The sequence below is a fragment of the Argopecten irradians genome, chromosome 8 (genome assembly GCF_041381155.1).
Source record: "Argopecten irradians isolate NY chromosome 8, Ai_NY, whole genome shotgun sequence".
NCBI classification, from domain to species: Eukaryota; Metazoa; Mollusca; class Bivalvia; order Pectinida; family Pectinidae; genus Argopecten; species Argopecten irradians.
The window spans coordinates 18,673,954-18,818,132 of NC_091141.1; the positions used below are offsets into that span (position 1 = coordinate 18,673,954).

The window sequence follows — 144,179 nt, forward strand, 5'->3', positions numbered from 1 at the left end:
AAATTCTTGACGAGGTCGTTCTGAATTACCATGGACTAAATTCTTGACGAGGTCGTTCTGTATTACCATGGGACTAAATTCTTGACGAGGTCGTTCTGTATTACCATGGGACTAAATTCTTGACGAGGTCGTTCTGGGACATGGTGATACAAAGATGGATGATAAATCACAGTGTTAGTTTTCAATGAGTTGGTTCTGTTGTATACATACTATATTCACTGTCTTTGTCAGGAGTTGCATTACCAAGGATATTGAAGTGTGCTCCTATCTGATGCGTCACAAATTGTCATGTTCTTGACAGGAACATTTTATTTGGAGTCTTTGTAGCTACTTGTACATTGGATGAATTTGATCATACTTACGAAATAAAATACCTGTTTAGTTAGGAAATAGCATTGTACTGTTTACCGTTTTTTTTTTTTTTAAATTCTGCTCCATGTGAAACATAGCAGCTGGTTAACTCAGTTTTATTGCTTATATGTGACAAATTATAATATCATCTATTTAATTGTACAACCAAATATGGAATGTAAGATTATTGTAACATGATGCAAAATTAAAACAATTTCAACTAAAACTGCTGTGATGACTTAGTTATATCATAATAACAAAAACAACTTGTGATAATTGACTTTAACAATAATAAAATAAAATCCTTATCATACTGTGATGATTATGTAAAACTCAAACATATGAATATATTTAAAACATGATGACGACTCCACTCAAACATATGAATATATTTAAAACATGATGATGATTCCACTTAAACATATGAATATATTTATAACATGATGACGACTCCACTCAAACATATGAATATATTTAAAACATGATGACGACTCCACTCAAACATATGAATATATTTAAAACATGATGACGACTCCACTCAAACATATGAATATATTTAAAACATGAAGACGATTCCACTCAAACATATGAATAGAACATGATGACGATTCCACTTGAACATAACACAAAATGAAACCGTGGACAATGAAATAGGCCTATAAACTAGCAGTTCTCCTGGGTATACACATTGAAGTATACCATGGATCTTCTACCATTAGGTGTGAAGGACAGAAATTTATTGTAATGCCCCATCTAATGACTCAATGTCCATTGTTGTGTTGACGTAACAAAATTACTTCTCCACCCAATGTGATATGTTCCAATACATTTTAAATTTATCATCTGTCAAACTTTTAAGTTTGGAATTTTTTGATAAAATGATTCTGGTGTTTGCGACCATTCCATATGAAACTTTGTGATTTTCCCCCTTCGAAGATATAGTTTTTAACAAAGTATGGTAGAATTAAAACATTCTAAAGTTGATGTAATAAGTCACATACAAAATTAGGACATCTTCAACTTCCTTTTAAGTTTTTACAAATTAAGTAAGGACTTTCATAGAACTGAATCAGTACATCATTAATCCTCAAAGAACTCAAATAAATTACAATGTAATGGCTAAACATGTGCGCTATTGAAGTAAAAACTTTTTACATCAATTTCATTAATACCGTGCTAGGCCCAATAATTGAAATCTACATCTAACCCAAAATCACAATGGTGACAAAGTATACCTGGTAATCCGTCTCGCAATACAGAATTCTAACTACATATAATTTTAGTGCAATTAAATGAAAGCAAGGTGCTTGAATATTAAAACCACTCAAGAAAACTTTGTTATTGACAAGAAATGTGTAGTTTTTACATAATCTACCAAGCCACATCAGATATAGGATACTAACTAACTACATCATAACAGGCATTAATTAAAGGCTGAGATGAATAATAACAAAATAGTTTACATATTCTCTCACAACAAATGTGAAAAACACACAATATAGATAATATATGTAACATTTTTATATACAATATTTAACTTTATTTTCTCCTTTTTTCATCTTTCAAAACAAAAACAATTTTTCTTTTGCTTTTCATATGCTTTTTATCTTTTTTTTTTTCTATTTTTTTTTTCTAATTTTTTTTTTGTAATTTTTTTTCTCTCCAATTAACAAAACTTAACATAGAGTTCACATGTATCTTCTACTAGTTGAGACAAACACAATAGAGAGAGAAGGAGGAAGTAAAACAACAATAACAGAAATATCCACACAAAAAACAAGTGCTCCACACTTCCTGGTGGCTTGGTAAAACTAAAACATCATCATAAATATTCAAACATAATCAGTTTCTTAACTGCCCATAGTGGACTTTTGCTCTATATCCATTTATCTATTTATTTATTTTTTATTTTTTTTACATTAAATATGAAAGGTAATGTACCTTAAAAACTCAAACCTATTTCAAGAATGTTTTTTTTTCTTTATTTGCGTTTTATGATAAAGAGGAGAATTTGACTCAGAGGGGAACTTACCTACATGAACTTGTGCCTTTTACAATGTAATTTATAGGGAAATTTACCTACATGAACTTTTGCCTTTAAATTTATAGGGAAATATAGGTGAACTTTTTGAGTGACTAAAGGATAACGTCTGTAAATGAAAACACAATAATTACAGACCAGCTGGTACAGAAATAAACATTGTTATATTACACTACTGGACCAAGGTAATATAACCTGATGTTGTAGAATAAATCAGAGGATAAACTACACCTGATTAATGGTGTGCGAACATCTAAAACACTTGTGATACCTGTAGATCACTATATAACATATGATAGAGAAAGTTGATAATGATCACACAACAAAGAAACATATTTACTACCTGTAAGTAACAGTAACAGAGGTAAATAATTAAATCAACATTATCATAGACGAAAACAAATAACAAGAGAGAGAGAGAGATAAAAACAAGATGATAAATAAATCACTTAACTATGCATTGATATTAAGTAAATTGCTGGAGTGTTTATATAAGCTTTAGATTGAAATCTTCTGAATTCCTTGACAGATTAGATTATATGTTAAAACTAAGTATGGGGACTTAAAATTATTATGTTTGAAAAGAAGCTAATTAGTTAAAATAAAAGCAATGATCAGAAATTGTATCATTCACTATTTGACTTGCACATCAATATGGTGCTTTGCAACCAAATTTTGTTGCTTAAATCTACATGTATTTACATGAAAATGAGTCTATAGTTCCTAATTGCTCTTGCTCTTTGAGAAAATGAGCAATTCATAATTTCTATGAGGTTGGAATCCTGAAATCTTCGACCTGGATGAGATGATCTAGGACGAGGTCAATATCTGGGACAGCCTGACTAGACTCCGACATTGTGGAGGATTGGTTCCCTAGGGTCTGGACGCCGCTACTCTGGTCCAGGAACTGGTTTGCAGAAATCATGTAGGCCGCCTGAATTTCAAAATTGATTTTGATAGTTATTACCTGTTAAAACTAGACATGGATCCCTGTCTATTTCATGTAAACGTGTCTTGTAATGAGTCTTGTAATCTAGACTTTATCTCAGCCGATTTACAATAATTTTATGTTGACAAACAAACAAGATTTAACAGATTGTAGGAAAACACTTTGCATTGACAAACAAATAACTGATATAAACAACTTATAATAACATCAAATTTAAATCTTATAACTAGCTGAGGTAAACAACAGGCCCATGGGCCTTAATGATCATCTGAGTTTCGATGCAGAATGAAACAGGCCCATCAGCCCCTTGAAGTCAGTCAGTGATTTTATTGATTTGACTCTTTAATCTACCCGGTATGTAAAGTGTTTGGTTCCATCAAATATGTGAATTCAGAAGATTTTTTTATCCTGTTTGGCCCCATCCCTCTGATCTCTGAGGGTCAGTGAGGACCAATATGGATATAAATGTATTAAAATGCTATATCCTAAGCTAATAATACTAACCAAGTTTAACTCATTTTTCTATTTAAACTGAACAAATGTGTTTTTCCTTTATAAACTATAGTACATTCGAACCCCTTCCCATGGGAAAATCTGAGATACCATGGCCATGAATTCACTTTTTTGTAAAGGGCCTTCAGACCGTTCATCTATGAAGAGTACATAGTTCTATCAAATCATGCTGTTAATTCAAAAGAAGATTTTTGAAATTTTAGCTATTTTGCCCCTAGAGGTCAGTGAGGACAAATATGGATATGATATTAAAATGCTATCTCAGGCTAATAATTCTAACCAAGTTTGACTCATTTCCTATGAAATTAGACGTTAACATAAGAATCTAGGTCAAACAGGATTCAAGTGAGGCAAGGAAAGTAACGCTTTTAAAAAAAAATATAATTTATCGGGTTATGCAGATGTTATTAGATCACAAAAATAACCCACATGTGTATAGTATACCGAAGGAAATCTTAAAATTAACCACCGATGAAAATTTCCATGTTTACAATAGTTGTATGGCTTCTTCTATAGTAATTTAAATCTGCGTAATTCAGGACCTGTCTTTATTGGCCAAATATGCTTGTCCCAGTGACATGTAGTTTAGACACGCTGTCTGTTGGTGATTATCCTTGATCTGAGTATGTTTTATATGCCACATACTACCTACCACATGGGGATATAAATGGATGTGGATTCAAGGCTATAAAGTTTCATTAAAGCAGTACAAATAGATATAAATAAAGTATTTGATAAATGTTTGAATATCGAGTATAAACGCTTCCTCTATACCTGGTAGATAGAGCCAGCATTAAAGGCAGCAGAATCAAACATATCCTGGTAGGTGTGCTGGTGATCTCTGGCTACAGGATCACCTGGACCCATTTTCAGATAGGTAGAGAGATCGCTGGGCGATTCAGGGACTGTTTGGAAGGTGCGAGAATCGACGCCAGGTTGGTGAGGTGACTCGCCGCTGTATTCAGGTACACACTGTGGAGTGCTCTCCTCCTGGTCGGATGGCTGGAAACAATCTGGGAAAAAACAAGGATTATGTAACAAGCAATGTGTCTGTAAGACAACTTCAGGAATCTGCTTTTTGTCATTTTCATAAAAAGTAAAACTAAATCAGATTTCATAAGTTTAACAGGAGGTCTGGAAGCCTTGACCTTCACATAATGATTCTAAAACATTCATTTTTTATTTTTTGTCAATATACAGCATGTCTTGTGAATTGTATAAAAGGATCAAGTAATTGTTGTTTGTACATCTCAGCTGACAGAGCTCAATGTGACAGAGTTGATCATTAGTGACCAGGCCTAAAGATCATGAATCAGTCTTAAGTCTAAAACCGTTTTTTTTAGACTTTGCCTATCACAGATGATGTTACGATTAGTTATGTCATTATGTTATGTGATTGGCTAAGCCAAAACTGAAGTATATTATTGTTTCATGATCCTGGGTCCCGATAGTGTTCCAAGAAAAGGTTTTAAACTTCAGTCTGGACGCTACATTTTCTCGTCTCCTGTACTGACTGAGCTACATTTTCACCATTGATTGACCAAGTCCAGTTCTCCATTACATTTCTCCCTCCTTTCTCTAAGCCTTAAAGATTGAGTATGTAAACACAATCATAATGTCAAATTTCATGTTTTGTGTACTTATTGAATGGCCACCAATTTTACACCAAGACTTGAAGATTTACCAATTACATCATCAAGTTCAAGGTCTTCAGACTTACCAATAATTGAGTCAAGTTCAAGGTTTTCAGAGTTAGAAGTAATTGGATCAAGTTCAAGGTCTCCACACTTACCAATAATTGGATCAAGTTCAAGGTTTTCAGAGTTACAAATAATTGGGATCAAGTTCAAGGTCTCCACACTTACCAATAATTGGATCAAGTTCAAGGTTTTTAGAGTTACAAATAATTGGATCAAGTTCAAGGTCTCCACACTTACCAATAATTGGGTCAAGTTCCAAGTCTCTCAGATCATCAGAGAAGTCACTGAGAATGGAGGTAACAGACTGTGAGTCGAGGGCAGCCATGGCTACGAATGTATCCCTGGAGTCTGGGGACATGTTTCTCCACATCTGAGCAACACGACTTGCTGTCTCCGGAGTCTCTGGGTATTCAGCAGCCATTTGTTGGTAAAACTGGAAATAACTGTAAAAACAACATGTTCATGATTGATACCTACAGATTCATTGTTGAACTTATCAATACAGTAAATGATTGATACCTACAGGCGCACTGTTAAACTTATCAATACAGTAAACCCTCAAATAGCTCAACATGGTAAAGACTATCGGTCTAATGTCAATATTATGCTGCTAAGACATAATGTATTGCTTACAATCTTGGACACTAAAGGCAGATAAGTTACTTGTCCAGTCAAACTAGGGATCAAACCACTGAAACCAGCACAAACATTTAAGGAATTTTAATAAAGTATTAAGGTAAGGAAAAAAATGTCTATTGTAGTTAATACACATGGAAATAACCATAGCATACAAACTGAGGTTTAAAATAAGTCTTTGAAGTGTGCTCATCTACAATCTTATCTCAAAGGGCAAAGAAAATTGGTTTGATGGTGTCATAATGCAAGGAAATAAAATGACATGACATAAACACAGTGGGAGGGATGCAGCCTCGTGTCTATATAAAGCTTTCTTACTGAATTAGATTTGGCAATTGATACATAATACAGTATCCACAATCCTAGCTTATCATTCAAATTTGAAGGTTAACAAGAGGCCCAAGAGCCTTAACAGTCATCTGAATACCTTGGCAATAATCATATAGGAAATTAATTAGATATCATGTCATGGTAGCCATCTTCGATTTGGGATCAACCAGAGATGTAACAACACTTTGACAGGACCATGTCAGAATCATTTCATGCAAGTTTCAGCCAAATCACACTAGTAGATCTTGAGAAGAAGTCCCTCAAAATGTGTTTTCAAGATGGCGGCTGTAGCGGCCATCTTGGATTTCGGATCTAACCGAAAAATAACAACACTTTGTCGAGACCATGTCAGGATCATTTCATGCAAGTTTCAGCCAAACCGCACTGGTAGAACTTGAGAAGAAGTTCAAAATGTGTGTTTTCAAGATGGCGGCTGTGGCGGCCATCTTGGATTTCAGATCTAACCGAAAAATAACAACACTTTGTCAAGACCGTGTCAGGATCATTTCATGCAAGTTTCAGCCAAATCGCACAATTAGAACTTGAGAAGTTCAAAATGTGTTTTCAAGATGGTGGCTGTGGCAGCCATCTTAGATTTCGGATCGACCCGAAAAATAACAACACTTTATCAAAACCATGTCAGGATCATGTCAAGCAAGTTTCAGCCAAATCGCACCATTAGAACTTGAGAAGAAGATCAGATTGTGTTTTCAAGATGGCGGCTGTGGCGGCCATCTTGGATTTCGGATCTAACCGAAAAATAACAACACTTTTTCAAGACCATGTCAGGATCATTTCATGCAAGTTTCAGCCAAACTGCACTGATAGAACTTGAGAAGAAGTTCAAAATGTGGTTTCAAGATGGCGGCTGTGGCGGCCATCTTGGATTTCGGATCTAACCGAAAAATAACAAACACTTTGTCAGGATCATGTCAGGATCATTTCATGCAAGTTTCAGCCAAATTGCATCGGTAGAACTTGAGAAGAAGTTCAAAATGTGTTTTCAAGATGGCGGCTGTGGCGGCCATCTTGGATTTCGGATCAACCTGAAAAATAACAACACTTTGTCAGACCATGTCAGGATCATATCATGCAAGTTTCAGCCAAATCGCACCGGTAGAACTTGAGAAGAAGTTCAAAATGTGTTTTGAAGATGGCGGCTGTGGCGGCCATCTTGGATTACGGATCGACCCTAAAAACAACAACATTTTGTCGGGACCATGTCAGGATCATTTCATGCAAGTTTCAGCCAAATTGCACTGGTCAAACTTGAGAAGAAGATTGAAATGTGAAAAGTTTACGGACGGCGGACTTCGCGCGACGACGGACGAAGCATGATGGCTATAGGTCATCCTGACCCTGTGGGTCAGATGACCTAAAAAAAGACAAAACTTTAGTTTAAAGAAGAATTAGTAGAATATACAAATATTTCCCTGCTTTTTGATAATCTGCATGTATCTTTCAAAAAAACCCTTTTCCATTCACCAGATCACTATACCCATGTCAAAGTGGAAGACAGTTCTAATTCATAATTAATTCATGTAACAGGAGAGGAGAAATGTAGTGGCAAGACCGGGATTCGAACCCAGGACACTCCGAACACTAGCCGAATGCTCTACTGACTGAGCTACCTGGTCACAGATGATCGACCCAGTGCAATCCCGCTACACTCCTCCCTCCTTGCTCGAAGTCTTCGCCCCTAGAGACCCTTCCAAACATCACCACCGTAGGTTATTTAGTTGGACGCCAATTTTGTAACAGGAGAGGAGAAATGTAGTGGCCAGACTGGGATTTGAACCCGGGACCCTCCAAACACTAGCCAAGTGCTCTACTGACTGAGCTACCTGGTCACTGATGATCGACCCAGTCCAATCCCACTACATTCATAATGCAACTGGCTGGGACTGTTGACCCTTTAAGCAAAATACAAATCCAATTTCTAACTTCAAAGACGCATTTCATAAAACACATTTGAAGCAAAAATTTGACGCTTAAGATCCTATACATGTATATAAAATTATTTCATTCATTTGTGTGACGGGCTCCGCTGCGGTGGTCGAGTGGTTAAGATGTCATGACATATTAGCACAAGCCCTTCATCTCTGGATGTGAAATTGAATCCAATGTGGGGCATTTGAAAGGGACTGACCGTTGGTCAGTGGTTTTTCTCCAGGTATCCCAGCTTTCCTCCACCAACAAACCTGGCATATCCTTATATGACCTTGGCTGTTAATATGATGTTAAACTAATTAAAACCCAAACCCTCATTTATTTGTGCAGCTATTTATGGTATGAAGCTTTAACTCACCCATCAAAATCCTGACAGCCGTTGATATCCGTATTCTCGAATACTCCTGTGATTAGGGGGGTCTCCGTATTCAAGGTGTGCTTTTCTGGTGTAGGGAAGCTCCTGTACAGTCAAAAATAAAATTATCACAACAGATCTGATATATTTGTACTAACAGCTGAAGATAACTGAGAAAACCTACTCATTATGACACTTTGTAATTATCAGCTCTACAAGCCTATTTTGACGTTGGTAGGAGAAAACACTGATTCATTAATGATGTATCTGTATATATCACACTTCCATCATTTCTATTTCAGCCTCAAAACTATGACAATTTATATTTTATATAAGAAGGTTCCACAATGCCAATACGTACACCAGTCCTTATCTTACTTTATCATTTATTGATCTATCTTAATTAAACCTTTTCATGAGAGTCAATGAACACAAACAGGTATAGATAAATGATGCATCTCGGTTTCGTGCAGCAATTCACGTTTAAATCATAACAAGTACTGATCTTGATATTGTAAATTCAAATCTTACAATTCAAGGCTTTGTTACCATGACAACCAAGTTTTTGTAAAACACTTGCAAGCTAATTTCAGCATCCCTTATAACCCCCTTACATCTAAACGAATTAACACTGAAAAGTCTGCAGACAAAAGAGAACATTTTAACACCAACAAAGTGGCTGGTTACCATTTAACTTCTTCTCACCACAAAATCGTTTTTAACACATCAGCAACACGACATGCCATGTACACATGTAGTTAGTGTGTTTAGAAAACAAATCTGCAGAAACATTCACACATGAACTAAAACTGTAAACTTAACAGCTGTAATTATATAATGCCTTCATGGTAATAAGAACACAATTCTTGGCTTATTACAGGTGTACTTCTTTATAGCATCATGCAATGACGACATATGACGCCCCCTCTATTTCCCTAATGACGATATATGACGCCCCCTCTATTTCCCAAATGACGATATATGACGCCCCCTCTATTTCCCTTATGGCGATATATGACGCCCCCTCTATTTCCCTTATGGCGATATATGACGCCCCCTCTATTTCCCTTAAGGCGATATATGACGCCCCCTCTATTTCCCTTATGGCGATATATTGACGCCCCCCTCTATTTCCAGCTATATGATTTCCCTTAGATATATGATGCCCCCTCTATTCCCTTATGCTTAATGACGCCCCCTCTATTTCCCTTATGGCGATATATGATGCCCCCCTCTATTTCCCTTATGGCGATATATGACGCCCCCTCTATTTCCCTTATGGCGATATATGACGCCCCCTCTATTTCCCTTAAGGCGATATATGACGCCCCCTCTATTTCCCTTATGGCGATATATGACGCCCCTCTATTTCCCTTATGGCGATATATGACGCCCCCTCTATTTCCCTTATGGCGATATATGACGCCCCCTCTATTTCCCTTATGGCGATATATGACGCCCCCTCTATTTCCCTTATGGCGATATATGACGCCCCCTCTATTTCCCTTATGGCGATATATGACGCCCCCTCTATTTCCCTCATGACGACAGAGGACACCTTTTCTGACAAGCAAATCCCTATTCAATCATTCCTTTTGTATTTTTGGGTGCCATACATTAACCAACACAGGGTAAGCAGGTCATATCTAGCATATTATGTTGTTTTTTCTCTCTAAATACTATTATTATAAATCTGTAACATAAGTTAATAATGAAAGATTTTACCTGCCAATAATGCAGGTACAAAATATAACGACAGGAAAAAATCTATCAGGACATTGTCTTTGGTTTCCAGACATGTAAAAAAAACCAGCAGTAAAGTCCATGTAAGAGTTGATAATTAAAGTGTAAATATTTCCAGGTAAATTAATGCAATTGAACTTTTTACCTGACAAGTAGACTTGTTCTCATGTTGAGTAACATTTGTAGAAACTTAAAAATTTAAATATATCCCCATATAGATTATAAAATCTATTAGTGTTTTATTATTGAAGTATCAATGAACTTTAATCTAGGGACTCACTAAGGTTTACAGAGGTGTCAGATGTCATCATTCGACTTTATGAGTTATAGCTAACTTTTTATCACCTTTTGAAGTGACTGAGTATGTACGCTGATGACATTCACAGTTTATGATAACTAAATGTTAGACTTACTTCTCAAGCTGGCGACGACACCTACGTGCCTGGCGATGTTTTTCTTCATTCGGATGATTCTTTTTTTGTGACGACCTGGATATGAAAACCAATCACAGAATATACATTGTAAACATTTCAGTCTAAGAAATTTCTACCTCTTTTGCTATCTATACATGTACGTATACACACTTTTTGTCAAAATTACAATTAGAGAAATGGTTTCATTATGCAGAGTTTAACAATCACTCTCCTTTTTAATATCATGTACTGTATACTGTATCCATATATGCATGTTTTGCTTAGTTATGGGCCGTAAGGCCCGCGGAATAAAAAAAACCTAAACTGGACTTGTTAATCTGACCTACCTGTGTCCATGTGACTTGTTAATCTGACATACATGTGTCCATGTGACTTGTTAGTCTGACCTACCTGTGTCCATGTGACTTGTTAATCTGACATACATGTGTCCATGTGACTTGTTAATCTGACATACCTGTGTCCATGTGACTTGTTAATCTGACATACCTGTGTCCATGTGACTTGTTAATCTGACATACATGTGTCCATGTGACTTGTTAATCTGACATACCTGTGTCCATGTGACTTGTTAATCTGACATACCTGTGTCCATGTGACTTGTTAATCTGACATACATGTGTCCATGTGACTTGTTAATCTGATATACCTGTGTCCATGTGACTTGTTAATCTGACATACATGTGTCCATGTGACTTGTTAATCTGACATACCTGTGTCCATGTGACTTGTTAATCTGACATACATGTGTCCATGTGACTTGTTAATCTGACATACCTGTGTCCATGTGACTTGTTAATCTGACATACATGTGTCCATGTGACTTGTTAATCTGACATACATGTGTCCATGTGACTTGTTAATCTGATATACCTGTGTCCATGTGACTTGTTAATCTGACATACCTGTGTCTATGTGACTTGTTAATCTGACCTACCTGTGTCCATGTGACTTGTTAATCTGACATACATGTGTCCATGTGACTTGTTAATCTGAAATACCTGTGTCCATGTGACTTGTTAATCTGACATACCTGTGTCCATGTGACTTGTTAATCTGAAATACCTGTGTCCATGTGACTTGTTAATCTGAAATACCTGTGTCCATGTGACTTGTTAATCTGACATACCTGTGTCCATGTGACTTGTTAATCTGACGTACCTTTGTTCATGTGACTTGTTAATCTGACCTTCCTATGTCCATGTGACTTGTTTATCTGACATACCTTTGTTCATGTGACTTGTTAATCTGACATACCTGTGTTCATGTGACTTGTTAATCTGACGTACCTTTGTTCATGTGACTTGTTAATCTGACCTTCCTATGTCCATGTGACTTGTTAATCTGACCTACCTGTGTCCATGTGACTTGTTAATCTGACATACCTGTGTCCATGTGACTTGTTAATCTGACATACCTGTGTCCATGTGACTTGTTAATCTGACATACCTGTGTCCATGTGACTTGTTAATCTGAAATACCTGTGTCCATGTGACTTGTTAATCTGAAATACCTGTGTCCATGTGACTTGTTAATCTGATATACATGTGTCCATGTGACTTGTTAATCTGACATACATGTGTCCATGTGACTTGTTAATCTGAAATACCTGTGTCCATGTGACTTGTTAATCTGACATACCTGTGTCCATGTGACTTGTTAATCTGAAATACCTGTGTCCATGTGACTTGTTAATCTGGCATACCTGTGTATGTGACTTGTTAATCTGACATACCTGTGTCCATGTGACTTGTTAATCTGAAATACCTGTGTCCATGTGACTTGTTAATCTGGCATACCTGTGTATGTGACTTGTTAATCTGAAATACCTGTGTCCATGTGACTTGTTAATCTGAAATACATGTGTCCATGTGAGTTGTTAATCTGAAATACCTGTGTCCATGTGACTTGTTAATCTGACATACCTGTGTCCATGTGACTTGTTAATCTGACATACCTGTGTATGTGACTTGTTAATCTGAAATACATGTGTCCATGTGACTTGTTAATCTGACATACATGTGTCCATGTGACTTGTTAATCTTACATACATGTGTTCATGTGACTTGTTAATCTGAAATACCTGTGTCCATGTGACTTGTTAATCTGACATACATGTGTCCATGTGACTTGTTAATCTGACATACATGTGTCCATGTGACTTGTTAATCTGACATACCTGTGTCCATGTGACTTGTTAATCTGACATACCTGTGTCCATGTGACTTGTTAATCTGACATACATGTGTCCATGTGACTTGTTAATCTGACATACCTGTGTCCATGTGACTTGTTAATCTGACATACCTGTGTCCATGTGACTTGTTAATCTGACATACATGTGTCCATGTGACTTGTTAATCTGATATTCCTGTGTCCATGTGACTTGTTAATCTGACATACATGTGTCTATGTGACTTGTTAATCTGACATACCTGTGTCCATGTGACTTGTTAATCTGACATACATGTGTCCATGTGACTTGTTAATCTGACATACCTGTGTCCATGTGACTTGTTAATCTGACATACATGTGTCCATGTGACTTGTTAATCTGACATACATGTGTCCATTAGACTTGTTAATCTGATATACCTGTGTCCATGTGACTTGTTTAATCTGACATACCTGTGTCTATGTGACTTGTTAATCTGACCTACCTGTGTCCATGTGACTTGTTAATCTGACATACATGTGTCCATGTGACTTGTTAATCTGAAATACCTGTGTCCATGTGACTTGTTAATCTGACATACCTGTGTCCATGTGACTTGTTAATCTGAAATACCTGTATCCATGTGACTTGTTAATCTGAAATACCTGTGTCCATGTGACTTGTTAATCTGACATACCTGTGTCCATGTGACTTGTTAATCTGACGTACCTTTGTTCATGTGACTTGTTAATCTGACCTTCCTATGTCCATGTGACTTGTTTATCTGACATACCTTTGTTCATGTGACTTGTTAATCTGACATACCTGTGTTCATGTGACTTGTTAATCTGACGTACCTTTGTTCATGTGACTTGTTAATCTGACCTTCCTATGTCCATGTGACTTGTTAATCTGACCTACCTGTGTCCATTTGACTTGTTAATCTGACATACCTGTGTCCATGTGACTTGTTAATCTGACATACCTGTGTCCATGTGACTTGTTAATCTGAAATACATGTGTCCATGTGAGTTGTTAATCTGAAATACCTGTGTCCATGTGACTTGTTAATCTGACATACCTGTGTCCATGTGACTTGTTAATCTGACATACATGTGTATGTGACTTGTTAATCTGAAATACCTGTGTCCATGTGACTTGTTAATCTGACATACATGTGTCCATGTGACTTGTTAATCTTACATACATGTGTTCATGTGACTTGTTAATCTTACATACATGTGTCCATGTGACTTGTTAATCTTACATACATGTGTCCATGTGACTTGTTAATCTGACATACCTGTGTCCATGTGACTTGTTAATCTGACATACATGTGTCCATGTGACTTGTTAATCTGACATACATGTGTCCATGTGACTTGTTAATCTGACATACCTGTGTCCATGTGACTTGTTAATCTGACATACATGTGTCCATGTGACTTGTTAATCTGACATACATGTGTCCATGTGACTTGTTAATCTGACATACCTGTGTCCATGTTACTTGTTAATCTGACATACCTGTGTCCATGTGACTTGTTAATCTGACATACCTGTGTCCATGTGACTTGTTAATCTTACATACATGTGTCCATGTGACTTGTTAATCTTACATACCTGTGTCCATGTGACTTGTTAATCTGACATACCTGTGTCCATGTGACTTGTTAATCTGACATACATGTGTCCATGTGACTTGTTAATCTTACATATATGTGTCCATGTGACTTGTTAATCTTACATACTTGTGTCCATGTGACTTGTTAATCTGACATACCTGTGTCCATGTGACTTGTTAATCTGACATACCTGAGTCCATGTGACTTGTTAATCTGACATACCTGTGTCCATGTGACTTGTTAATCTTACATACATGTGTCCATGTGACTTGTTAATCTGACATACCTGTGTCCATGTGACTTGTTAATCTGACATACCTGTGTCCATGTGACTTGTTAATCTGACATACATGTGTCCATGTGACTTGTTAATCTGACATACATGTGTCCATGTGACTTGTTAATCTTGACATACCTGTGTCCATGTGACTTGTTAATCTGACATACATGTGTCCATGTGACTTGTTAATCTTACATACATGTGTCCATGTGACTTGTTAATCTTACATACCTGTGTCCATGTGACTTGTTAATCTGACATACCTGTGTCCATGTGACTTGTTAATCTGACATACCTGTGTCCATGTGACTTGTTAATCTGACATACCTGTGTCCATTTGACTTGTTAATCTGACATACCTGTGTCCATGTGACTTGTTAATCTGAAATACCTGTGTCCATGTGACTTGTTAATCTTACATACCTGTGTATGTGACTTGTTAATCTGAAATACCTGTGTCCATGTGACTTGTTAATCTGACATACCTGTGTTCATGTGACTTGTTAATTTGAAATACCTGTGTCCATGTGACTTGTTAATCTGAAATACATGTGTCCATGTGACTTGTTAATCTTACATACCTGTGTATGTGACTTGTTAATCTGAAATACCTGTGTCCATGTGACTTGTTAATCTGACATACCTGTGTCCATGTGACTTGTTAATCTGAAATACCTGTGTCCATGTGACTTGTTAATCTGACATACCTGTGTCCATGTGACTTGTTAATCTGAAATACCTGTGTCCATGTGACTTGTTAATCTGGCATACCTGTGTATGTGACTTGTTAATCTAACATACCTGTGTCCATGTGACTTGTTAATCTGAAATACCTGTGTCCATGTGACTTGTTAATCTTACATACCTGTGTCCATGTGACTTGTTAATCTTACATACCTGTGTCCATGTGACTTGTTAATCTGAAATACCTGTGTCCATGTGACTTGTTAATCTGACATACCTGTGTCCATGTGACTTGTTAATCTTACATACATGTGTCCATGTGACTTGTTAATCTTACATACCTGTGTCCATGTGACTTGTTAATCTGACATACCTGTGTCCATGTGACTTGTTAATCTGAAATACCTGTGTCCATGTGACTTGTTAATCTTACATACATGTGTCCATGTGACTTGTTAATCTGACATACCTGTGTCCATGTGACTTGTTAATCTGACATACATGTGTCCATGTGACTTGTTAATCTTACATACATGTGTCCATGTGACTTGTTAATCTTACATACCTGTGTCCATGTGACTTGTTAATCTGACATACCTGTGTCCATGTGACTTGTTAATCTGACATACCTGTGTCCATGTGACTTGTTAATCTGACATACCTGTGTCCATTTGACTTGTTAATCTGACATACCTGTGTCCATGTGACTTGTTATCTGAAATACCTGTGTCCATGTGACTTGTTAATCTTACATACCTGTGTAACATGTGACTTGTTAATCTTACATACCTGTGTCCATGTGACTTGTTAATCTACATACCTGTGTATGTGCATGTGACTTGTTAATCTTACATACCTGTGTCCATGTGACTTGTTAATTCCTTTGCTCCTTGCATTCTCTTTCGACTTTTTTCTTTTGTCATTATGAGGAGTACTGTTACAGAAAAAAAAAGTTTATAATTAAACTTGAATGTAGTAGGATATTTTGTTAGATCATTTGGTTTTAAAGAACATTACATATTTGTCATTTAGACACGTTTTCTTTTGCCATACAAAATACTCTTTGTGGAAAAGCCTAAAAAATGAAGTTTATTAATAATTTGGTAGATGTCATCATACAAAACTAACATAGTTAATCCAGAGCAGAGTAACTGTAATGTATTAAACACAAGATTGATTTAAAGAATTGAACCTAGTTAAACATAAAACTTAATTTTAACTATAGATGTAAACTAATGGCTTACTAATACCCAGTTTACTACCACTCATTTGAGACCATGGTAACTGTGACAGTAAACATGGTATTTATCAATAGTCCAAACTTTTGTTTGTTCATTTTGACGTATGATTTGGTTGTTATGGCTCATATATTGCTATGGACATTTTGAAAACTTTATGATTGTCTTAGTTAACTTTTATAAAACTCCTAAAAAACCAGAATTCTAAATTGGGCTACACTCAAACCTGCCCCAGCAACCACCTCTGTATAAAGACTGCCTGCTTAATAAGATCAATTTATCTAGGTCCCAAATTGTCAATTTCAACACAATTTGACCTGTGTATAAACTATAAAGACCATTTTTCTTTACCCTTTCGTTGGTATTTATAGGAAGGTTTGACTGTATTTGCTTTATTTGTATAAATTTGACAAATCAAAAGCCTCTGATAATGTTTCAATGGATGATCAAAATTCCAGACATCCATAGATTGCATCAACAGACTAAGTTTGAACAAAATTGATCCGAAGGCTATTTATTAGCTATTTTACAATCCCTGTGTTATCGGATTACGACAGCTATAGAAATCAAACAAATCACATCTACATGTATTGTCAATCTTGAAAACTATAACTATTATATTAGTCATCGCTCAAAACCATTATATTATATATCATATGCCAGTTTTTACTTAAATCCGCATTATCTAAATTTTGAACAAAATTGATCCATAGACTAGTTATTGGCCATTTTACATAAACTGTCTATAGTGAACTAGTTACCATGGCAATCAAAATTTTTTTGGAAATAAAGCTTTGAATTTCTTACACATCTATACATGGTCTAAAGTTTCATGGGAATTGATCCAGTAGTTAAGGACGAGTGATCCTATAGTTAAGGAGGAGTTATCCTGTAGTTAAGGACGAGTGATCTTGTAGTTAAGGACGAGTGATCCTGTAGTTAAGGACGAGTGATCTTGTAGTTAAGTACGAGTTATCCTGTAGTTAAGGACGAGTGATCGTGCAGTTAAGGATGAGTGATCCTGTAGTTACGGACAAGTGATCCTGTAGTTAAGGACGTGTGATCCAGTAGTTAAAGATGAGTTATCCTGTAGTTAAGGACGAGTGATCCTGTAGTTAAGGACAAGTGATCCTGTAGTTAAGGACGAGTGATCATGTAGTTAATGAGGAGTGATCCTGTAGTTAAGGACGAGTGATCATGTAGTTAAGGAAGCGTGATCCTGTAGTTAAGGGGAGTGATCCTGTAGTTAAAAACGAGTGATCCAGTAGTTAAGACGAGTGATCCTGTAGTTAAGGACGAGTGATCCTGTAGTTAAGGACAAGTGATCCTGTAGTTAAGGACGAGTGATCCTGTAGTTATGGACGAGTGATCCTGTAGTTAAGGACAAGTGATCCTGTAGTTAAGGACGAGTGATCCTGTAGTTAAGGACAAGTGATCCTGTAGTTAAGGACAAGTGATCCTGTAGTTATGGACGAGTGATCCAGTAGTTAAGGACGAGATATCCTGTAGTTAAGGACGAGTGATCCTGTAGTTAAGGATGAGTGATCCTGTAGTTAAGGACGAGTGATCCTGTAGTTAAGGACGAGTGATCCTGTAGTTAAGGACAAGTGATCCTGTAGTTAAGGACGAGTGATCCTGTAGTTAAGGACAAGTGATCCTGTAGTTAAGGACGAGTGATCCTGTAGTTAAGGACGAGTGATCCTGTAGTTAAGGACAAGTGATCCTGTAGTTAAGGACGAGTGATCCTGTAGTTAAGGACGAGTGATCCTGTAGTTAAGGACGAGTGATCCTGTAGTTAAGGACGAGTGATCCAGTAGTTATGGACGAATGATCCTGTAGTTAAGGACGAGTGATTCTGTAGTTAGGGACGAGTGATCCTGTACTAATGGACGAGTGATCCTGTAGTTAAGGACGAGTGATCCTGTAGTTATGGACGAGTGATCCTGTAGTTAAGGACGAGTGATCCTGTAGTTATGGACGAGTGATCCTGTAGTTAAGGAGGAGTGATCCTGTAGTTAAGGACGAGTGATCCTGTAGTTAAGGACGAGTGATCCTGTAGTTATGGACGAGTGATCCTGTAGTTAAGGACGAGTGATCCTGTAGTTAAGGACGAGTGATCCTGTAGTTAAGGACGAGTGATCCTGTAGTTAAGGACGAGTGATCCAGTAGTTAAGGACGAGTGATCCTGTAGTTAAGGACGAGTGATCCTGTAGTTAAGGACGAGTGATCCTGTAGTTATGGACGAGTGATCCTGTAGTTATGGACGAGTGATCCTGTAGTTAAGGACGAGTGATCCTGTAGTTATGGACGAGTGATCCTGTAGTTATGGACGAGTGATCCTGTAGTTAAGGACGAGTGATCCTGTAGTTAAGGACGAGTGATCCTGTAGTTAAGGACGAGTGATCCTGTAGTTATGGACGAGTGATCCTGTAGTTAAGGACGAGTGATCCTGTAGTTAATGACGAGGGATCCTGTAGGTAAGGACGAGTGATCCTGTAGTTAAGGACGAGTGATCCAGTAGTTATGGACGAGTGATCCTGTAGTTAAGGACGAGTGATCCTGTAGTTAAGGACGAGTGATCCTGTAGTTAAGGACGAGTGATCCTGTAGTTAAGGACGAGTGATCCTGTAGTTAAGGACGAGTGATCCTGTAGTTAAGGACGAGTGATCCTTTAGTTATGGACGAGTGATCCTGTAGTTATGGACGAGTGATCCTGTAGTTAAGGACGAGTGATCCTGTAGTTATGGACGAGTGATCCTGTAGTTATGGACGAGTGATCCTGTAGTTAAGGACGAGTGATCCTGTAGTTATGGACGAGTGATCCTGTAGTTAAGGACGAGTGATCCTGTAGTTAATGACGAGGGATCCTGTAGTTAAGGACGAGCTATCCTGTAGTTAAGGACGAGTGATCCAGTAGTTAAGGACGAGTGATCCTGTAGTTATGGACGAGTGATCCTGTAGTTAAGGACGAGTGATCCTGTAGTTAAGGACGAGTGATCCTGTAGTTATGGACGAGTGATCCTGTAGTTAAGGACGAGTGATCCTGTAGTTAATGACGAGGGATCCTGTAGTTAAGGACGAGCTATCCTGTAGTTAAGGACGAGTGATCCTGTAGTTAAGGACGAGTGATCCTGTAGTTAAGGACGAGTGATCCTGTAGTTATGGACGAGTGATCCTGTAGTTAAGGACGAGTGATCCTGTAGTTATGGACGAGTGATCCTGTAGTTAAGGACGAGTGATCCTGTAGTTAATGACGAGGGATCCTGTAGTTAAGGACGAGCTATCCTGTAGTTAAGGACGAGTGATCCAGTAGTTAAGGACGAGTGATCTTGTAGTTATGGACGAGTGATCCTGTAGTTAAGGACGAGTGATCCTGTAGTTAATGACGAGGGATCCTGTAGTTAAGGACGAGCTATCCTGTAGTTAAGGACGAGTGATCCAGTAGTTAAGGACGAGTGATCCAGTAGTTAAGGACGAGTGATCCTGTAGTTAAGGACGAGTGATCCAGTAGTTAAGGACGAGTGATCCAGTAGTTAAGGACGAGTGATCCTGTAGTTATGGACGAGTGATCCTGTAGTTAAGGACGAGTGATCCTGTAGTTAATGACGAGGGATCCTGTAGTTAAGGACGAGCTATCCTGTAGTTATGGACGAGTGATCCTGTAGTTAAGGACAAGTGATCCTGTAGTTAAGGACAAGTGATCCTGTAGTTAAGGACGAGTGATCCTGTAGTTAAGGACAAGTGATCCTGTAGTTAAGGACAAGTGATCCTGTAGTTATGGACGAGTGATCCAGTAGTTAAGGACGAGCTATCCTGTAGTTAAGGACGAGCTATCCTGTAGTTAAGGACGAGTGATCCTGTAGTTAAGGATGAGTTATCCAGACAAGTAAGTTTTGAGTTAACAGATCAACAGACAGGGTGATTCTAGTATACAGCAGTGTTCCTGGTCATTTTTCCCCAAATCACCCCTATACCTTGCGAAATGGGGGTACACTGCCAAATTCAAGGGGTACACAATATTTGTATAGTTTCCCCAGGTGTATTCTTTGGTAGAAAATAAAGACAATGTGTAACATATATTTCGCCAAAGGAAAAAAAGAAGTTTTAGATATATGTCTCTTCGTTTGATTTGTTAACAATGTACATTACTGCTTCTTAAATTCATCTAAGGTCTGCAAGTTATTCAATCAGATTTAAAATATATACAGATGTACTGTACAGGTCTGCTGGATTGCATCAATTTCTTCACTTAAAAATCATGTTCTCAATATGCATAAAGCCCATCTTACATTGCAATCAATTTGCAAATGTATTTTGAAAAGCAATTTTCAAAATATTTTGTATAGATCTACAGACTTTTTAACCACCCAATCTGTTCATGTGCTGATCCTAAAATGCATGTAAAATGTGTCCCTGATTTACTGATTTACAGACAATTTCTGTAATGATCGGCATTCACAAACAATTTTCTTGCTCCAAGAACCTTGTGGATTTGAAGTTCATACTCTTTGATAGTGCTGGGTAGACACAGTTCTAGTTGTTATCACACAATTAAAATTTGCATTGTAAATTGGTTCACGTCACACGTGCTCTTTGAGCAATAAAACGATCAATCCCAATTACAGTCGAACTTGGTTGATACGAACTCGGATAATACGACAACCCGGCTTAATACGAAGTACTTGGCTGGTCCCGGCCGAATTCCCTCTTTATCTATGTTAAAAAAACTCGGAAAATTCGGAATTCGGAAAACTCGAAAAACTTGCTTAATACGAAGTATATTTTTGGTCCGAATGACAAAAATCCTACATAAAATGTTCGTATAATACGAAGTGAGATTTTTTTGTGAGTAAAAGATTGCCGAAAATGCCAATTTAAAAAAAATCTGGCGTAGAACGACAATTAAAAAGCCGCTTTCAACTACGTAAACACTGAGATAACTGTTAAATGTTTAGCAATATCGTTAATTCTTTGTATCAACAATAATCGGTGATCATCAAATTTAAAATTGGGGCACATGTACGCTGTACTTATGTAAACATTATCCCAACTGGTACAGCGTTATGATACAAAACATGTGGTCCCGGCCGCCTGTCACTAGTGTGATCACTCAAGCAGAACTAAGCTCTACCACCTGGCACCGTGTTAAAATCACAACCTGGAGCCGGTACACGCTTACTGTTTTTACAGGTGTATACGTTAGTTAATTATCGTGTCAGAGTTGGAAAATATGAAAGAAGCAATGGTGTAATTAGTCCCGAGGTACTCATTAAGAGTAGCTCTGTAACTGAGGAGGTGTCATGTACGTGTATCATAAATTCACTGCAGTTTCACAGCAATATCATACCCGTTTCGGAAATGTCGAAGTCAACTGAGCAATCCAACGAAGGACCCGGTACAACCGGGGGGATAATTGGATAAGTTGATAGGGTGAAGACCGGAGTGAAGAGGAAGATGACGGCCCAGACAATTGAGACGAAATACAAGGCCATCTTAGCTGTTGAAAGGGGAGACAGGTCAAAGTCGGCAATTGCTAAAGAATTCGGCATACCACCAAATACCCTGTCGACATGGCTGAAGTCAAAAGAAAAAATCAAGACCGCTTTTAGCAGTGACGGAACGAGCCCAGCAAGAAAGAAGATGCGTACAGCGAAATTTGAAGACATTGAAGCAGCCCTACTGTCAGAAGTGGTTCGCCCATGCCAGAGATCAAAATCTCCCTATTTCCAGCCCGATGCTTAAAGTAAAAGCGAACGAACTTGCCGCAAGAATTGGAGAGCCTAGCTTCGACTGCAGTACTGGCTGGATTGATCGATTTAAAGACAGACATGGTATCTGCTTCAAGAAAATCTGTGGTGAAGCAAAGTCCGTAGACAAATCCAGTGACGCAATGGTGCAGTGGGCCGACGACCTCCATACTCTCCTATCACAGTACAACCATCATTGGAAAGTCAGCAAAGCCAAGATGTTTTAAGAACGTGCACACCCTTCCGACTGAATACACAGCAAACCGGAAGGCGTGGATGACCAGTGATATTTTCAGAGAATGGATCCGTAAAGCTGACCGGAAGTTCGCCAACCAGCAACGCCGCATTGCTATGGTGATTGATAATTGTCCCGCCCATCCACAAATCCATGATCTCCGAGCCATCAAACTAATATTCCTGCCTCCGAACACCACCAGCAACGCACAGCCGATGGACCAAGGTGTGATTCAAAATCTCAAAGTTCACTACAGAAAGCGTCTACTACTACGTCACATTAAAGCAATCGACCGACAGCAGACAGCAGAGATCACTGTTCTTGATGCGATGAAACTTCTTGCCGTATCCTGGCGATGTGTGACAGCGACAACAATCAGGAACTGTTTCCACCACGCAGGCTTTAAGACCGACAGCAGTCCTACCCCCAGCAGCGACAACGAAGACGACGATGACATTCCCCTCGCTCACCTCATCAACCTCCCCGTTCCTTTTGATACGTACGCCTCCGTTGATTCTGACCTCCCCACTAGTGCTACCATGACAGACGATGACATTGTCGACGACATCATTCAACGCAGAAACGCCACCACGGACGAAGATACTGATGTTGACAGTACTTCTGAGACTGTACCTGTACCACCACTACCAACTACCGACATGGCTACTGATGCGTGTGCCCTACTTATCCGTGTATTGGAAACCCGCCCCAACAAGTCGACACAGATTGAGACTCTCCTCCGGATTTCCGATGAACTCATCCGCGAAGATCTCGTCGCACAGTGCAACGCCAAGACTCAGACAAAGATAGCAGACTATTTCAGTGACTTTGTGTGTGAACGAGAGACAGATGTTTAAAATTTTATTCATAGACTTTATTCTTGTGAAACCGAATAGTGCGATTACAATTGTATCAATGTTAGTGCTTTGAACGTGTTACTCAGCAATATAGACTTTGCGCTGTTCACCATCCACCATAGTGATAAAACACTGATATTTTAAGCTGCCATGCGTAGATTTACTTCCTGTACATTGTAACTTCCTGTCAACACATGTGTCTCGGTAAACGTAAGTTTTCTGCTATTTATATGATCTGTTACATTCTTTTTGTATGTTTGAATAATTTGTTGTGATTTCATTAAAAAAATATTTTGGATATATTTCTGTTTTATAGTTATATCTTTGCGACCCAGTGGAACCCACTTATATTGAAATCGATTACCGGTGAATTCAATATTGAAATACTGTTTATTCCATATTCACGATATTCCATCGTCTTTTTCTTTGGTTCATATTGAAATCTCAATAATTTTGAAAATATTCCCCCATTCCCCAAGGACTTCAATATAAGCGGTTTCCACTGTACTTATAAGATTTTGACACCGTCCTTGCTTACGACGTGAGACCAGTACATGTGTGTATACTTAGTGAAGAGATTGACAGTTGACTTGAGAACTCGCTTAATTCGAACACTCGGATAACTCGAAGTTTTTTCGTGGTCCCTTTGAGTTCGTATTAACCGAGTTTGACTGTAGATTACCAATGGTCATGGGTATGGACTCGGATTTTATCATAGGACAAAGCAGTTTAGTAATTCTCTGCCGCTTGGTGCGCTGCAATTAATGTTTACTGAAAGGAATACTTCCAGTATCACAAAACACATTTTGACACACTTACAATTTCTTCAATCAAAATAAGAGATAATTGAAATAATTATCACCAAATAATGGAAAATATTTAAGCGTGCATGCACGTACAGGCTGTCAAATTTATGCGCACAATAACACAAATTGTACATGATTTATGCACGTTTCTGTATGATCAGGAACACCGTACTGCGTAATAAAGGATAAGTTTAACATACTTTTCATTGGATTGGTGTCCATCGTCTAGATCCATCAGGTCCATGGACTCGGTACACAGCAGACTTGCAGTATCTAGAGGGCTAAACAACTGGTCAGGAGCCGCACAGATCTCATCTCGTACCGGGCTCTCCTGGGAATAACAATACAACAGGGTCATACAGGGGTCAGAGGTGATAGGTGATACAGGGGTCATACAGATCTCATCTCGTACTGGGCACTCCTGGGAATAAAAACAACAGGGTCGTACAGGGGTCAGAGGTGATAGCTGATACAGGGGTCAGAGGTGATACAGGGATCATACAGATCTCATCGCATTGACAAACCGCATCAGAACTGAGGAGTTTGTGTGTGACTTACCTGTTGGTTGTTGTCAGAGCTGAGGATTGTGAAAGGAGACTGTTGAGGAGTAGACCGAGGAGTTCTTGGTGTCATTGATACCAGATCCGGTAATTTGACCGGTGTGAACCCACTGTGGCTCTCAAACAGTCTCTGTTTAAATCATAGTCAAATCTTAAGCTTCATTTACAATGGTCAGTTTGATGAATTTATAGATAATTAACAAAATACTGTAATTTCAAATGTTACTGTCAGTTCTTTATTTCCATCTGATTAAGCTTAAATTGAGATTAGCCCTTGCCTAGTCTCCTTACCATAGACATCATCTACAGAATGACTTACTAGGAAAAGAAAATATACAAACTAATGAAAACTTCAAATTAATATCATAGCTTTTTGAAAGAAAAGAAGAAAAGTTCTAATTAAAATCAAGTCAATTGTCTCCCTATTTAGACTACGGGTGCAAATGTACCCCATTCACATCCTTTTGTATCTGAATGTCCATTCCAATATTATACTAAGACCCCCTTGTACCCAGGAAGGACCTTGCAAACCCAGAGACTTGCTTGTTTTGTTGACCGTGCTGGTGTCCTTGACCTAGAACTAGAATCATGTCCACGTTTTCTGGTTTGTGATGGTGTCTTATCTCGTCGATGGAAGCTATTGCACTCGAATGGCACATCATGCTGACCTCGGTGGAAATTCTCCGATGTGAAGCTACTACAATTCTCAGAAATGTTGGAATGTTCAGGGGAGACTACTCTTTCAAATCGATATTGGCCCATTTGCCTCCTGGTACTTGGTCTACCCCGTCGAGATTTGACTGGTGTTCTTGGAGGCAATGTCGGACATTCTGCTGCGACATCAAGGTCTTGCTGAACTTTAAGATTCTCCACTCTTCCTCGAAGGCTTTCTGTGGAGGCTTCTGATGACAGGTTTTCTGATGGTTTTGTATCTTCTCTGCTAGTTTCTTTGTTCAGGGTCTATTCAGATAAGCGAATTATTAATATCAATTATTAAACAACTTTCCTTACACAACTTTCCTTAATAATAATAATAAACTTTATTTATTGAGGATAGATTTACATGTTAAGCCAAAGGCTTATCTACCACATGGTCCTAATCACGTCAAATTTGCCTCTGTACTACACTCGAGATACCGGTAATAATTTTTTAAAGATTATTATTATGATATTTAAGTGAATATTAAATAAAGAGTTTAAAAAGAAGCTAAAATGTCAAGATAATGATCATGAACTTACATAATTTCTGACCCAATAGATAATAATATCATACTCTACTGAAAAAAAACACATTTACCAAAGTCTATATTTATGAACTGTGGGTGGAAAATTTGTGCTAAGTCTTTGGTATGTTTTTATGTTATTATAATCAAGGTCATATTCATCAGAATTAAATTCCAAAAACCAGTTTTGTACCTCACAAAAGTCATTGCTATTTGAAGAGTTTAGAAACTCTTGGAGGCAGTCACTTGGAACCACAGATAAGTTACACATGGATGACCTCAGATCAATTAGTCCCAGTTCTAGATCTGATGGAATGTTACTCTTCTTACGCTGGCTACAATTTCTGTAAAACAATGACACAATTATATTTTAATCTGTCAAGACTCAAAAATATTTCTTTATTTTTCAAAGTGATCAAGTTACTTATTCAGTAAATTTTATAATGATTCAAAACAGTGTTATAAAAGATACTTTGAGAATCTTACTGTTAGAATCCGTCAAATTATAAGATCAAATAGTCGTGGAACTATATGATAAGCATGATTTCATTAACTATTCAAATTCCGTTTCCTTTGTTCTATATGCAAATTTAGACACATCACATTTATAACAAACTTATTAGACACATCATATCTATATAACAAACTCATTAGACACATCATATCTATATAACAAACAAATTAATTAGACACATCATATCTATATAACAAACAAATAAGACACATTATATATATATATATATATATATATAAAACAAACTTATTAGACACATCACATATGTATATAAAACAAACTTATTAGACACATCACATATATATATAAAACAAACTTATTAGACACATCATATCTATATAACTAACAAATTACTTAGCTAGACACATCATATATCTATAACGAACTCATTAGACACGTCATATACATATTATATAACAAACTCATTAGACACGTCATATACATATTATATAACAAACTCATTAGACACGTCATATACATATTATATAACAAACTCATTAGACACGTCATATACATATTATATAACAAACTTATTAGACACGTCATATACATATTATATAACAAACTCATTTGACACATCATATCTATATAACAAACAAATAAGACACATCATTCATATCTATATAACAAACTCATTTGACACATCATATATATACATAGGATCTGACATGAGTGTTCATTTCATATGAGATTTTATGAAACGAGTCTAAGAAGTTTTTATTTTTGTGAGCCTTGGCGAGCAAAAATTAAAACTTCGAGACGAGTTTCATAAAATCTCATATGAAAAGAACACAAATTTAAGATACTTTTCATCACATAAATACAAATACCTATATAACAAAGCATTTCAAAATGTATTCTGAAAATCAAGCACAGGCCACCATTCCACCTGACGTCACATCATATTTTTCCTGCTGTCATTTTATTGTTTCTGTCTGACGTCACAATGAATTTCTAGCCAATGAAAATCGCCCCAGGTCATATTACACTAGTGACACAGGCGAAATCACAGGATATCAGGCGGATAATGTGATAAATATATGTATAACAAACTCATTAGACACATCATATCTATATTACAACTATTTACTGTAGATAGAGGTTTTCCTGTTTGACTGAGAATTCCTTTCGTATATCTTCTAGTTTAGCCTCTACAAATCCGTACTCTGTCTGCATCACCAAGGACTTTCCCTTTGCTTTTGCTGAAATTATCCAAGAACACTGCATTTAAAGGTCATGCATATTTGAGAAAAAAAATCTTATTTTATATACCATATTTAGTTCTATAGTATAATATTAATTTCACATTTATTTATTGTAAAATGCATGTCTGCTCATAAAGGTTTAAAAATGAGGCTTTAAGTACACCAGTACTTGGAATTCTGACCTAAATATGATTTACTTATGTGACCTTCTGTAATTCTTACACAAAATATGAAGGTTATGATGACCCAGTTGCAGTGTCCCACTTAATGACTCTATGAAATCGAAGTAATGTGTTCAGATTAATGGTTATACATTTACAGGGGAACCGAAAACAATCGCTTCAACAGAAGTCTAGGTCTAGTTCGGTTTAGCTCATTTGAAGAGAAGACAAAATATTAGGCTACATATATCTAATATTAAATATACAAAATATTAGATATATGTATAAATTTGATTTTAAATATAGGTATAATAATAGGCATACAATTAATTGACAAATTAACTACCGGTAAACATTGTTTTACCTTTTTCCTCTAACAAGTCTCTGAACTTATTCTCAATGTTCACAATGTGGTTCTCTGTCTCCTGCAGGATCAGTGCCTGAATGTGATAAAAAAAAACCTTGTCAATGTCACACCAAATCTCAAAAATCTTGCAAGGTAACACCAAATTTCCTTAAGTAAAAATCTTGTCAATGTAACACCAAATCTCCTTAAGTAAAAATCTCCAATTAAAAATCTTGATGACCTACATACATGTATATTGAAGACAATGTTGATATGAACTTATACAATTTTCAAACATCCAATATTAATTTTCAAACATCCCATATACATAATCAGAAACATATATTAGATGTCACAGGGGTGGGGTAGGGGAGGATAACAGAATAGATGGGTATTTTTCTGACATAACCGCCATAGATTGTGTCTGGTAACAATAATAGCAAAATTTGAAGCATAAGTCATATGCATCGCAAGATGCACATTATTATGCATTTGGCCTAGGCCTAACATGCTAATTCATATTATAGCCTAGGCAATTTGTCTGCATACTTTTGAAATCTTCCGCTTTGGCATCTTATCCCTGTTGGGAATTATGTTCTTTAGCGTTTCGTAACAGGTCGCAACACTTGCACGCCATTTGGCATCAGATTGACGACGTCGTACTCTCATCTGGAATGTTGATCCTCTTGGCATCACTATATACAACAATAAAGCAAAATTACTGAGACTTCGTATACAAGCTGGAAATAGGCTATCTGTTGGTTCTAAATCTAGGTTCACACAAACGTTTGCTGCTTCATTTGAGAAAGAAACGTGAGAACACATTTTAACATTGTGTGATTGTGTAATGTGTACTTAGCCACAGGAGTTTGACGTTCTGTCAATAATATATAAACCCTAGGGGATAGTATAGGGAGTATTTTTAATTTCACCGAACGTTAAACTCCTGTGGCTTAGTCTATTCAGTAGGCCTCGCGGCTGATGATACCTAATTTACACGGTCACTGATTAAAGCATGTGAAATTCATACTGAATACAGCAAATAAAACAAAATAATAAGCTAAGTCTTTATGCTATTGTCGTCATATTTTAAATTAACATGCAACCAAAAATTTAAACTGTAATCGCCATCCAACTTTTACAAGACCAGAGACCTGTAACCGTTGACCTTTGCATCAACTTGATGGATCAACACGTTCACAATAAACGTTTCTACAGCACATGTTGTTACAGAAATTAACACAGTTAAATGATGTCATAACTAATAGCCTAAAATGAGGGACACTATTTGAATTAGGCTTTGTTAAACTAGATATTGCAATTTAAGATATAAATACTCACAAATTTTCGTTTCAGTGGCAGGAACTACGGCACATTTCAGATTCAAAAAATGACTGTCAAGTGTCATCTTGTTTGAGGCTCTTCATAGGGAAACTGAATTCGACGATTAAAACATCGATTATCTTTGCTATTTTGATTTGAACAACATTTTATACAGTACTGCTTTCAATGAAAAAATTATTCCCGATGAAAAGTTTTTTTTTGTTTTGGTTTTTTGGTATTATGAACTTCGTTACTAATAAAAGTTCTGTTTACCATGAAATAAATATACTGGCTGAAGAAACCCATCCACTACCTCAGGTATGACGTAATAAATTGACGTCACGAAATTTTCTCTATCGCTGCAAGAGAAAAAGCTGGGGTTCCGTCTAGGTTCGGGATAAAGAAAACGTACAATAGCCTACTATTCAACAGCAATAGAAAAATTGCGCAAACTATAATTATTGTATTGTTTGTTGCATTTTAAGGCTGTTGAAGCTCTATCACAAAATAATGTCACATTATATTGGGAAGTCATGAATATTATTAATGCCACAATATATATTGTAACGTCATAATATGTTGACGTAGCACTCCACGTCATTCTTGAATTTGGAGCTCGAGATTTGTATTATGACGTGTTCCGATTCTTTCATATTCTTTGCCCCAAAACTCTTTAAGGCTTATTTAAAGTGATAATATAGAAAAATGTCAATATTCTCTTACATTTTTTTCATAAATAGACTAGAACTAGATTCTATATCCTCTAATTGAACATTAACCCAAAAAATAAAACATGACAACATCGAAAGATAGTCAGTACATCACGTGTAACTTACTAGTTCACCTTTATAAAATTTATTACCTAACATGATCGGTATCACTATGGACTACGTGTCTGAGTTCATTATATATTATAGATTTGGAAAAAGCACATCTTTAGATCTAGTAGTGATATGGAATTTTTTTAATATCACTAATTTTTGGCGCCAAAGCGCTCGATCAATAGTTATATATAGACGTACCAGTCGTTAATTTTCGCGGGAAAAACTTCGTGATTTCAAAGTGAATCATGGACCCAACAGAGTGCCCTAAGACCATTTTTAGACGTTGTAGAGGCCTAGATTAAGAAACGATAAAAATCATGCTCTACATTAGAGTACATGGATACTATCACATGTATATACGAGAAGGGTGGAAAACTCAGACTCAAAATTTCTAACCCGCCTCCCTTTAATAGCGGCTATAAAACACATTTCTACATCGTCATAAAAACGATTTCTACCGTTGGAAAGAGCGATAATTTTCCTTTTGAAATCATCCTACACATCTATGCAAAGTGCCGTCATTAAGACGACATAAGCCCTATTATGACAAACATATTGAAAATCATCTAATTAAAAAATCATACTGGCTTCGTGGCCGAAATAATATGCATGAACGAGGCTTCGGCTGCAATCTCATTCGGGATTTCTTAAAAGAAACAAATTTGGATTAGTATTTCATAAAATTATTCTACCAAGTATGATAAACTGACGTTGAAACATTTTTATGCAGTTCAAAGGCATCGTTTGGTATCGGGCCAGGTCATCTCCGATTCAGACTGACCACCGAGAATCGGCCACTTACCTTAGTCTTTTTAACAAATGAATAATTTATCTACCCATTACAGCGATCCGTCGAGATTAGAGGCGACTGCATACTACAAGAAAATGGCGAGGAGGAGGGATTTTTTTTTTTTGCGTAAAAGAATCTACTGTATTGACACAATATAACGTGAGGCATGCCTGATTGAATGTTTGTTATGAGTAGGTAAATGCAGCGGCGTAGCTAGGTCTGGATAGGCCTGCATGCCTGGGGGTGCAGGGGGCGACAGCCCTCTGCTCAGGGTCCAGGGGCGAAGCCCCGGTAGGGGGTATAAAGCTGACGGGAAATTGTTTACAATGTAGTAACCATTTTACTTCTTTGGTAACTTTTAACGTATATACCAATGGTTAAATGGAGGTTCATGATATTTAGGTGATAACCATGCAAAACTATATACATTGTATACATACTAGACTCCCGTGACAAGTGCTCGAACAAAAAACACGGATTTTGGCTGTAAATATTAAATTAGTTAGTAATGGGAGAATTTTGTGTTATTTTAACTGATGAAAAACTTATGGAGAATATTTTAAACAAAATTAAAATTAAGTTTACGTGTTGTTTTATTTATGACAGCGAGTCAAAGACCACTGTCAAAATGGTGGGAATTGCGTAAGAAGGGGCCAGTCCTCGGCCACCTCAATAAAAAACATATTGTATTAATGACCTATTTTTCTACTTATTCTGTTCTATTTCTAACAATTCCAACAACAAAAATTCTTTTCTAAATAAAAAATCTGTTCATATTCGACAAAAATAAAAGTCAACTATTTCGTGACACCGGAAATCACGGATTAACACGCGTTTTAACGGGGCGGGAAATGAACCAAAATTGATCAATTCACTTTTTCGTTACTAAGGCCAAGAACATGTTGCAATTGCTTTAATTAAGTTGTTTTGCTATCATTGTTAAGATGATTATATGTTTTTAGAATATTTCTAACTTTTCATGCGATGTTGTTTATTTTGGTATTCGTAAATGTTTCCCGATTCAAAATCCACAATTGCTTGAGGGATTTTGGTGAAGAAGTCTTCTTCTTTAGCTTAAGTCTAATATTGTCTTCGACAAAAATTCAAACATATTTAACAACTTGGTAACCGGAAATATATAGACTATTCTAATAAATTTCCAGAATGGCCAATCTTCAAGTCTTTCAAATGTGCACAAAGTTATGTCAGGCATACAGTTGGGCATATCATATGTATTTTTTCTTTCATACCTACACGTGTAATACTGGCTGGTCTAGGGCAATGGCTACCCATGCAATAAAGCCTCGTGACGTCACGGCGTCAACAAAATCTCTATTTCCTCGTTAAAATCTTAACATTTTTTTCACAAAATTGACTGGTTTTACTATAAAAGATGCAAGCAACGGAATTTGTGTTGAAAATATCACGTAATTTTTCATGTATGGAAATTGACTTCCAGTCGTGGATTTTCTTCGAATTTTATTTCAAAATGGCGGGATATTATAGTTGTAAAATTGCAGTAAAACGTCGTGGTATGAAAGAAAAATACTCTTTCATGAGTGGATATGAAGGATAGGGATATTTCTACCCTCGGGATCGCAAAATGTTGCAAAACCCTCGGCAAGCCTCGGGTTTTTACTACATTTTGTGACCCTCGGGTAGAATATCCCTATCCTTCATATCCACATATGAAAGAGAGTCTTATAACACATAATTTATATTCTGTAGCGTTACGTGTATTCAAATGTTGTGGTTTTTTCTGACTGTTCAAAAATGTAAGTCAGATTATTTTTTGCATGCTTGAGCATGCAAGCATGCACGGGCGCTACGCCACTGAAATGTAAGTTGAAAAGACCAATTCAGGGCAATGTCTTGTAAGCAGTCGGAAATTTGGAGATGACCTGGCCCGATACCAGAACGGTATCGGCGAGTTCCAACTTTAAATATATAGCAATGCGCACTTTTAAAACTGTGACAATTACACTTTGAATCCAAGATGACAACCAGTCATCCTCGATACTCCAGGGGTTCCGATCACTTACGATCTATACACCCCTGGACTATCTCATAGTAAAACTGAAGGCAGCTCAGGTGAACAGATCTGAACCAATCACAGACCTGCAAAGATTTCCTTTGAAGACTACAGAGAGAGCGACGCCCACTTCAAAGCCACACAGTCAACCACAATGTACCGTTATACGGCTCTTTTGATGTACATCAAAGGACTAAATTACCTGTTCTGTTCTGTTGCCTCCAGTTTTACTACGAGATAGTCCAGGGGTGTAGAGATCGTAAGTGATCAGAACCCCTGGAGTATCGAGGATGACAGCCAGTCGGCCATATTGGAAATCGATCGGTCCCAAAATGCAATATGCACAACAACGGCCCTAGGTGAACCAACATATGAAATACGAGACATCGTCCTTTCAGTACTTTCTGAGAAACAATGGTAACAAACTTCAGATACCAACATCCAAGATGGCCATCTTGACGGGTGGTCAGCCATCTTATTTGTAGACCGATCGGTCCGAAAATGCAATATGTACAACTGGGGCCCTAGGGGAAGCTACATAGATGTATGAACTTTGAGACAGGTAACAAATGTTTTTAACCATTAAAATCCAACATTTTACAAATTCATACGCATCAAGTCCTTTTTTTGTCATGCATATGGCAGTTACAAGCTACACAACAGTAATATCTAAAGTTAGGCCTGATGGCTAATATTTTAAATACAGTATTGGCAGAAAACTATAGGGAAATGACATTTGTAGTAAATTTAAGGGCCATAACTCTGATAAATAACATCCGCTGAAAGAGTTGATCGAACCTGGCCAGGCACTTACATGTAAGGCATTCACCTTTTGACCAAGTTTGAAGAAAATCGGTAAATAATTATTACAGTTATTGTACGGAAGTGGCAGAAACTGACTTTTTTTAGGTCCCCTGAGACGAAGTCTCAAGTGACCTTTTCTAATCGCCTTTTGTTCGTCGTCGTCCGTCGTCCATCGTGCGTCGTATGTCCGTAAACAATTTACATTTTTGACTTCTTCTCCAAAACTACTGAAGCAATTTCAATGAAATTTTGCACAAACCTTCTAAAGCATAAGGCCAATCAAAATTGTGAATTATATGGTCCCCACCCCCCAGGGAGCTATGGGAGGGGCCAAAAGGGGTAAAATTGACTAAAATTTCAAAAATTATCTTCTCCACTCACAGATGTGATGGAATTAAATACTCGTCATAGATAGAAAGGTCCTAAGGTCCTTTACAAAAATTGTGAATTATATGACCCTGGGGTCTCAGGTTTCCCCCTGGGGAATGGGTTAAGTTTACTATAGTTTATATAGGGAAAACACATTTTTGAGTATTATTTGATCATTTGTAATAGGAAATGAGTCAAATATTGTCAAAATTATCAGTATGAGATGGCCATTGAATCCTATTAACCAATTTTCCATGACCGACCCCCAGGGGCCTTAGGGGCGGGGTCAAAGGGGTCAAATAGGCTATAACTTAAACAAGAGGCCCAAGGGCCTTAACGGTCATCTGACTATCTTGGCTTGTTTGTTTGTTTGTTTGATTAATTAACGTCCTATTAACAGCTATGGTCATGTAAGGACGGCCTCCCATGTATGCGGTGTGTTGCGTGTATGTTGTGCGAGGTGCGTGTTTTGGGAGACTGCGGTATATTCGTGTTGTGTCTTCTTGTATAGTGGAACTGTTGCCCTTTTTATAGTGCTATATCACTGAAGCATGCCGCCGAAGACACCAGGCAACACACCCCACCCGGTCACATTATACTGACAACGGGCAAACCAGTCGTCCCACTCCCGTTATGCTGAGCGCTAAGCAGGAGCAGAAACTACCACTTTTATAGACTTTGGTGTGTCTCGGCCAGGGGACAGAACCCAGAGCCTTCCTCACAGGGGCGAGCGCTCAACCAAAAGCCAAAAGTGAGGTGGTGTCAAGGGAGAATCTAGGAAGAACAAAGTAATTTAGGGAGAAAGAAAAGAAAAGATCCTAAATTTAGTCGCCTTTTACGATCATGCAATAGGGGCAGCAGGTACAATTCTTACGCCCTACCTGCAGGGCCATTACTATCTTGGCAATAGCTTTATAGGAAAATAATTAGATATGGTGTCATGGTAGCCATCTTCAATCTGGGATCAACCAGAGATATAACAACACTTTGACAAGATCATATCAGCCGCATTTCATGTTTCAAGTTTCAGTTAAATTGCACTGGTAGAACTTGAGAAGAAGTTCAAAATGTGTTTTCAAGATGGCATCTGTGGCAGCCATCTTGGATCATCTGTGGCAGCCATCTTGGATTTTGGATTGACATAAAATATAACAACACTTGGTCGGGACCATGTCAGGATCATTTCATGCAGGTTTCAGCTAAATCACACTGGTAGAACTTCAGAAGAAGTTCAAAATTCAAGATTTTGGAATATTTGACTTTGAAAGTAGGTCAAGGTCATTCATTTCCACAACTTTGATAGCCCTTTATCTCAGCATGCTACTGACTAAATTTGAATACCCTGGACCTTTCGGCTAATTAAAAGGTGTAGTTAAAAGATTTTAGCTTAATTGACACGTGACCTTGAAAGAAGGTCAAAGTCATCCATGTTTATAACTATGGTAACCCTGCATCCCAGCTTGCCACCAGCAAAATATGAGTACCCTGGATTTTGGGTTAGTTAACAAAAATCGTTCAAAGAATTTAGCCTATTTGACCCCTGTAACCTTGAAAGAACATCAAGGTCATTTATTTTCACAACTTTGGTAGCCCTTCATCCCATCATGCTACAGGCCAAATATGAGTACCCTGAACCTTTCGGTTAGTTAGAAGAAGTCATTCAAAGATTTTAGTCTATTTGACTCCTATGACCTTGAAAGTAGGCCAAGGTCATTCATTTTCACAACTATGGTAGCCATTCATCCCAGCATGCTACAGGCCAAATATGAGTACCCTGGACCTTTCGGTTAGTTAGAAGAAGTCGTTCAAAGATTTTAGCCTATTTGACCTCCGGTGACCTTGACAGTACGTCAAGGTCATTAATTTTCACAAACTTTTGTAGCCCTTCATCCCATCATGCTACAGGCCAAATATGAGTACCCTGGACCTTTCGGTTAGTTAGAAGAAGTCGTTCAAAGATTTTAGCCTATTTGACCCCTGTGACCTTAAAAGTAGGTCAAGGTCATTAATTTTCACAACTTAGGTAGTCCTTCATCCCAGCATGCTACAGGCCAAATATGAGTACCCTGGATATTTCGGTTAGTTAGAAGAAGTCGTTCAAAGATTTTAGCCTATTTGACCCCAGGTGACCTTGATAATAAGTCAAGGTCATTAAGTTTCACAACTTTTGTAGCCCTTCATGCCAGCATGCTACAGGCCAAATATGAGTACCCTGGACCTTTTGGTTAGTTAGAAGAAGTCGTTCAAAGATTTTAGCCTATTTGACCCCTGTGACCTTGAAAGTAGATCAAGGTCATTTATTTTCACAACTTTGGTAGCCCTTCATCCCAGCATGCTACAGGCCAAATATGAGTACCCTGAACCTTTCGGTTAGTTAGAAGAAGTCGTTCAAAGATTTTAGCCTATTTGACCTCCGGTGACCTTGACAGTACGTCAAGGTCATTAATTTTCACAACTTTTGTAGCCCTTCATCCCATCATGCTACAGGCCAAATATGAGTACCCTGGACCTTTTGGTTAGTTAGAAGAAGTCGTTCAAAGATTTTAGCCTATTTGACCCCTGTGACCTTAAAAGTAGGTCAAGGTCATTTATTTTCACAACTTAGGTAGTCCTTCATCCCAGCATGCTACAGGCCAAATATGAGTACCCTGGACCTTTCGGTTAGTTAGAAGAAGTCGTTCAAAGATTTTAGCCTATTTGACCTCCGGTGACCTTGACAGTACGTCAAGGTCATTAATTTTCACAACTTTTGTAGCCCTTCATCCCATCATGCTACAGGCCAAATATGAGTACCCTGGACCTTTTGGTTAGTTAGAAGAAGTCGTTCAAAGATTTTAGCCTATTTGACCCCTGTGACCTTAAAAGTAGGTCAAGGTCATTTATTTTCACAACTTAGGTAGTCCTTCATCCCAGCATGCTACAGGCCAAATATGAGTACCCTGGACCTTTCGGTTAGTTAGAAGAAGTCGTTCAAAGATTTTAGCCTATTTGACCCCAGGTGACCTTGACAGTACGTCAAGGTCATTAATTTTCACAACTTTTGTAGCCCTTCATCCCAGCATGCTACAGGCCAAATATGAGTACCCTGGACCTTTTGGTTAGTTAGAAGAAGTCGTTCAAAGATTTTAGTCTATTTGACTCCTATGACCTTGAAAGTAGGCCAAGGTCATTCATTTTCATAACTATGGTAGCCATTCATCCCAGCATGCTACAGGCCAAATATGAGTACCCTGGATTTTGGGTTAGTTAACAAAAATCGTTCAAAGAATTTAGCCTATTTGACCCCTGTAACCTTGAAAGAACATCAAGGTCATTAATTTTCACAACTTTGGTAGCCCTTCATCCCATCATGCTACAGGCCAAATATGAGTACCCTGAACCTTTCGGTTAGTTAGAAGAAGTCATTCAAAGATTTTAGTCTATTTGACTCCTATGACCTTGAAAGTAGGCCAAGGTCATTCATTTTCACAACTATGGTAGCCATTCATCCCAGCATGCAACAGGCCAAATATGAGTACCCTGGACCTTTCGGTTAGTTAGAAGAAGTCGTTCAAAGATTTTAGCCTATTTGACCTCCGGTGACCTTGACAGTACGTCAAGGTCATTAATTTTCACAACTTTTTTAGCCCTTCATCCCATCATGCTACAGGCCAAATATGAGTACCCTGGACCTTTTGGTTAGTTAGAAGAAGTCGTTCAAAGATTTTAGCCTATTTGACCCCTGTGACCTTAAAAGTAGGTCAAGGTCATTAAGTTTCACAGCTTAGGTAGTCCTTCATCCCAGCATGCTACAGGCCAAATATGAGTACCCTGGATATTTCGGTTAGTTAGAAGAAGTCGTTCAAAGATTTTAGCCTATTTGACCCCAGGTGACCTTGATAATAAGTCAAGGTCATTAAGTTTCACAACTTTTGTAGCCCTTCATGCCAGCATGCTACAGGCCAAATATGAGTACCCTGGACCTTTTGGTTAGTTAGAAGAAGTCGTTCAAAGATTTTAGCCTATTTGACCCCTGTGACCTTGAAAGTAGATCAAGGTCATTTATTTTCACAACTTTGGTAGCCCTTCATCCCAGCATGCTACAGGCCAAATATGAGTACCCTGAACCTTTCGGTTAGTTAGAAGAAGTCGTTCAAAGATTTTAGCCTATTTGACCTCCGGTGACCTTGACAGTACGTCAAGGTCATTAATTTTCACAACTTTTGTAGCCCTTCATCCCATCATGCTACAGGCCAAATATGAGTACCCTGGACCTTTTGGTTAGTTAGAAGAAGTCGTTCAAAGATTTTAGCCTATTTGACCTCCGGTGACCTTAAAAATAGGTCAAGGTCATTTTTTTCACAACTTAGGTAGTCCTTCATCCCAGCATGCTACAGGCCAAATATGAGTACCCTGGACCTTTCGGTTAGTTAGAAGAAGTCGTTCAAAGATTTCAGCCTATTTGACCTCCGGTGACCTTGACAGTACGTCAAGGTCATTAATTTTCACAACTTTTGTAGCCCTTCATCCCAGCATGCTACAGGCCAAATATGAGTACCCTGGACCTTTTGGTTAGTTAGAAGAAGTCGTTCAAAGATTTTAGCCTATTTGACCCCTGTGACCTTAAAAGTAGGTCAAGGTCGTTTATTTTCACAACTTAGGTAGTCCTTCATCCCAGCATGCTACAGGCCAAATATGAGTACCCTGGATATTTCGGTTAGTTAGAAGAAGTCGTTCAAAGATTTTAGCCTATTTGACCCCAGGTGACCTTGACAGTACGTCAAGGTCATTAATTTTCACAACTTTTGTAGCCCTTCATCCCAGCATGCTACAGGCCAAATATGAGTACCCTGGACCTTTTGGTTAGTTAGAAGAAGTCGTTCAAAGATTTTAGCCTATTTGACCCCTGTGACCTTGAAAGTAGGTCAAGGTCATTTATTTTCACAACTTTGATAGCCCTTCATCCAAGTATGCTACAGGCCAAATATGAGTACTTTGGGCCTTACGGTTATTGAGAAGAAGTTGTTTGAATGAAAAGTTTACGCACGGCGCACGGCGGACGACGACGGACGGTGCATGATGACTATAGGTCATCCTGACCCTTTGGGTCAGATGACCTAAAAATCTTCTGAAATTCTGGAAATGGTAGAATCACATATTCTTCATAGATGGAAAGGTCTTGAGGTTCTTTACAAATATTGTGAATTATATGACCCTGGGTCTCACGTTTCTCCCTGAGGAGGGGGTCAAGTTTACTATAGTTTATTAAGGGAAAACACATTTATGAGCATTTTTTGCTCAATTTTCATAGGAAATGAGTCAAACTTCTTTAGAATTATTAGCTTGAGATAACATCTTAATATTATATCTATATTGGTCCTGGTCAACCCCCTTGGGGCAGAGGGGCGGGGCCAAAAGGGGCAAATAGGCTAAAACTTTAAAAATCTTCTTCTTAAATACTGGAAATGGTAGAATCAAATACTCCGCATAGATGGAAAGGTCTTAAAGTCCTTTACAAAATTGTGAATAATATGACGGGGTCTCATGTTTCCCTCTTGGGAGGGGGGTCAAGTTTACTTCAGTTTATATAGGAAAATCACATTTATGAACATTATTTGCCTATTTTTCATAGGGAATTAGTCAAACTGGGTTAGAATTATTAGTCTGAAATAGCATTTTAACATCATATCCATGTTGGTCCTGGCTGACCCCCAGGGGCCAGAGGGGCGGAGCCAAAAGGGGTCAAAATGGTTATTTCAAAAATCTTCTTTTTGAATTCACAGATTTGATGGAGCCAGATACTCTTGATAGATTGGAAGGTCTTAAGGCCCTTTACAAAAATTTGTGAATTTCGTGGCCCTGGGATCTCCGATTTTCCCCTGGGGAGGGGGTCAAATTTACTATAGTTTATGTAGGAAAAACACATTTAGGAACATTATTTGCTTAGTTTTCATAGGAAATTAGTCAACCTGGATAAGAATATCATATCCATATTGGTCCTGGCAGACTCCCAGGGGCCAGAAGGGGTCAAAATTTCAAAAAACTTTCTTCTGAATTCACAGATTTGATGCAACCAAATAATCTTCATAGATTAAAAAGTCAAATTTATGAAATCACTGACTGACTTCAAGGGCCTGATGGGCAAATATATAGTGTTTATATGCATGTCTTTGTTTCATTCTGTATCTGAACTCAGGTGACCGTTAAGGCCCATGGGCCTCTTGTTTTTTAAGCCAAGGGCCATAACTCCGCTAAATAAGGTTCTTTGAAAGTTGCAATCCAACTTCGCAGAGTCCTTAAGGCATTTAACCTTGTTACTAAGTTTGAAGAAAATCGGTTGGCATCTGTTACATTTATTGTTACAGACAGACGGACAAACCCAAATTAATATCCCCCTGTGTCGGAGAAAGCGGGGAATAACAGGAATTATTAACGGACGGACGAAAGGTGATTTGAATAGCTCACCATCTGATGGTTGGCTAAAAATATGTTAGCACTATGGTTAACATTAGGTATTGCATTATGGTGTAGCTTGTAAATTTTGTACATTTCAGGAAAACAAGTTCACAGAGTTCGGAACATATTTCTGTACGTTTAATGTCTATAGCTGGTACATGGAGCATTCCTATAACTTTACAAATTCATAGCATCAAGTCTTTTTTTAACCTTGTCATGCAAATGGCAGTTACAAGCTACACAACAGTAATATCTAAAGTTAGGCCTGATGGCTAATATCTTAAATATAATATTAGCAGAACTATGGGGACATTTTCGATTCTAGGTACTTTTTGTGAAAAAGCAATAACAAACTTGGTTTTTATACAAATTTCATGTATGAAGAGATAGTGCCTTAAGTATACACTGCCCTCCAAAAGTTCTGTATACAAATTTCATGTATGAAGAGATAGTGCCTTAAGTATACACTGCCCTCCAAAAGTTCTGTAACATATGTAAACATTTGCTGGCAATTTATCCTCGAGAAAACTGAAAAAACAATTATTGAGTTAGAGAAGATAAATCACTTGATAAGGTACTGATGCCTGTGTTAACAATATTTACATATTTCTGTACTTTAGATGTATTTTTTAAAACTGCATACAAGTGTAACAGAAATTTTGGAGCGTGTAAGAATGGGAGGCCCCCACCCCCATATAAAAGGTGGAAGGATGGACAGAAAAGATTCCTTCATTTTCTATGTCCAAACAAGAGATCATTACTTACTCGAGAAAGACGAACATACGCCATACCCATCCAAACATTTGAGAGAAATAAAGACAAAAGCTGAAGTAATGGATTGTTAACTGACCTCGGCAGTTTATTTGATCAGTTGTGTATATCGTATAAACTATGATCAATGCAACAAAATCACTAGTGTTTAAAACATCAGTAATATACATTCTTTCACATCACTGTAAGGGTTACAAAATGGTTCAGCATCACATACAGTGAATCATGTGTGAAAAATTCCAGAACAGATGAAGACTACATTGTACTTTCAATTTGGGCAATTTTCATACAGGTACATCTATGGCCAAACTCTATAAGTGAGTACCAGTCTGAATGGCCAAAGTCGCATTTGTCCCCAATCTGTGTCAGCAGTGATCATTCATGCAAAGTACATGTCATACAAAACGGGACTCCTGTAATCATCACAATTGGTTACATGATCATTTCTATGCAGTTGTGAAAATTCCATGAATACTGCTCATCTATACCAGACCATTACAGGCTATGTCATACATGCGATACACTTACATGACACTTGTAATTCACCACACACCCACACATATGGTACTCATTCACACTCACATCGCTCACCCAGTACACAGTGGAATCAACATAACTGCATGATACAAATCGAAACAAATGCAAACATTATTCACAAATTCTGTATAATGACAAAATTTTTTCCTTAGATGTTGATGCATGGAGATATAACAAATACAGTCAGTGTTACCAAATATGGAACATTGCAGTGTGATGGACCCACCTCAACATTTAATTTCATGTATAGTACAAAACCTGAAAATGTGTAGAATACTACTTTTTATAGTTTCTCCTTGGCCAACACATAATGTCAGTTAAAAGATTTCTGTCCACGTTGTTACAGGGACCAGAGTTTAAAATGTCCCTTCCTTCTTGTGTGACAAAAGTTATGTCCCTTTTCTTATCAGTGACAAAAGTCATTTCCATTCCCTAACAAATAAATGTCCCATCACATCAAGATTTGCTTGGTACACAATACAACAAGACAATATCACCAACAACCAGCAACAAGCAACCAGACTAAATTAGCTTTTAACTTTCATTGTCACTGGCAGTTAAAACAACGCCCAATGGCCCAGAAAAAGACTATTTTTCTTTATAAAAAGCAAAATAATGATGACTATGTATGCACCTTTTGCATACAAATATTTTCAGAAATTTTAATCTTTGTTCAAATCTCTGAGCTTTAGAACGCTATGATAGATCTCTATTTTGTTTACACTTCTATTGACGATGCTAATCGTCCTTTCCCCCCATAAACATTGGGGTCAGTGTTTATTCAAGTACAAGTCATTTTTGTTCAGAATATAGCATTAAATGTGGAGTTCTGTAACATCCACTACCACATTCATCATGTAAGGGAAAGATGATGGTCCTCCCGAGTCCACAGCGATGGTGGAAAAATGGATTTAAATGTCGCTGAACTTGCCGTAGTTTCCTATCTCATCCTATAGGCCATACTCTCATTCATCTCGGATAATTCACCCTTGAAATCTACATCAATCTTGATATCCAGGTCTCTCTGTTAAAAAGACAAAAGGACAAGTTAAAATAACTCTACAGCATCACATAAGATCCTGAACAAGTGTTGTATGTTAAAAGGCAAAAATATTCAGTACAATATCCCACTTCAGACACAAGATAGATTTGTCACATTCAACCATAACTTACTTCAGATACAGGACAAATTTGTTATATTCAATACCACAACTTCGGACACAAGATAGATTGGTCACCAAAGTAAACTCATTACTAAGAAAGATTCCGGTTACTGTAGGAGAATCTTTAAAACCCAGACAAAATGAGTACATGCACTACAATTTACAAATCACATTATTAAATTCCTGAGAACAACAAACTTTTACAAGAAACTATAAGGAAGGGTTTTTTAGTAATTGTGTCAAAGTAAAAGGGAACCGAAGGTTTCAAAGAATAGCTCGACAATATCACAGCTTAAGACATTAGAATCAGATTGTGTGTCTGTATTACTGAGACTTACATTAGAATCAGTTTGTGTGTCTGTGTTACTGAGACTTACATTAGAACCAGATTGTGTGTCTGTATTACTGAGACTTACATTAGAACCAGATTGTGTGTCTGTATTACTGAGACTTACATTAGAACCAGATTGTGTGTCTGTATTACTGAGACTTACATTAGAACCAGATTGTGTGTCTGTATTACTGAGACTTACATTACAATCAGAGTGTGTGTCTGTATTACTGAGACTTACATTAGAACTAGATTGTGTGTCTGTATTACTGAGACTTACATTAGAACCAGATTGTGTGTCTGTATTACTGAGACTTACATTAGAACCAGATTGTGTGTCTGTATTACTGAGACTTACATTAGAACCAGATTGTGTGTCTGTATTACTGAGACTTACATTAGAATCAGATTGTGTGTCTGTATTACTGAGACTTACATTAGAACTAGATTGTGTGTCTGTATTACTGAGACTTACATTAGAACCAGATTGTGTGTCTGTATTACTGAGACTTACATTAGAACCAGATTGTGTGTCTGTATTACTGAGACTTACATTAGAACCAGATTGTGTGTCTGTATTACTGAGACTTACATTAGAACCAGATTGTGTGTCTGTATTACTGAGACTTACATTAGAATCAGATTGTGTGTCTGTATTACTGAGACTTACATTAGAATCAGATTGTGTGTCTGTATTACTGAGACTTACATTAGAACCAGATAGTGTGTCAGATTACTGAGACTTACATTAGAACCAGATTGTGTGTCTGTATTACTGAGACTTACATTAGAATCAGATTGTGTGTCTGTATTACTGAGACTTACATTAGAACCAGATTGTGTGTCTGTATTACTGAGACTTACATTAGAATCAGATTGTGTGTCTGTATTACTGAGACTTACATTAGAACCAGATTGTGTGTCTGTATTACTGAGACTTACATTAGAATCAGATTGTGTGTCTGTATTACTGAGACTTACATTAGAATCAGATTGTGTGTCTGTATTACTGAGACTTACATTAGAATCAGATTGTGTGTCTGTATTACTGAGACTTACATTAGAATCAGATTGTGTGTCTGTATTACTGAGACTTACATTAGAATCAGATTGTGTGTCTGTATTACTGAGACTTACATTAGAACCAGATTGTGTGTCTGTATTACTGAGACTTACATTAGAATCAGATTGTGTGTCTGTATTACTGAGACTTACATTAGAACCAGATTGTGTGTCTGTATTACTGAGACTTACATTAGAATCAGATTGTGTGTCTGTATTACTGAGACTTACATTAGAACCAGATTGTGTGTCTGTATTACTGAGACTTACATTAGAACCAGACAGTGTGTCTGTATTACTGAGACTTACATTAGAATCAGATTGTGTGTCTGTATTACTGAGACTTACATTAGAATCAGATTGTGTGTCTGTATTACTGAGACTTACATTAGAATCAGATTGTGTGTCTGTATTACTGAGACTTACATTAGAATCAGATTGTGTGTCTGTATTACTGAGACTTACATTAGAATCAGATTGTGTGTCTGTATTACTGAGACTTACATTAGAATCAGATTGTGTGTCTGTATTACTGAGACTTACATTAGAACCAGATTGTGTGTCTGTATTACTGAGACTTACATTAGAACCAGATTGTGTGTCTGTATTACTGAGACTTACATTAGAATCAGATTGTGTGTCTGTATTACTGAGACTTACATTAGAACCAGACAGTGTGTGTCTGTATTACTGAGACTTACATTAGAATCAGATTGTGTGTCTGTATTACTGAGACTTACATAAGAACCAGATAGTGTGTCAGATAACTGAGACTTACATTAGAACCAGATTGTGTGTCTGTATTACTGAGACTTACATTAGAACCAGATTGTGTGTCTGTATTACTGAGACTTACATTAGAATCAGATTGTGTGTCTGTATTACCGAGACTTACATTAGAACCAGATTGTGTGTCTGTATTACTGAGACTTACATTAGAACCAGATTGTGTGTCTGTATTACTGAGACTTACATTAGAACCAGATTGTGTGTCTGTATTACTGAGACTTACAAAGATTGTGTGTCTGTATTACTGAGACTTACATTAGAATCAGATTGTGTGTCTATATTACTATGACTTACAAAAAGATTGTGTGTCTGTATTACTATGACTTACAAAAAGATTGTGTGTCTGTATTACTATGACTTACAAAAGATAGTGTTTTTGTATTACTTAGACTTACATTGTTCTTTTTGTTGGGTTCCAATGCAATGGTGCCAAACAGTTCCTCTCCTTTCTTCACGGTCAGATCTAGCTGGTCGAAGTAAAACACAGTCTGTTTCCAGTGGGTGTAGGGGGCCTCTGGAGCTGCACAAGGGAGATAATACAGGACATTTAACTAAAAATTTTAATATATTTGAATAAACTAAAACTTAAACGGCCTCCCTTCCTTATGTAAAAGGACACAAGGAGATCAGACTGGAGAAATCGAGTCAAGGATTTCAATTAATTATCTTGCAAAACTCTCCATACAAAACAGGTTTTAAAATCTGATGGAATTTACCGTATTCAAATAATGGATATTGAATGATGAAATATATTATTAATTTCTTCCCTCCAAGCAAAAACATAAAACTTTCCTTATTCATTTTATGCCTATCTTTATGCCTATAAAATAATTTTCAAAATATTTTTTTTTCAAATTGGAAGTTCAGTGCACATATAATTGCCTGTCTGAAGAAACCACTATAAAAGATCAGTTAAGGGCGTTCTAAACAGTGATCGAATGCACCGTTAGCTCGGACCTCCTCGGGTCAATAAGTGAATTCGGAACTGCACATGAAAACACTTTTGTGACTAAGATAATGAAGAATAGTGATCTATATGTTATCCACCTAACGGTATCTTACCTATTAACATTAAAATCAGGATAGTATAGTCGATAAACAACAGCTAAAAGAAAGCTTGATATTGGGTGAAAATCAAAGTTTGCCGGTAGGTGTAGCTTCCAAAAACTTAAAATGTTGTCGTTGTATCTTTAAATTTGTATCTTTTTAAATTTATTTTAACACTCGTAAATATACATGTATGTGTTTTAAGAAAGATACAAGTAAATCAAGATAGTTCAATTTTGTCGAGTCATCCTCTAGTTATACAACTAGCTACAGATACAGAAATATTTTCGTCTCTCCATCGCCCTACCCCTACTTTTCTTTCAATTTGTACAAGACTATTTCATGAATATTGCGTATGTAGAAGTCTACATGTACATTGCATCATATTTAACGAATATGATTTTCAATAAGCACCAACATCTTCGGGAAACAGGACTTTATTTAGACATGTATTTGTACGATACAACATAACTACATGTACTGTAAGCCTATTTAGATAACGGCTCCTGTTTTGAGAAAATGATGAAGTACTGTGGTTCAGTTGATCAGTTATCTTACTGATTAGCAAATGTCAGCTAGTGTCAACAACAGTATTATATTTTTGATATAGAAATTAAACATGTATATATATGTAGGTATAGACAATAAATTCATTCCCTATCTAATCAACTGAACGTAGATCGAGGATTCAGAATAAGAGATGTTCGTTTGCCTACTTATAGTACAGGTAATCTTGAGGATCCAAAAATCTGTTTCAGTTTACATACTTCGGATACTAAATATATATCTACATGTATTATGTATGCAGATGTTACTTCAAAAAGCATACAAAGGTATACAGTTGTGTATAACAACATCAATTTTATCGACATTTTTGTGATCGAGTTGAAGTCATCAACTTTGATCATTGTCACGTAGACGCTTTTCAAGGCTATAATTTTGGAGCCAAAAATCAAATTTCTGCTTGAATATTTGGGTAAACGACTATTGAAGCTAAGTTATCTTGACGACAGAAAGATAGATTTTGATCAAATGTTTATTCAAATTATGTACTTTAAGTTGAAATTCAAATGGAAAATTTCGCTAGTTTTAGATCTCATTTATATGCATTTCCATAAAAATTTCACAATCAATGTATTTTTAAGAGTGGAAACTACATAGAGGTCATTGATAGCCATATAAACTTAAATATTAATGATGAAAAATGTTGTTGTTTGTAATATTTCAGTCTATTACCAAGCTTTGAAAATATGTGTGTAAAATTGTATTTTGAGAAAAACAGACTGTAAAGTGGGGTTATTGAGAGTACAATATTTCCAAAACCGCATGGTCAAATTTAAAATAAAAGTCTTAATAAACAGTTTATCAACCAATCTTTCAGTGGGCAAATATTAAAGAAAATTAAACGAGGGGAAATTTTCAGGCCTAACTGTATCGAACCATCTTAAGACAAACGTATGTGTATGTTTTACCTGTGGAGAAACCGGTCCTCTTGTGACACTTTGTGAACTCCATATTGAAGAAGGTTACAAGAGCGTGAACATAGTCGTTACGGCGACACTGAAGGTGAAATGGAGCCTTGAACGTCAAATCTTCTTCCTTGACGGTGTAGATATCTACTTCCTTCACAAGACATGAGTTGGTAATCACTTGTTTTGGGTCTACGACGTCCACCAGGGGCTCAGAAATGGCTACCTTACGGATCACACTCATGTCAAAGCCATAAACACAGTCCCACCCTGTCAATAGTAAATTACAGTATATTTATTATTTCAAAGCCTTTTCTTTTCTAGTGACATACTGCTTTTTTGTTGTTATTTTCCCCAATTTTAATCAGAAGCAAACCGTATAGTAAGGCTCTGTTGCACATCTTTGAATTCCATGAAAATTTAAGCTCCTCCAGCAAATTTACAGACTGATAGAGGTTGGACAAATGAAATATTAAAACAACATACAGATGTTTGGCACGTGAAATATTAAAACAATCTACACTGCCATTATTTTGTAAACCTTAAATGGATAAAACATTGTTTCAGCATCAGTTCTTCATCATATTGGTAAAATTTTACAAAATGAGTAGATATTTCAAAATCAAAACACTACTGGGAAAGTGTACCAAGGCCTTAAAAAGGCAATAAGACTTACACTACAAGTTACAGGCCCTAAAAGGCAATAAGACCTACAGGCCCTAAAAAGGCAATTTAAAGACCTACAGGCCCTAAAAAGGCAATAAGCTAAATTACAGGCCCTAAAAAGGCAATAAATTACTACACTGCCATTATTTTGTTAACCTTAAATGGATAAAACATTGTTTCAGCATCAGTTCTTCATCATATTGGTAAAATTTTACAAAATGAGTAGATATTTCAAAATCAAAACACTACTGGGAAAGTGTACCAAGGCCTTAAAAAGGCAATAAGACTTACACTACAAGTTACAGGCCCTTAAAGGCAATAAGACCTACAGGCCCTAAAAAGGCAATTTAAAGACCTACAGGCCCTAAAAAGGCAATAAGACTTACAGGCCCTAAAAAGGCAATAAGATTTACAGGCCCTAAAAAGGCAATAAGACTTACAGGCCCTAAAAAGGCAATAAGACTTACAGGCCCTAAAAAGGCAATAAGATTTACAGGCCCTAAAAAGGCAATAAGACTTACAGGCCCTACAAAGGCAAGAAGACTTACAGGCCCTAAAAAGGCAATAAGATTTACAGGCCCTAAAAAGCCTACAAGCCCTAAAAAGGCAATAAGACTTACAGGCCCTAAAAAGGCATTAAGACTTACAGTTGATCTTCTCATCCTTGTACTGCCTGTCTTCTATAGCTGTGACGTAGAGTACTGCTCTGTCAGGGAAGATGAGACCATCAGGTTTCTGGGGGAGAAAAACGAATGATTCAACTGCCTTATTCACATGAGGAGACAGGAAGCAATTCAATAGCCTTATTCATAAGGGGAGAGAAAGGAACGATTCAACAGCCTTACTCAAATGAGGAGAGAGGAAGCGATTCAACAGCCTTACTCACAAGGGTAGAGAAAGGAACAATTCAACATCCTTATTCACAAGGGGAGACAGGAATGATTCAATGGCCTTAATTACAGGGGGAGATAAGGAACGATTCAACAGCCTTCCTTACAGAGGGAGAGAAATGAACGATTCAACAACTTTTATTTACAGGGGGAGAGAAATGAATGATTCAACAGCCTTACAAGGGGAGAGAAATGAACAATCCAACAGCGTTACTCACAGGGGGAGAGAAATAAACAATTCAACAGCCTTACTCGCAGGGGGAGAGAAAGGAACGATTCAACAGGCATACTTAATATTATCTGCTTAAACATTTCTTACAAAAGTGTACACTAAAATATGCATGTGGAAGCTACTCCAATATAATAGCATTATTTCAATGGATCAGTTTTAATAATTTTTTGATGTGAAACCTACCAGCCACTTGTCACGGGCAAAGATCACAGTATTTAACATGGATTCGTAGAATAAACAGTAGCCCATCCACTCGCTGATGATAATGTCAACCTTTTCAATACCGTCAGGTAATGTCACTTCCTCCACTTTTCCTTTGATCAGGGTTACAGCTGTAAATATAAACAATCATCACCCTTAGATTACAACACATATTAGCTACCTTTAAATCTACACCCATTTCTACCTCACTTTTGCGATGGGAAACTGTCTAGCATTTGCTCATTGGACTTTGCAACAATTTTGTCAGTGTGAATGTGATGTTCAGTAGAGATTATTTTCTCTCTTCAAATTTGGAGACACTTCTTATAAATTTGATATTTTTTATAAGACTTAAGAAAACACAATTTTGTGTGAAACATGATGCTCTTACTTTTATCAAAATTGTTTGTCTCCATGATCTTCTGGGCATAGTCTATAATACTGGAACAGTCAATCTGTTGAAAAAGAAAATTATAATGGTGATTAAGGTAGAAAGTCTTGATTATCTTTTACATTAAATTTAAGCAAGTTAAGAATGGTGACTTTCAATAGCTTTGATACACAAATCTAAAACTTTTCCTCTGAAAATCAACATGCATGTATGCAATTTGAAATTATGTTTTTGAACCGAACATGCCACTTAAAGTGAACAGTCGGGCAAGGATGGCTAAAGTCGGTAAAAATGGTGTGAATGTATCCAGTATAATTTCTTATGAAATACAAATAGAATATCTCTCGTCAAAATCTGTCTGCGTACGAAGAAATTAATTTTAAGTATAGGAATCCTAAAACGTCCTCCCGGCTGACTATGCCGGTGGTTACATTTCCACGCAGCCTCGCTTTCAATGCTTCAACTTTTATTTATTTCAATGGTCAGAACTGGGAAATGTAAGCAGAACTTGACCGTCGTATTAATATGTGAGAACTTTTGGAAGGCCAATGAACGCATTTAGACTGGTTTTCTTTGCCCGACTATTCACTTTAAGGCCACTCAAGTTATTATAGACTTACCCCTATAACCTTGGCAGCGCCGGCTTTAGCAGCAAACATACACAAGATCCCAGTACCACAACCAACATCTAAGACAACTTTGCCTTTAAACAGGTGCTTGTTGTGTATCATAGCGTTTCTGTAGGTCAGTGTCCGTACTTCATCTTTTAACATTTCCTGTAAATAACAAAAGATGACCTCTACAACTTTTACAATATCTATTGATAATCATTGAGACAAAATGAATTCTCAATTTTTTTAGATCTGTTCAGCTGTATTACCGATATATATTCGACTAAGGACTGAACTTTGCTAATAATTAACCATTGTTATCAATTACCTCATGGATACCGAAATGACCATAAGAATCAAAGTAGTAATCCTTGGATGTCATGTCATCTTTGTCCTTTCCAGCAGGTCGGGGGCCAGCATCACCATTACAGGTTGGCACTTCCTCTGTAGTGGAGGTGGTCGTGGGAGTGGTGGTTGTTGTTGGTGTAGTCTACAAACAAATAAATAAACACTGTTAACCTGACTTTATGAGTGTACGAATACCATTCTCTCTCTAATGTGCACTTAATACCATTTTTCTTTCTGAAAATGGACAGATGGAATGTCAAAATTGACCAATAATCACCATTAATCGGTTATTGTATAATAAATAATTATGATTGTGATACCAAATTTCAGATATTGTCATCAGACATCTTGCTGTTTTTCTGTACTTTTTTTTTTATTATATCCAGTTGTTAATTATCATAATGAAATGCAAAATTTTTGAGACACAAAGCTGAAGATTATGAACACTTATAGCTTTTTTTTCCTCAAATCTTATGTAATTTTGTAATTAATATCTTTTTTCTCTAAACTAATTTTCCATCTGGGCAGTTGCAATGATTCAAACTCAAAACCCAGAGGTGAAGGCCTACAGGATTGTAGGGACATCTTAACCACTAATCAATACAGTGGCTGCAATGCCTTTTACAGATTGGTAAAAACCAGTATCTTGCGTATATATATGCCAACTAGAGTATTATATCCCAATTGGAACATGGATTTGTTACTAAAAAGAGACAAAAATGCTTTAAAATGAACATGGTCCAAATATTTCCAAAATCTCATTTATCTAAGCATGAAACACTACACAAATGCCAAAATGGGAATTATTTGCAAGTCGGAAAATTAAGAAATGAAAATAGATGCAATACTTTGAAAAGTTGCATCAAGTTTCTATGTAACAAACGCTTCTTCTCATCTTATGCTCAAATTTTGGTAAATTTTACTTGATCTTGGCATCTTTTAACACGATTTCTTTTAACATATAGCATAAGTTTAGATTTCATTGATTTAGGCCATTTTAGTAACAAATCCATACTCCAATTGGACTATAATTGGCTAGTTTGTGTATAATACGCAATTTGGAGGCTTTCCTCGACATGTTATAGTTAGGCCATAGTACATTTAAATACACATGTATTAATGTGTAGGTCCCCAGTCTCGTAAGTCTGGCCATATGCATCTACATTACATACATGTGCATTCATGCAAATGTATGTATACGTCTTTCGACAAGATGGAATTAATTCCCTTAATCGAGATTTTGGCTTCACCGAATGTATTTTGAGAAAACAAAAAACAAATGTAAAACATGACATCCTGTAAATTGTAAAACGTGATCGACTAATTGCGTAATGAGATACCCACTTTCAGACATTGGCCATTGTGTCGGGTCCATGTGCTAATATAAAGCATCATTACGACCCACGCTGGCCAATCTAAAACGCGGTTTGCAAGTTTTTGTAATTAAATTAGGAATGATATCATAAAAAAACTCGATATCATAGAAGTTAAGCCATTTTCTTCGCTAACAAAGAAATAAAAAATACACGGATCCATTCAAAAATATATGATGAAGTGGTACCGAAAAAAACAATGTCAAACAAATCAAATAGAGAACGATCTCTCATTAAAAACACATAATAAGATGCATTAAACAACATTAATCAATCTGGCGAAATTAAACAGTAAACTAAAACTGATATATGTCATTTCTACGAATACCGAATCGACGCATTTCAGTGGTACCTCCATGTGCTCTGCCATTTTGAACCCTTGTGAAGCGCGCACATGGCCGGGAACTACGTCATCGAAAAGTGTGAATAATTTTGGGCTGTACTAAACCGGAAAGCATGGATGAAAATATGCGGATTCAAAACATCGGTAATCGATTTTCGCCCTGTTGAATAAAGATTTCTTGAATAATTTACTCCATTTATCCCCCCCCCCCCCCCCCAAAAAAAAAAAATTCCTAAAATGTGCCAAAAAATTGATAAAAGTGTGGCAAAAATATTTTTTTTATGATTTTGGTGATGAGCGGACATTTAAAAGTACTGTACTGCAGTGTTTCATGCTTAGATAAATGAGATTTTGGAAATATTCCATGTAGATGGGCTTATTAGCAATAAGAAAAGCCAATAAAAAGTATACCTCACCGCATTATTTTTCGAAATATGACCGATTTTCTTTCTAATATCCCTTAAATTTTGGTCTGAACACGTTAAAAATATCCGAATCCGTAGCACTTTTCAACGTTTTATGTTATTCATTTACCCTTGTTAATTTTCTATATTAATTATATTATTGGAGCATACAAGATAACACAATAATTAGTATAATTACATATATTCATGATTTTATTATATAAAATATAACAAACCAGTTTTCAAGCTATATATGTAGGCCTGACCTTAACTTTCAAAAAGAGTTTAATTCAGCATGAAATATATCAGCTTTTTCCGAGACAAATATTTTGCTCTGTGTGAAATTGTATTAAAATGGACTATTTTCCGTTATAGCATCTTTCAAATTAAATGTAAAGATCGATTCTATCAAAAAATAAAATAAAAATATTTTCCAGCAATTTTATTTCCGTAATTTGTTTGTCCGTTTCCCGACGAAAATTAGTAGACCGGTTTCTTACGCAGAGTGCCTATTTAAATCGTATTATATTTAAATCTCTGCTATAAAGAAGTTCCCATTTTTTCCATACAGTATGGTTTTTTTTTTTTTATTTTATCAAGTGCAAATTGCTCTCTGTATAGCGTTATTTTTCCATTTTGATTTTACTAAAACTATTACTTGTATCTTGTAACTTGATTAATCCATAATTATGTTTGTAGTATTATTACATTGATATTTTTACAGTCAAAATAATTGATAGTGTTCTTATGACATATACACCATTTTGGAATAATATAGACTTTGATGAATGCCACAGAAAACTGTTGGGAAAGCACTTGTATAATTTTTACAGTAAAATGTATCACTGCATTCAGAATAAGTCAGTATAATAAACGCAACCACACACCATTTATATAGCAAAATCACAATAATATATATATATATAATATATATATATATTGATTTTTCTTACTTTTATAAAAAATTTTCTTCTTGGGTATCAATTTGAGTACACATAATGTGGCAAAACTAAAGTATTTCGACACATGCTATTAATCGCACTAACAGTAAAAATAAGCACTGTAATATAAAAAAAAGCATCAAAATAAACTTTATATGCTCTTGTTCAAAACAAATTAGAAAAAATGAAACACACCAAGCAACAAATGTCATATAAGGGAAATCGGTGTGTATTATTGGTATCAATTTGGGTACAATGACGTTACTGTGTGTGTATGCCAGGACAGAAACATTAATGTTTCTAGTCAGGGCGGACCTCGAAGCGAAAAACACACAATGTACAAATCAAAAAGGGCGAAAATAGGATTCGCATCTGCGTGCGATTTAAAATAAACTTTGTGTTTCATAATCATCACATTTATCAGACAAATTGTCTATGGGCATTTTGGTGGGCCTTAATAAATTAATTGTAACTAATTCCCAGATTCATGTGTTAAACTTACTGTACAGGTACTGAATAGCATGCATGATAAAAGTTTTACGATTTTTTGCTACCATCCTGGGTTTATTTTATAAAACCCACTGTACTATGCTAACAGTTACACTGTTTTCCAGCCGTTGTAAGTCCTGGACTTGTAAGGCCGATCTATATTTCACTCGTCCTTGATCTTCTTCTTGTTGCACAAAGAGGTGATATTTTACATTATGTATATCTTAAAATCTCTATTCACAATTAAAAGTTTTAAAAAGGTTTAAAAGAAGCAATTTCTGGTAATCAGCGAAACAATTTCACTAGCTTACAACTTTAGAGTCCTGTTTTCTTCACTAAGTTTTGACACCGCAATATATCAAACTATCACCTAGACTGGATCATTACTTATACAATTATGGCAACAGTAGTGATTGTACGATATATCTTTATCTTCCTAAAGTTTGATATTGGTATGAAATCTGAATTTCTTATTTAGCGACACAGTGACACTAAAATAGATCACTTATTTTTTCAAACGTGGTTTGTACAGTAATAACCTAGTTAATAACACAGTACTGTATTGAATATGTATCAAAAAACTAAATATGGACACTCTTGTATGTCCAAATTGATATAAACTATAAGTATATTCTCAGGACCCTCACACTGGGGAACCCAGACTGGCAGTGTTTAAACTCCGGTACGTTCCGTAGGCTGATTAACGTACGTGGGCAAGACTATGCAGGCCCCTGTGCCATGTGAACACAATTTAAAAAGTCCGGATATATGTCCACTCTCCATTTAGATGCTAACTTCCGGTCAAAAGGTACATAAACACTTGCGAAAATAACAAAGGGAAATTTTACAGGTAAGTTTGGCAGCATTTTAATGTTTATATTCACGGAACAGATAATCGGTTATTCCTCGGTAAGTGTATAATTTTCTACGTGATACATGCACACGTGCACTATCTGTGAACACGATTGAGAAATTACATTTCTGATGTAAGTGACTGTCAGGTTGCAAATTATGAATCATCTCATTGAGATCACTGCAGCAAGCTTGTAGTGTTGCTGCAACACATGGCTGACGCATACCTCTGGTTTGGAAACATTTAGGCCTACTAGGAGCGAATATAAATATATGCATTATTATTATGTTAAACGGTCAAATTATGATTTTTTATTTGACGCGATATTAATTGTAGGTTTATTGTGGAAGCCTGCATTTTGTCATTTAATTTGATGTCTTGATGCTTGAATGAGGTGCTACTTTGTCTGTTAATCAAGTAAGATTGAGCATCTGAAATCTAAAGTTATTTGAGTCAAATATAAAACACAAATGTCAATTGATTCTCTTTGACCTTAATTTATTCGACCAGGAATATCAAGAAGCAAGTGAAGCAATCTGGGCTGTTGTTGGGACCTTATTAATTTAGATACCAGGAAAATATTGATATTAATGCTAGAAAGTTGATTACCCTGGTGATGTACATGACTAAATCACTGATTAGAATCATTACCAAATAGATAAAAAGTATTTTATTTGTCTACACTCGTGAGAAACTCTTGCCTTTGTCCATGCAGCTTTGAAATCTTACCATACTACAATCAAGTTCACTCAGTGACGCAATCTCTATATATGTACTCCCAAACAGATAAGTAGGGAGTACATGAACTGTTTAACAAGAACACCAACGCATTTCTATGCTTGCAGAGCACAAGTTGACCAAATGTCAAACCATGTTTAGATGAACAATTTACTGTGTATGTTGTTTCTATTAAATTTATTTATACAATAATATATTTGTATTATAATTGTGAGGGATTTTTTATACAAGTTTAGCGTCATTACTATAATACTAATTTAAATCAGAGTTAGCATTCTTATATTTATTGTTAACTTTATATCTAGTTTACGACTACAAGTAAAACCTTCCAGCACATTTAGGAATTTAGTTATAATATAATGTTTAATGATACTGTAGTCCTAATAAAGTCTAAAAATATCATGGGCGAAACCAGTATACCAACTTCTAAGTAAATATTAGATAAACCTGTCTGCTGCTTGTTGAGACTGTGTATTCTGAATAAATAGATGGTCTACTCTGAATAAATCAATATTGTTGCTTTTCTTGTTTTTTTGGCAGCTAGTTTACCATAATTGTAAGGTTTTAAAATAACAGTGTTTACATAAGAGTGTTAGATGTGTAGAAGAACACTAGAGAAAACACACATCCCTGTCAAGTGCCCTGACCAGGAATTGAACCCGGGTCTCCGTCATGGAAATATACAGCTTTACCCACTGAGCCGAAGAAGCATGCTCCGTCAGCTGAGTGACAGAGACCGTATTTAACACTATGTACAAATGTACAAACCACACGACCCACTCCTTTTAGATATGTAAAATGATACTTTTCACTGTTCAGAAGTGAATGAGTTCAAATAATGAAATAAATTAATTTGATGAAAAAATGCCCAAAACAGGGCTTTTGCCAGGCCTCTATAGGGTCTGGTAGAAGGACCCATTCCCAATTGAAAAATAGCACTTTATTTTCCCAAATTTAGTCAGTATTTTCCCAATTGCAGTAAAGTTAAATTAAAACCCCAAATATGATGTCTTATATATACTCCATATAAGTAAAATTAATTGTAGAAGTTGAAGAATATTATAATATCATAAAAAGAGACAGCTAAACCTTCTTTGTTATTTAATTTCCCCATTTTGATATTCAACAAAATTGTGAAGAAATTTTAACAAAATAATGCTGATGATTTTTTTCTCAATTTAAAAAAACAAAAAAACCAAAAAAAAACCACTGATGATATTTTTCCAATTTTTGCTTAGGGTCCTCTTCCCAAAACAGCTGGCAAAACCCTGAAATATCAATGTTGATTTTATTCTTTTTATAGCTATAGATATTTTAAAAGTTATACATGTGGATCAGACTGTGTCAATGGATGTTAACCAGGTACCTATATTAGATATATAACTAGTGTTTGGAGGTCCCAGATAAAAACCCAGGTCTGGCATTCCAGCATTTTTCTCCTCTTGATCTTGGGTTCATATGTTAACCTTGATCTGGCTGCTACATTTTTACCTATCCTGTTACACATGTACTCTGCTAATAAATATAATGGTTTCAACCTCTCATTATAATTGACATTTTTTTCTGACATTGACTGGTAAGTCCATCCTCCCATGATATGTGAGTTTTATTTTCCGACATAACACAATCTAGCATTCCTGTGTACAAAGCTATGTTAAAGTGTTAAATGTCATGTGTGACTAACTACTATACCCCTCTACCTAGAATCTACATTTAATGACTTTGACCTTAAAAACTACAATGTAGTATAGCTAGAGATTTTATCCTTATATACAATTATCTTGGCTTTGCTTCATGAATGTGTATGGTACTCTATTGTCCCAGATTTTCTTAATAACAGTAATTTCATTCTTATATATATACATTACATTTACTAGAGTGTATGCATTATCTCCAAAACTAAACCCTGCAAAGTTTCAGTTTTTAGCTAGGATCAGAATTTATGCAGTTTTTTCATTCAATAATGCTGTTTTTTTCTAATTGTCTTATCTAGATTGTTTGTATGTGAGATAGATGTATACTAACAATAATCAAGACTTTTGAAACTTGCTATACATTATAGCTCATTCCGAGGGTATATGCATACATATGAACAAACATCAACAATTCTATTCTATGAATAATTGAAATTTCATTCATTAAGTAAATAATTTCTGTATCTTAATTGACCTTGAAACAATTTGTTACCTGTAGACCTGTACACTCCATCAGAAAGGATATTTATCTAGCTGAGTGATGTCTCATAAACGAATCCTGACATCTGATACATGTACTTCATTTGGACATTACCGACTACACGTATTAGATTATGATTGGCACTTTTCAATTAGATATCATGGCTTCAGAGCACTAGCAGAAGTTATTTATGCTGATATTTTATGTGTAAAATAAGTATCCAATATTTGTAGTCTAGATTATTAGGATCATTCTTAGTTCATCTTTTATATAAGTTTGACATGTTACTTAGACAGGAAGGGGAAATAATTGTAAGCACAACTAAAGGAAGCAATCACAATCAGGGGAGGTAATTATAAGCACCACTAGGGGAGATAATTGGGGGTGTTTTTCTTATAAACGTTAGCAGGAAGAAAGATAATTATGAGTTAGACAAAAATTCAGCTGATTGGGTCTTTACAACAGTATGTAGCCTTGGACATTCATTCTTTATCTAGGTGTATAACCTATCATTATACAGGCCATGTCCTGCTGAAGTTTTCTATGTCACTTGTCCTGGCAGCATAGTCACTATTATAGTGTAAAATTTGCTATGGGACAAAATGGTGATTTTGTAGACACTCATGCATGACCATTGAATATTTGTCAGTGTAATTTTTAAAAGTTTAGTAAGTCCCCATCAGTGGTATCTTGAACTTGATCTAGATATTCGCTATTTTGCTGACCAACTGCAATACATTAAACATATATAATGCTTTATATATTGAGACCATTAACACATGTAAGGAATGTGTTTGTCCCTGATCCTTTTGTAACCATTAACACTTACACCTGTTGATAGCAGGAGGGACAGTATATATAGTTTAACTATAGACTTGTACTCAAACTCTTAACATGTCTGTAAAGCTGAGCATTTGGTCATGGCCAGTAGTATGCTAAATAATGCTGGGATGAAAATTAAGCCATAGAGTTTGTTGCAGTGAATGACAACCTCCACCTTCAGTCAAGGTCATAGGGTTAATATTGTAACAGTTTTTAATATTGTAACAGTTTTCTCTTGATAACTAACATAAGCTCAGTAAATACTAAGAAAACCCAGAGAAGCTCTTGGGAGTGATGCAGGCTATTAAACATTTTAACTTGATGAACTTGTAAGGGTGACATTCGTCCATACATCCTGCATTACCAGTGAGTGCCAGTATATATATAATTACACATCGTCCTTGGCTGTTTCATCAAGTTGGACTTGTAGCTGTCAGGCTGTACAAACATGTACAGGCGGTCTGACTATACAGGCAGGGTGACATTTAGTGTCTGCGATTTGTTATATACACACCAGATGGTTCTGTTGATGTTGGATAGCTAGAATACACACATGCCAATGAACAACAGGTAGGTATTATAGACAGATCTACAGTTATTGCTTGAAAATCTTAAGCTAATGGGAATTGTTATCACATAATGATCATGCATATTACAGGGTATTTCTGGGTAAACCCATAGGCCACCCCCTCCTTTCCCCTCCTCTCCCCTCCTCGGTTCACACTTAGCAGTGTATATATACCAGCTGTGACTCCGGGATCCTGAGTTCTGAAAGTTGAGAAACCTTCTCTAAACTGTTTATGCTTTTATGCTTTTTATCAAGACATTGAACATTTTACATGTATATTCATGAACATTCTCAATTGTAAAGATTGAAGTTTTGTCATTTTCTAAGGAAGTCACATATTCTTTGTGTCCTTCATCACAGAGCCTTCATGATATAATAATTAATTGCTATTTGTTTTCATACTAAATCCAACTCTCTGATTGGCATATTCTTTTTCTTCATATACTATGAAGAAAAAAATCAGAGAATGGCACAAAAATCCGATGTAATCATGACGTCACAATAGAGATGTCGACGTTGCGTATTGATTTAGAAATAAATATCCATTGAAAAATCAAAAGAATTGTATGTTTAAATGTACTCATTGTTGTCATGTAGTCTGAAAAATTAATTATAAGCATTGATGTAACTATTTTTTAACTTCATAGGGGTATGAAATCAATTTTGTTAGCAAACTTATGTGAGAATCCACTATGCGGATTCACACAGTTTGCAAACAAAATTTCTTTCATACCCTTATGAAGTTAAAAAATAGTAACATCAATTCTTAAGTATTTCAAATTAAAGATTTTGCTTTTAAATTTGATAGTCTCAATAGTGTTGCAAATATATTATGTTAACAAAGCAGTACTAATTATTTGTAGATAAAAGACTTTGAAACAGTAGGTCAAATTCATTGCTGTTTCTTTATATATATGTACTATAAGAAGCCTGCCATCTTAAACTATGAAGGACTGTATGTAAATGATTCAGCTACAGAGGCTGACTTAAGTTATAATTACAGCTGTACAAGCGCTAAGTATAAACATGTTACTTGTCACCTCCCATATGCATCCTATAGTATTTGAAGGATGAGAAACAGAAGTATAAGTTCCTAGCTATAATAGTAATATATGTGTAACAGCTATGGGAGGGGCTCTAGTAATAGGTCCTACACACTATAATCACTTCACGATTCCCCATCTGTATGGTACATGGTTGACACATGTCACAGTAAACATTGGAATGGTTGCTGTTATAACAGTAAGTGCTTGGAATACTATTTCATTGTGGGTTAATTTTGTTCTAGTAAAAATAAACACATGTACTGCCGGATTGGTAACAGTTTTTGTATACACAATCTAAAATTAGTGTTTGTTTCCTCAGCAGAAAAAGTTTATCAGCTCAGTGATGTTCATGTATTGAAATCAAGTCGCTCCATAGTCAATTAACTAATTTACATATATAATTAGTGGTAACAGCGACTCTACATCGATATCAATTAATGGAACCCAATGATATGCCGCTGACATGCATCAGCATTTATAGACCTAGGATATACAAGTCTCTGATGTGTTTTAGGCTTTGATGCATATTTCCTGTGGGATTATATTTGGCTGACATGCATCAGCATATAGACCTAGGATATACAAGTCTCTGATGTGTTTTAGGCTTTGATGCATATTTCCTGTGGGATTCATCTAACGTTTGGTTTAACCCTTTGTTTTTACTTGGGGAAATGCATTACGGAATCATCATCAGCAAGACAAAGTAATATATATATATCCAGCTGTATGGAGTGTTGTACATGTTTTGTTGGTCAGCTGAAAAGTTCAGGAAGTCTTTCAGTCTCACCGTTATAATAGATATTACAGTATTAGTCATATCTGTGACACTGACATGTATGATATGTATGGAATATGAGATTAAAATGTAAAACATCCTGCCCAATAAGTGTCCATGTCCCTGTACATGATGTCATTTATCACAGATATGTCAGTATTTTGGTAAGTTTTATTAGATGAAATCTGGTATGTCATTGATCACAGATCTGTCAGTATTGGGTAAGCTTTTTGTGAGATGGTTAACACTGTTTACCAGAACTCCACAGTGACAGCAGGGCTTATAGGGGATTAAAGGGAGAACAGCCATCACTCTCATTCTACTCAATATTATAAAACTTTTAAAAAAGGTTTAAGATAACTTTTTTATTCAATACATATATCACTTCTGCCAGTGTCAGAGACTAACACTGTACAATGTGTATTAGGTTTTTTTTTATAAAATGTCCACTGTATCATTGCTGTTAAATACCATGGAAAATGTGTATTGTAAATGTGATTTAACTTGGATAGAATTACATCTAAATATTTCATGGTTTGTAATTTAGTTATAATCAGGCCTTTAGTTCTATAAACAGCCGTGATGGATACATGATCCTTTAAAGATAGTAAACAAAGAACTATTTTAATTCAATTACCATAATGAAAGTGTTTGATTTGAAATAAACATCTTCAAAATCTATGAACATTTACTTTAATGCTGTATCCCCACTAATTTCTGCTTTTGATCTTTTTTGCTCCAGGTTGGATAAGAACTTGTGAGAGTTTGGAGCCAAAGTTCAAAACATCAAAAGTCACTCAAGTATAACCAGGTCACCACTAGAGGGCGCGTTACTTTGACGGGGTCAGACACTGAACCTTTGTTGTGTCTTAGTCCTGTTAAGCTATCAAGGATTTGACCACCTGTTGAACTTGCTAAAGATATTTTCAGTTAATTAGAAAATTAAATGCCACACACCCATTTGTAAAGGCCTTTTTAAACTGTAATTTGAGAATGTAAGATTTTAATTTTCTCGGTACATTTGATATAACCTCTGTGAGGTTAGAATTCTAAAGGAAAATTATTTAACTTTAATGAATTTTTTCATCAAACTGTAAATTGATATTAGGACATTCAACACCTGAATGAGATATAATCAGGTTTGCTCACACGCAATGGACAAATCTTAACGACTGTCCTCGGCCTTGTGGTTACACATACGGATTGTGTGTGCTTGTGAGTGGTAAGGGACGGCTGCTCTGTGTTCAAATTCAAAAGACACCATGATGAATCCACGATATCCACGGATGCGTAAAAGGAAAAACAATGACTTGTGTGGAAAGAACTTCCTCAAGTTTGTCATCTATATGTTCACCTTCCTCTTTCTGGTATGTATATTGATGTTGACAGTAAATATTTAAATATACCATCTACAGCAGTCCAGCCATTGGTGTCTAATTGATTATAGAAATTGATTTTCAATCTTTACCATAAGATTACATGTAAACTATTATACCCCGCAGTACTACTTCATAAAGTTTCCTCTTATGCCCTGATAACACAATGGATGTCTGGTCAGGGTGATGTAGCCTGATATTCTTCTGACCCTGTCACCAGATTTAGACATTATGATGATAAGATAAGAATGTATGTGCAATTTATATTATTGTTCCTAATATTGTGACCTTGACCTTTTCAGTTGTCCGGAATCGTGTTTCTGACCACGGGTCTGTACATCAGGTTGGAGAAGTTTACGTATGTTGGTTTACTGGGTAGCAGTGCATTTCCTGTTGCCACCTATCTTCTCATCGCCACCGGAGGTTTCATCCTCTTGTCTGGAATTCTGGGATGTACGGGAGCGTGTGTCGAAAATAGATGTTGTTTAGTGATGGTGGGTGTTTTCTGCATTAGATAGTTATATCTTTATAGTATATATTGGCTGAAAATACTATCCTAGCTAGATAAACAAATTTATTGAGATAATTATTGAATTATGATGTTTGTTATAAACAAACTGTTGTAAAACTGTTTTCATGTGTTTCGATGCCAAATCAAGGAACTGCATGTTTCCTGTGAATAACCGCCAATAGAGAAATAGTTCCTCGGGTTGGTCCCAACAGACTCGGGTTGGTCCCAACAGAATTAAACTGTTGCCTGAAAAGGCATGAAACAACAAGCTGTATGTGTTGATATCATTCACAGACGTCTAGTGGAAAAATAGGAGTGTAGATATTAAACAATGCTTTGAAAGTTGATATCTGTAAAAAGACCCCATAGAATAATGCAATATAATGGTAGTCCATGTAATTACCACCTCAGGGTTTGATTTTTGTTTCACACTTATTATCTCCTCATTAATACAGCTGTCCCATGGATGACGTCATACGTTTGTAACGCTGCTATCAAGATTCCCTCAGTAGGCTTACAACTGAATGACCGTTATAATTCATAACTGTGTACCTATTTTTGCAGATATATAACTTAATTAGCGCAGTATATGAATTTTGAAGGAAGTTAGCTATAGTGTTGTTTTGAATGCTAACGTTTTCGAGTTTTGATCAGCGATAGATATGAATCACAACATCTGGTATACTAATTTATGTCCGGAAACGGACAAACAATATGCGGAAAAATTGCAGCAACATATTATCATTTCTTCATTTTTTTAAGCAAAATCTTTATTATAATTTGAAAGATGCTATTTCAGAAAAAAGTTAGTTTCTATACAGAATCGCACAGAGCAAAATATTTGCCTCAGAAAAGCTATTTTTGATGCTGAATAAGACTCTTTGAATCAAAAGTTTGAGGTAAGGCCTAGTTTCCCAAGCTTGTTATATCTTATTGACAAAAAAAAATCAATAGAATCATCAAGGTATGTTATTATTAATGTTATTTAGTATGCTTTAATAATGAAATAGACATAGAAATTTTACAAGGGTAAATAAATAACATAAAACGTCAAAAAATGTATGGTTTTGCAAATTTAAGCGTTTTCAAAGCAAAAGAGGTATCAGAAAGTAAATCGATCATATTTTGAAAATATGGAAATTCAAAAATTAGATTTTTCTTCTGATAATTTTTTCAGAAAAATAGAAAATAGGACTATTTTGATGCAAATTTTCACTAAAAATGTCTCCGAATTTGTTTGAAAAAAATAACAGTATTTGGTTCATTATGCTGTATTCCTTCTGTATAATAAAACCCTATCTGTTTCAGTATGCTGTTTTCCTCCTGTATAATAAAACCCTATATAATAAAACCCTATCTGTCCCAGTATGCTGTATTCCTCCTGTATAATAAAACCCTATCTGTCCCAGTATGCTGTATTCCTCCTGTATAATAAAACCCTATCTGTCCCAGTATGCTGTATTCCTCCTGTATAATAAAACCCTATCTGTCCCAGTATGCTGTATTCCTCCTGTATAATAAAACCCTATCTGTTTCAGTATGCTGTATCCCTCCTGTATAATAAAACCCTATCTGTTTCAGTATGCTGTATTCCTCCTGTATAATAAAACCCTATCTGTTTCAGTATGCTATATTCCTCCTGTATAATAAAACCCTATCTGTTTCAGTATGCATATTCCTCCTGTATAATAAAACCCTATCTGTTCCAGTATGCTATATTCCTCCTGTATAATAAAACCCTATCTGTGCCAGTATGCTGTATTCCTCCTGTATAATAAAACCCTATCTGTTTCAGTATGCTGTATTCCTCCTGTATAATAAAACCCTATCTGTTTCAGTATGCTATATTCCTCCTGTATAATAAAACCCTATCTGTTTCAGTATGCTGTATTCCTCCTGTATAATAAAACCCTATCTGTTTCAGTATGCTATATTCCTCCTGTATAATAAAACCCTATCTGTTCCAGTATGCAATATTCCTCCTGTATAATAAAACCCTATCTGTTCCAGTATGCAATATTCCTCCTGTATAATAAAACCCTATCTGTTCCAGTATGCTGTATTCCTCCTGTATAATAAAACCCTATCTGTTCCAGTATGCTGTATTCCTCCTGTATAATAAAACCCTATCTGTTCCAGTATGCTGTATTCCTCCTGTATAATAAAACCCTATCTGTTCCAGTATGCTGTATTCCTCCTGTATAATAAAACCCTATCTGTGCCAGTATGCTGTATTCCTCCTGTATAATAAAACCCTATCTGTTTCAGTATGCTGTATTCCTCCTGTATAATAAAACCCTATCTGTTTCAGTATGCTGTATTCCTCCTGTATAATAAAACCCTATCTGTTTCAGTATGCTATATTCCTCCTGTATAATAAAACCCTATCTGTTTCAGTATGCTGTATTCCTCCTGTATAATAAAACCCTATCTGTTTCAGTATGCTGTATTCCTCCTGTATAATAAAACCCTATCTGTTTCAGTATGCTGTATTCCTCCTGTATAATAAACCCTATCTGTTCCAGTATGCTGTTCCTCCTGTATAATAAAACCCTATCTTCAGTAATGCTGTATTCCTCCTGTATAATAAAACCCTATCTGTTTCAGTATGCTATATTCCTCCTGTATAATAAAACCCTATCTGTTTCAGTATGCTGTATTCCTCCTGTATAATAAAACCCTATCTGTTTCAGTATGCTGTATTCCTCCTGTATAATAAAACCCTATCTGTTTCAGTATGCTGTATTCCTCCTGTATAATAAAACCCTATCTGTTCCAGTATGCTGTATTCCTCCTGTATAATAAAACCCTATCTGTTTCAGTATGCTGTATTCCTCCTGTATAATAAAACCCTATCTGTTCCAGTATGCTATATTCCTCCTGTATAATAAAACCCTATCTGTCCCCAGTATGCTGTATTCCTCCTGTATAATAAAAACCCTATCTGTTTCAGTATGCTGTATTCCTCCTGTATAATAAAACCCTATCTGTCCCAGTATGCTGTATTCCTCCAGTATAATAAAACTCTATCTGTTCCAGTATGCTATATTCCTCCTGTATAATAAAACCCTATCTGTTTCAGTATGCTATATTCCTCCTGTATAATAAAACCCTATCTGTTTCAGTATGCTATATTCCTCCTGTATAATAAAACCCTATCTGTTTCAGTATGCTGTATTCCTCCTGTATAATAAAACCTATCTGTTTCAGTATGCTTATTTCCTCCTGTATAATAAAACCCTATCTGTTTCAGTATGCTATATTCCTCCTGTATAATAAAACCCTATCTGTTCCAGTATGCTATATTCCTCCTGTATAATAAAACCCTATCTGTTCCAGTATGCTGTATTCCTCCTGTATAATAAAACCCTATCTGTTTCAGTATGCTGTATTCCTCCTGTATCCATAAAACCCCTGTATAGTATAAAATTTCCCCTATAAAACCCTATCTGTTTCAGTATGCTGTATTCCTCCTGTTATAATAAAACCCTATCTGTTTCCAGTATGCTGTATTCCTCCTGTATAATAAAACCCTATCTGTTCCAGTATGCTGTATTCCTCCTGTATAATAAAACCCTATCTGTCCCAGTATGCTGTATTCCTCCTGTATAATAAAACCCTATCTGTTTCAGTATGCTGTATCCCTCCTGTATAATAAAAAACCCTATCTGTTTCCAGTATACTGTATTTCCTCCTGTATAATAAAACCCTATCTGTTCAGTATGCTGTATTCCTCCTGTATAATAAAACCCTATCTGTTCCAGTATGCTGTATTCCTCCTGTATAATAAAACCCTATCTGTTTCAGTATGCTGTATTCCTCCTGTATAATAAAAACCCTATCTGTTTCAGTATGCTGTATTCCTCCTGTATAATAAAACCCTATCTGTTTCAGTATGCTATATTCCTCCTGTATAATAAAACCCTATCTGTCCCAGTATGCTGTATTCCTCCTGTATAATAAAAACCCTATCTGTTTCAGTATGCTGTATTCCTCCTGTATAATAAAACCCTATCTGTTTCAGTATGCTGTATTCCTCCTGTATAATAAAACCCTATCTGTTTCAGTATGCTATATTCCTCCTGTATAATAAAACCACTATCATGTCCCAGTGCTGTATCCCTCCAGTATAATAAAACCCAATCTGTTCCAGTATGCTGTAATCCTCCTGTATAATAAAAACCCTATCTGTTTCAGTATGCTGTATCCTTCCTGTATAATAAAACCCTATCTGTTTCAGTATGCTGTATTCCTCCTGTATAATAAAACCCTATCTGTCCCAGTATGCTATATTCCTCCTGTATAATAAAACCCAATCTGTCCCCAGTATGCTATAATCCCTCCTGTATAATAAAACCCTATCTGTTCAGTATGCTGTATTCCTCCTGTATAATAAAACCCTATCTGTTCCAGTATGCTGTATTCCTCCATATAATAAAACCCTATCTGTTCCAGTATGCTGTATTCCTCCTGTTATAATAAAACCCTAATCTGTTACCAGTATGCTATATTCCTCCTGTATAATAAAACCCTATCTGTCCCAGTATGCTATATTCCTCCTGTATAATAAAACCCTTTATCTGTTTTCAGTATGCTATATTCCCTCCTGTATAATAAAACCCTATCTGTTCCAGTATGCTGTATTCCTCCTGTATAATAAAACCCTATCTGTTTCAGTATGCTGTATATTCCCTCCTGTATAATAAAACCCTATCTGTTCCAGTATGCTTTATTCCTCCTGTATAATAAAACCCTATCTGTTTGCCCAGTATGCTTCTGTATTCCTCCTGTATATAATAAAACCCTATCTGTTTCCGTATGCTATATTCCTCCTGTATAATAAAACCCTATCTGTTTCAGTATGGCTGTATTCCTCCTGTATAATAAAACCCTATCTGTTTCAGTATGCTGTATTCCTCCCTGTATAATAAAACCCTATCTGTTTCAGTATGCTGTATTCCTCCTGTATAATAAAAACCCTATCTGTTCCAGTATACTGTATTCCTCCTGTATAATAAAACCCTATCTGTCCCAGTATGCTGTAATTCCTCCTGTATAATAAAACCCTATCTGTTTCAGTATGCTGTATTCCTCCTGTATAATAAAACCCTATCTGTTCCAGTATGCTGTATTCCTCCTGTATAATAAAACCCTATCTGTTTCAGTATGCTGTATTCCTCCTGTATAATAAAACCCTATCTGTTTCAGTATGCTGTATTCCTCCTGTATGATAAAACCCTATCTGTTTTCAGTATGCTATATCCTCCGTATATAAAACCCTATCTGTTTCCGATATAGCTGTATTCCTCCTGTATAATAAAACCCTATCTGTTTCAGTATGCTGTATTCCTCCTGTATAATAAAACCCTATCTGTTTCAGTATGCTGTATTCCTCCTGTATAATAAAACCCTATCTGTTTCAGTATGCTGTATTCCTCCTGTATAATAAAACCCTATCTGTTTCAGTATGCTATATTCCTCCTGTATAATAAAACCCTATCTGTTTCAGTATGCTGTATTCCTCCTGTATAAATAAAACCCCTATCTGTTTCAGTATGCTGTATCCTCCTGTATAATAAAACCCTATCTGTTTCAGTATGCTGTATTCCCTCCTGTATAATAAAACCCTATCTGTGCCAGTATGCTGTATTCCTCCTGTATAATAAAACCCTATCTGTTTCAGTATGCTGGTATTCCTCCTGTATAATAAAACCCTATCTGTTCCAGTATGCTGTATTCCTCCTGTATAATAAAACCTATCTGTTCCAGTATGTATAATAAAACACTGTATACCTCCTCCTGTATAATAAAACCCTATAAACGACATGCAGATACAGGTAATAAAACCCTATTTTTGTCACTCAGTATGTAATAACTCTAGACTACATGCAGATACAGGTATAAAACGAGATTTCCCAGTATCATATCTCCTGTTAACTCTAGATACATGCAGATACAGTATAGGATAAAATGAGATCTTTTGTCAGTATGCTATGTGTATTCCTGTTACTCTAAAACGACTATGCAGATATGCAGGTATTCCTCCTGAATTTTGTCACTCATGTTAACTCTAGACTACATGCAGATACAGTTAGAATGAATGAGATTTTTGTCACTCATGTTAACTCTAGACTATCTGTCCAGTATGCATATCCAGGTAGGTGAGATTTTTGTCACTCATGTTAAATAAAACCCTCTGACTACATGCAGATACAGGTAGGAATGAGATTTTTGTCACTCATGTTAACTCTAGACGACATGCAGATACAGGTAGGAACGAGATTTTTGTCACTCATGTTAACTCTAGACGACATGCAGATACAGTATAGGAATGAGATTTTTGTCACTCATGTTAACTCTAGACAGTACATGTATTCCTCCTGATACAGGTAGGAACCCTATCTGATTTTTGTCATTCCTCATGTTAACTCAGTAGACTGTACATGCTGATACATCTGTTTAGGTATGTATTTTTGTCACTCATGTTAACTCTAATACTACATGCAGTATAATACAGGTAGGAACAGTATTTTGTATTCATGTTAACTCTAGTTTACATGCAGATACAGGTAGGAATTTCGAGATTTTTGTCACTAATGTTAACTCGTACTGTTGCAGTATACAGGTAGGAACGAGTATAATAAAACCCATCTGTTTCAGTACCTCTATATTACATGCTGTATATCTGTCCCAGTTATTCCTCCTGTATAATATGAACCCTATATTCCTTTGTAATAAAACTCTTTGTTATTCCTCTGTATAATAAAAACCCTAATTACATGTATGCTATATTCCTCCTGTATATAATAAAACCGAGATCTGTTTCAGTATGCTGTAATTCCTTCAGTACTGTATTCCTGTATAATTTTTCCAGTATGCTATATTCCTCCTGTATAATAAAACCCTTCTGTTTCAGTATGTGTACTCCTGACTAAAACATGCTGATACAGTAGGTATATTCCTCCTGTATAATAAAACCCTATCTGTTTCAGTATGCTATATTCCTAGATAATGCAAAACCCTAGGAACAAGATTTTTGTCACTCATGTTAATGCTCTAAAACCCATCTGTACCAGTAGGAACGTAGATTTTTGTCACTCATGTTAATTATAAACTACACTGCAGATACAGGTAGGAACCATCCTTGATTTTTAGATGCTCATGTATAATTTGTACATAGGGGCAAATACAGGTAGGAATGAGATTTTTGTCACTCATGTTAAATGTAAAAACATGCAGTATACAATATTCCTTGGGGGAAGGGGGAACAGAAACTTGTATAAGTTTTGTGGCACTCATGTTAATAAAACCCTACATAGGGGTATAGAGGTAGGAATGCTGTATTCCTCCTTTAAATCGCTACTATCATGTTCAGCATATGTAACCAAATGTTGCCAAAACGACATCCTTAAGGTAGGAAGGGGATTTTTGTTCACTCATGTTAACTCTGACCCCCCAGGCAGATACAGGGCCACAGAGATTTCAGTATCACTATGTTTTCTTGTACATGCAATACAGGTAAAACCCTATTAAATCAGCTACTTGTCCTAGATAATTCTTATCTGGAGTCATGTAACCAAATTTGGCCACAAACATCCTTTGGGGTAAATAAAACAGAACTTGTATTTTTGGCTCTGGTCCCCCCCGGGGGCAGGAGGGGCGGGGCCCAATAGGGGAAATAGAGGTAAATCATTTATAAATCGCTACTAGTCATAGAGTATCTGCATGGATTGTAACCAAATTGGCTCCTGTAATAAAACATCCTTGGGGGACATATGCAGGGGGGAACTGTTTAAACTTGTATAAATTTTGGCTCTGACCCCCCGGGGGCAGGAGGGGCGGGGCCCAATGTAGGGGTAATAGAGGTAAATCCTTTAAATCGCTCTTGTCATAGAGTTCTGCATATAATGTAACCAAATTTGGCCAAAAAAATCCTTGAGGGGGGAAGGGGAACAGAACTTGTATAATTTTTTGGCTCTGTTCCCCCTAGGGGGAGGGGCGGGGGCCTCAATAGGGGAAATAGAGGTAAAATTCCTTATAAATCGCTACTTGTCATAGAGTTCTACATGGAATGTAACCAAATTTGGCCACAAACATCCTTATGGGAAGGGGAACAGAACTTGTATAAATTTTGGCTCTGACCCCCCGGGGGGGCAGGAGGGGCGGGGCCCAATAGGGATAAATAGAGGTAAATCTTTGTAAATCGCTACTTGTCATAGAGTTCTGAATGGATTTTTGTAACCAAATTTGGCCACAAACCCTATTGGGGAAGGGAGGGGAACAGAACTTGTATAAATTTTGGCTCTGACCCCCCCGGGGGCAGGAGGGGCGGGGCCCAATAGGGGAAATAGAGGTAAATCCTTTAAATCGCTACTAGTCATAGAGTTCTGAATGAATTGTAACCAAATTTTGGCCACAAACATCCTTGGGGGAAGGGGAACAGAACTTGTTAAATTTTGCTCTGGTCCCCCCCGGGGGGCAGGCAGGGGCGGGGCCCAATAGGGGAAATAAAGGTAAATCCTTATAAATCGCTTCTCATCTAACATTCTTCTGAATGGAATGTAACCAAATTTGGCCACAAACATCCTTGGGGGAAGGGGAACAGAACTATTGTGTATAAATTTTGGCTCTGGTCCCCCGGGGGCAGGTGGGGCGGGGCCCAATAGGGGAAATAGAGGTAAATCCTTTAAATCGCTACTAGTCATAGAGTTCTGAATGGAATGTAACCAAATTTGGCCACAAACATCCTTGGGGGAAGGGGAACAGAACTTGTATAAATTTTGGCTCTGATCCCCCGGGGGCAGGAGGGGCGGGGCCCAATAGGGGAAATAGAGGTAAATCCTTTAAATCGCTACTTAAGTCATAGAGCTCTGAATGGAATGTAACCAAATTTGGCCACAAAGTGTAGGGAAACCAAATCCCTTGGGGGAAAGGGGAACAGAACCTGTGTTTAAATTTTGGCTCTTTTCCCCATGGGGCAGGGGGGCAGGGCCCAATAGGGGAAATAGAGGTAAATCTTTAACTCTAAACTACTAGTCATAGATGAGATTTTTGTCACTCATGTTAAACTCATTAGAGAATGCAGATACAGGTGGAAATTTGTCCCATTTTGGCTCATGTTAACTCTAACATCCTATGCAGGAGAAGGGAACAGATTTTGTTGTCACTAAATTTTGGCTCTGATAGACAGGACATGCGGGCCCAGGGGAAAATAGAGGTAAATTTTTAAATCGTCACTCATGTTAACTCTAGACCAAATTTGGCACAAACATCCTTACAGGAATAGGTAGGAACAGAAATTTTTGTAAATCATGTTAACTCTAGCCCCGACATGCAGATATAGGGGGTAGGAACGAGATTTTTTGTCACTCATGTTAACTCTTGTAAACATGCACTTATCATAGACAGGAATGAATTTTTGTCACTCAAATTTGGCCACAAAATATCCTTGGGGGAAGGGGTAGGACACGAATTTTTTGTCACTCATGTTAACTCTAGACGGGGATACAGTAGGAACGGGTCATCACTCATGTTAACTCTAGGGCAGATACAGGTAGGTTAAACTCATGTTAAATCTAGAATACTGCAGTCAGGTAGTAGAGATTTCTGTTAAAATCAAAATGTAACCACTAAATTTTCAAAAAGCCATTTTTAAACATCCTGAGGGAAAAAGGAACCAATACAGCAATTATAAATTTTGGCTCTGTCATCCCCGTGGGGGCAGGATGCGTATTCCTACTGGAAATAAACCCCTAAATAGGGGATTTTTAGTAAGGTAAAATTACATGTTAACACTGTTTCAATCCAATGAACTCCTTTAAAATCTTGGCATGCACAAACCTTCCAAGAGCTTTATAACCATACACCCCTCTGTTTACAATATGGATGTAAGGTAACATCTTTCTAACATAGAAATGATGTAATTACAGTAACCAATTTCTGTTAACAACACTTTGGGGATGTAGGGGCCAGTAAGACACCCCTGTAAAACATACTAAAATACGATGTAAGCCATGAACATTCCCCTCTAACATAAAATACGATGAAGAATTCTAAGTACACTTTAACATACAATACGATGTAAGTACACACCCCTCAAAACATACAATACGATGTAAGTCACACACCCCTCTAACATACAATAACGATTACAGATGTTAAAATATTCCTCTAACATACTGCTGAAGGGGATGTAAGTACACAACATAAATTTGTAAGTACACCTAACATACAATACATATGTAAGTACAACACCCCTCTAACATACAATACGATGTAAGTACAACCCCTTAACATACAATACGATGTAAGTACCCCACCCATACTACAAATGTGTGTTAAAATAACATTACAAATACGATGTAAGTACCCACCCCTCTAAGGGGTACAATACGATGTAAGTACACACCCCTCTAACATACAATACGATGTAAGTACAATATAAAATTCTAAAATTTCAGTACTCCCTCTACATACAATACGATGTAAGTACAACCCCTCTCTCTAAATTAAATCGATGTAATAGGTCACACCCCTCTATCATAACAATACTTGTAAGTAAACACCCCCCTCTAAATACAATACCCGTTGTCTAAGTACACACCCCTCTAACATACAACAATACGATGTAAGTACACACCCCCTTAACATACAATACGATTAAATACACACCCTAGTGTTAACATACAAATATGTAAGTACAGTATAGACCCCTCTAACATACAATACGATGTAAGTACACACCCCATCTCTAACATACAATACGATGTAAGTACACACCCTCTAAATACAATACGATGTAAGTACACACCCCTTTAACATACAATAGATGTAAGTACACACCCCTCTAACATACAATACGATGGTACACACCCCTCTAACTTACAAATTTGTAAGTACACATAAATAAAATGGCTATGTAGTACAACAACCCATTTGTACATAGATGTAATACACACTCCTCTAACATACAATACGATGTAATGTAACCCCTAAAAACAAATATTTAATGTACATACCCTTAACTATCCAATTTGTAAGTAAACCCCTTATTATACAATACGATGTAAGTATAACACCCCTCTAACATACAATACGATTTTAAGTACTACACCCCAGGTAATAACCAAAATGATGTAAGTAAACCCCTTTAACATACAATACGATGTAAGTACACACCCCTCTAACATACAATACAAAATGTAAGTAAAACACCCCTATAAAATACAAAATTGAATCTTATGTAACCCAACATTCAGGAAAATGTGGGGTAAGTAATCCCTCACCATACAATATTGATGTGGCGCCAAATCCTTCTACATAATTCGAAAGTCACTTTTCTAACAACATTATACTATAGGTCATTATTATGGTAAGTACACACCCTTAAATACAATTATGTAAGTAGTCAGAATCTAACATGTATAATGGTAACCATCTAACATTCAATACGATGTAAAAATTCCATAACTCAAATATACGATAATGCAAGACCCCTTAGGTATACTACAAATGGGTGTCAAGAACATACAATAAATGTAAGTCAACTTGTATACATGTTGCCTATCTGTTCAGGACAATAAATTGAACAAATATACAATATACAAAAATGTAACATAAGTATGACTTAGACCATATGATAATTCTAAAAAATTTTTGTCCTTGTTAATACAAAACATTGTACTATTAGGAAAGAGTAACACCCTCTCTGTTACTCTAGGAATGTTTAAAGTACATGATTAATATTTTTGATACTCAGTCTGTTCACAGTTTACAATAGATTATTAGGGTACAGTTTAAAATATTTTTGTCCCATTAAATTAACGAATAATTTTAAATATGTTTAATGAAATCAACATTTTTGTGTAATACATGTAAATTTTATTTACTATTTTTGTAGATACATATTTAATATCATATAAATATTGTCCTGCCGAATGTAAAAAGGGGCCACCCAATGTGCACAAAATATTCCAAAAAATTGGAAATAACATTTCATAAAATATTTTCTTGATATTCAAAGATCTAACATTTGGTATGTTATGTATAACATACAATACGATGTGACACTCAATAATACTGGGGTTTAAATTTAAAATGTTATTGTGTAAACACACCCCTCTATCACAGACACTGAATACGATGTAAGTACACATTGCCCCCTCTTGTAATTAACATACATACATGAAAACGATGTATATTATCAATTCTACTAAGTACACACAGTACACAGCCACTAACATACAATACGATGTAAGTATGTACCACACCCCTCTAACTACATTTACATACAATACACACGATGTAAGTACGAGTGTAAGTACCACACCCTCTAACATACAATACGATGTAAGTGTACACACCCCTCTAACATACAATACGATGTAAGTACACACCCCTCTAACATACAATACGATGTAAGTACACACCCCTAACATACAATACGATGTAAGTACACACCCCTCTAACATACAATACGATGTAAGTACATACACCCCTCTAACATACAATACGATGTAAGTACACACCCCTCTAACATACAATGTGATGTAAGTACACACCTCTAACATACAATACGATGTAAGTACACACCCCTCTAACATACAATACGATGTAAGTACACACCCCTCTAACAATACAATACGATGTAAGTACACACCCCCCTCATACAATAACCCCTCTAACATACAATACGATGTAAGTACAAACACACGCCCTCTAACAACAATACGATGTAAGTACACACCCCTCTAACATACAATACGATGTAAGTACACACCCCTCTAACATACAATACGATGTAAGTACACACCCCTCTAACATACAATACGATGTAAGTACACACCCCTCTAACATACAATACGATGTAAGTACACACCCCTCTAACATACAATACATGTAAGTACACACCCCTCTAACATACAATACGATGTAAGTACACACCCCTCTAACATACAATACGATGTAAGTACACACCCCTCTAACATACAATACGATGTAAGTACACACCCCTCTAACATACAATACGATGTAAGTACACACCCCTCTAACATACAATACGATGTAAGTACACACCCCTCTAACATACAATACGATGTAAGTACACACCCCTCTAACATACAATACGATGTAAGTACACACCCCTCTAACATACAATACGATGTAAGTACACACCCCTCTAACATACAATACGATGTAAGTACACACCCCTCTAACATACAATACGATGTAAGTACACACCCCTCTAACATACAATACGATGTAAGTACACACCCCTCTAACATACAATACGATGTAAGTACACACCCCTCTAACATACAATACGATGTAAGTACACACCCCTCTAACATACAATACGATGTGTAAGTACACACCCCTCTAACATACAATACGATGTAAGTACACACCCCTCTAACATACAATACGATGTAAGTACACACCCCTCTAACATACAATACGATGTAAGTACACACCCCTCTAACATACAATACGATGTAAGTACACACCCTCTCTAACATACAATACGATGTAAGTACACACCCCTCTAACATACAATACGATGTAAGTACACACCCCTCTAACATACAATACGATGTAAGTACACACCCCTCTAACATACAATACGATGTAAGTACACACCCCTCTAACATACAATACGATGTAAGTACACACCCCTCTAACATACAATACGATGTAAGTACACACCCCTCTAACATACAATACGATGTAAGTACACACCCCTCTAACATACAATACGATGTAAGTACACACACCCCTCTAACATACAATACGATGTAAGTACACACCCCTCTAACATACAATACGATGTAAGTACACACCCCTCTAACATACAATACGATGTAAGTACACACCCCTCTAACATACAATACGATGTAAGTACACCCCCTCTAACATACAATACGATGTAAGTACACACCCCTCTAACATACAATACGATGTAAGTACACACCCCTCTAACATACAATACGATGTAAGTACACACCCCTCTAACATACAATACAATGTAAGTACACACACCCCTCTAACATACAATACGATGTAAGTACACACCCCTCTAACATACAATACGATGTAAGTACACACCCCTCTAACAATACAATACGATGTAAGTACACACCCCCTCTAACATACAATACGATGTAAGTACACACCCCTCTAACATACAATACGATGTAAGTACACACCCCTCTAACATACAATACGATGTAAGTACACACACCCCTCTAACATACAATACGATGTAAGTACACACCCCTCTAACATACAATACGATGTAAGTACACACCCCTCTAACATACAATACGATGTAAGTACACACCCCTCTAACATACAATACGATGTAAGTACACACCCCTCTAACATACAATACGATGTAAGTACACACCCCTCTAACATACAATACGATGTAAGTACACACCCCTCTAACATACAATACGATGTAAGTACACACCCCTCTAACATACAATACGATGTAAGTACACACCCCTCTAACATACAATACGATGTAAGTACACACCCCTCTAACATACAATACGATGTAAGTACACACCCCTCTAACATACAATACGATGTAAGTACACACCCCTCTAACATACAATACGATGTAAGTACACACCCCTCTAACATACAATACGATGTAAGTACACACCCCTCTAACATACAATACGATGTAAGTACACACCCCTCTAACATACAATACGATGTAAGTACACACCCCTCTAACATACAATACGATGTAAGTACACACCCCTCTAACATACAATACGATGTAAGTACACACCCCTCTAACATACAATACGATGTAAGTACACACCCCTCTAACATACAATACGATGTAAGTACACACCCCTCTAACATACAATACGATGTAAGTACACACCCCTCTAACATACAATACGATGTAAGTACACACCCCTCTAACATACAATACGATGTAAGTACACACCCCTCTAACATACAATACGATGTAAGTACACACCCCTCTAACATACAATACGATGTAAGTACACACCCCTCTAACATACAATACGATGTAAGTACACACCCCTCTAACATACAATACGATGTAAGTACACACCCCTCTAACATACAATACGATAAGTACACCCCTCTAACATACAATACGATGTAAGTACACACCCCTCTAACATACAATACGATGTAAGTACACACCCCTCTAACATACAATACGATGTAAGTACACACCCCTCTAACATACAATACGATGTAAGTACACACCCCTCTAACATACAATACGATGTAAGTACACACCCCTCTAACATACAATACGATGTAAGTACACACCCCTCTAACATACAATACGATGTAAGTACACACCCCTCTAACATACAATACGATGTAAGTACACACCCCTCTAACATACAATACGATGTAAGTACACACCCCTCTAACATACAATACGATGTAAGTACACACCCCTCTAACATACAATACGATGTAAGTACACACCCCTCTAACATACAATACGATGTAAGTACACACCCCTCTAACATACAATACGATGTAAGTACACACCCCTCTAACATACAATACGATGTAAGTACACACCCCTCTAACATACAATACGATGTAAGTACACACCCCTCTAACATACAATACGATGTAAGTACACACCCCTCTAACATACAATACGATGTAAGTACACACCCCTCTAACATACAATACGATGTAAGTACACACCCCTCTAACATACAATACGATGTAAGTACACACCCCTCTAACATACAATACGATGTAAGTACACACCCCTCTAACATACAATACGATGTAAGTACACACCCCTCTAACATACAATACGATGTAAGTACACACCCCTCTAACATACAATACGATGTAAGTACACACCCCTCTAACATACAATACGATGTAAGTACACACCCCTCTAACATACAATACGATGTAAGTACACACCCCTCTAACATACAATACGATGTAAGTACACACCCCTCTAACATACAATACGATGTAAGTACACACCCCTCTAACATACAATACGATGTAAGTACACACACCCCTCTAACATACAATACGATGTAAGTACACACCCCTCTAACATACAATACGATGTAAGTACACACCCCTCTAACATACAATACGATGTAAGTACACACCCCTCTAACATACAATACGATGTAAGTACACACCCCTCTAACATACAATACGATGTAAGTACACACCCCTCTAACATACAATACGATGTAAGTACACACCCCTCTAACATACAATACGATGTAAGTACACACCCCTCTAACATACAATACGATGTAAGTACACACCCCCTAACATACAATACGATGTAAGTACACACCACTCTAACATACAAAACGATGTAAGTACACACCCCTCTAACATACAATACGATGTAAGTACACACCCCTCTAACATACAATATGATGTAAACTCTCCTCTAACATTCAATAGTACGATAAAATGCATCCAACTGTTTTAATAATAGTTCTATTAGCAGTAATAGGAGCACACTCGTGATTTTAAGAAGAAAAAACCCATCAATTGTAGCTCTAAGGACGTCACCATTTTCTGTGTAAACGTCTATTGAGCTACAATATTGCAGCTATCCTTCTGATAAAGCAATGCTAGAAATACAAGAAAAGGCACATAAGTGTGAACTGTTGACCTTGATAAGGGTTCTCAAAAAATTGTCATACTGCAGTTTGTCTGTGTCTAATTACTGCATAGCCTGACTATTCACCACGTGTATGTATACTTTGTGTTTGTTTTGTGTATAGTTGTTTTTGTATGTTTTGTGTATGTTTTGTGTATGTTTTATGTATATTTTTTATATATTTTGTGTACAGTGTGTGTAAGTTTTTTGTATGTTTTGTGTATATGCTGTGTATAGTTTGTGTATATTTTGTGTATGTTTTGTGTATAGTTTGTGCAAGTTTCTTGTATGTTTTGTGAATGTATATTTTGTGTATGTTTTGTGTGTAGTTTGTATAATTTTTTTTGTATATTTTGTGTATGTATATTTTTTTATATGTTTTGTGTATGTGTTGTGTATATTTTGTGTATGTGTTGTGTGTATTTGTGTATGTGTTGTGTATAAGTTTTGTATATTTTTTGTATATTTTGTGTATGTTTTGTGTATACGTTAAATTGTGTATAATTTGTGTATGTGTTGTGTATATTTTGTGTATATGTGGTGTATATTTTGTGTATTTGTTGTGTATAAGTTGTGTATGTGTTGTGTATATTTTGTGTTTGTTTTCGTGTATGTGTTGTGTATATTTTGTGTATGTTTTGTGTATGTGTTGTGTATATTTTGTGTATGTTTTGTGTATGTGTTGTGTATATTTTGTGTATGTTTTGTGTATATGTTTTGTATATTTTGTGTATGTGTTGTGTATATGTTTTGTGTATATGTGGTGTATATTTTATGTATGTTTTGTGTATGTTTTGTATATTTTGTGTATGTGTTGTGTATTTTTTGTGAATGTTTTGTGTATGTGTTGTGTATAAGTTGTGTATTTATGTGTTGTGTATAAGTTGTGTATTTTTTGTGAATGTGTTGTGTATGTGTTGTGTATATTTTGTGTATGTTTTGTGTATATTTTGTGTATATGTTGTGTATTTTTTGTGAATTTGTTGTGTATATTTTGAGTATGTTTTGTGTATATTTTGTGTATGTGTTGTGTATTTTTTGTGATTGTTTTGTATATGTGTTGTGTATATTTTGAGTATGTTTTGTGTATATTTTTTGTATTTGTTGTGTATTTTTTGTGTATGTGTTGTGTATATTTTTAATATGTTTTAATATGTGTTGTGTATATTTTGTGTATGTTTTATGCATGTTTCCGTGTATGTGTTGTGTATATTTTGTGTATGTGTTGTGTATTTTTTGTGTATGTTTTGTGTATATTTCGAGTATGTGTTGTGTATATTCCAGAGCTGTAGTAGGCGCCTAGAAGAGTACACCAAGTCTAATCTAGTGTTTATTGGAGGAATAGGACTCGGACTCTGTTGTATTCAGGTAACAAACATTTGTATCTTAAAGTCAAATGGATTGTACTAAAAATAATAATTTAATTAATGCAAATGATCTCACTTTTAAACAGATCCAGTTAACAGGTATGGACAAATGTGTTGTAGATCTTAGGTGTTATGCTAAAGCTATGTATATATATATATATAGTATGATTATCGTAATTACTTTTAAAAACTGCTGTTATTTTTCCAGATATTTGGAATAATATTCTCATGCTGTTTGGTAAGGAAAATCAAGGACAATATGATAAAGCACCACTACTGATTATCAGGGGAGACAACTCTGTTTGAACACACCACTACTGATTATCAGTGAAGACAACTCTGTTTGAAAACACCACTACTGATTATCAGTGAAGACAACTCTGTTTGAAAACACCACTACTGATTATCAGTGAAGACAACTCTGTTTGAACACACCACTACTGATTATCAGTGAAGACAACTCTGTTTGAAAACACCACTACTGATTATCAGTGAAGACAACTCTGTTTGAAAACACCACTACTGATTATCAGTGAAGACAACTCTGTTTGAAAACACCACTACTGATTATCAGTGAAGACAACTCTGTTTGAACACACCACTACTGATTATCAGTGAAGACAACTCTGTTTGAAAACACCACTACTGATTATCAATGAAGACAACTCTGTTTGAACACACCACTACTGATTATCAGGGGAGAAACTCTGTTTGAACACAAGCAGCCGGGACAGGATCTGTGTGGCATGTTGACAGAAAGTTTGAACAAGTTAACAGACCATGGAGGGGTTCGCAATATACAAACTTTGAGTTTGATTATCATAAAACTATTTTCTTGAAAGATTTTTAAATATTTTAAAGTGTGATATAGAAAGATCTGAAGTTTTGGATATGATTTTTTACACAATTACATATAAATATTAATGGGTAGTTTTTACAAGGGAATTTTCCTGATGGTGATTTAAGTCTTAAAAAGTAAAAAAGATATGGACGCCTATTTATCAGCTTGAACATTGACCTCTAATCTTACATTGACAACCTTGAACTTAATGAATTGACAATTAGCCCATTAAACTTATGTGACCTCCTGACATTTTGATGAAGGCCAGATCTCTCGTAAGACCATCACTGACAATGATCATCACACAGAGAGATTGTTTCACTAAACCCTTTATTATGTTCTGTCTAAGGAAAGGTAACTCTGGTACATGTAGTAGTATCATTATATCTTAGGCTGAAATTACAGTATGGATATTTTAAAGCACAAAACAATAAGATATGAAATGTCCTCACTATACCTTAAAGATGTACTTTGCACTTTGTCTGGAAAAAATGCAAAAAGAGGAGAGAGAAAACCAAACATCCTCTACATGTTTTTGCTATTATCTCATCACTGCATATTTTCTTTATTGCAAGTTTCCTTTGTTGTGTGGCAGATCCTTCAGACAAAGAGTCAAGGGTCAGTGAATTTATAAATTGGCCAGTTATTTATTTTATACTTTTAAACTTATTTAACTATTCAATTATTGTAAGTTTTTTAGGAAGTTTGTGTAAGTTTTAAGAAATTCCAGACAATATTGTATACTGAATCAGTGTTTTATTTATGCTTTATATAAAAAAAATGTTTTTATTATCTGATATACATAATGAGTCAGATCTGATTTAGTATAATATGTAATGTTAAGTTGTGATAAACTGCCAGTTGTGTGCCCTGAATGTATCTGATACAAATTATTTACACTATGCAGTTGTGAAATTTTACATGAATTGTAATTTATTCCTGAGGATTATAATAATTTTATCATAACATTAAGATGTGCATTCCATTTGAAAAGTCGTGGTTACATAATGTGTATCATTTTACAACTTGTATGTGCATAAGTAACTCCTTTGTTTAGTTTCAACTTCAGGCTGACCACCAGACCCAAAGACTAGGTAATATCCCCCTAGCTTGTAACTTCAGGCATATTGTTTCTTTATGGTTGGAATTATACTAGTCATCGAAACATTACTTTAGGAACATTCACTGGTTGTGTAACCTTACAAAAATCAGGCACTTTGAAAGACAGAAAATATCAAGCCAAATTTTATTGGTAATTTTTAGTGTTTTAGAAACTGGTGGTCAGTTTATATTTAAACACTTCCATATATCCTTCTCATTCCTATTTCACTCTGTTTCCCATCAAGAGATTGGTATTTTGATTTTATATATTGTTCCAATATGATGTTATTGTAACTAATATCTCTGTGGACATCTCTCAATTTATAAAATATTCAAATGGTTTAACCAAAGTGGTTATGACATATTTCATTTTTAGCTCACCTGGCTCATCTGCATTTATGTTGAATATGTAGCTTACTATGTATATTATATCAATTTTGAGTTAAAATCTAGACAAATTATAGAACTATGTCTCAAACATACGGCCCTTTACTGAAGACGTTCCTAATGTACACATTACTTCATGAATGATTTATTGACTGTAAGCTATAAATCATGGCTGACACAAACAGTTTATCTTTAACTATAAAACGAATCCAACTGGAACATATGAACTTATTTGACTGGCTTAATCTGTCCTACTTGAACTCTAAAAACAGTTGGCTAAACATGTGAGATGGATGAAGAACATGAAGTTAATAGAATTTATTAAAAATCTACATATAGGGCAACAAAAGCAGGATGCCAGTGTTGTGATGGGAAACATTTCCCTATTGAAGCATAGTTTTAAATTTTAATTATCTTTATGGGTGGATACAAATAATCTAGTCAATAAATGTTTATCATCCTCTGTTTTAGACTGTTAAGATGTTTTAGTTCTTTGTAGATGTTTTAGTTCTTTGTAGATGTTTTACTTCTATGTAGATATGTTTTAGTTCTTTGGATGTTATAGAATTGTAAAGTGTACAGGGAATCTTATAAACAACCATACACTAGACAAGTTCTCTGTTATTTACTAGACTAAGTGTATTCATATAATTCATTCTTCAGATACTGTACGACATGAAATATTTGTGTGTTTGGAGATTTGATTTCATTTCATGGATATAATTAGTTACACAGTTTGTTAGTGACCTAATACGGAAAAATATTGGGTCTAAAATAAACTTGAATTGGGTGAGGGGAAGCCAAGCCTGATAAAGTTTATTTTAGACCAAATATTTTTCCGTATTAGGTCACTAACAAACTGTGTAGCGAATTTATCCCGTCGAAGACCCTTTCAATGAAGTAACTGCAAAAGCATCATTTACTGAGTATGGAAACCAAAACGACTCAAAACTTAAAACAATTTTCATCTCATTGAAGACTCGAATGCATTGTCATGCTCCATTTCTGTTAAATGATACTAAATAAGTGTTGCCGATTTTGGTTTGCTTTGAAAATGATCATCAGCGCTATCATTCAAATATTTTTTCTCCATCTCATTGAATGCCTTCGTTACGAAGCGTTACTTGACCACCATCTTGTTGCTTATGACGTTGCCGCGGTGGCCGAGTGGTTAAGATGTACCGACATATTACCACATGCCCTCCACCTCTGGGTCGCGAGTTCGAATCCCATGTGGGGCAGTTGCCAGGTACTGGCCGCTGATCGGTGGTTTTTCTCCGGGAATTCGGGCTTTCCTCCACCAACAAACCTGGCACGTCCTTAAATGACCCTGGCTGTTAATAGGACGTTAAACTAATCAAACATCTTGTTGCTTATGACGTTAGGGGCAAAGAACAATAACTCTATCGTCCAAACCTGATACGATTTCTACTTACCTGATACGACTATATCTTGGATATCATGTGACGTCATTTCAACCACTAGGAATACAAGATACTTGCCTGAGGCGGGATAAAGAAATATACATGGTTAGCCTATGGAACAACACTGACAATACTATATATAAAATTTGTTGGTTTTATAATGAAATTTTCTACATAACAAACATTTCATGTTCTAAAGTTATCTGATTCACTATAGATGTCACCCATGTGAGTTTTGTGTGTCGCTAGTGTGTGTTGACTCGAGAGATGTTCAACAGTCAACACATGTACAAACAGTTGTAATAACTGAGGATAATGCAGCAAAATGTCAACCCATTTCTATTTCTTTTTAAACATATTTTAACTTTATATCTATAGGTATTTTGGGGTTGTGTGAATATCTTTACTCCTAGGTATTTTGTGTTGTGTGAAAAAGGGTTTCCTGAATATTTTATGAAACTTTACTTGGAATTGTATTCAATGTAGTTTGTATGTTATATCTATGAACAAGTTTAATAGAACCTACTAGTTAATTGTCCCTTGTGTTTCTAGTAGTCTGTAATGTGTTCAAGATCATTGAAATATTATTATAGTCAGTAGCGCTTTAGTAGTACATAATGTGTCCAAGATCATTGAACAGTTCAATGTTGATTCTGTATAGCGTAGTTAATAGTATATCATTTATGTAAACATCTTGTTCAGTCTAGATCTGCAGACCTTGGTGAGGTTTGTTTAACATTGATGTATTCTCAGATAATTAGATGCCCATTATATTGATAGTGTATTAGTTTGTTTAACATTGTGTTGTATGTCTCGATTGACTTTTTTTTTGGCATTTAAACTAACAATTTAATCTGTATTAATGTACCATTAGCTAACTTTTCATGGTTTGTATGATGGAATCATTCCACTGGACATAGCATTATTCCACAGGACGTACATTCATCAGCATGATACCTAAAATGATTTGTGTACTGATTCAGCAAGAGTGCAATAAATTAACTACATACAATGTAAATTGATTTGAGTTAACAATGCTTCCATTGTTCGTACAGTTTCTATAAATTAATGAGGAAATCATTGTATATCATTTACATCATGTGTATAAAATTAAAACAATGAAAACATTCATTTTACTTCCTCACATTGACTAATACGTTGTGTTTCAGTTATTGAAACTGACAAAGTGCCATAAACCTGAAGATTTAAAACAGATCTTTGTTGTGTAGACCTAATGTATGCAGCAGACAGTATGTTTTTGTACACTTTGTGTATACAATTCACCACCTATACCATCATGCTGATTTGTGTCACCATAAATATGATAACATCATGATCAAAGATATCATCTTCGGAATATCTCATAATTGACCTCTGTATATATACAATTTAGTTGATAATATTATTTTTGAGAATTTTAATTTCACTAAATTCACAGATCCACAAAAAGTTGAAAAATCTAATACCTCACAAAATGAATAAAACAACAACAATAGTTTTATTAATCACATTCTGTCATGCACGTAAATGAGGCTTTTAGAGAATCAAAGGTTTTTCACAAAAATAAAACCCCATAATTAACTTCCAAACGGAAAATTGCTAAATTATACACCCTGGGAAATTTAACCACTTTATATTATATTAACATTGTAATTACACGTCTCATAACAAATTTCTGCTACATCTTAGAAGTTGATTTACAATTAATGATCAATATTTATTGATATATAAACTATTGGTGCTACAATGAACTCACCAAATACAAAAACCGCCACATCAAGAAAGTGTGCTCCGTTCGATTTGTATTATAGATTTTTGTGTGATGAAATACACATTATTCACATTATTGACGACATTATTAAATCTTGATGGAATCTACCAAAAGGGTCAACTGTCATTTTATAGTCTCAGTTTAAGTAAAGGTCAAGGTCATGACTAAAAATTTATATTTCATCAAAGGTCAAAGACCAAGGAGGAAAACCCAGGTTAGACTGTAACGGTTTTGGTCTAAATCATGTTACATGTAATAGCATGATCATGATATTAATGAGATATTAGAATACCATTAGGTAAAGTGAATGGCCATTTCTTGCCACATTTTAAACGACATCCACTATACAGGTATATTCCATGACATTCTGGTGTTAGACTCGTTAGTTTTACTTGCTAAATTATTGTTTTATTGAAAGGTATTTTATGTTGTTTTAATACAAATTCAATGCAATGTGTATTTCTTCAAAAGTATTGATCATGAATATTTTGTGATAACCAATCATCATGCACTGCTTCCTTGATCCCAATTCAGGATCAGAATCAGGACTTTCAGTTATTTTCTGTAAGCAATACCATCTTCATAGCCTATAAGGGATTATTTCTGACCTACAGAAAATTCATAGATGTATCTTCAGATATCAGAATTTATAGCAGTACTTGTCAAAGATTCAATGTTTTGTCGCATTTCAACATTCTCATAAAGCATGAGATAAATTTCAAATAGCATACTGAATTATGGTATCATTTGTCTTGACACCTTTACAAAACTCGTTAATACCTGGTAAAATCCTATGATAAGGTTGAGAAATCTTTTTGAAAGAGATTTCCTTAATTTCAAGGTAACGAAAGTCGGATATCATGGAACTCTTCTTAAAATATTAGCCCAGATTAATAAAGTTTCTTTAGGAAGCAGGTCAACGTTTGTTATTTTTCCTTAACTTTGAAGGTTGTAAAGGAATCTCTAGGTCCTACTTTGTGTAAATTATTTTTTGTATATGTTGATTATTTAATAAAATGTTTCATAAGAATTCCAGTTTGTGCTTGTATTATTCAATGTTTCATTATTAAATGATATATAAATGTTACAAAAGAGTATGGCTCTCTTCACAGAAAACCATCACGAATCTAACCCTGGGACAACAGTGACCAAGTGAAGCGTTTCAAGAGGCTGTGGTGGCCGAGTGGTTAAGATGTCATGACATATTACCACAAGCCTTCCACCTATAGGTCACAAGTTCGAATCTCATGTGGAGCATGTACTGTCCGTTGGTAGGTGGGTTTTCTCTGGGTATTCTGGTTTTCCTCCACCATCAAACCTGGCATGTCCTTAAATGACCCTGGCTGTTAATAGAACGCAAAACCAAACCAAAGTTTCAAGATACTCGAACAAATTACCACTAGCCCTGTATATCAGGATAAGAATCCACATCTACAGCTACAGGCAGTTGTCAGGTACATGTACCACACACATTTCAGCCGAGAGATGCCAACATTAAAATATTGTTGCAAATATGACCCCAGCTGTTTGATTACTCTGTGATATTAACAATGACTTTAGAAGAATCAAGAGATGAAATCTAAATTCCAATGTTTGGTCATTCTCATCGTCAGAGACCCAGAGGTGATCATACATTACGATACTCTAATCATTGTAGAGCGACAGGTGATCACACTGCACTACGTTACTCTCAACGTTGTAGAAGGTGATCAAATTACACTACGCTACTGTCATTGTCGTAGACCCACAGGTGATCACACTGCACTACGCTACTCTCAACGTTGTAGAAGCTAGGTGATCGCATTACACTACGCTACTCTCTTTGTCGCAGACCCACAGGTGATCACACTGCACTACGCTACTCTCAACGTTGTAGAAGGTGATCAAATTACACTACGCTACTCTCATCGTCGTAGACCCACAGGTGATCGCATTACACTATGCTACTCTCATCGTTGTAGACCCACAGGTGATCGCATTACACTACGCTACTCTCATTGTCGTAGACCCACAGGTGATCACACTGCACTACGCTACTCTCAACGTTGTAGAAGCTAGGTGATCGCATTGTAGACCCACAGGTGATCACACTGCACTATGCTACTCTCAACGTTGTAGACAGGTGATCAAATTACACTACGCTACTCTCATTGTCGTAGACCCACAGGTGATCACACTGCACTACGCTACTCTCAACGTTGTAGAAGGTGATCAAATTACACTATGCTACTCTGATTGTCGTAGACCCACAGGTGATCGCACTACACTACGCTACTCTCATCGTTGTAGACCCACAGGTGATCGCATTACACTATACTACTCTGATCGTCGTAGACCCACAGGTGATCACACTACACTATGCTACTCTCATCATTGTAGACCCACAGGTGATCGCATTACACTATGCTACTCTGATCGTCGTAGACCCACAGGTGATCGCATTACACTATGCTGCTCTCATCGTCGTAGACCCACAGGTGATCGCATTACACTATGCTACTCTCATCGTTGTAGACCCACAGGTGATGCATCGCATTACGACTACGCTACTCTCATTGTCGTAGACCCACAGGTGATCACACTTACACTACGCTACTCTCATCGTTGTAGACCCACAGGTGATCGCATTACACTACGCTACTCTCATTGTCGCAGACCCACAGGTGATCACACTGCATTACGCTACTCTCAACGTTGTAGACCCAGGTGATCAAATTACACTACGCTACTCTCATCGTTGTAGACCCACAGGTGATCGCATTACACTACGCTACTCTGATCATCGTAGACCCACAGGTGATCGCATTACACTACGCTACTCTGATCATCGTAGACCCACAGGTGATCACACTACACTATGCTACTCTGATTGTCGTAGATCCACAGAGATTGGACTATACACTACACTACTCTGATTGTTGTAGACCCACAGGTGATCACACTGCACACTACGCTACTCTCAACGTGTAGACCACAGGTGATCGCATTACACTATGCTACTCTCTGATTGTTGTAGACCCACAGGTGATCGCATTACACTATGCTACTCTGATCGTTGTAGACCTACAGGTGATCGCATTACACTATGCTACTCTGATTGTTGTAGACCCACAGGTGATCCATTACACTATGCTACTCTGATTGTTGTAGACCCACAGGTGATCGCATTACACTATGCTACTCTGATTGTCGTAGATCCACAGGTGATCGCATTACACTATGCTACTCTGATCGTTGTAGACCCACAGGTGATCGCATTACACTATGCTACTCTGATGTCGTAGACCCACAGGTGATCGCATTACACTATGCTACTCTCATTGTCGTAGACCCACAGGTGATCGCATTACACTATGCTACTCTGATCGTTGTAGACCCACAGGTGATCGCACATACACTATGCTACTCTGATCGTTGTAGACCCACAGGTGATCGATAACTATGCTACTCTATTGGACACACATTACACTATGCTACTCTGATCGTCGTAGACCCACAGGTGATCGCATTACACTATGCTACTCTGATCGTTGTAGACCCACAGGTGATTGGACTACACTACGCTACTCTGATTGTTGTAGACCCACAGGTGATTGCATTACACTACATGCTACTCTGATCGTTGTAGACCCACAGGTGATCGACATACACTACGCTACTCTGATTCGTTGTAGACCCACAGGTGATTGCATTACACTATGCTACTCTGATCGTTGTAGACCCACAGGTGATCGCATTACACTATGCTACTCTGATTGTTGTAGACCTACAGGTGATCGCATTACACTATGCTACTCTGATTGTTGTAGACCCACAGGTGATCGCATTACACTATGCTACTCTGATTGTCGTAGACCCACAGGTGATCCCATTACACTATGCTACTCTGATTGTTGTAGACCCACAGGTGATCGCATTACACTATGCTACTCTGATCGTTGTAGACCCACAGGTGATCGCATTACACTATGCTACTCTCATCGTTGTAGACCCACAGGTGATCACATTACACTACGCTACTCTGATTGTTGTAGACCCACAGGTGATTGCATTACACTATGCTACTCTGATCGTTGTAGACTCACAGGTGATTGGACTATACTACGCTACTCTGATTGTTGTAGACCCACAGGTGATCGCATTACACTATGCTACTCTCATCGTCGTAGACCCACAGGTGATCGCATTACACTATGCTACTCTGATCGTCGTAGACCCACAGGTGATCGCATTACACTATGCTACTCTGATCGTTGTAGACCCACAGGTGATCGCATTACACTATGCTACTCTGATCATTGTAGACCCACAGGTGATCGCATTACACTATGCTACTCTCATCGTCGTAGACCCACAGGTGATCGCATTACACTATGCTACTCTCATCGTCGTAGACCCACAGGTGATCGCATTACACTATGCTACTCTCATCGTTGTAGACCCACAGGTGATCGCATTACACTATGCTACTCTCATCGTCGTAGACCCACAGGTGATCGCATTACACTATGCTACTCTCATCGTTGTAGACCCACAGGTGATCGCATTACACTATGCTACTCTCATCGTCGTAGACCCACAGGTGATCGCATTACACTACGCTACTCTCATCGTTGTAGACCCACAGGTGATCGCATTACACTACGCTACTCTGATCATCGTAGACCCACAGGTGATCACACTACACTATCTCTAAGGTGACTCATGCTACTCTATCGTGTAGACCCACAGGTGATCACATTACACTATGCTACTCTGATGTCGTAGACCCACAGGTGATCACACTACACTACGCTACTCTGATCGTTGTAGACCCACAGGTGATCGCATTACACTATGCTACTCTGATTGTCGTAGACCCACAGGTGATCGCATTACACTATGCTACTCTGATTGTTGTAGACCCACAGGTGATCCATTACACTATGCTACTCTGATTGTCGTAGACCACAGGTGATCGCATTACACTATGCTACTCTGATTGTTGTAGACCTACAGGTGATCGCATTACACTATGCTACGCTACTCTGATCGTTGTAGACCTACAGGTGATCGCATTACACTATGCTACTCTGATTGTCGTAGACCAACAGGTGATCCCATTACACTATGCTACTCTGATTGTTGTAGACCTACAGGTGATCGCATTACACTATGCTACTCTGATTGTGGTAGACCTACAGGTGATCGCATTACACTACACTACTCTAATTGTCGTAGATCCACAGGTGATCGCATTACACTATGCTACTCTGATCGTTGTAGACCCACAGGTGATCGCATTACACTATGCTACTCTGATTGTTGTAGACCCACAGGTGATCGCATTACACTATGCTACTCTGATCGTTGTAGACCCACAGGTGATCGCATTACACTATGCTACTCTGATTGTTGTAGACCCACAGGTGATCGCATTACACTATGCTACTCTGATTGTTGTAGACCCACAGGTGATTGCATTACACTATGCTACACTGATCGTTGTAGACTCACAGGTGATTGGACTATACTACACTAGCTACTCTGATTGTTGTAGACCCACAGGTGATCGCATTACACTATGCTACTCTGATCGTTGTAGACCCACAGGTGATCGACATTATACTATGCTACTCTGATCGTTGTAGACCCACAGGTGATTGGACTACACTATGCTACTCTGATTGTCGTAGACCCACAGGTGATCACATTACACTACGCTACTCTGATCGTTGTAGACCCACAGGTGATCGCATTACACTATGCTACTCTGATCGTTGTAGACCCACAGGTGATTGGACTACACTACGCTACTCTGATCGTTGTAGACCCACAGGTGATTGGACTATACTACGCTACTCTGATCGTCGTAGATCCACAGGTGATTGCATTACATTATGCTACTCTGATCGTTGTAGACCCACAGGTGATTGGACTACACTACGCTACTCTGATCGTCGTAGACCCACAGGTGATAACACTACACTACGCTACTCTGATCGTTGTAGACCCACAGGTGATCATTACACTATGCTACTCTGATCGTTGTAGACCCACAGGTGATACATTACACTATGCTACTCTGATCGTTGTAGATCCACAGGTGATACATTACACTATGCTACTCTGATCGTTGTAGACCCACAGGTGATCGCATTACACTATGCTACTCTGATCGTCGTAGACCCACAGGTGATCGCATTACACTATGCTACTCTGATCGTCGTAGACCCACAGGTGATCGCATTACACTATGCTACTCTCATCGTCGTAGACCCACAGGTGATCGCATTACACTATGCTACTCTCATCGTTGTAGACCCACAGGTGATCGCATTACACTACGCTACTCTGATCGTCGTAGACCCACAGGTGATTGGACTATACTGCACACACGCTACTCTCAACGTAGATCCACAGGTGATTGGACTATACTACGTCTACTCTGATTCGTCGTAGATCCACAGGTGATCGCATTACATTATGCTACCCTGATCGTTGTAGACCCACAGGTGATTGGACTATACTACGCTACTCTTTTATTGATTCTGATGAGTAAGTCTTTGATAAATTCTGGGGAGTAACTCTTTAATAAGTTCTGGGGAGTAACTCTTTGATTAACTCTAAAATGATAAACCTAATACAGGATTACACTTCACAATTATTTATTCAAAAATAATACAAAACAATTACTTCTACTATTTACATAAACAATCTTATAATTTACAGAACACTGATCAAGACTGTATTTGCATATTTCAGAGTTATCTGCACTTGCGGGTAGGTATTGATTGTGACGTCATGTGTTTGCGAGCATAGCGTCATACTTTTTGGGGAAAACGACGTGAATTGCGCTCACAAAATGATGACGTAACAATCGATACCTACCCGTAAGGGAGCTAACTCTGCAAATATCTAAAAATGCAAAGACAGAATATGCACAAATAGAAATATTACGTGTACCACAAAATCAATTCTTTTTCGTTGTTCACGTGAAACATTTTAACATTATAAATATATTTTTTTATGTTAGTACTGCATTATATTCAATTGAGTATGACAGGTTTTGTGGAGTTGACATACATTGAGTATCGATACCAGAGGGTTTATATACAGTGTATCTTAGTTCTACCAGACAGGTATCTATGGAGTTGACATACATTGAGAATTGAGACCAGAGGGTTTATACATCTGAGTTCTACCAGACAGGTTTTTATAGTTGACATACATTGGTTATCGATACCAGAGGGTTTATCTTACATCTTCATATGTCCTGCTCAGACAACTGGTATCCTTGCTGCTCTCTGGTTCTGTTCACTAATTATAGGAGATATCAAAGAGTATATAATTAGTTAATGTGACAAATTCTTCAGAATTGTATGACATAGATATATGGTATAACATGACACGTACAATGTACTAAAATGTTCGTACTTTATTTTCTGACTCTCAAATTTGTGTTAAAATATCAAACATGAATGAATATCATTGTATAAATAACCAATGTTTTGTCCCCTCGACAAAGTTACATTTTACCGGTAATTGTATGTCAGACCATGGTCATGCTTCACAAAATGGACAAGCTCTTAGATCCGCATACATGCACGTATCAGATAGATACTGTACATGTCAATATGATACCAAATCGAGAACTTCAACTGTTCGACACCTGTCCCCAGCATAATTGATTAATTATGCGCATACCCTATCAGGCTATTATTGAGAAATCACAATATCTAGCTTACCTGGTACGCACTAAATTTGAAATGACATACATTCTTTTGTTCTGTACCTACCTTCAAGAAATAATTTGTACATTATTGTGAAACTCCTAATGAAACAAAAATTTAACAGAATACATATCATTATTCAAATACAATACTAATACTACTATGTATTGTAAAACTAACAAGAGAAGATAAAACCTGATTGAACAAACTCTGATTACAATTGTACCTTGTCTGTTACATACAACAGTTATATCACTTTTTTTAATTTGTAAATTATTAATTAATCCAGTACTAAAACCTATAACTTAAAATGTCTTTTGTATCGATAGAATCTACTGATTGTCCTATCAAGGTTGTATAGATAGAATCTACTGATCATCCTATCAAGGTAATCAATTCTTGTATGGTTTCTGCCTTGTCCATGTACTGTACTTCCATGACAAACGTCTCCCCATCCATATAGAACATTTAGGTTATCTATTCCTGTATGGTTTCTGCCTCGTCCACGTACTGTACTTCCACGACAAACGTCTCCCCATCCATATCGAACATTTATGTTATCTATTCCTGTATGGTTTCTGCCTTGTCCACGTACTGTACTTCCATGACAAACGTCTCCCCATCCATATATAGAACATTTAGGTTATCTATTCCTGTATGGTTTCTGCCTCGTCCACGTACTGTACTTCCATGACAAACGTCTCCCCATCCACAGAGAACTGTTGTGGCAGGTGTTCCACAATCTGTTCTGTCGTACCGTCCTGCGAGACTTCTGTGATGACCATTCCGTCTTGCAGCGCCACCTGTGATGCGTCAATCATGGTCATGTTGCCACCCTCGCCCCCAGTTATACGTAAGCCTGGGACAACATGTTGTAGATTCCCTATAATTGTCGGGTGTTCCTCCTCGGCTATCTCCACGATGTTCTCCGAGTGACTAGCCACTGCCTGTTGTATGTTATCTATTCCAGAGCTATGATCACTCTCAGATATCATAATCGTTTTCTCTTGTGTGCTAACCAGACTGTTTGGAGCATCATGCTGCTGAAGTGATCCATCTACTTCTGATATCTGTACGGTTTGTTGAGATTTGAGATCTGCGGGTTTTTCACAGGACCCCTGTGTATTATTACCTTGGTCTGCATTAGTGATCATCTCCACCAAAGTCAGAAGACTGTTGGCGATGGAGTTTGAGATGTTTTCCTGGCCTGACTCCTTTTCCATCTCGGACACCTCTGTCGTTGCCACGTTACCATTTTCAATGACCTGAATTGTCTGTCCACTCTCGTCGACAATGACCACTCCACTGGAGGACTGTTCTATCTCCTCCACTGTCATACTCTTTTCCAATGCCTCCTCCTCCTCAGCCTGCTGTTTCTTCAGACGCTCCATCAATTCCCGCTTCTCTCTAATCTTACGCTTGTATTTAGGTTCGTCATCTGAATGTACACACATGTGCACCTCTAGATTCTGTGCCCGTAGAAATCCTTTGTCGCAGATTTTACAAGTGTAGGGCATTCCTTTGATATGGATATCTTTATGCTTCCTCAGTGTCTTAGCCTCCTTGAAGCTCTTGTGACAGATATCACACTCAAAAGGCTTCTCTCCAGAGTGTATTCTAAGATGTGCCATCAAATGAGCATTTTGTGTGAAAGCCCGACCACATTCATCGCATTTATAGGGTCGCTCTCCACTGTGGGTTCGCAAGTGCTTTTCCAAATGAGGTTTGGTGCGGAAACATTTCTGACATTGAAAACATTCATATGGTTTTTCGCCAGTGTGTGTGCGACGATGTTTGGGTAGTTGATTCTGTGTTGTGAAACATTTACCACAAATTTCACATTTGTATGGCCTTTCGCCAGTGTGGGTCCTCATGTGGACTTGCAGGTCGTCTTTACGACGGAAGTTCTTGGGACACATATTACACTGGAATGGCCTGGCTCCAGAGTGTATACTGGCATGGGAGATCAGGTTATGTTTGTATAGGAACTCTTTACCACAGACATCACACTTAGGCAGGGCTTCTCCGCTGTGGAACTTCATATGGGCCACTACGTGGGACTTTTTACGGAAGTGTTTGCCACAGTCCTCACAGCGGTATGGCCGGTTGTCAGCACTGTTGTTGATATTATAGATCTTGGGCTGGGGGTCAATCACCTTGTCATTTTGACTTTGTTGAGGAATGATATTGATCTGAAGGGACTTTTCGTCTGCGTTAACAGGTAACGGATTCTGGCTTGGTTGTTTGACAATGTTAGTTTCCTTTGTTGTTGTTGGCGCCATCGTCATTGCGTTGCCGACAACTACGAGTTTACGTCCACCCTGTTGCTGGTACTGTATGATGGCTGGCTGTAAACGTGGCGTCTGATTCTCGGTGTTATGATTGTTGTCAACCACTTCCTCTTCATTATTATCCAACAGTCGCTGACAATTCTGACAACGTGGGGGGTCTGTGCCATCACCATTGATTGACCGCTGACAGGTCTCACAGTTGCGAGGAACCTCTGGAAAAAGATGAAAAAATAAAGCGATTACTTCACAATTACTGATATATAAAATAATTATTACGTTTTATTCAGAAGCACAAAACAAAAACAGGTGTATTCAAGAGAGTGTAAATATATACCTTCACATAATCAGGTTACAGACAAGACATTGGCAATATTACACTTATTGACAATATTGTGACTAATTTAAATAATATAATTACATGAACGATAAGTCTGCAAGTTATAATCCAATGAGATATTTAGTTTAGAATTTGAATAAATTAATATAACAAAACAGTAAAGCTTTGTTCACAAAATTGTTTATATACTTTAATTTCGAGTAAGTGATGCACTAACTACTAAACAAATATTTATCAAGGCATTCACATGTACAGTTGACTTTTAATATTTACTATTCAAAAAGGAAATCATTCTTTCCTAACAGTTTAGATGTACTTGTTATACTAATAGTGTAACATGCCAAGGCTGAGGCTCGAACCAACAGAGCGGTCACAGGTGACCCGTCCAAGAGTGGGCCGCGCTCATGTTTGCTTAACTACGATACACAGTACTGACACTCATACGCACAGCCACAAAAGCTAGCTGATGGACAATACGGCTGAAATACCCATATCCATGTATCGTCACATTAACCCCCTTATCGACAAGCTTTGTCCCTAAGCTTTCATGGGTTCAACCTGGCATCCTCAGCACACACAACTGTCTCTGCTGTTGTTATAACGGTGCCACTTCATGACTAGAACCTCACTAGTCACAAACCAGTACCAGGAACATTGTGTTTCCTGTGCTGTCCGAGGGCACTCTACAGGATGCCAGGCAGTTTGCTGCCACCAAATGAAATGTGCCGAGGCCAGGACCTAAACCAACGGAGCTGTCGCTCATCCAAGAGTGGGTCGCGCTTACCGTTGCTGAGGTACGATACACAGAAGCGACACTCATCCGCATAGCCACAAAAGCCAGCTGGTGGACTACGCGGCTGAAATGCTCATATGTCCATTTGTCACATTAGTAATTCAAGTTATTCAAAACCCAAAAGTAAAATCACCAGATATCAAAACAGTGTCCTTCCATTTTGACCCACATTTGACCATGAGCTTTACCTCATCTGAATTCGAAACTGACCTGATCTGAGATTGTATACCCTTGCCTGAACTATGTAAAAGGTGAACAAACTTGACCTTAATTTCCTTGCATAACCTCTGACCCAACTTGATCTGAAGATGAGCCTTACTGTGTCTGGCCATAAGCCTAAGACTTTATCTCAGCTGATATAAAGGTGACTCATTCTGACTTACTAAACATGTACATCCTTATAATTACTTGACCTTTCCATTTGTTAAATGCTTTGAACTTTAACCTGACCTTTAGTATGTCCTTGATATATTGAACTGTGCCTTGCCCTATGACCTCTTGTCTTGGTTATAACACCTGAACATTTGGATGCAACTTATACCTTCTGTAATGATGGTCCATCCGTTGATTTGGAAGAAAGCATAAATAGCGATTTCCTGCTCTGGCGTGACCCTTAGTGACAGGAGGCGCGGCTCATTGGAGGTAGCTGTGGTAGTTACTTCCACAGTTGTCATGGTTACAAGTCTGTCACACTGTCATCAAGATTCTCTGAAAAAAAAAAAAAAAAAAAAATATATTTACATTGTATGTGTTTTTTTTAATATTTACAAACATTATCACATACATAAGTAAGGAATGAAGGTATATTTATCTTGTATAAGCAACATGCAGAGGTTGCTAATCTAAACCCGTTTTCATTTTGAATTTCAATAACGATATAACAATATTACATTTTATCAAGCAAAAGTGTAAATGTAACAGGAGAGGAGAAAATGTAGCGGCCAGACCGGGATTCAAACCCTGAACCCTCCGAACACTAGCCAAGTGCTCTACCGACTGAGCTACCTGGTCACCAATGATTGTTCCAGTCCAATCCTGCTATAATCCTCCCTCCCTTCTCGAAGTCTTCGCCCTCGAAGACACACGAGACCCTTCCAAACACCACCACCGTGGGTTATTTGGCTAAATTTTGTAACAGGAGAGGAGAAAATGTAGCGGCCAGTCCGGGATTCGAACCCAGGACCGACCGAACACTAGACGAGTGCTCAACCGACTGAGCTACCTCGTCACCGATGATCGACCCAGTCCAATCCCGCTACATAAATCAAGAACTCATGTAATCTAACGAATATTCTGAACTTTGTATTTCTCCGAGAACAAATTGCGTGTATTATCGAATTTTACATCCAGAATTTATATTGCATCATTGCTGTTTGTTTGTCAACATGACACTTATTTACATTACTGTAGCCTATTTATTTTGGACCTTTCGGGTACAACGTTCAATGAAATGAAACATAGTCTCTTAAAACTTAACACAAACATGCAGGTCTTTGCTTAAAATGAAAGTAAAGCGCATCGGAACCTCTCGTATATATATGTTTTCGACGAAGTGTGACCTGGAGGCACAAACACGTTCAAAACGGAAGAAATCAGCAAATCCTGTCCTCCATCTTGTTTTATATGTTCAAGGACAAAGTTTCCTTATCGACTATTGTTCTTTTCATAACCTAAAGATTGCCAAATATGAATCAAATGTGCATGTAACATAAAGCATTGGTTTATTTGGGGTTTTCGGAATAATACCTGCTTCGATTGGATCGAGGAGTCCGAAGGCCTCTTCCAGAAATTTGCTAAAACGGCGTGGCGCGTCTCCTTTGAGGGAAAGAACCGAGGCTGTCCGGTCACGACGTAATCTAGTCTTCAAGGCGTTTGTTTCAAATGATGACCAGCACAAGGGTAGTCGAAGCGTTTTTGCTACGTAGACATATAAATCGCAGGGGCTCCACACAGGAGAAACGAATCGCCGATATGAGAGGCTAGACGATAGGAAAATTTTGTTCATGTCTGTAAATCTGATGCTATCTAAATCTCTGGTTACAACAGAAACATGTTCTGGTTATATTTGTGACCGTCCTTAAAATCAGATTAAGAATGTACAGGAATAAGACAAAAAATTAAATCGTATGTCTTTTTACCCCAACCCTAATTTTATTCCACTTTTCTATGAGAAAAAAAATCAGACTCAGTTTCCGGCCATTATTTTAGAGTAAAAGACACTAAATTTTAAAAAAAATCCTCCCGAACTACCGACCCTATGTTTATTGCCAATGTAACCCTAAACAGACATATATATATATATATAAGTAAGTAAGTATTAGTATCGAAATCTCTGTTAACCTCAGATATATAGTACTTTAAACATACATATGTTCGTTTTTAAGGATCCAATGCTATCTGGAATGTTGATATTACCTTTTTATTCATGCAACAGGGTGCATGATTTACAAGAATTTAATACCTGCCTCTGCCAGGGATCGAACTCGGGACCTCTTGAGTACTAGTTTGACGCTCAACCGATCGAGATTAACAGAAGTTCTCCCTAGCCGAGTGGTATATTTCAGCTACTATAATATTGGCCAGGATTACATCCATATATTTAAGAGATGGAATAAAATAGTGTTTTTTTTCGCAAAATAAAAAATCAAAAACAGAAAAATACATCAGATCATAGATGCAGTACATATTTAGATATACTATCTAACTATATATTACGGCGGCACAGAAGTGAATATATGCAATGTACATTAAACAATGTATATCAGATTTCATAAATATCATAAATATCTAAAAAAAAAAAAAAAAAAGAAGAAGATATAATTTGATATTTGTTATATACCTGTCTATATCATTATTATATTAGGCAAAAAAATAAGATAAAATAAAAACTAAATATAAACCTACTAAGGTATAGCTTCGGAATTCGGTCAGATTGATTTCAAATTGCACTCCTCGAAACATATATATATTGCCTGAAAATCATTCATTTTCCGCACCGTTCCTTCATTCTGTCAAATCCACCATGGAATTTGTGCTACGTTAATTATTGGTTTATGTTGTTACTGTAAAACTGGTAAAGAGACTCGATCACCTCGAGAACAAAAAAAAAAAAAAAAAAAGGTTTTAGTCCATAGTTTAGAGTAGATTATTCTCGGCGTGGATCAATATTGTGAAACACACGCCAAAAAAAATCAACAAAAAACAACAAACAAACTAACTAATAGGAAAAAACAGTCTACTCCAGTAGTCGGGTTGCTAATCGCCTGTTACCCGACATGTAAAGGGGTCTCTTGCCCCTGAAACATATTTAGGCCTATGTATCTTATCTATATGTTTATGCTTACCTAATCGCGTGGATTGTTCTCATGGTACTCTGGTTTCCTCACACACCAAAACACCCGTGCCGTTGAAAGCACCAATTAAGTTCTGTTTCTGGCTTGATGATTATAAAACAATTTTAATACAGGTGCTTATATATGGTAACTACTTTAAAACTTTACAATGTACAGACATCCCTGATACACACATTTCAGAACACTTAAGTTATAGTAGAAACATATATACAAAGAGATTGGAAACTCCTTCTTTGTCTTTGTTGACAGGCAGAGGGACCTCCGGTTTATAGGCATTTTGCCTTGACTAACTTCTTTTCGGTGTATTCTTTTAAACATGTTATTTTGTATAAGTTTAAACATAATATCATGGTTTGATGTGATCAGTTTTACCGATTAATTCTATTTAACATGATTTTTGAAAGCATGAAAATAAGCAATTTTACCTGGTTTTCGAAAATCAGGCATTCAAAACCGGAAGTGTGTTTTGTTTTATTAATAAATAAGTTAAAATATTATTTTTTCTATCCAAAATCGTACTCAAACCACCTGAAAAATACTGAACTTTTACATCATATCAAAGTTATTCTTCTATATTCAACTATAATAAAAACCCTAGGCACATACAGCGAGTTGGCAATATCTATGTATATGTTTCTGGCTATGGTTATGTACATGTAAGTGTGTATAGTGATAAGTCTACATGGTAAGTAAAGGAAAATTTCAATGAGTTAAACATACAAGTTTACTAACATTTCATGAAGGAGAATTTTTTTTTATAAATATACAAACTTTCTTTAAAGTGGCAATGTTGGTGGTATTAATTAAATTTCTGAAAATCAGTACATGTATATTTGGTCTTTTCCAAATATAACTATCTGTAGCTATCTATACTGATTAGTATTAGAGTTTTTATTGTTTTTATTAGCATTGGCCTGAATGTCACACCTGAAGGATTTACACTATATTTGATTGTCGTCACGTTCCGTTGAAATGTTATTTGGGTTAAATATTCCAAGAATGTTACTTCTTTGTCAACTTGTCTATAAAATGACGTATTCATCTCTATGCCTATCTATAGGGCGTTAAAATAGACACACGTCCAGGTAATAATTACAATTGAAGTAATGTAATGGACGAATAACTGGTTAAATAACATGTTATACTGTCCCCGCTATTTATACGCTTAAAAAGTGACGGACTAATGACCCAGCCTTGGCTAATAGACAAACATGTTATTATTATTTTTTTTTTTTACTTCTTACATATATATATAAAAAAAACTACAAAATCTTCACTGAAACTTTAGCGACTCGGACCGAGCATGACTTCATTTAAAATTCAAACAGATTGATAATTTAAAATGACACATTGTGTCTACAAGATGCATTTTTTCAAGTCGACCTACGACAACTGTCCTTTAAAGTCATAAGCAGAGCAAATGTATGCTGAAAAAAATTATCATTATTTTCTATTGGGTAGATCTACTACAAACCAAAATTTAAAATGTTTTTGTAACATTTGTACTAAAAAACTTTTTAAAATCTTATCGAAATTTCAATGATAAACGTTGAAAACTAGGTCGCTAAATTTGATTGAAAACTAAACTGTATACAAATATTATATCAATGATATAAAATTCAGCATTGCGATAGACGTTCAGTCCAAATCCGATACCGGGAATACTGAAGTTTGAATAAAAATACGATTATGTCGAGTTGATATATCTATTGCAATTTTGAATATCAAAGGTTTTTTTTTTTTGTTATTTCAAATAATACGGAAAACTTTCCTATGGTATATGACATTTTTTTTTATTAATTACAGGCACTTGCTTAAAAAAGTTATTATTGTAATTTGAAAATATTATGTCAGAAGGTAAATATAATGTACTAGACTGAACTGTAGGCCTTAGTGCGATTGTACCTAAAGTTAACAAAAACGTCAAAGTACATTTATACTATATTTTTACTACTAAAGAGCATTTTTTAATATTGTATATTTTGTGTCAAAATGTGTAACACGTTAATAAAATTTATTATTATTATCATATTATTACAAGCTAACCGATACTTACATTATATATATCATTGGCTTCTTAGGTAAAATATGTGTTTTCGTTTAAAGGCCCACTACCTTTCCGAAACGGCTCGCAAATTTTTAAAACGGGAATGTGAAACAAGATCGATAATTTTTATAGAGTCTTAAGAATTATTAACTTACCGTTGATACTACAACATTTATCATCACCTTCTGAACGATTTTGATTAAAATAAATGAAATGTTTATTTTCATAACGCGGGTCGTATTATGTTTCCCGCCTTCGTCCTAAATCTACCGCGCGGTAGTTGAATATCAGCGCGCCAGACGGCAAAACAGCGAATTGACTCTCCACTGTTTTCATATATTACGCAGGAAATCTTGCATGTGTTATAATTTGTTCTAAACCTTATTTTAGGTCATCGGTATGCATTTACTGATGTAATTAATGTTTTTAAGAAACCTTTTTATTTTGCTTTAAATATCACATACAGTGTATATAACAATAATGACAATCAAGAAGCTAACCTATTTTTATAACATATATGTATAATTTATTTTTCACAAAAAATAATACGGGCAGCCTCTTGAAACGTCATGATATACACGTGCATATAAAAAGGTCTCCAATACTTTTAATGACATACGTATCGAATTACTAGTAAACGTTTCTGTCATAATTTGCGTGCCCCTGTGGTTTGGCTGAGGTGACCAAAATTGCATTTTACGTTCTCGGAATAGCAGTTGAGACTGCTTTACACATGTTCATAAAAATTTAACTGTCGAAAACAGATATATCTAGATTTAATATCCCATGACAAGTTACATAATATAAGACCACGATCGAGAGCATCGTGGGTAGGGATAGGCCAAGGACGTCTCCTTGCAGACGGTGTATGGGATTTGCAAATGATTTAGTCTAGATGAAATAAATAATTATTCTAATTGCTGGTTTATGTAAATAATGAATGTTCTTGCAAATATTTTCAACGTTGGACATTTTTGTTTTGCTATAATTAATAGCGATACTGCTATCGTTTGTGCGATGAGATGAGTTAAGGAGGTTTTGCCGAGTCATCTCGGTTTTCCCTGTGGACACCAAAATAAAACTTGTATTGTAAGATATTGACCGTGTATTCTGTTTATCCTGCAACTTTTTCATTATACATACAGATGATGGCATTCAAAACGAAAGCAAATTGTCTGTTATTTACATGATTTCGCTCAAAGCGAAACGCTTCTTTGATGATCAAGAAAAGATGCATTCACTAAACTAAATGAGTGTGTACTCCTTTTTACTACCGTGGGAAATATGTAAGCGACGTCATTCCGGTGATTGTGACGTCACTGTTTGGCGGGACTGACTGCCGTTTCATTCACTCTTACTAAAAGTGACGTCACTGGAATGTTCGGGATCAAATCAACAAATTTAGAAATTGAATCAAACGAAAGAAACTAAACATTTATTTACTGACATCGTAATATTTTCCTATTGCAACCATTACAAGACATTCTTATTATCCGGTATCGAGTTCTGTCCCCGACCTAATGTCGATATTAGAGCTGAAAATGCATTGTTTCTTGATATTGTTCCGCTTCTATTGTTGACTTTAAATTCGTAAAATGAACTTAACCCGCGAAGGGCGTCAGAACGCTTGTTTTCAACGGGAATAAACACCGTAGTGATAAAGACCTTCCAAGTAAGGCAAAAGTGAATATTTGCATCAGGGAAATAGGGACACGAAAAGTAGATTTTCTCCAAAAGTAAGTAAGTTACACTACATTGATTTTGCTGGAACACTTAAAAAATCGTTCTGATTTCAGAACAATTGGAATTATGAAGATACCTCTTACAGTATTTTTATTATTATTATTATATATAATGTAAGTTAATTATTATTATTATTTTTGAATACATGAGTCACTTATAAATCCTTGATCTTAATTGCAGTTTTAAGAGCCAGATATATTTCAAACGTAGATCTCTATCGATATAACAAAATGACATAAAATTAAATAACAATTATACAATATAATTATAAGATATAAATTATAGTAAAATCTCCACTAAATGTTTATGACATGGTAATTAAAAAAAATGAAAATGAAAATAAAACCCATATGTATAATTATCAATACTTATAGTGTATAATTCCGTTTTCAAAATATGCATATATATTATACATGTAAATGAGAAATATGCATATATATTATACATGTAAATGAGTTGCTTAATTTACAGTATCAATATTAATGTAATTAATTTATTATTTAAATTTAACCTAATATATTGGGATTATTTTACTAAATAATCATAGTTCTAAATAACAGCCAATGTTATAATATTCCATTTATAAATGTGATGCGTCACATTTTTTTTCTAAAAATAGCACAGATCTGATTATCTATAAATAGCAACGAAGAGCTAATACACATGGTCAAATATATGACAAAATAGTTTGATTCTCTTTAATTTCAGTGTGAATATTTATTTAACGTTCATTAATATTAAAACATATTTTATCAATAAAATAAAGAAAAACAAAAGCGATCTTATAATTAATATAACTGAAACCCTAAGATTAGCATTATCCTGTCCGGGGCCCCTTTAGGTATAAAAAGTCGGTGTGCGGCTTGAAAAATAAGGTCAGCTTTTCCTGGAGCTCTAAGCAGTGTCGCTGCGATCGCTGCCGAGAAGGTCGAAATTACGACATCAGATAGAGAGTGGAGAATATTCTATGCTGGTGTACTAAAGTATTTTTATTCTGTGGATATTGGAAACATATCAAGCTGGATCATCAATGACAGAATACAAGCTGGTAGTCGTGGGAGGTATGTCAGAAACCACTTCTATTTCTCCAATATAAATTTCGGCACGATAGACGTTGTCCGTGACTAAACAGTTGTCCAAAATAAAAGGGTGGTGGTTGTCTGAATAAGAGTGGACTGAGAAATGATATACAATCAGTTTCCAACAAACAAATGCTGTTCAGCAGCTGTTATTCATCATTCATAGATTGTCGTTGTGAACAGTTTTCGAGTAAAACGTTTGGAAAATGAAATGCTAATTTAATTTCCCCGCCGGTGCCCCGAAAAGGGCACCTGCTATATTGTGTTGAGATGTATTCAATCGGTATGATAACAATAACATTGCTATACTTATTTTTTAGTTATCTTTGACCAAACGAAGCAGTTTATAACAGAATTGTCACTACATAAGGTCTGTGTGATTCCAAAACACGAACAACGTTGTTTTATATTGACAAAGGACAGGATATATAATGGTTCACATGTGTGGGGTTGAAATAACCAGAACCACACCCCACGTCTCTTAGTCACTAGATGTCTTTGAAGCTGATACTCTTCTGTTAACCAGTCCATATATTTGGTATCTTGTTGATAAGATGCAGAGTTTATTGTTGGCAGTGTAGTATGATGACTTGCTATATAGTACTATACTGTCAGTGGGATGGATTCAGATATTAATACAAGTTTCAAATCATTATTATATAGCTTTGTAAGAGTGTAGCAGGTTTTAGTTAATAAATAGCGTAAATTATATTGTGAGACCCTAGGCTTGTAGTAGGGCATTAGAATTGTACCTGCTGCCTTAATTGCATGATTGTAAAAGGCGACTAAATTTAGGATCTTATCTTTTCTCTTCTTCCTAACATACTTTCTTCTTCCTAATATGATATCTCCATTGACTATAAAAGTATTAGTTTCTGCTTCTGCTTAGTATTCAGTATACAGGGAATGGGACAATCGACTGGTTCGTTCGTTGTCAGTATAATGTGACCAGGTACATTGTATTGCTTGGTGTCTTTGGCAGCATGCTTCAGTGATATAGCACTATAAAAATGCAAGAGTTCCACTATATACAACAGGATACAATTCCGAACATACCGCAGTCTCCCAAAAGACACACTGTTAATAGGACTTTAAAATAATCAAACAAACAAACAATCCCACACCAGTCTTAATAGCTTTTCGCTAGTATTGGTATTAGCTCACCATCTGTGCAGTGACAGACCAGTTTGTAAGTTTGGGGTCATGGGTTCGAACCAGGCTGATGCGGATCACTACTCTTAAGTTGTTAGAAAACTGGCACACTGTCTGTACATATCATTTGGACTTGTCATTTAATTGAAATTTCAAGACATCTAAAATTATTAATGTGTGACTCTAATATATATCTGATGTCTGGCAAATGAAAGATTGATAACTCAAAATGATAAATAAATTGAATTATATCATATTAGAATAATAACAACATGATTTCAAACATTCACACAATATAACCAGTAAATTAAACCATAGGACATGTACACTTGGAAGAATATTATATCCAGGGGAGGTAACCTGCCATAGCTATATACAAATTACAGGATAGGAGAAAACGTAGCAGTCAGACCGGGATTCAAACCCAGGACTTTGACCAGCCTGTAGTCAGATGCTGTACTGATTTATCTTGTCTGACACTGATGATCGATCCAACAAACAATCATGATGACCTATTTTGGTAGTTCACTCTTTTGAAGAATGGCCTTTACCTTTTAAAATTGACAGTGAAGAAACCGAATAGGATTATAACTTGTTTGTCAGAAAGAACAGCTGTTTGTTGTAGACTATGTCAGGAATGTGGCCTTCTGCTTTTGTAACAGATTTAGTGTAACAAGGTTATTGACATATGAGGTACACAGTGCATTGGACAACCGTTCAAATCTGTTTGACACAACTGATAAAACCTTACTCTTTGCTATGATCAATTCAAACTCCTAGCTATATTTCATTAACATTGGAACATTATGTAAAAATGTAATGCCATGACATTGATAGGGATATCCATTATGAAACTGCAATATCTGACATGACAAATATGAGTTATGTCACGTCAGGATAACCGATGATCAGTTGGTAACCTTTCCAGTTGAAGAGAAAATTTCAAAATAAATTGTTTAATTTGTTTGCAATAAATGATTTAGCTGCAGCAGTTATTTAACGTACATTTAATTAGTAAGTTACAATATATATATATATATATATATATCTAATTTGTTGAGTAGAAATAATATTAAAGAGGAAGTTCAGATTATCAACTGATTACCAGTTGGATTGATTATCGTCTTCAACCGATATGACTTCACTAATATAAATACCAAAGGTTGATGATCAAAAAGTATGTAAAAGCTAAAAATCTGAAAAAATAGGACAAGATAACAATGTATATCGTTATATATTTTAATAGTCCATAAAACTTGAGTCTGTCTATTCTGTTTTTTCATATTACAGAGTTAGCTCCCTTGCGGATAGGTATCCATTGTGATGTCATTATTTTGATTTTGTTTGTGAGTACATTTTACGTTGTTATCTCAGAAAAGTATGACGTTACACTTACAAACATATGACGTCACAATTAATACCTACCCACAAAGGCAGATATATATGCATCTTTGATATAAATGCAAATACAGAATAAGTTTTTTTAAATTTGGATACACTTTTGCTTTTAGAATACCGTATTTTCCCTATTAAGAGGGCCTCCTCTAATAAGGACGCCCCCACATTTTTTGCTGAAAAAAATCAACTAATTTCATACAATTTTTGTGCCAGATATTGACGATTTGTCTTTGCAGCACTAAAAAAATACTGTTTCACATCAATCTGATGCTTAACAGATATCTGATCAGCTTACAGCTTGTATAAGTACTAAATTTATTGCATTGGACAACTTAGGACATTTTTCCCAAGTGTTTACATATAAAAACAGCGAGAACGCCATGTTCAAAATAAAACGTGTCACTTGAATGCACCACACACGTGCATGGATGAAGACTCGCTGGCAATGACATTTTAGCGATGTCTATAGAAGTTTTATGAATACTTAATGTATATCTATGATAAAGGTTTCTAAATAACAGGAATGTTATCATTTCTAAGCATTTTATTGTGTGCTCTTGTCGGTAATTCCCATCTGCCACAAAACGAAAGTAGCGATCGAAAACACTGTCCGCCATTTTGTGTATGCATGGTAAACAAACAGGCTAGCATGAAATGCCAAAATTCAGTGAAACAGACATATTTACTTCTGGTGCATTCATTTCTTCATAATTATGTGATTTCAATACTTACTTGACTTCAAAACGTAAGTTGGTTATAGTAAGTTTCAGAAAAATACGAAACTAAAAGCAAGATGACTATAGTCTGTTTCAGAAAAAAAAAAAAAAACCATCTAAAAATGGTATCAAATAACGGCGCCCCCCCTTGGTCATTAACCCGTGACTGTTGCTCTCATTAGGAAAAATATGGTAATTCTATTATTGAAGTTATATTGAATTCTAATTCCCGTTCCTTATCTATTCAGGGGCTGTGATGGCCAAGTGGTTGAGATGTCCTGACATTTTACCACAAGCATTTATTACTTATTATAAATTATTATTATTTTAAATTCAGTCACAATCTATTAGATTTCTGTTATTCATATTGGGTCACAATCTTTTAGAACTCTATTACTTTTATATTGGGTGTTGGGTCTATTAATTAGAATTCTGTACATGTTATTTTATATCGGATCACCATCTATTATATTAGAATTCTAAATTATTCATATATATTTGAACAAAATCTATTTGAACTCTATTATTTTAAATTGAGTCCTTATCTTTTAGAACTGTATTATTTTATATTGAGTCCTTATCTAATAGAACTCTATTATTTCATATTGAGTCCTTATCTTTTAGAACTCTATTATTTTATATGAGTCCTTATTTATAAGAACTCTATTATTTTATATGAGTCCTGATCTATTAGCGCTCTATTATTTTATATTGAGTCCTTATCTTTTAGAACTCTATTATTTTATATTGAGTCCATATCTATCAGAACTCTATTATTTTATATTGAGTCCTTATCTTTTAGAACTCTATTATTTTATATTGAGTCCTTTTATCCTTTTAGAATTCTATTATTTGGGTCACAATCGTTTCTAAAAGAAGTGTGTTGGGGGTCATAGACAGGCTAATATACTAGGTTTTTTATTAGCAGACATGAGAGCTGGAGGGATGCCAGTGGGTGTATAGGGGGCGGATTAGGATAAACAACGTTGTGATGACTTCACACTACTCCTATAGTTGTTTATAAAAAACACATTCCACAGGCCTAGGCCTTCCTTCGACCAGGCAGATTAAAATTTGTGTTGTCTAAGTCTTAGTTTCAGTAGTATTTATGAACTAGCTAAAGTATTTGTATACTCATACTACTGTAAGTAATGGTTGTATGTATAGGACAATTAACTCACTGGCATTGTATTAGATATCTGTGCTCTTTCTTCTTTTTTGTTCACATACCCTATTCTTATTATGCTCACAATGGTTTTACAGTATTAACGAGGTGTATTGACTCATGATCCTTGCTAAATCAGATGTAGATCCTACGTTGACTTTGTGCTATATTGTTACACTCTTTTTATTTTCAATCTCACTAAACTACATTGACATCAATAATACAGACTGAAAACGGGTAGATTTCTCTGTTTGATTTCTTTTGTAAATTTATTAATTAATGGCTACAGACAAAAGTGCAATAATTTTGTGAAATGTTAGTCCAAATGTGGTCCTATTAAGGTCCCTTCATTTTTCACAATTTTTTAACTACCATGGGCACTTATTGTGTCGAATACGGTATCAAGGGTCCACTGTACTTTAGCACTAACAAAAAGTAATATTACCAGGGACTCATCGAAGCTCTGGACGTCTTACAGCTGTATGTAACAGGCTGTTAGTGTGTAGTTTGTACTATTGTACCCACCTATAGGCTTTTTTTTTGTTGCACACAGACATACATGTTTGTGTAACCTAACAGTAGCAGCTGGTATCTTTTGTACTTTGTGTGATTAAAATGGTATTTAATTACACAATGCCATCTGATGCAACAATGATAAATCCTTGGCCTAGCTAGATCTGTAAAACGTCCATAAATGTATGAGTACAAGCAATGCAGGCATGTTTTAAATTCCAGGATATTCAGATCATACCAGGAAACTTCATGTCAGCAACTACTCAACAATTCCTGTGACACATTTCATGATGGTCTTTTTCTCCTGTGACACATTTCATGATGATCTTTTTCTTCTCTAACACATTTCATGATGATCTTTTTCTCCTGTGACACATTTCATGATGATCTTTTTCTCCTGTGACACATTTCATGATGATCTTTTTCTTCTCTAACACATTTCATGATGATCTTTTTCAATAGACAATTGTGGGTTTTTTTTACCTTCTATATAGAATTACACATATATATATATGTAGTTGTTAGCCTCTAGGGAATCCATGTGGGGCTTCTGTTGCCTGATAGATTGGTGATTTATGCCTGAGTACTCCGACTTTCCTCCATCCTCAAAAACTTATCTGTATGTTTTTCTGTACTGATATGGTAGCTGCAGCATAGTGATTTTGTAATGAAGGAATGTCTCATCATACGTGATATGTTTCTGATACAATTTGATTGTCAAGTATGGATTCAGACCACTAAATATATTATATAAAGTTTGATATGTAACAGGAGAGGAGAATATGTAGGGGCCAGATCACCGAACCCAGGACTTCTGAATACTAGCCAGTTCAACTGATTGCCGTTTTTGTTTATTCGGAACAACCAGTTCAGCCATTTGTTAATGTCTTTATTTTGATTATAAATCCTGAAAGACCTGCAGATTTTGATACAGACCTGTGAGGGCTTTGTCGTCTGAAAACATTATAAAATCACCAGATCCGTCTTTAATTCATAAACGTACAACTAGGTCCAACCAGTCAAACCATGTATATATATATATGATCGAAAGCGACCCTGGTCAAGTATGATTGACCCAGTCCAATCCCGGTCTTCTCCGTCCAAACTCGTCGCCCCTGAGCCAAATTTGTAACAGCATATGAGAAAATGTAGTTCAAACTCAGAATCTCAGAACACTAGTCGTCTGTTCTACCTATTGAGCTAGCTGTGTGATCGATGTGGTCATCAATGATCAACCCTCTACATATACTATATAGTGAGTCAAGTCTGTCTGTTGATCATGTCTGCAGATTCAGTGTCTGTTTCTCACCAACATCCACAAAAATGCCAAAAATTTTGTAATTGATAAAATGCTTCCAACTTTTAACCTACATTCGTGCAAGATAACTCGACAAAGTTGTTATTTAACCTCCTATATACTGAACTCTTTGTATATAATTGGTTGAGATATGTATCCTTTGCTACTAGATTTACAATCTCTGGATGGAAACTGGACAGAAATATTCTAACATTCAGAACATAACGACCTTGTACCAGGGTCATGGGTATATATTTAGAAGCTGTTGATAAAAGTTGGGGTTTGTCATTTCAAATCTGATTTATATGTTTATGAATATTCCAGAATTGAGAGAAAATGTTGTCTGTGACAGGGATTTTATATAGGTATATATATATATGATTTACGTATCTAGGCTTATCTATCCTCCTACTGGTGAACCAGGATATGCTTTCATTACATTCAGTACATTATGCATTTTGATATGTGATAAAATACAGCTAGTCTGAAGATCACAGATGTAAAAAAATATATCCCAGGCATTCACCAAAGTGATAGCACGGAATTGTGATACTTTCTTTCAATACACACAAATGTTGATGTAAAGTGATGTATAATGAGAGAATCACACAAATGGAATTTCAGTAGAACAGATATATGGTAATATAAACAGCTGGTGTACTGGTTCATTATATATAGTATGAATTTACTCTATGGGTTAATTTGGTGGTTGCGAAAGCCAGAGTAACCAGAGAAAAATCACCAAAATGCCTGACATTGTATCATAACTGAGAGCTGCCTGGTAGTGAGGTAGAACATTTTACAGTCTTTTGCCTGCTACTGTGATCACCCAACAGGTTATAAGATTTGCTGATAGGGGTGCAGCATTATCATTTGTTGTGTAACAAATCTGCCACAGAATGTCAAAAATAAACCCACTAAAGAATGTCACAATAAGTAGTTTTATTTAAAAAATAGCTCTTCATTTGAAATATTTTTTCTCTATATATGGAAGCTAACTTGCTTCTGCTTGATTTATCATTGATAAGTTAAACGTTCATGAGTTTTTAATAATTTAATTTGAGGAGGATTGTTGCATAGACATTTTGTACACCTTAGAAGTTTAGTTAGAGGGAAGTTAGTATTTAACATCCAATTCTAAGTGGTCAGTATATATATATGGTGACTGTCTATAGCTGTCAGGGTGTGATCAGTTATTCTGGGATTGTCACATAGAAACTTGAAAGTTTGTGCATGAAAAATTCCCAAATATCTTCATACTATTATTATCTGTATACAAGGAAATATGGAGAGTCTGGCCACAGTAGAAGGAGATGAAGTCCTAAATTTATGACAATTTTACCGGATTTTTCTTAGATTAATGATGAAATCTACATAAATGTATTGAATTATGTACTCAATGACCCTTCCCATCCATCACCTATGATATATTGTGTGTATCATACGTTATATAACATATTGTGACTTTGGTAACTAATGAAAATCACTTCCTGATCATGATCTGTAGTGGTGACTGCTGGGATACCATATGATATGACCTTGGTAAATATCGCAAATCATTTCCTGTCTTTTAAGTGGTAATTCATTTTAAGTATATATACTATGTACAAGTAGCTATGGAAACAATACCCTAAACACTTGGATGGTCTGTAAAGTAGTAGGATCAGTTAGTGCATTAGCTGCAATATTGTAGCTCAAAAGACTTTTAGACAGAAAATGGTGTCGTCTTTAGAGCTACAATTGGTGCCTATTACTGCTAATGGAGCAAAGTAATGATTATACATAATACAAACCATTATAAAACATTTCTTTGCATTTTATCGTACTTTTTTGATATCGCTTACCTACTAGGGAATAAAACTGAACTACATAAAATATCAAATTCTCATCGATCATTATTTTTTTTACATAATACATAAGAAGGTCTTTCTGAGGGGAATTTATACGGCAAGTCCACAAGTTGTGAATTTGACGTCTTGTGAGCAGTACGGTATATATTAAGAATGGTAGTTATGTTTGTTTTAGACAAAAATAATATGTAAATGCATGTATACGCTTAAAATAATTGGAAACCTACAAAAAAGTATAGAAAACAGTGCCCGAGTGATTTTCGGAGGCAGTGCTAAACTACGACACATAGGGACCAATTCGTACCCGGCCGAAAGGTACTATAGTAGGCCGGGTACGTATATATATTCGTTCTATTAGTGCATATGTACCTGTTGTATTTTACAGCTTTCTATATATACTTTGTTCAAGACAGGCATGGGAGCACAAATATGATAATATATAATAAGATTTAAACATTGATAAGCTCTACACAGTGCAGTACTTTATAGGCCCTTCCACAGGGAAGGTTGTACATTATAGGCCCTTCTACAGGGAAGGTTGTACGTATACATTTTTGGCCCTTCCACAGGAGAGGTTGTACATTATAGGTCCTTCTACAGGGGAGGTTGTACATTATAGGCCCTTCTACAGGGGAGGTTGTACATTTTAGGCCCTTCCACAGGAGAGGTCGTACATTATAGGACCTTCTACAGGGGAGGTTGTACATTATAGGCCCTTCTACAGGGGAGGTTGTATTTTATAGGCCCTTCCACAGGGGAGGTTGTACATTTTAGGCCCATCCACAGGGAAGGTTGTATATTATAGGCCCTTCTACAGGGGAGGTTGTGCATTATAGGCCCTTCCACAGGTGATGTTGTACATTATAGGCCTTCTACAGGGGAGGTTGTACATTATAGGCCCTTCCACAGGGGAGGTTGTACATTATAGGCCCTTCCACAGGGGAGGTTGTACATTATAGGCCCTTCTACAGGGAAGGTTGTACGTATACATTTTAGGCCCTTCCACGGGGAGGTTGTACATTATAGGCCCTTCTACAGGGGAGGTTGTACATTTTAGGCCCTTCCACAGGAGAGGTTGTACATTATAGGCCCTTCTACAGGGGAGGTTGTACATTATAGGCCCTTCTACAGGGGAGGTTGTACATTTTAGGCCCTTCCACAGGTGAGGTTGTACGTATACATTTTAGGCCCATCCACAGGGGAGGTTGTACGTATACATTTTAGGCCCTTCCACAGGGAGGTTTGTACATTATAGGCCCTTCACAGGGGAGGTTGTGCATTATAGGCCCTTCCACAGGGGAGGTTGTACATTATAGGCCCTTCCACAGGGGAGGTTGTACATTATAGGCCCTTCCACAGGGAAGGTTGTACATTATAGGCCCTTCCACAGGGGAGGTTGTACATTATAGGCCCTTCCACAGGGGAGGTTGTACATTATAGGCCCTTCTACAGGGGAGGTTGTACATTATAGGCCCTTCTACAGGGGAGGTTGTACATTATAGGCCCTTCTACAGGGGAGGTTGTACGTATACATTTTAGGCCCTTCCACAGGAGAGGTTGTACATTATAGGCCCTTCTACACGGGAGGTTGTACATTTAAGGCCCTTTCACAGGGGAGGTTGTACATTATAGGCCCTTCTACAGGGGAGGTTGTATTTTATAGGCCCTTCCACAGGGGAGGTTGTACATTTTAGGCCCATCCACAGGGAAGGTTGTACGTATACATTTTAGGCCCTTCCACAGGTGAGGTTGTATATTATAGGCCCTTCTACAGGGGAGGTTGTGCATTATAGGCCCTTCCACAGGTGAGGTTGTACATTTTAGGCCCTTCCACAGGGAAGGTTGTACATTATAGGCCCATCCACAGGGGAGGTTGTACATTATAGGCCCTTCCACAGGTGAGGTTGTACATTATGGGCCCATCTGCAGGGTTATAGGCCCTTCTACAGGGGAGGTTGTACATTATAGGCCCTTCCACAGGTGAGGTTGTACATTATAGGCCCTTCCACAGGGAAGGTTGTACATTATAGGCCCATCCACAGGGGAGGTTGTACATTATAGGCCCTTCCACAGGTGAGGTTGTACATTATGGGCCCATCTGCAGGGTTATAGGCCCTTCTACAGGGGAGGTTGTACATTATAGGCCCATCCACAGGGGAGGTTGTACATTATAGGCCCTTCCAAAGGTGAGGTTGTATATTATGGGCCCATCTGCAGGGTTATAGGCCCTTCCACAGGTGAGGTTGTACATTATAGGCCCTTCACAGGTGAGGTTGTACATTATAGGCCCTTCCACAGGTGAAGTTGTACTTTCATACAAGTTATCTTGTTAGGACATTCAATGAAATACTATTGAACTTTTATCTGATCATTTATATTGTGAGATTCAAAGCTTACACTCCCCCCTCCCCCCTAAAAATGAAAGGGAACAAAAATCAACAGAAAGAAATATGTTTTAGATGATATATCCATTTTGTATGAATAAAGAGACTTTTCTATGGCTTTTGTTGGTGTATTATAAAGGCTGATATATCGCGCAGGTTTAGGATTTAGAGAAGGAGACTTGGGTCAGACGGGTACAAGTTATTATATAAATACCCTTACCGTTTCCATGGTATAAATTATACTGATGTCAAATTGGTGTATACATAAACTGTCCATTTCTTAGTCTGAGTTTCCTAATCACCACACTTATATACCACAAGTAAATAATTTATGTTAGTTTATTTAATCTACATACCGGTACCTGGTATATGTACTTATTCCTTTTTCTCTGTTTACAGCGGGTGGTGTAGGGAAGAGCGCTCTGACCATCCAGCTTATACAGAACCAGTAAGTATTATTGTTATATATATGGGACAAAGAAGTAATTCCAACCATGTGGACAAAAAAATGTCAAATTTTCAAGGCAAACTGCCCCTTTATCAACACACACAAAACGAAGATGATTACATAAAATGACATGAACAGTAAAACGGGGCAATGAAAGAAGACAAATATTTAAAGGCAGGTTTCGCCCAATGAAATATAAAGTTTACGAAATTGAAATTTATCCTGTGCATAGATATAATCTTCAGATCATTTTCGATGCATACAGCGAACAATATGGTGGTCAGTTGCCTAGCTTGACCAGGAAAATACTCCTCTAAAAATAGAGGGAAGTCAAGCTTTACATAGAACATGTCATATTTTTTTCTAAAACGAGGCCGCATCAACAAACGGAAGCGTGCAACAAAATGTCAGATAGAAGTGACAGTCTTGCCACGGCATGTTTAGTAAAAAAAATAAAAAAATCGAAGTATGATGGATTGTTTATACATGTCATATAATCTATAACACGTCACGCTCGCTAGCTTAGTATATCAAACATATATGCTGGCATATGTGTTGAAATTAACACATCACGTGCAACACAACAGAATCCGGGCGAGTTCCACTTGAGATGTGGCTTCTGTTTCTTCTATTGCTACATTGCCATCTCTGAGTTTCATTCCCTAGAGATATCCTAGGGTGCTACCGATTCCATTCTAATTTCCTACTCGTTGATGCCGATTCTGATACATTTTTTTTCTCACACGTTTTAGTTCAGCCATTTTGGTCACCTTTAGTGCGTAACAATGCGCATGCGCGAAACTTCGACAACACAATCCATCGCAACTTCATTTGCGTACAATCCTGTCAGCCTGACGGTCATAATAAATCAAGGATTTCCTTCAATTGTGTATTCAAGACACATTTGTTTAATCTCATACGCATTAAGAAATTAAATTGAGGTATGTTTTTTCACCTTATCTTCCGTTTATCGGATTTTATAAAAAAAAAAATTTTTGGTTGGGCGAAACCTACTTTAAACAGTACAACAGAGCGCAATTAACCCTTCTGCAAGTGGCAGCCGAAGGCCGAATCTACCAAAAAGTAGTCATGCTGTTCGACAGAACGCTACGTACAGAATGAGCGGTGACAGTAGAGTGTGTCACTTGTGACGTCAAATGTGGCGAAATCGATATGTAAAATCCTGTTGATATTACTGGTACTATTTTGACCCCAATGTTATATACTTCTTTTATCAGAATTGGCATGTATTCTTATTATATACATCTTACTTTTTGTTTGGCAAGATGGAACATAAAAGATGAGGTTTATAGAAATACAAATAGCTAAGGGAGATAACTCACATGTCCTGTGATATGGTTTGTCTATAAACTTAAAGGGAGATAACTCATATTTAGTGTATCATCAGATTAGTTGGCCTGTAAATATTTGTTACTTTAATTGAGTTTATACATGTATATCCTCAAAGTGAATGGATCAAAGGGAGATAACTCACATCATGTTCGGTTAGTTTGGGGTTAATTATCCCTCCGTGTTCCTTTGCATCCAAGGGAAACAATTTTGACAGATGAACATGTTACGCAAACTATTAAAGAGCCTACACATTAACAAATTAACACTACAACCTACTTCTTATTGTCATGTTTTGAGTTGTTTGGCTTCTGGGTTAATGCTCCAGAAGTCAATCATTGTGTGTTCTGTTCTCAAAGGTTCCTTTCATTAGCCAAAAGAACAAATCTTGTGAAATGAATGCAATTTATTTGTTTGCGTCTCTTAGCTTGTAGACCAGCAGCAAAGTTTGATAAATATTGTGCATATTAGATGTGATATTCAGTATCACATTCTAAAACAGCTCGACAATCTAAACCAGATTCTGTTTGGTTTTAATCTCATGTGACCTACTTTAAAGTTGGATTACAATAATGATGAACATTTTGTAGGTGCATGGATACAAAAAATGGTTGATCTGTAGTACATGATTGTTTGATATGTAACTGACACAGTCCCGCGACTTTATCAGCAGTAACAGCCGGCCATTATAATGATGGTATACAGAGCCTGCTACACAGTCTTGTGTTAGGGAGATAAAACACTCTATATAGTTAACTTAACCTTACATATAATACCATGGGCACTGGTTGTGAGTTCTGAGTTCCATGTTTACTGTGCTATCACAGACACCAGGAATGTTTACAGTATCTTCTAAGATTTGATTATAGCTGCTCTTATAACTATCAAATAAGCTTTGAAGTATCACTAAAAATATAACATTATTAAAGATCTAAGAATTGATTAAACAAAAGGCCTGTCCTGAAAATAGAAATCCCTATAGGACAAGTTAGTTTGAAATCAGCATTTGTTGATGGTAGCAGTAGACCTAGACTGGCCACCAATCTCTAGAATATTGAAAAAAATCACTGAATGACTTGATTATTTTTGTCTTTACCAAATGTCTGATTCCTAAATTTCAAAGTAGGGGGAGATACTCTTGTCTACAGTAGACCTTAGACCAAGATTTCAGCAGGGTGTTCACTACCACATCTACAGTAGACCTTAGACCAAGATTTCAGCAGGGTGTTCACTACCACATCTACAGTAGACCTTAGACCAAGATTTCAGCAGGGTGTTCTCTACCACATCTCTACAGTAGACCTTAGACCAAGATTTCAGCAGGGTGTTCACTACCATATCTACAGTAGACCTTAGACCAAGATTTCAGCAGGGTGTTCACTACCATATCTACAGTAGACCTTAGACCAAGATTTCAGCAGGATGTTCACTACCATATCTACAGTAGACCTTAGACAAGATTTCAGCAGGTGTTCACTACATCTACAGTAGACCTTAGACCAAGATTTCAGCAGGGTGTTCACTACCATATCTACAGTAGACCTTAGACCAAGATTTCAGCAGGGTGTTCACTACCATATCTACAGTAGACCTTAGACCAAGATTTCAGCAGGGTGTTCACTACCAATCTACAGTAGACCTTAGACCAAGATTTCAGCAGGGTGTTCACTACCACATCTACAGTAGACCTTAGACCAAGATTTCAGCAGGGTGTTCACTACTATATCTACAGTAGACCTTAGACCAAGATTTCAGCAGGGTGTTCTGAGCTGTTCACTACCATATCTACAGTAGACCTTAGACCAAGATTTCAGCAGGGTGTTCACTACCATATCTACAGTAGACCTTAGACCAAGATTTCAGCAGGGTGTTCACTACCAATCTACAGTAGACCTTAGACCAAGATTTCAGCAGGGTGTTCACTACCATATCTACAGTAGACCTTAGACCAGATTTCAGCAGGGTGTTTCACTACCATATCTACAGTAGACCTTAGACCAAGATTTCAGCAGGGTGTTCACTACCATATCTACAGTAGACCTTAGACCAAGATTTCAGCAGGGTGTTCACTACCATATCTACAGTAGACCTTAGACCAAGATTTCAGCAGGGTGTTCACTACCATATCTACAGTAGACCTTAGACCAAGATTTCAGCAGGGTGTTCACTACCACATCTACAGTAGACCTTAGACCAAGATTTCAGCAGGGTGTTCACTACCACACTACTATATCTACAGTAGACCTTAGACCAAGATTTCAGCAGGGTGTTCACTACCATATCTACAGTAGACCTTAGACCAAGATTTCAGCAGGGTGTTCACTACCATATCTACAGTAGACCTTAGACCAAGATTTCAGCAGGGTGTTCACTACCATATCTACAGTAGACCTTAGACCAAGATTTCAGCAGGGTGTTCACTACCATATCTACAGTAGACCTTAGACCAAGATTTCAGCAGGGTGTTCACTACCAATCTACAGTAGACCTTAGACCAAGATTTCAGCAGGGTGTTCACTACACTATATCTACAGTAGACCTTAGACCACCAAGATTTCAGCAGGGTGTTCACTACCATATCTACAGTAGACCTTAGACCAAGAGATTTTCAGGTGCAGGGTGTTCTCTACCATATCTACAGTAGACCTTAGACCAAGATTTCAGCAGGGTGTTCACTACCATATCTACAGTAGACCTTAGACCAAGATTTCAGCAGGGTGTTCACTACTATATCTACAGTAGACCTTAGACCAAGATTTCAGCAGGGTGTTCACTACCATATCTACAGTAGACCTTAGACCAAGATTTCAGCAGGGTGTTCACTACCACATCTACAGTAGACCTTAGACCAAGATTTCAGCAGGGTGTTCACTACCATATCTACAGTAGACCTTAGACCAAGATTTCAGCAGGGTGTTCACTACTATATCTACAGTAGACCTTAGACCAAGATTTCAGCAGGGTGTTCACTACCATATCTACAGTAGACCTTAGACCAAGATTTCAGCAGGGTGTTCACTACCATATCTACAGTAGACCTTAGACCAAGATTTCAGCAGGGTGTTCACTACCACATCTACAGTAGACCTTAGACCAAGATTTCAGCAGGGTGTTCACTACCATATCTACAGTAGACCTTAGACCGAGATTTCAGCAGGGTGTTCACTACCATATCTACAGTAGACCTTAGACCGAGATTTCAGCAGGGTGTTCACTACCATATCTACAGTAGACCTTAGACCAAGATTTCAGCAGGGTGTTCACTACCATATCTACAGTAGACCTTAGACCAAGATTTCAGCAGGGTGTTCACTACCATATCTACAGTAGACCTTAGACCAAGATTTCAGCAGGGTGTTCACTACCACATCTACAGTAGACCTTAGACCAAGATTTCAGCAGGGTGTTCACTACCATATCTACAGTAGACCTTAGACCAAGATTTCAGCAGGGTGTTCACTACCATATCTACAGTAGACCTTAGACCAAGATTTCAGCAGGGTGTTCACTACCATATCTACAGTAGACCTTAGACCAAGATTTCAGCAGGGTGTTCACTACCATATCTACAGTAGACCTTAGACCAAGATTTCAGCAGGGTGTTCACTACCATATCTACAGTAGACCTTAGACCAAGATTTCAGCAGGGTGTTCACTACCATATCTACAGTAGACCTTAGACCCTTAGACCAAGATTTCAGCAGGGTGTTCACTACCATATCTACAGTAGACCTTAGACCGAGATTTCAGCAGGGTGTTCACTACCATATCTACAGTAGACCTTAGACCAAGATTTCAGCAGGGTGTTCACTACCACATCTACAGTCTACCAGATTTAGACCTTAGACCGAGATTTCAGCAGGGTGTTCACTACCATATCTACAGTAGACCTTAGACCGAGATTTCAGCAGGGTGTTCACTACCATATCTACAGCAGACCTTAGACCAAGATTTCAGCAGGGTGTTCACTACCACATCTACAGTAGACCTTAGACCAAATTTCAGCAGGGTGTTCACAACCATATCTACAGCAGACCTTAGACAAGATTTCAGCAGGGTGTTCACTACCATATCTACAGTAGACCTTAGACCGAGATTTCAGCAGGGTGTTTCACTACCATATCTACAGTAGACCTTAGACCAAGATTTCAGCAGGGTGTTCACTACCATATCTACAGTAGACCTTAGACCAAGATTTCAGCAGGGTGTTCACTACCATATCTACAGACTATATCTACAGTAGACCTTAGACCGAGATTTCAGCAGGGTGTTCACTACCATATCTACAGTAGACCTTAGACCAAGATTTCAGCAGGGTGTTCACTACCATATCTACAGTAGACCTTAGACCAAGATTTCAGCAGGGTGTTCACTACCATATCTACAGTAGACCTTAGACCAAGATTTCAGCAGGGTTTCAGCAGGGGTGTTCACTACCATATCTACAGTAGACCTTAGACCGAGATTTCAGCAGGGTGTTCACTACCATATCTACAGCAGACCTTAGACCAAGATTTCAGCAGGGTGTTCACTACCATATCTACAGTAGACCTTAGACCAAGATTTCAGCAGGGTGTTCACTACCATATCTACAGTAGACCTTAGACCAAGATTTCAGCAGGGTGTTCACTACCATATCTACAGTAGACCTTAGACCAAGATTTCAGCAGGGTGTTCACTACCATATCTACAGTAGACCTTAGACCAAGATTTCAGCAGGGTGTTCACTACCATATCTACAGTAGACCTTAGACCAAGATTTCAGCAGGGTGTTCACTACCATATCTACAGTAGACCTTAGACCAAGATTTCAGCAGGGTGTTCACTACCATATCTACAGTAGACCTTAGACCGAGATTTCAGCAGGGTGTTCACTACCACATCTACAGTAGACCTTAGACCAAGATTTCAGCAGGGTGTTCACTACCATATCTACAGTAGACCTTAGACCAAGATTTCAGCAGGGTGTTCACTACCATATCTACAGTAGACCTTAGACCAAGATTTCAGCAGGGTGTTCTCTACCATATCTACAGTAGACCTTAGACCGAGATTTCAGCAGGGTGTTCACTACCATATCTACAGTAGACCTTAGACCGAGATTTCAGCAGTTCAGCAGGGTGTTCAATACCACATCTACAGTAGCATGATATGTCATTAGCATTAGTTGGCCGGTGTAATTATATTTCTGTCCCTGCTTCCATTATCACAAGCACACTGATAGTTGACACAATCAATGGGCATGCAAGTCTATTAAAATCAATTATTCATTAGTCGTGAAAGGCACAATTAAAATGAATATTTAATGAGTCAGTTATTCATGTGTGGTTATAATTAATGAAACAGTAGAACCAACAGAGGATGAGAACAGGTACTGGTGTGGAGGTATCACAAAGGACGCCTGAATTTTAGTCAATCAAAAATTATATAGGAACATCTAAAATTTGATAGTTGAATATAGTGACAGCTATATGTACTGAAATAAAAAAAAAAAGTTTTGTAAGGTAACAATTAATCAATTGAAATAGATATTAATTAACATACTGTTTATAGAATCAGGGATACAGAAGATGCAACTTAATTAACTCTTCAGAAAATGAAATATTCCCTGATCTATGTATAGGGTCATAACATTTTCACATTATACATTGTAGCTGATGGGTTAGGTTACTATCTTGGTTTCACAGATGGAAACAATATCACCATTTATGTTGTGGTTTTTACACTCTGACAATGGAAAGGTTACAACATGTGAACTCTATTGTCTTTTTCTATAATAGCCACATCAAAGGGAAGCTTGTAATAATCTGACACATTTACTGTTTGGTGGTATCTTATGGAGATTGGCCGGTGTAACAAAGGAAAGTTTGATGTTAAACAGATGACATACAGCTAGGCATAACTCCAATGTTTTAGTTTGATGAATCTTAATAACTTCAATTTAAATGTACTTACTTTTGAATCACTGAAACTGAAACTATATATTCAGAGGAGCCATGTTTGCTGAGCGATCATGTCCTGTAGATATTTTGTTGTTTCTGGTGTTCAGATATTTTTTTTTTTTTTTTTGCCCTGTATAGATTTTGTTTGTGTCTGTTGTTTAGATATTTTGTTTGTTTCTGTCCTGTAGATATTTTGTTTGTTTCTGTTCTGTAGATATTTTGTTTGTTTCTGTCCTGTAGATGTTTTGTTTGTTTCTGTCCTGTGGATATTTTGTTTGTTTCTGTTCTGTAGAGATTTTGTTGTTTCTGTTCTGTAGAGATTTTGTTGTTTCTGTCGTTTAGAGATTTTGTTCGCATTTGTTCTGTAGATATTTTGTTCTTTCTGCCGTTAAGATATTTTGTTTGTTTCTGTTGTTTAGGTATTTCATTTGTATCTGTTCTGTCGAGATTTTGTTTGTATCTGTTCTGCAGAGATTTTGTCCTTTCTGTCGTTTAGATATTTTGTTTGTATCTGTCCTGTAGAGAGTTTTTTTTTTGTTTTTGTCCTGTAGAGATTTTTGTTTGTTTCTCTCCTGTAGAGATGTTTTTTGGTTTCTGTTGTGTAAAGATATTTTTTGTTTGTTTCTGTCCTGTAGAGATTTTTTGTTTGTTTCTGTCCTGTAGTGATTTTATTTGAAGTTCTGTCCTGAGATTTTGTTTGTGTCTGGTGTTGATCTTGTGTTTGCCATTGAGGTGTTTGATTACATCCTTTCACATGTGGTATTTAACTTACACAGGAAGCTGATAATATTTGTGGGGAGGGGTGTAAGCTGATTAGGTTCATGGCATTAGATATTACATTAAGGACCTTTCAAGGGGGAAAGTACTGGTAGGATTGAGAATGGTGACCAAGCTTCCATCAGTTTAACAATTAATTTATACTATGCTGTATCCTATATAACAGTCAAACCTGTCCATTAAGACCACTCCATTAAGGGACAATATATGTATTGTGTATAGTGGTTTTATTAAGCAGGTGGTTGTGAAACAGAGTTAGAAGCTGAAGCTAAGGAAGGTTTTCACTTGTCTTACTAAATACTCTACCCCTTATAGCTAGCTATAGGCTTGTACAGTAGTCCATCTGTACACCCACACAGTGACCATCCCCAGCCCTACACTTGATTCCCTCTCCCCACACAGTGACCATCCCCTGCCCTACACTTGATTCCCTCTCCCCACACAGTGACCATCCCCAGCCCTACACTTGATTCCCTCTCCCAACACAGTGACCATCCCCAGCCCTACACTTGATTCCTTCTCCCCACACAGTGACTATCCCCAGCCCTACACTTGATTCCCTCTCCCCACACAGTGACTTTCCCCAGCCCTACACTTGATTCCCTCTCCCCACACAGTGAACATCCCCAGCCATACACTTGATTCCCTCTCTCAACACAGTGACCCTCCCCAGCCCTACACTTGATTCCATCTCCCCACACAGTGACCCTCCCCAGCCCTACACTTGATTCCATCTCCCCACACAGTGACTATCCCCAGCCCTACACTTGATTCCCTCTCCCAACACAGTGACCATCCCCAGCCCTACACTTGATTCCCTCTCCCAACACAGTGACCATCCCCAGCCCTACACTTGATTCCCTCTCCCCACACAGTGACTATCCCCAGCCCTACACTTGATTCCCTCTCCCCACACAGTGACTATCCCCAGCCCTGCACTTGATTCCCTCTCCCCACACAGTGACCATCCCCTGCCCTACACTTGATTCCCTCTCCCAACACAGTGACCATCCACAGCCCTACATTTGATTCCATCTCCCCACACAGTGACCCTCCCCAGCCCTACACTTGATTCCCTCTCCCCACACAGTGATCCCCAGCCCTACACTTGATTCCCTCTCCCCACACAGTGACTCATCCAGCCCTAGACATGATTCCCTCTCCCAACACAGTGACCCAGCCCTACATTGATTCCCTCTCCCAACACAGTGACCCAGCCCTACACATGATTCCCTATCCCCACACAGTGACCCTCCCCAGCCCTAACACTTGATTCCCTCTCCCCACACAGTGACCCAGCCCTACACTTGATTCCCTCTCCCCACACAGTGACCCTCCCCAGCCCTACACATGATTCCCTTTCCCCACACAGTGACCCAGCCCCACACTTGATTCCCTCTCCCCACACAGTGACCATCCCCAGGCCTACGCTTGATTCCCTCTCCCCACACAGTGACCCAGCCTTACACTTGATTCCCTCTCCCCACACAGTGACCCAGCCCTACACTTGATTCCCTCTCCCCACACAGTGACCCAGCCCTACACTTGATTCCCTCTCCCCACACAGTGACCCAGCCCTACACTTGATTCCCTCTCCCGACACAGTGACCCAGCCCTACACTTGATTCCCTCTACACACATTAATAAGTATACACCCCAGTGTGACACACCCATCCGCTTTGTAGTTTTCCAGACCCCTTGATACCCTGGGTGTGACCCCCTTTTATCAGTTGTACAACACAACTACTTATACATAGCGACTGTCTTACATCTTGAGTCGGTTTATCAGCCTGTAATATGTACAGTATTCATCTAGCAGGAACTCAAAATACGGTTACATCAATTCATATGTTAGAGACTACTTAGTAAAACATAACGAAGCTCTGGACACCAACAAAATCACTTCGTTATAAGCAGTTTGTTACACCGTTATTAAAGGTATCTTACATGAACTATAACAGAGACTGAAAATTGTTTGCAAGCATATTCTATAAACATATTGTATTATCCCTCCGATTGGCTGTAGGTGGCGAGTATAGCTCAGCTTTTATAACATACAATACAGGAATAGGAGGAGGTGGAGGTGGGTAGGGTGGTCAGCAGCATAAATTACTCTATACACAACTATTGACCAGCTTATAACTGGACAGTTGCCTAGCTATAGTTATTGGAGAATTAGATCAGACAAAGCTGTGTTACCATAATTAACAACTCAACGCCCAGTTGTGGCTTGCTCAGATTACTGACAATGCCATACCACACTCACAATATGTCACTTTCCTGGGCATATATTCCACCAAAGTTGTTGACAAGTAGTTATTGAATGTTTTTGCACCAAATTTCCTAGTGATATCAGACTGATAATTCCTAACAATTATCACTCTAAACAAGTCTCATCATTAAGGCTACCCAACCCAGTGATTCCTGTGTATTCAATACACTCATAAACACTACTAAATTTCGCGATTTCCATTTCAGAACAGGTTTGTGAAGATTAACATTTGGGGATTTAAAATTTTGCACGGATTGGATTGGATTTTGAAATTTACAAAAATAAGTCGCATGTGAAATACAGTTGGTTTACAGTATAGCTATGAAGACGACTTAGTGACTGCTACATCTGCTGTTGTAACATTTCTGTTTGTCCTTCTTTTTTACCCTCATTCTCATATATTTTCTAATCATCTTTTTTTCCCTCTTTTCAGCTTCGTAGAGGAATATGATCCCACCATAGGTAAGATTATTTCCTATGTCAGAAATAGAGACCTTTATCTGTCTAATTACATACTGTTCATGCCATGTCATGTAGTTATATCTTGATATACATTTAAAATAAAGTGCTAAATGTCTCGTGTTTTTCTACTGTTGTTGATTCCCTCACGACAACAAATATTTGTCAGATCGGCCCATAAAAAGGTGATAAATATCGGGAGTGATTTGCATAAGTTGTATAACTTGTTTCGTAATCGCTGTAAAATAAATAAAGTTTATATTTTTTTTGATAAATATTTAAATTAAAGCAGATATAACAGCATCGTCACGTAGAATTATAAATTAATTTTGAACTTTGATTTAATTATTATGTTTTATGTGTTACAGAGGATTCATACAGAAAACAGGTCGTGATCGACGACGAGACATGTCTGCTGGACATTCTGGATACTGCTGGTCAAGAGGAGTACAGGTAAGTCCAGTGGTCAGTTAGTCAAGACTTGGCATTGGTTGTAGATTGGTGGCTTCTTTTCCAGGAACTCTGGCTTTCTCCCTCACTACACTCTTTTGGGGCCGCGGTGGCCAAGTGGTTAAGATGTCCCGACATATTACCACAAGCCCTCCACCTCTGGGATGCGGGTTTGAATCCCATGTGGGGCAGTTGCCAGGTACTGACCGCTGGCCGGTGGTTTTTCTCCGGGTACTCCGGCTTTCCTCCACCAACAAACCTAGCACGTCCTTACATGACCCTGGCTGTTAATAGGACGTAAAACTAAACAAACCAAACCCTCACTACACAGGGCTATTATGTTAATTCTCATCGTGTGACACTTTTTCGCACACTTCACTATCCCGTATCTACTAGCTAGGTAACAGACCTATAGAATCTTTCACCCACTTCCAGACGATACAGGAGAATCTCAATCCAAAGAGTAAGATTATCAAAATGTCAAACACGAGGTTGAGGCTCGTCAAATATTTGGCAGCTAAAGAATCTTATTCAGAAGGTCAGAATCTCCTGTTTCACCACAAAGAGGGTGAATCATTTTCTTTCCCTGTCCATGACATTGTGTAAATGATGTCAAAGTGTCAGTTTGCAAGGATGATTTAACCTGATTATATTGTTATTGCCTTGATTGCCTTGGTTATGATGTCATTGTATTGGTTATGATGTCATAGCATTGTTGTCCTGATGTCATGCTTCTGTTACAACAATATCATGATACTGTTAATGTGATTATAACATACACAGATCCAAACCATAAAAACCATAGAGTAAAATAGAAAAATCCTGCATGGTACAATTTTGACATCAAGAGTAAACTAATTTACACAGAGGGATGTAAGACAGCTCACTGCACTTGACAATGATGAGATATCATCAATACATGGCGCATATTGATGAGGGCATCGTAAATACATGTCACTATGGTGTACATTGTTCAGGGCATTGTAAATACATGTAACTATGGCGTACATTGGTGATGGCATCATCAAAAACAACTGTGATGTACATTGGTTGTAAATATGGCGCACATTGCTAATAACATCATCGGTACATGTAAATATGGCACATATTGTTGATGACATCATCAATACATGTAACTGGTGCACATTGTTGATGGCATCATCAATACATGTAACTGGTGCACATTGTTGATGGCATCATCAATACATGTAACTGGTGCACATTGTTGATGACATCATCAATACATATAACTGTTGCACATTGTTGATGACATCATCAATACATATAACTGGTGCACATTGTTGATGACATCATCAATACATATAACTGGTGCACATTGTTGATGACATCATCAATACATATAACTGGTGCACATTGTTGATGACATCATCAATACATATAACTGGTGCACATTGTTGATGACATCATCAATACATGTAACTATGGTGCATATTGTCGATGACATCATCAATACATATAACTGGTGCACATTGTTGATGGCATCATCAATACATGTAACTGGTGCACATTGTCGATGACATCATCAATACATATAACTGGTGCACATTGTTGATGACATCATCAATACATATAACTGGTGCACATTGTTGATGACATCATCAATACATATAACTGGTGCACATTGTTGATGACATCATCAATACATGTAACTATGGTGCATATTGTCGATGACATCATCAATACATATAACTGGTGCACATTGTTGATGACATCATCAATACATGTAACTGGTGCACATTGTTGATGGCATCATCAATACATGTAACTGGTGCACATTGTTGATGGCATCATCAATACATGTAACTGGTGCACATTGTTGATGACATCATCAATACATATAACTGGTGCACATTGTTGATGACATCATCAATACATATAACTGGTGCACATTGTTGATGACATCATCAATACATATAACTGGTGCACATTGTTGATGACATCATCAATACATATAACTGGTGCACATTGTTGATGACATCATCAATACATATAACTGGTGCACATTGTTGATGACATCATCAATACATGTAACTATGGTGCATATTGTCGATGACATCATCAATACATATAACTGGTGCACATTGTTGATGGCATCATCAATACATGTAACTGGTGCACATTGTCGATGACATCATCAATACATATAACTGGTGCACATTGTTGATGACATCATCAATACATATAACTGGTGCACATTGTTGATGACATCATCAATACATATAACTGGTGCACATTGTTGATGACATCATCAATACATGTAACTATGGTGCATATTGTCGATGACATCATCAATACATATAACTGGTGCACATTGTTGATGACATCATCAATACATGTAACTATGGTGCATATTGTCGATGACATCATCAATACATATAACTGGTGCACATTGTTGATGACATCATCAATACATGTAACTATGGTGCATATTGTTGATGACATCATCAATACATGTTAATATGTCATACAATGTTGATGGCATCATCAATTTCATTAATTGGAGCAAAAATAATCAAACAATGTCTCATGAGGTGGGCAAGTGACCTAGTTTTACAGTTTTTGTATTGAAGCTAAATCTCCATCATAGGCTATCAACATAGATCTTCTAACTCTATTACTTGAGATAGTTTGTTGTTATTGTATGTACCTATATTTCAGTGCCATGAGGGACCAGTATATGAGGACGGGTGAGGGCTTCCTCTGTGTGTTCGCTGTCAACAACCTCAAATCATTTGAGGACATCAACACTTATAAAGAACAGGTAATATAGTCTTTTTAAACTCATTCACCCCTGAAGTCATATTTAGGCTCTTCTAAAACAAAGACTAGACCAGTCCATTATGAAACTTCAGGGGTGAATTAGGTAAAGTAAAGTGAAAAACACTTATTTCAAAATCACTTCATTTTCACCTAATGGAATGGTGGAAGATATCCATGATTAACTTACTCAATAATTTCAGTGGCCTGTACCTTTCCAATAGGAGATTTCAGAAAAGATGGCGATGACGTCACACAAAGGTACATCCGGGCGCTCAAAGGTACAACTCCGTATATCTGTACACATAAACATGTGGGAACACAGCCGCTTGAGATGTTTGTTTACATTTTATTGTAATAAATAGTACGGCAATCCGAGAACCATTGCGTTATTTTAATTTTTAAAAGTGTAAATAATAATATTTAACAATATTATATAAATATAAACATCTGGCATTCATATATTTTACTCTGTTTATACTCCATTTTCGACCGCCACGAGAAAAAAAACAAGGTCGCCATTAGACCTACGTATAAACATTGACAGAATATTAAAAATATCAGCTTGAAATTATAAATTTAATTCCAAGTTTCCCGAAATATCATACTGACATTTTAATAAGCGATTACTGTTGTCTAAGTCTTACTTGGTAAACACCTTACGATGTGTGATTATGACCAAACTAAAATTTACCCCAAGCGCACGGCAGCCATTACGTACAGTACTGCCGAGATCCCGAATTTCGTCATTTTTCAGAGTCACAAAATTACGTATTTTGGATAACTTTTTCGTCAGAAATTTTGGAATTTAGTTAATGACATACAAATGAGTCAGTTTATAGTTACTTTTTATAATATTTTAAAACAAAACTTCCGAGTAATTTAGGATTCTCGAAGCCGTGCGCAATGTGTCCTGGTCGGCATTTACAGTACTACGATCTGGCTATATTGTAGTCTATCTAACATGTATTCAAATTATTTAAAAGTAACATCACTTCAATGTGGGACTTCACATAGCAGCCCATGGAATAAAAGTGACCAAAAATTTAAAAAAAAAACTCTCTACAGCATGAAATTGAACGATTTCACCATTTTATTTTTTCGAGATATCGGCAGCCATACTGTACATGTACGTGCACGTATATGTACATATAGATCTACATTTACGTGTAACACAGTGGCTTATACCATTCCTTTAAAACAAGATATACATGGAAAATAACGAAATATACATATTTTACAAGTACTTATTGAGATATGTGTTGGTAATTACGTATTAATATTATTAATTTCCCAACTATGGGCTGTGGCCCGAGGTGATCTACCAGCGAAGCCATGCACGAGCGGCCGTGGTCTGGCCAGGTGGTTCACATTCGTTATATTTATATTAAATAGTATTGTGAACAGCTTTTTCATGTATAACAGAAACAAAATACATTGAAATCAGTTATCCATTCATAACTTTTTTCACTACATCGATTTCTACGTGTGAACAAAAAACGGGTACTTGTGACGGCCCGGCACCGCTTCGCAAGCTGGCTTCAACACTAAATCTACAGATATATTTAGCAATAAACAATTGTAAATATAAAAATATATAAATGTCTGTCAACCTCTGAAACAATCAGAAAACATTCTAAAATCAGAATTTGCAAGTATGAAAGTGTATACTTTTGTCAACGTATCGATTGTGTAGCAGGGATGTACGTATCTGTTATTGTTTTTATTAGTCGCCATACTGTGTTTGTACCTTTGAGGACCCGGATGTAAACTTTCTGTGACGTCACGCCATCTTTTCTGAAATCTCCTATTGGGAAAACACTACATTGCAGCTTTCTTGAAACATGTATATTTTAGGGAAATTATTTACATAAAATTAGGAAAATTCTGCAAAATTTTTCTAGAGGAAAGGCCCCAAATGTACCTAAAAGATTCACTGGATATATATATATTTTGGTGAAATTTGAGAAATTGTGTGAATGTCTACTTTTTGACAAATTATCTAAATCTGATCTTACTGAAACTTGATAAAGTTCTTACTACTATCATTACAGACATGGGGTCATTCTTATGGAGAAATATTTGTCATAGTTCTTTCTGTGATAAGGACTTACTCCAGTAACATTAGTTTCTGTAATTCTTGTGTATCGTTGGAATGGGGGGCAAATTTTCTTAGGGGAATATGCTTTGAAGTCAAACTAAATCATACAAGACTGTATCTTTTGTCTTTTCAGATTAAGCGAGTAAAAGATGCAGAGGAAGTACCAATGGTTTGTAAGTACTTTGTGTGGATTTACCGAGGAGCTACTCCAGTGTTATATCTGCTCCACCCTAGCACTCTAGTCGTATATCATTGATAGATTTTCACTCTTCTCTCTGATGCCTCAAAATGACGAAAAATGTTTTCAATTGTTAATGTCACATTCCTCTTAATATCACAATTTTGTCTGACAGATGGAACATGACATTAAGAGGATTTTATTGTAATAGATTTTCTGCTTTTCTGACTGGCTAATACACTGTCATATGGAGGTTGATGTTCAGCTTGAAACACTGAGTCAGTACTACAATTCTGATGTCACCAGCAGGTCGATATTGCGATTGTGATGTCACAATATCATAATGTTGATTTCTTCGAGAAGATTTAATCAGACCATTCTTAATGTATTTCTTTAAATTTAGCATCACAAAATTAAGGTTTCAGTCCATAACATGCTGTTATATCACCCTGACAGATCAAGTCTTTTTCATTGGATATTGGCTGTAAAAACATTCAGAGATTCTGTTTCTCTTTACAGTGTCAAAAACATTCAGAGATTCTGTTACTTGTTTCACTGATAAACACATTCAGAGATTCTGTTTCTTGTTTCACTGATAAACACATTCAGAGATTCTGTTTCTTGTTTCACTGGTGAACACATTCAGAGATTCTGTTTCTCGTTACAGTGGTAAACACATTCAGTGATTCTATTTCTCGTTACAGTGGTAGGAAATAAAATGGACTTACAGGAACAGCACATGGTGGAGGACAAGGACGCAAAGGCTCTAGCCAACAGCTACAACATCCCCTACGTACGAACCTCAGCAAAAACAAGGCAGGGTGTCGACGATGCCTTCTACTCTCTAGTACGCGAAATAAGGCTATATGTAAGTGTGATGTCTTTATGGTTAACATGTTATCAGTTTGTCTTAGATACCACTGATAAGTAACTAGGGTAACCATACAGCTACTTTGGGAAATTGTATGAACCACAAGGGCAGATTATCTAATATAGGCTTAATCTGGAGGTGTAGGATGTTGGCACGGTCATGAATTGTACACAAATATAAAGGCTGAATATGACTTGAATATGTCTAGATTCAATTAAATGGTCATGAATAATAATAAAAAAATTAAACTTATCCTACTATAATATTTTTTAGTAACAAGAGAAACATTCTAAATGTAATGGTACAGATAAAGTGAGATAATTAGATTTTGATTGTGCAGTTGAAGGGAGATAATTGTCTTTGAATTGTATTTTATAAATGTTGTTTCCTATTTTTCTTTACAGAAAGACAAAAAAGGCAAACATCCACGGAAGAAGAAGAAATTATGTGCCCTCATCTAATATGACACAAATTTTATATTGACTCCCGGTATATATTTATATATATCTGTATAACACCAGTTATCTGCCCCTCTTACTCTCTATGACCACCAGGTGGTGCAGTTTTATTTCAACAACAACGTAAACAAGAAAACAATGAAATGTAGTTGATTTGAAGGTTAGGTAGATTACAAGATGTTATAGTGTAGACATAGGATCAAGCTATACACAGGATAGAGACCAAATCATAGCACACTACAATCTATCTCACTTGTATTAGAGATTGTCTTACAACTCTTCTAGTTGGCAATATGTGATTTCTGAGTATCAGATGTATGGCTAACTGTATGTGTGTTCGATTTTAACAAAAGAATAAAATTCTTGTGTCATTTTCCTTCACACCTATAAATCTATAGACAAATGAGATGGACATAATGTCACCATAGGCCAAGTGTGCTAGGCCCTGATTTCTCACCAACTTTATGATTGACATAAGTCTATATTTGACTTCAGTTTGGCCCTGATTTCTGAAAATCAAAATTAACACAGTCTTAAGCCAAAATCTAAGTTTTCTCCCCTAATCTCTTTGTGTATCTTTTTTTTTTTTTTGTTTTTTTTTTTGAGAAATTTGGGCCAGAGCTGCTTGCTGATTTAACGAAATATTTAGTTATGAGAACATGTAACGTTAATGCTACGTGGGTATACAGTCTCCTTTGATCTCCTTTATTAATCATTTTTTAAAGGTCTCTCATTAGCTTTGTAGTTCGCATTGTTGATTATAGATGCTTGCCAAGACTTTTTTTACAGAGCACTGTTAAAAAATCACGACCAGTTCTAATTGTACATATTTCCTGTGTAGAATATTTGTGTGTGGTTTTTTCTATGGATTTATAACTATGAAATAAAGACAGGATGATCCCTTCCACTATCTATATAATATTACTTAACCTTCTGTCTTGATTTGTCACTCAGGAGCGTGACATCAATCCCCATCCGTGATCGATACATATTGTATTAGATTATATTATTGTGTGGAGATCTCTCCTTGCCCCTGTGCTCAGAATCCTGGGAACATTAAGGTAGAATTAGAGTGTATACCCACAGTAATATATCCAGAATTGTCAAAACAACAGTTGACTGCTTTCCATCGTACATTCCTTCCTACAACTACCACCTTCTAATCAAGCTTTGTGTCTCATCATCACAGATGTTTTATCTGTACTTGATAGGTAGCGGTCTTTGTATATTGTGAATAGACTTGGTGTTGATTTATTTCTGTTAAAAACAGTTTTCCCTACCATTACCTAATACCAACTGTAATGTATGTATTGGTGTATATACTCACTCTATATTGTATCACCTCTGTAATACAGAACATGTTGTCAGACGCTGTACAAACTTTACTACAGCTTGGTAAACATCCTCTGTGAACTGTGTGTATCTGATAACTGGTATGTAACCCTTGTTTCTACAGCTGATCTACAGATGTGTTGTGTCGACACTGTATTGTAACATAAACATTATATATACCCGCATATAAAGGACTACATTTCTCATATTAAGTTAATAACAACCTGTAAATTTTGTATGTTTTTTACGGTAACATCCATTGTGTTAAAGTTCAGATATACATGTAGAGTTTCCATAATATCGGAATTACATAGATTTATTGACATTGTAACACATTGTATAACATCCATCATCCAGCCTGGTACAGAGTTATCTCCCCTTTACGGTAGGTATTGGTTGTTGGGCCACTAGATTGTGTGTGAAAATATAACGATGCTCAAAACCATATGGCTTCACAATGAATACCTATCTGTAACAGGAAATATCATCGTAATATGTAAATGTAGATTTCTATTAATACTTTCTCAATACTGATGCAATGTAATGTAGATACCAATGTAAATTATCAAGGACATATAAAATATTTATAACAAATTCCTTAGCTGTGGTTACACATGATTTATAAGGTTAATACCTCGAGAAACAGATCTAACAGATTTAATGTAATATACCAAGCAAATGATACACTTAAAACTTAGTGAAATATTTGGAAATTCAGAAATATATCACAAACTAAAATACCAGGTTTCATCTGACAGAAGTTTAAACCCATTTATTTTACACATTCATTAGAGTTTGTTTACTTTGTTATACTGCTGGTCATTACTTAGTGTTTAGCATACATCTCTAAATATCAACTGAAAATGTTTATGGTGTGAATTTCATGGATAGCATTTATAAATGGAATACTAGGAAATCTTATGATCTTGGTCATATGGAAGTTTGAAGATGTTAATTTTTTTGTCTCTGAGAAGCTGGACTCTCTGAATTATGTTAATAGAGAGGACATCATAGTCACATAAAAGCTTGATATCTTGGATACTTACTTGATATCTTCCCTATTTTATAGGCTAAAGAGATGCTGATTGTGTTAAACTTTTGAGTTGATCTCAATATCCCTTATATTTTGTTAAAAAATACTTGTTAAAATTTGTTGATTATGAATTAGGTAAGAACAAATATCAAATTATGATAGTGATTTTGAAACTTTAATTTTGTTGATATTTTGTCTAAAGCTATGTTATATTTTTTTGTATCACATTTTAAGATAAATATTCTTTTAACCAGACTTTAATGTTTAAAATAGAAACTTAAAGGACTCTAAAAACAGCCCAGATGCTAATAATGTAGTAATGTCTGTAGTTTTAGTGAAATCTTATTGGCCCGCTAATATACCTGTCAAGTTAGTGTCTGACTATGAGGTCAATGATGGATTTAGTAAGTGCAGCCTCTGGCTATGAGGTCAATGATGGATTTAGTAAGTGCAGCCTCTGGCTATGAGGTCAATGATGGATTTAGTAAGTGCAGCCTCTGGCTATGAGGTCAATGATGGATTTAGTAAGTGCAGCCTCTGGCTATGAGGTCAATGATGGATTTAGTAAGTGCAGCCTCTGGCTATGAGGTCAATGATGGATTTAGTAAGTGCAGCCTCTGGCTATGAGGTCAATGATGGATTTAGTAAGTGCAGCCTCTGGCTATGAGGTTAATGATGGATTTAGTAAGTGCAGCCTCTGGCTATGAGGTCAATGATGGATTTAGAAAGTGCACCCTCTGGCTATGAGGTCAATGATGGATTTAGTAAGTGCAGCCTCTGGCTATGAGGTCAATGATGGATTTAGTCTTCTGGGTTGCTAGCTCATAGTCACTCATTATTATACTTCACTAAGAAAGATAACAATGATGCTGTCATCATCAAGTGAACATTCTCTTGATTCCTGGACAAGTGGAGATTAACGAGGCGTGTACATAGTAAATACGTTATCGTGGAGTTTTGTGTATAATCTTCAAAAGAAAAGGGTGTGCTTGTAGGTAATCATGGCATAAGGGAGATAACTCCAAGATTAAATAAGACAAAAAATCTCGCTTGTTAGCATTAATGTCTGATACTAGTACAGCTATCAGATTATTGTTTTTAGTGATATGTAATCTCTTCATGAGACTTTGTGTTTCTATATTTACCCATTTGTCTCTATATATTCAGTCACATCACCGTTCTCCTACTCATGGCACTTAAATTTTTAATGTAACTTTTTTTGGATCATGCACAATAAAATGGAATAACATTGATAAACTTCTATTGTTGGTTTTTATGTTCATTCTACTTTACAACTAGACAATTAAACTGCAATAAGTGTCTAACAAGGGGGCTCGAACCCTGGACCCTAGTGTTATTTTCAGTGTCGTTAAGGAAGTGTTTGGTATAGTATGTAGAGGAAAAACCACCGACCAATGGTCAGGACTTTTCAACTGACCCACACTTTTACTGGTAAGGCAGTCGGAGGATGAAGGTTAGTGATGATGGAACACCCTAACTACTCCGCCACTTCTCCTGTGTAAGATCTAATTTAAGGTCACCTGAGATGAAGTCTCAAGTGGCCTATACTAATCACCTTTTGTCTGTCGTTACAAACAATTTACATCATAGGAATCACATCCCTTTGTTTCATAATCGGCCTGATCCATTGGAGTTCTCTTTGTTTTACTCCATCATTCTAATCTATCGGAGTAACTTCCCTTTGTTTCACTCTGTCATTCTGATCTGTCAGAGCTACTTCTCATTATAAAGTTCCGTCAGTCTGATCTCTCGGGAGTAACTTCCCTTTGTTTCACTCTGTCATTCTGATCTGTCAGAGCTACTTCTCATTATAAAGTTCCGTCAGTCTGATCTCTCGGAGTAACTTCCCTTTGTTTCACTCTGTCATTCTGATCGGTCAGAGCTACTTCTCATTATAAAGTTCCGTCAGTCTGATCTCTCGGGAGTAACTTCCCTTTGTTTCACTCTGTCATTCTGATCTGTCAGAGCTACTTCTCATTATAAAGTTCCGTCAGTCTGATCTCTCGGAGTAACTTCCCTTTGTTTCACTCTGTCATTCTGATCGGTCAGAGCTACTTCTCATTATAAAGTTCCGTCAGTCTGATCTCTCGGAGTAACTTCCTTTTGTTTCACTCTGTCATACTGATCTGTCAGAGCTACTTCTCATTATAAAGTTCTGTCAGTCTGATCTCTCGGAGTAACTTCCCTTTGTTTCACTCTGTCATTCTGATCCGTCGGAGCTACTTCTCATTATAAAGTTCCGTCAGTCTGATCTCTCGGAGTAACTTCCCTTTGTTTCACTCCATTATTCTGATACATCAGAGTGACTTCCCTTCGTTTCACTCAGTCGGCCCGATCTATAAGAGTTACTTCGCTTAGTTTCACTCCTGTTTGATCTATCGAAGTTACCTCCGTTCGTTTCATTCCGTTGTCTGATCCTTTGAGGTTATTTCCCTTCGTTTCACTCCATCAGCTTGATCTATCAGAGTTACTTCCCTTTGTTTTACTCCTTCTGTCTGATCTATCGAAGTTACCTCCGTTCGTTTCATTCCGTTGTCTGATCCTTTGGAGTTATTTCCCTTCGTTTCCCTCCATCAGCTTGATCTATCAGAGTTACTCCCCTTCGTTTCCCTCCATCAGCTTGATCTATCAGAGTTACTTCCCTTCGTTTCACTCCGTCAGCTTGATCTATGAGTTACTCCCCTTCGTTTCACTCCGTCAGCTTGATCTATCAGAGTTACTTCCCTTCGTTTCACTCCGTCAGCTTGATCTATGAGTTACTCCCCTTCGTTTCACTCCGTCAGCTTGATCTATCAGAGTTACTTCCCTTCGTTTCACTCCGTCAGCTTGATCTATGAGTTACTCCCCTTTGTTTCACTCCGTCAGCTTGATCTATCAGAGTTACTTCCCTTCGTTTCCCTCCATCAGCTTGATCTATCAGAGTTACTTCCCTTCGTTTCACTCCGTCAGCTTGATCTATGAGTTACTCCCCTTCGTTTCCTCCGTCAGCTTGATCTATGAGTTACTCCCCTTCGTTTCACTCCGTCAGCTTGATCTATCAGAGTTACTTTCGTTTCACTCCGTCAGCTTGATCTAGAGTTACTCCCCTTCGTTTCACTCCGTCAGCTTGATCTATCAGAGTTACTTCCCTTCGTTTCACTCCGTCAGCTTGATCTATCAGAGTTACTTCCCTTCGTTTCACTCCGTCAGCTTGATCTATGAGTTACTCCCCTTCGTTTCACTCCGTCAGCTTGATTTATCAGAGTTACTCCCCTTTGTTTCACTCCGTCAGCTTGATCTATCAGAGTTACTTCCCTTCGTTTCACTCCGTCAGCTTGATCTATGAGTTACTCCCCTTCGTTTCACTCCGTCAGCTTGATCTATCAGAGTTACTCCCCTTCGTTTCACTCAGTCAGCTTGATCTATCAGAGTTACTTCCCTTCGTTTCCCTCCATCAGCTTGATCTATCAGAGTTACTTCCCTTCGTTTCACTCCGTCAGCTTGATCTATGAGTTACTCCCCTTCGTTTCACTCCGTCAGCTTGATCTATCAGAGTTACTTCCCTTCGTTTCACTCCGTCAGCTTGATCTATCAGAGTTACTTCCCTTCGTTTCACTCCATCAGCTTGATCTATCAAAATAAATTCCCTTCGATTGGATGGGGGGTTGTTGTTATTAATTTGGGTATGTCCGTCTGTCTGTCTTTCTGTACCGCTTGGTTTGTCCGTCTGTCTGTCTTTCTGTACCGCTTGGTTTGTCCGTCTGTCTGTCTTTCTGTACCGCTTGGTTTGTCCGTCTGTCTGTCTTTCTGTACCGCTTGCAAATGGGCGTTTGTAATACACGCCTTCCAGTTACTATCACCGGAGCATTCTACCTTGGTAATCCTGCCAACAGTTTCCGGAACTAACCGCTGGTGAGATTAATAAGCACACGGACGTAGATCATTCATCAACATAATGTTCTACGACCATATCCGATTAAATACAGCTATATTTTACCAATATAAAATATCATTATACAATAGCAATACTCGTCCTATTGAAAATAGATATCGTAGCGTCCAACTGAAACAAATTTTTTGGGAAATTGCCACTATCTTTTGACTGTCGACTGAGTCAAGCAGACGCATGTTTTATGCATCAAAACTACATATCTACATTTATGGTTTTTAATAACAGTGAATGATAATAATACAGAAATTGTCAACATACGATTAATCAGCGATTTATACATATGTATTTCTAATCAAGACATCAAGTGTTCTGCAAGAAAAACGCCTCCGGATTGCAACTTCAACTTCAGTATTGTAGCGGAGGTAGTAACTCTTTAAGTTTAATTTGGGTTATAGTTGAAAAAATAAGTTAAAAATTAAAATATGATACTATGCTAGACTCTATAATAAATAACAAATCAATGTTGAACACACCGTGGTTAGAATAATTGTTTTATTAAATCTGTACGTGATCTTAACGATGTTGTGAATATATTTGTGGTAGAAGTGGTACCGGAAGTTATTTCCCGTGTAACTCCCGTTAGAGACGTGATGATCATTATGTAAGATACATGTATTCTTGACAGATATATATATAAAGATTAATCAAAAGTTCCGGTCATACATAATTTCTTTCATGATTTAATGGCAACGGAACGGGGAAAAAATAATAAATGATTTACAGCATTAAATTTTAACATAATTGCTTTCTTAAATTCTGCATGTACACTGCATTTACCAATTCTGAAATAGCTATATATGGAAAGTTTAAATGGTAAGATTTAGTTAAGATCTAGATCTAGTTAAGTTTTGCGAACTCAATTATGTCTACAAATACCAATTATGATCTGTGCTTACCTATCACCTCTCATATTAACAGGGTTGATAAAATATATCTAGAAAATTATTAAAGGCCAACTACCTTTGTGATTATATAATCTACGCTTAGATCAATTGCCATCGATAGGCTAGATGAAACAACTTCACTTGTGTTCGATAGATACAAAGTAGGCCAATTTGTGGTGACGCGTAACTGTCAACACGTGGATCATGTTTTATGAACAAAGACAAGAGGATATGTTTATAGCTGACCTCTGTCAGAGGGTCTCACGCCCGTCCACCCCAAAGACTCAATCGTAGGACGAACACAGACACAGAGGTAATATGTTTACATTTGACATCCATCATTTTTTACAAAGATCTATGAAAGCGCTTCACGTCGCCCGGTCGGAATATTTTTTCTCGTTTCTTTATACAATTGGTATTTAAAATAAATGTTTTTATCATATATAAGTATGTATTGTTTACATTTTTCCGAAATTCTATGAAAAACAACAATATACACGTAATGTTGAGTCAAAATGTAAACAAAGCCATGTGTTTCTTTTAAAAAAGTAGCCGTTTACGTTGCATAGAACATTTTCATACAAAAGTGCAAAGTTTAATGTTACCATGCAGTTATGGTAAATAAAATCGACTAGTATTTGCGTATAATGAACAAGCCTAGCAAGCGTAGATATTAAAAAAATGTATACAGTATATATATGCGTTACTTAAATCCAGATCAAACGCTTGAGTTCTTGATTGTGCGCTAAAGACTTGCTAAAATAATGACAGTATCTTAGCAAATCCCATTACAAATGAATCCGAATGTTTTGAAGCAATAAATGGAAGTGTCGAGTGTTAAAATTTGAGTTTGAGGTGTTTTGTACAAACGGAGCCGGGAATGGAAGCCGAGTCTCCGGTTAGTGTGAACTAATACGACCCGGGTCCAGCATTATGACGTCACACTATTATGACGTCATCGATTTCGATCCCAGTTACCAACATGTAGGCTGATGCAAGGAGTGATGATTGGCTTCCTCATCAAAAATGTCCTTCTTCCTCACACAGAAGGTTGATTTTCAGGTGGAAGGCGTGTCTCCTCGGACCTCCCAGATCCTACAGTCCGAAGATAACCCGGCCTCTACCTCCGATGGTTCAGTACCGAGTCTGAAGTCCAAGACAGCTAAGTCCAGCACGAAATCAAAGTCACAAAATCCTAAAACGGGGATCAAGTGCAATGATCTGCCTCGCCACGACCACCACGCCCGAAAATTACCGGAAAGGAAGCCGCACCTCAGGGCCGTCAAAACAGCCAGATGTCGGAAGAAGTCGAATCGATCAGTGGATAAAAATGAAGTTTTCAAGTTATGTGTTCATCCGCATCGGAAACGAGGGAG

The 144,179-nt window shown here is 36.8% G+C and overlaps 6 protein-coding genes across 8 annotated transcripts; 2 read left to right on the forward strand and 4 right to left on the reverse strand.

The window, feature by feature from the left end:
• Positions 1-404: 404 nt before the first annotated feature.
• LOC138329584 (uncharacterized) lies at positions 405-25,316 on the reverse strand. Its single transcript, XM_069276666.1, has 8 exons — positions 25,185-25,316; positions 24,827-24,957; positions 16,600-16,677; positions 10,982-11,056; positions 8,829-8,930; positions 5,792-5,997; positions 4,629-4,867; positions 405-3,326 (listed from the first exon to the last, which is right to left on the reverse strand). The coding sequence occupies exons 1-8, from the start codon at positions 25,257-25,259 to the stop codon at positions 3,159-3,161; spliced, it is 1,074 nt and encodes a 357-aa protein (XP_069132767.1). The 5' UTR covers positions 25,260-25,316; the 3' UTR covers positions 405-3,158.
• A 359-nt stretch (positions 25,317-25,675) lies between these two features.
• Positions 25,676-30,665, reverse strand: LOC138329764 (uncharacterized). Its single transcript, XM_069277054.1, has 6 exons — positions 29,977-30,665; positions 29,185-29,330; positions 28,654-28,729; positions 28,014-28,125; positions 26,603-26,753; positions 25,676-26,146 (listed from the first exon to the last, which is right to left on the reverse strand). The coding sequence occupies exons 1-6, from the start codon at positions 30,041-30,043 to the stop codon at positions 25,676-25,678; spliced, it is 1,023 nt and encodes a 340-aa protein (XP_069133155.1). The 5' UTR covers positions 30,044-30,665.
• Positions 30,666-42,043: 11,378 nt separating this feature from the next.
• On the reverse strand, positions 42,044-53,544 carry LOC138329585 (protein arginine N-methyltransferase 1-like). 2 transcript variants are annotated; one of them, XM_069276669.1, is made up of 9 exons: positions 53,446-53,544; positions 51,701-51,862; positions 51,382-51,537; positions 50,762-50,825; positions 50,353-50,501; positions 49,695-49,782; positions 48,385-48,651; positions 46,261-46,385; positions 42,044-43,544 (listed from the first exon to the last, which is right to left on the reverse strand). In XM_069276669.1, exons 1-9 carry the CDS (start codon positions 53,461-53,463, stop codon positions 43,461-43,463), a joined length of 1,113 nt encoding a protein of 370 aa, XP_069132770.1. In that variant the 5' UTR covers positions 53,464-53,544; the 3' UTR covers positions 42,044-43,460. The 2 variants fall into 2 exon arrangements, with proteins under 2 accessions (XP_069132770.1, XP_069132769.1); XM_069276668.1 differs by having other exon boundaries at positions 53,422-53,542.
• Positions 53,545-56,028: 2,484 nt separating this feature from the next.
• On the forward strand, positions 56,029-85,851 carry LOC138329765 (CD151 antigen-like). The gene is made up of 7 exons (XM_069277055.1): positions 56,029-56,120; positions 62,990-63,614; positions 63,926-64,117; positions 67,593-67,609; positions 80,542-80,569; positions 82,082-82,165; positions 82,373-85,851. The coding sequence occupies exons 2-7, from the start codon at positions 63,510-63,512 to the stop codon at positions 82,442-82,444; spliced, it is 498 nt and encodes a 165-aa protein (XP_069133156.1). The 5' UTR covers positions 56,029-56,120; positions 62,990-63,509; the 3' UTR covers positions 82,445-85,851.
• An 8,467-nt stretch (positions 85,852-94,318) lies between these two features.
• On the reverse strand, positions 94,319-100,695 carry LOC138329586 (zinc finger protein ZFP2-like). 2 transcript variants are annotated; one of them, XM_069276670.1, is made up of 3 exons: positions 100,568-100,695; positions 99,363-99,529; positions 94,319-97,903 (listed from the first exon to the last, which is right to left on the reverse strand). In XM_069276670.1, exons 2-3 carry the CDS (start codon positions 99,493-99,495, stop codon positions 96,048-96,050), a joined length of 1,989 nt encoding a protein of 662 aa, XP_069132771.1. In that variant the 5' UTR covers positions 99,496-99,529; positions 100,568-100,695; the 3' UTR covers positions 94,319-96,047. The 2 variants fall into 2 exon arrangements, with proteins under 2 accessions (XP_069132771.1, XP_069132772.1); XM_069276671.1 differs by lacking the exon at positions 100,568-100,695 and adding an exon at positions 100,347-100,493.
• A 6,149-nt stretch (positions 100,696-106,844) lies between these two features.
• Positions 106,845-139,224, forward strand: LOC138329587 (GTPase KRas-like). Its single transcript, XM_069276672.1, has 8 exons — positions 106,845-107,025; positions 117,918-117,966; positions 128,741-128,769; positions 129,135-129,219; positions 131,896-131,998; positions 134,229-134,268; positions 134,978-135,141; positions 135,549-139,224. The coding sequence occupies exons 1-8, from the start codon at positions 106,995-106,997 to the stop codon at positions 135,603-135,605; spliced, it is 558 nt and encodes a 185-aa protein (XP_069132773.1). The 5' UTR covers positions 106,845-106,994; the 3' UTR covers positions 135,606-139,224.
• The last annotated feature ends 4,955 nt before the right edge of the window (positions 139,225-144,179 follow it).

What these genes read in the sequence shown, in the direction of transcription:
- LOC138329587 (XM_069276672.1), top strand. Translation starts at nt 106,995, where the DNA reads ATGACAGAATACAAGCTGGTAGTCGTGGGAG. An exon ending in ATCCAGCTTATACAGAACCA is followed by an intron (nt 117,967 to 128,740) that starts GTAAGTATTATT and finishes CCCTCTTTTCAG; the next exon opens with CTTCGTAGAGGAATATGATC. An exon ending in GGAATATGATCCCACCATAG is followed by an intron (nt 128,770 to 129,134) that starts GTAAGATTATTT and finishes TATGTGTTACAG; the next exon opens with AGGATTCATACAGAAAACAG.
- LOC138329584 (XM_069276666.1), bottom strand. Translation starts at nt 25,259, where the DNA reads ATGACACCAAGAACTCCTCGGTCTACTCCTCAACAGTCTCCTTTCACA. An exon ending in GCTCTGACAACAACCAACAG is followed by an intron (nt 24,958 to 25,184) that starts GTAAGTCACACA and finishes TGTTATTCCCAG; the next exon opens with GAGAGCCCGGTACGAGATGA. An exon ending in AACAAGTCACATGGACACAG is followed by an intron (nt 11,057 to 16,599) that starts GTATGTAAGATT and finishes TTTCATATCCAG; the next exon opens with GTCGTCACAAAAAAAGAATC.
- LOC138329765 (XM_069277055.1), top strand. Translation starts at nt 63,510, where the DNA reads ATGATGAATCCACGATATCCACGGATGCGTAAAAGGAAAAACAATGAC. An exon ending in TGTTCACCTTCCTCTTTCTG is followed by an intron (nt 63,615 to 63,925) that starts GTATGTATATTG and finishes TGACCTTTTCAG; the next exon opens with TTGTCCGGAATCGTGTTTCT. An exon ending in TCGGACTCTGTTGTATTCAG is followed by an intron (nt 82,166 to 82,372) that starts GTAACAAACATT and finishes TTATTTTTCCAG; the next exon opens with ATATTTGGAATAATATTCTC.
- LOC138329585 (XM_069276668.1), bottom strand. Translation starts at nt 53,463, where the DNA reads ATGGCAGAGCACATGGAGGTACCACTGAAATGCGTCGATTCG. An exon ending in GTCATTTCGGTATCCATGAG is followed by an intron (nt 51,538 to 51,700) that starts GTAATTGATAAC and finishes TGTTATTTACAG; the next exon opens with GAAATGTTAAAAGATGAAGT. An exon ending in AACCCAACAAAAAGAACAAT is followed by an intron (nt 43,545 to 46,260) that starts GTAAGTCTAAGT and finishes TCTTTTTAACAG; the next exon opens with AGAGACCTGGATATCAAGAT.
- LOC138329586 (XM_069276670.1), bottom strand. Translation starts at nt 99,495, where the DNA reads ATGACAACTGTGGAAGTAACTACCACAGCTACCTCCAATGAGCCGCGC. An exon ending in ATGGACCATCATTACAGAAG is followed by an intron (nt 97,904 to 99,362) that starts GTATAAGTTGCA and finishes ATCTTTTTCCAG; the next exon opens with AGGTTCCTCGCAACTGTGAG.
- LOC138329764 (XM_069277054.1), bottom strand. Translation starts at nt 30,043, where the DNA reads ATGACACTTGACAGTCATTTTTTGAATCTGAAATGTGCCGTAGTTCCT. An exon ending in CAAAGCGGAAGATTTCAAAA is followed by an intron (nt 28,730 to 29,184) that starts GTATGCAGACAA and finishes TATCACATTCAG; the next exon opens with GCACTGATCCTGCAGGAGAC. An exon ending in ATAGCAATGACTTTTGTGAG is followed by an intron (nt 26,147 to 26,602) that starts GTACAAAACTGG and finishes TTATCTGAATAG; the next exon opens with ACCCTGAACAAAGAAACTAG.